Source organism: Capricornis sumatraensis, chromosome 7, assembly GCF_032405125.1.
Source record: "Capricornis sumatraensis isolate serow.1 chromosome 7, serow.2, whole genome shotgun sequence".
Taxonomy (NCBI): domain Eukaryota; kingdom Metazoa; phylum Chordata; class Mammalia; order Artiodactyla; family Bovidae; genus Capricornis; species Capricornis sumatraensis.
Genome location: NC_091075.1, coordinates 25,135,754 through 25,279,932, shown reverse-complemented (window position 1 = coordinate 25,279,932; position 144,179 = coordinate 25,135,754). Strand labels below are relative to the sequence as shown.

General features: G+C 40.4%; 1 protein-coding gene across 1 annotated transcript; it reads right to left on the bottom strand.

Annotated features, from left to right (window-relative positions):
- Nucleotides 1-48,795: 48,795 nt before the first annotated feature.
- Nucleotides 48,796-130,605, bottom strand: SLC39A8 (solute carrier family 39 member 8). The gene is made up of 9 exons (XM_068975151.1): nucleotides 130,504-130,605; nucleotides 129,593-130,067; nucleotides 100,172-100,334; nucleotides 93,576-93,745; nucleotides 91,065-91,187; nucleotides 90,414-90,581; nucleotides 53,446-53,653; nucleotides 52,325-52,509; nucleotides 48,796-50,217 (listed from the first exon to the last, which is right to left on the bottom strand). Exons 2-9 carry the CDS (start codon nucleotides 129,809-129,811, stop codon nucleotides 50,068-50,070), a joined length of 1,386 nt encoding a protein of 461 aa, XP_068831252.1. The 5' UTR covers nucleotides 129,812-130,067; nucleotides 130,504-130,605; the 3' UTR covers nucleotides 48,796-50,067.
- Nucleotides 130,606-144,179: the final 13,574 nt, after the last annotated feature.

Here is a 144,179-nt window from a genome sequence, read left to right as displayed (position 1 = left end):
AGGAGCAACAGAGAATCCTTGAAACAGAAGGCAATACAGGCATAAGGCAAGCATCAAATTCTATGTAAGCCTTCTCAGGAGAGTTCAGTCTCCTTTTTCTGTATCAGACAATATAGAAAATACAGAGAATACAATTTCCCCTGTACCAAAGAATCAGATTATCACCTGCCAGTTGCCCAAATCATCAACTCTGGCATCAGCTTCACCTTCTCCTCTTAGAGTATCTGATCAAGCATCACCTCCTGTCACTCTAACACCCTCATCTCTCCTCAGTCTCTCAGGTATTCATCTGGACTGGACCATCTCCATCTCTTACCTGGTTTACTGCAAAGCTTCCTGACTTCTGTCCTGGCCCCTAGTCTTCTCCTTTCCAGGTCACTCTTCAAACTTCTCCCAAAATGACTTTCTTAAAGCTCAGATAGAACCACATATCCCCTAGTTAAGTCCTCCAGGGGCTTCCAGGCCTTCTTCATGCAATTCAAACTCCAGTAGTTCAGTTCAGTTCAGTACAGTTACTCAGTCATGTCCGACTCTTTGCAACTCCACGAACCGCAGCACACCAGGCCTCCCTGTCCATCACCAACTCCTGGAGTTTACTCAAACTCACGTCCATTGAGTCAGTGATGCCATCCAACCATCTCGTCCTCTGTTGTCCCCTTCTCCTCCTGCCCTCAATCTTTCCCAGCATCAGGGCTTTTCAGATGAGTCAGCATTCGCATCAGGTGGCCAAAGCATTGGAGTTTCAGCTTCAACATCAGTCCTTCCAATGAATACTCAAGACTGATCTCCTTTAGGATGGACTGGTTGGATCTCCTTGCAGTCCAAGGAACTCTCAAGAGTCTTCTCCAACAACACAGTTACAAAGCATCAATTCTTCAGCACTCAGCTTTCTTTATAGTTCCCAACTCTCACATCCATACGTGATTACTGGGAAAATAATAGTTTTGACTAGCTGTACCCTTGCTGGCAAAGTAATATCTCTGCTTTTTAATATGCTGTATAGGTTGGTCATAACTTTCCTTCCAAGGAGTAAGCATCTTTTAATTTCATGGCTACAGTCACCATCTGCAGTGATTCTGGAGCCCAAAAAAATAGTCAGCCACCGTTTCCACTGTTTCCCCATCTATTTCCCATGAAGTGATGGGACCAGATGCCATGATCTTCGTTTTCTGAATGTTGAGCTTTAAGCCAAACTTTTCACTCTCTACTTTCACTTTCATTAAGAGGCTTTTTAGCTCGTTTCACTTTCTGCCATAACAGTGGTGTCATCTGCATATCTGTGGTTATTGATATTTCTCCCGGCAGTCTTGATTTCAGCTTCTCCTTCATCCAGTCCAGCATTTCTCATGATGTACTCTGCATATAAGTTGAACAAGCAAGGTGACAATATACAGCCTTGACGTACTCCTTTTCCTTTTGGAACCAGTCTTGTTTCACATCCGGTTCTATCCATTGCTTCCTGACCTGCATACAGATTTCTCAAGACGCAGGTCAGGTAGTCTGGTATTCCCATCTCTTTTAGGATTTTCCCCAGTTCACTGTGATCCACACAGTCAAAGGCTTTGGCATAGTCAATAAAGAAGAAATAGATATTTTTTCTGGAACTCTCTTGCTTTTTCCACGATCCAGCAGATGTTGGCAACTTGATCTCTGGTTCCTCTGCCTTTTCTAAAACCAGCTTGAACATCAGGAACTTCATGGTTCACATATTGCTGAAGCCTGGCTTGGAGAATTTTGAGCATTACTTTACTAGCATGTGAGTGCAATTGTGTGGTCGTTTGAGCAATCTTTGGCATTGCTTTTCTTTGGGATTGGAATGAAAACTGACCTTTTCCAGTCCTGTGGCCACTGCTGAGTTTTCCAAATTTGCTGGCATATTGAGTGCAGCACTTTCACAGCATTATCTTTCAGGATTTGAAATAGCTCAACTGGAATTTTATCACCTCCAGTAGCTTTGATCGTAGTGATGCTTTCTAAGGCCCACTTGACTTCACATTCTAGGATGTGTGGCTCCAGGTGAGTGATCATACCATCGTGGATGTCTGGGTCATGACGATCTTTTAATATATTTGTTCTGTGTATTCTTGCTGCCTCTTCTTAATATCTTCTGCTTCTGTAGGTCCATACTATTTCTGTCCTTTATCGTGCCCATCTTTGCATGAAATGTTCCCTTGGTATCTCTTGTTTTCTTGAAGAGAATTCTAATCTTTCCCATTCTATTGTTTTTCTCTATTTCTTTTCACTGATCACTGAGAAAGACTTTCTTATCTCTCCTGGCTATTCTTTGGAACTCTGTGTTCAAATGTGTATATCTTTCCTTTTCCCCTTTGCTTTTGCTTCTCTTCTCTGCTTTTGTAAGGCCTCCCCAGACAGCCATTTTGCTTTTTTGCATTTCTTTTTCTAAGGGATGGTCTTGATCCTTGTCTCCTATACAATGTCATGAACCTCCATCCATAGTTCATCAGGCACTCTGTCTATCAGATCTAATCCCTCAGATCTATTTCTCATTTTTACTCTATAATTATAAGGGATTTGACTTAGGTCAGATGATGCTGTGAAAGTGCTGCACTCAATATGCCAGCAAATTTGGAAAACTCAGCAGTGGCCACAGGACTAGAAAAGGTCAGTTTTCATTCCAATCCCCAAGAAAGGCAATGCCAAAGAATGCTCAAACTACCACACAATTGCACTCATCTCACATGCTAGTAAAGTAATGCTCAAAATTCTCCAAGCCAGGCTTCAGCAATACATGAACTCTTAACTCCCTGATGTTCAAGCTGGTTTTAGAAAAGGCAGAGGAACCAGAGATCAAATTGCCAACATCTGCTGGATTATCAAAAAAGCAAGAGAGTTCCAGAAAAACATCTATTTCTGCCTTATTGACTATGCCAAAGTCTTTGACTGTGTGGATTACAATAAACTGTGGAAAAATCTGAAAGAGATGGGAATACCAGACCACCTAGCCTGCTTCTTGAGAAATCTGTATGCAGGCCAGGAAGCAACAGTTAGAACTGGATATGGAACAACAGACTGGTTCCAAATAGGAAAAAGAGTATGTCAAGGCTGTATATTGTCACCCTGCTTATTTAATTTATATGCAGAGTACATCATGAGAAACGCTGGACTGGAAGAAACACAAGCTGGAATCAAGATTGTTGGGAGAAATATCAGTGACCTCAGATATGCAGATGACACCACCCTTATGGCAGAAAGTGAAGAGGAACTAAAAAGCCTCTTGATGAAAGTGAAAGAGGAGAGCAAAAAAGTTGGCTTAAAACTCAACATTCAGAAACGAAGATCATGGCATCTGGTCCTATCACTTCATGGGAAATAGATGGGGAAACAGTAGAAACTGTGTCAGACTTTATTTTTTTGGGCTCCAAAATCACTGCAGATGGTACCTGCAGCCATGAAATTAAAAGACATGTACTCCTTGGAAGGAAAGTTATGACCAACCTAGATAGTATATTCAAAAGCAGAGACATTACTTTGCCGAGTAAAGTCCATCTAGTCAAGGCTATGGTTTTTCCTGTGGTCATGTATGGATGTGAGAGTTGGACTGTGAAGAAGGCTGAGCGCTAAAGAATTGATGCGTTTGAACTGTGGTGTTGGAGAAGACTCTTGAGGGTCCCTTGGACTGCAAGGAGATCCAACCAGTCCATTCTGAAGGAGATCAGTCCTGGGATTTCTTTGGAAGGAATGATGCTAAAGCTGAAACTCCAGTACTTTGGCCACCTCATGCGAAGAGTTGACTCATTGGAAAAGACTCTAATGCTGGGAGGGATTGGGGGCAGGAGAAGAAGGGGATGACAGAGGATGAGATGGCTGGATGGCATCACGGACTCGATGGACGTGAGTCTGGGTGAACCCCGGGAGGTGATGATGGACAGGGAGGCCTGGCATGCTGCGATTCATGGGGTCGCGGAGAGTCGGACATGACTGAGCGACTGAACTGAACTGAACTGAATGGTCTAGTGGTTTTCCCTTCTTTACTCAATTTTAGTCTGAATTTGCCTTAAGGAGTTCATGATCTGAGCCACAGTCAGCTCCTGGTCTTGTTTTTGCTGACTATATAGAGCTTCTCCATCTTTGACTGCAAAGAATATAATCAATCTGATTTCAGTATTGGCCATCTGGTGATGTCCATGTGTAGAGTCTTCTCTTGAGTTGTTGGAAGAGGGTGTTTGCTATGACCAGTGCATTCTCTTGGCAAAACTCTGTTAGCCTTTGCCCTGCTTCATTCCGTACTCCAAATTTTCCTGTTATTCCAGGTGTTTCCTGACTTCCTATTTGTGTTCCAGTCCCTTGTAATGAAAAGGACATCTTTTGGGGTTGTTGGTTCTAAAAGGTCTTGTAAGTCTTCATAAAACCATTCAACTTCAGCTTCTTCAGCGTTACTGGTCAGGGCATGGACTTGGATTACTCTGATATTGAATGGTTTGCCTTGGAAACGAACAGAGATAATTCTGCCATTTTAGAGATTGCATGCAAGTACTGCTTTTTGGATTCTTTCATTGACTATGATGGCTACTCGATTTCTTCCAAGTGATTTGTGCCTGCAGTAGTAGACATAATGGTCATCTGAGTTAAATTCACCCATTCCAGTCCATTTTAGTTCACTGATTCCTAGAATGTCAATGTTCTCTCTTGCCATCTCCTGCTTGACCACTTCCAATTTGCCTTGATTCATGGACCTAACATTCCAGGTTCCTATGCAATATTGCTCTTTACAGCATCAGACCTTTGCTTCCATCACCAGTCACATCCACAACTGGGTGTTTTTTTTTTGTTTTGTTTTGTTTTGTTTTTTTTGCTTTGGCTCTGTCTCTTCAATCTTTCTGGAGTTATTTCTCCACTGATCTCCAGTAGCATATTGGGCACCTACCAACCTGGGGAGTTCATCTTTCAGTGTCCCTTTTTTTTTTTTTTTTTTTTTTTTTTTGCCTTTTCATACTGTTCATGGGGTTCTGAAGGCAAGAATACTGAAGTGGTTTGCCATTCCCTTCTCCACTGGACCACATTTTGTCAGACCTCTCCACCATGACCTGCCCGTCCTGGGTGGCCCTACGCAGCATGGCTTAGTGTCATTGAATTAGACAAGGCTGTGGTCCATATGATTAGATTGGTTAGTTTTCTGTGATTGTGGTTTCAGTCTGTCCTCATCTGATGCCCTCTCTCAGCACCTACCATCTTACTGGGGTTTCTCTTACCTTGGACGTGTGGTATCTCTTCATGGCTGCTCCAGCAAAGCGCAGCCGCTGCTCCTTACCTTGGACGCCGGGTATCTCTTCTCCGCCTCTCACCTCTCCAGGACCACGCAGCCACCGCTTGCCACTCCAGTAGCTTTACCCTCTCCAACAAACAAAATCGGAGTCCGTCAACTGTAGAAGTTTGCCGGTTCTTTTGTCTCAACTGCCAAGCACTGGGGGCAGTAGTGCCACTTCCGGGAATCTTGAAGGAAAGAACCTCATGACAACAAATGTTCCCGGCAGCTACTAGTGTCTTGCCCCAGTTTTCCCTGACAGGCCGGCTAGCCACGAGTAGCAAGGCTCCTGGCTGGCTAAGCCAGACTGTTACCAAGCCCAAGCTCTCTCTGCTCGCTGCGTGATAAGCCAATGAATCCAAGAGATGAGGTGTCGAGGCAAGGAAGAGAGTTTAACTGGGGAGCTGGCAGGCCAAGAAGATGGCAGGTTAGCGCCTCAAAATAACCGTCAAATTCTCACCGTGGATTATCAAGTAGTTCTAATAATATTCTTTTTTCTCTCTTCTTCCTCCAACCTACTGCCCTTTTCCTGAATTATAATGAATTCCATATGGTTGCTGGGATCCACCATAATTTTTCTAGCCACTAATCCTCACATAGTTTTCTCTGCTTGGAATACACTTCTTTATGTTCCAACTTCCCTCAATGGCCTTTACCTGGCTAGTCACATGCATCCTTCATATCTCAGTGAACAATAGCATTTTTTCCAGGCAGCCTTCCCAGATCTTAGATATCAAGTTGAATGACCCTCCTATGGACTCAGCAAATATCCAAAACTATACATCATATTGTAATTGCTTTTTCATTTTCCTATCTCCACACTAAAATGTTAATTCCTTGAACAGACAGACTTCATTCTAATTAAAGTTAATTATTGCACCAAGAAAAATTCCTGACATATAGTTCACTTTTGATAAATAGTTTTCAAATGAGAAGTAAAAATATATATAACATATATTTGGAAAGATCTCTGATTAAATGTTGATATTGTTTGCTAGAATGAAGCAACCGAAATTTAGCCTAACAAGCCAACACTGTTAGAAATTTTGTAGTTAATTATCTCCAGCAGAATGTCAAGTGCACAGAACTTACCTTTTTCAAATGGGCTTCAGCAATATTAAACAATAATCATAAGATTTCTTGCTGTCCTCAGTAAATAGGGCTAAAATGCTAGTCATATCAGTAAGAGAACTTCAGAATTTCTCCCCTCTTCCCAATTCTGCTGAGGGTTTAACTCATGAGATGCTCTGTCCTCACGAGCCTGTCTTTCAAAAGTTCCTCTTTCCGCTTCCACCATGTCTCTAGGCTTAATCTAACTCATGAGTGGACACAAGATGCTGACTATACCTTTGAGTCTAACAGATTTGGCTTCCAGACTCTTCTGTTGTCACAAATAATATGTCTTGTCTTTTACCATCTTGATTGTGTTAACCAATAGCTTGATCTGGCTTCTCATTAAGTATCCTTTGTAAAGTAAAAAAACTAGGTTTGTTTTTTTTTTTTCCATTTCTGTAGCCATAAATGTTCATGGTATTGAGATATTTGGAAGTTTAATCATTTTATTGTAGAAAACATTTTCAGATGAACAAAATACTGAAATAATGACTAGTCCCTGACAGTAATCTTTCTCTCCCATTACCAGTATAGACGCAGCAAAGCAGTGGAAATTTTGCAATTATGCAGTGTAAACATTCTTAGATATTAGACAACATTGTGAAGGACCAAAGTGGTGATCAATCTCAGTAAGTACTATTTAGAATAGCTTTTGTTTCGCCAGCTCCAAAAAACAGAATGTGCCATCTATGACTTTACATTTTAGCACTAAGACATAGTTTTGAAATAAGTGCTCATTGCTGCTGGAAATTCATAATTATTCTCCAAACATATATTGCCCATTGTGTACTCTCATTCTTTTTTATGTGGTTTTTAATCATAAAACAGGGGAAGTTTTCTGTTCCTGCTGTCTGGAACAAAAGTACATTATATTCAGTAGTTTGCAACCTAAAAACAAAAAACTAAGCAGAACAAAATCGAATTTATGGGAAAAATCTACCAGTATTTTGAACAAGCAGTCACGTAATAAAAGACTCATTGAATTATAGTTTCTCTGTCCTTCGTAAGGAATGAGTCAACTTTTCTGCAAAACAGGTGAGATAATTTCTCTGTGATTCAACATACATTTTCATCATCCTGTCACAGCTGACAGCTCTTTTCTGACAGATCTGGTTCTGAGCAAGTTAATCAAAATTCCACTTCCTGGATTATGATATTTTGTATCGTTTCATTAAGTTTTGCAGAAATTTTTCCATGTGAAACATTCTCTTGAAAATTATCTTGTGAGTTTTCTTTTCCATCAGCAAGTCATATTAAGACTGCTAAGCAGAGTCACTGCTGGAACAAATCATTAATTGGAAGGTAAAACCTTGAGATGTCTACCTCTGATTCCAGGATATTTGAAATTGCTTTGATTCTGAATAATTAATTCAATATCAAAAAAAAGCACAGTTATAACTATCACTTGACAACTACCACGTTGAGTCTATGTTTCCATGGAGATACCGTTATTTGATTCTCTTGCCTAACAATCATCATTTTAAAATCTAATCTGAGCATCTGTGTCTTTGGATCAACCAGTTTTATGCATTTACATTTATTTTAATTCCTGATACATTTGGATTTATTACTGACAGACTATTTTACACCCTTAGTTACCATGTTTCCTTGCTTCCCACCCTCTCCTTGCCTATCTGCCATTGGATGAACAAACTATTCTTTTGCTGATTTATTTCTGTACTTGTGGTAGTTGCCACTAATTTATTGATGACACATATCTGTTTACTTTTTCCTATCATTTTTAAGCCTATCCATAGTTAGATTGTTCCCTTTTGTAATGTCAGGAACTAGCTCACACTGCAAATTTGTGTGAATTAGAGAAAGGCAACCTGCCCTGAGAAAAAGAAATTAAATTAGCCTGGGGGTGTTTCTGGAGCCCTGGCAGGCAGCAGCCCTGTCTCCCTGGATACACAATAGTGCTCCTCTCCTCCTCTGGGTAGCTCAGGGGGCCCACTCAGCTTAGATCTCACTTCCATCCCAGCCATTAGCTAGTCAAACAGTGATGTGAGGACCAGAACTCAGGCTCTAATTAGCTCTCTGAGGTGTTTCTGTAGTGTAAATGATGCCTCTCCTGTGTGATGCCATTAAGCAGCACAGACTCGTGACCCTCCATGCCACAGTGTTGCCAGAACAAGACAGGTGGTGCTAGTGGTAAAGAACCAACCTGCCAATGCAGGAGACACAGGAGACGCAGGTTCTATCCCTGGGTCAGGAAGGTCCCCTGAAGGAGGCCATGGCAACCCGCTCGAGTATTCTCGCCTAGAGAATCCCATGGAAAGAGGAGCCTGGCTGGCTACAGTCCATAGGGTTGCAAAGAGCTGGACATGTCTGAAGCGACTTAGCACTCACACAGCACGAAAAATGTGAAAGCTTTGGCATACACTTACCACCTCTGGCCCCTCCACAGCAATGCAGTCATCATATAAGATGCTCTAGATCTGGATTGTCTGGGATATATTTCAGTTTGTTTTCATCTTTCATTGTTTAAACAGTGAAGCTTACCAAGATAGTTACTCTGTTAGCTTCCCTTATCTCAAACTATTCTAGGTTTATTTCTCTTCTTGCTTGAATTCTCTGTCCTAGAGCAGGAGTTAGCAAACTTCTTTATAAAGGATCAGATAGCAAATGTCTTAGGCTTGTACACCATGCCATCTATTGTAATTGCTCAGCTCTGCCATCACAGCAGGAAAAAAGCCATAGATGATACATAGTCAATGTATGGCACTGAATTCAGTGAAACGTTATTTACAGAAACATGTGGTATACAGTTTACAATCAGTTTTGACCCAAGGCCCAGAGTTTTCTGATTCTTTTCCTAGAGTATTTTCAAAAAGGCTCATTGTGTGTTAAATCTTCTGAAGCATTATATATGTCATGGGTTTTTTTTTTTGCATTTAAATAATCTGGCTGGAAAAATTCTATATTCAAATGTCTGTATTCAATACTCTAAAAGTAGTTTTCTATTATTCAACATTGATATTGCACAATTTTATAACAACAAAATCCTTGTGAGATGGAGAGGATCTTCTTTTAATCTCTAGAAGCTATTAGAATATTTTCTTAGATTTAGTTTTTCTTACATTTTGCCATCATATGCATGGGTATAAATTATCAGTTTTCTATTCCATTTCAAACTGCATGAAATCTGTCAATTCAAGCATGAATATCTTTCCTTAGTTTAAGGAAATCTTAATCATTATTTTTTAATCATTTCCTTCTCTCTACTGATTGCCTTGCCATCTGAACACCTCTTATTCAAATTTTGATGTCACTTCTATTTTCCTTAATTCTTAATTGTTTGTTATAAGGTCCTCCTCTTTATCTTTTTCTGATGCCTTTTTTAAAGTGTTATTTATTTTTTTAGTGGAAAGATAGTTGCTTTACAGAATTTTACTGGTTTCTGCCAAATATCAACATGAATCAGCCATAGGTATACATACATCTTTCCTTTTCTCCTTTGCCATTAGCTTCTCTTCTTTTCTCAGCTGTTTGTAAGCCTTCATCAGACAACCATTTTGCCTTTTTGCATTTCTTTTCCTTGGGGATGATCTTGATCAATGCCTCCTATACAATGTCACAAACCTCCATCCGTAGTTCATCTGTCTATCAGATCTAATCCCTTGGACCTATTTCTCACTTCCACTGTATAATCATAAGAGATTTGATTTAGGTCATATCTGAATGGCCCAGTGGTTTTCCCTACTTTCTTCAACTTAAGCCTGAATTTGGCAATAAGGAGTTCATGATCTGAGCCACAGTCAGCTCCCAGTCTTGTTTTTTGCTGGCTGCATAGAGCTTCTCCATCTTTGGGTGCAAAGAATATAATCAATCTGATTCCAGTATTGACCATCTGGCGATGTCTATGAATAGAGTCTTCTCTTGTGTTGTTTAAAGAGGGTGTTTGCTATGACCAGTGCATTCTCTTGGCAAAACTCTGTTAGTCTTTGACCTGCTTCATTTTGTACTCCAAGGCCAAATTTGCCTGTTACTCCATGTAGTTCTTGATTACCTACTTTGGCATTCCAGTCCACTCTAATGAAAAGGACATCTTTTGGGGTGTTTGTTCTAGAAGGTCTTGTTGGTCTTCATAGAACCATTTAACTTCAGCTTCTTCAGCATTAATGGTCGGGGCATAGACTTGGATTACTGTGATACTGAATGATTTGCCTTGGAAATGAACAGAGATCATTCTGTCGTTTTGGAGATTGCATCCAAGTACTGCATTTCAGACTCTTTTGTTGACTATGATGGCTACTCCATTTCTTCTAAGGGATCTGTGCCCACAGTAGTAAATATAATGGTCATCTGAGTTAAATTCACCCATTCCAGTCACTATTTCCTAAAATGTAAATATTCACTCTTGCCATCTTTTGTTTGACCACTTCCAATTTTCCTTGATTCATGGACTTAACATTCCAGGTTCCTATGCAATATTGCTCTTTACAGCATTGGACTTTACTTCTGTCACCTGCCACATCCACAACTGGGTGTTGTTTTTGCTTTGGGTCCATCTCTTCATTCTTTCTGGAGTTATTTCTCCATTCTTATCCAGTAGCATATTGGGCACCTATCAACCTGGGCCATTCATCTTTCAGTGTCATACCTTTTTGTCTTTTCATACTGTTCATGGGGTTCTCAAGGCAAGAATAATAAAGTGGTTTGCCATTTCCTTCTCCAGTGGACAATTTTTTGTCAGAACTCTCCAACAAAGGAGAAAAGGAAAAAAGAAGAAAAGGAAAGATATATCCAACTGAATAAAGAGTTCCAAAGAATAGCAAGAAGAGATAAGAAAGCCTTCCTCAGCGATCAATGCAAAGAAATAGAGGCAAACAACAGAATGGGAAAGATTAGAGATCTCTTCAAGAAAATTAGAGATGCCAAGGGAACATTTCATGCAAAGATGGGCACAATAAAGGACATAAATGGTATGGACCTAACAGAAGCAGAAGATATTAAGAAGAGGCAGCAAGAATACACAGGACAAATATACAAAAAAGATCTGCATAACCCAGATATCCACGATGGTGTGATCACTCACCTAGAGCCAGACATCCTGGAATGTGAAGTCAAGTGGGCCTTAGGAAGCATCACTACGAACAAAGCTAGTGGAGGTGATAAAATTTCAGCTGAGCTATTTCAAATCCTAAAAGATGACGCTGTGAAAGTGCTGCACTCAATATGCCAACAAATTTGGAAAACTCAGCAATGGCCACACTACTGGAAAAGGTCAGTTTTCATTTCAATCACAAAGAAAGGCAATGCCAAAGAATGCTCAAACTACCACACAATTGCACTCATCTCACATGCTAGTAAATTAATGCTCAAAATTCTCCAAGCCAGGCTTCAACGGTATGTGAACTGTGAAATTCCAGATGTTCAACCTGGTTTGAGAAAAGGCAGAGGAACCAAAAATCAAAATGCCAACATCCATTGGATCATCAAGAAAGCAAGAGAGTTCCAGAAAAACATCTACTTCTGCTTTATTGATTACACCAAAACCTTTGACTGTATCGATCACAACAAACTGTGGAAAATACCAGACCACCTGACTTGCCTCTTGTGGGAATACCAGACCACTTGACCTGCGTCTTGATAAATCTGTATGCAGGTCAGGAAGCAAGAGTTAGAACTGGACATGGAACAACAGACTGGTTCCAAATAAGGAAAGGAGTATGTCAAGGATGTATATTGTCACCCTGCTTATTTAACTTCTATACAGAGTACATAATGGAAAATGTTGAGCTGGATGAAGCACAAGCTGGAATCAAGATTGCCAGGAGAAATATCAATAACCTCAGATATGCAGATGACACCACCCTTATCTGATAGACAGTGTGCCTGATGAACTATGGACAAAGGTTCATGACATTGTACAGGAAACATGGGTCAACACCATCCCCAAGAAAAAGAAATGCAAAAAGGCAAAATGGCTGTCTGAGGAGGCCTTACAGACAGCTGTGAAAAGAAGAGAAGTAAAAAGCAAAGGAGAAAAGGAAATATATACCCATTTCAATGCAGAGTTCCAAAGAATAGCAAAAGAGATAAGAAAGCCTTCCTCGGTGATCAATGCAAAGAAACAGAGAAAAACAATAGAATGGGAAAGACTAGAGATCTCTTCAAGAAAATTAGAGATACCAAGGGAACATTTCATGGGAAGATGGGCTCAATAAAGGACAGAAATGGTATGGAACTAACAGAAGCAAAAGATATTAAGAAAAGGTGGCAAGTATACACAGAAGAACTGTACAAAAAAAATCTCCATGACCAAGATAATCACCATGGTGTGATCACATACCTAGAGCCAGACATCCTGAGTCCAAAGTCAAGTAGGCCTTAGGAAGCATCACTACAAACAAAGCTAGTGGAGATAATGGGATTCCAGTTGAGCTATTTCAAATCCTAAACGATGATGCTGTGAAAGTGCTGTACTTACTGAATATGCCAGCAAATTTGGAAAACTCAGCAGTGGTCACAGGACTAAAAAGTGTCAGTTTTCACTCCAATCCCAAAGAAAGGCAATGCCAAAGAATGCTCAAACGACCACACAATTGCATTCATCTCACACACTAGTAAAGTAATGCTCAAAATTCTCCAAGCCAGACTTCAGCAATACATGAACCGTGAACTTCCAGATGTTCAAGCTGGTTTGAGAAAAGGCAGAGGAACCAGAGTTCAAATTGCCAACATCCGCTGGATCATGGAAAAAGCAAGAGAGTTCCAGAAAAACATCTATTTCTGCTTTATTGACTATGCCAAAGCCTTTGACTGTGTGGATCACAATAAACTGTGGAATATTCTGAAAGATGGGAATACCAGACTACCTGACCTGCCTCTAGAGAAACCTATATGCAGGTCAGGAAGCAACAGTTAGAACTGGATATGGAACAACAGACTGGTTCCAAATAGGAAAAGGAGTACATCAAGGCTGTATATTGTCACCCTGCTTATTTAATTTATATGCAGAGTACATCATGAGAAATGCTGGGCTGGAAGAAGCAGAAACTGGAATCAAGATTGCCAGGAGAAATATCAATAACCTCAGATATGCAGATACCCCCCCTTATGGCAGAAAGTGAAGAGGAACTAAAAATACTCTTGATGAAAGTGAAAGAGGAGAGTGAAAAAGTTGGCTTAAAGCTCAACATTCAGAAAACAAAGATCATGCCATATGATCCCATCACTTCATGAGAAATAGATGGGGAAACTATTTTGGGGGGCTTCAAAATCACTGTAGATGGTGATTGCAGCCATGAAATTAAAAGATGCTTACTCCTTGGAAGGAAAGTTATGACCAACCTAGACAGCTTATTAAAAAACAGAGACGTTACCTTGCCAACAAAGGTCCGTCTAGTCGAGGCTATGGTTTTTCCTGTGGTCATGTACAGATGTGAGAGTTGGACTATAAAGAAAACCGAGTGCCAAAGAATTGATACTTTTGAACTGTGGTGTTGAAGAAGACTCTTGAGAGTCCCTTGGACTGCAAGGAGATCCATCCAGTCCATTCTGAAGGAGATCAGCCCTGAAATATTCATTGGAAGCACTGATGTTGAAGTTGCAGCTCCAATACTTTGGCCACCTGATTGGAAGAGCTGACTCTTTTGAAAACACCTTGATCCTGGGAAATATCGAGGGCAGGAGGAAAAGGGGATGACAGAGGATGAGATAGTTGGATGGCATCACCGACCTAATGGACATGAGTTTGGGTAAACTCCCAGAGTTGGTGATGGACAGGGAGGGCTGGCATGCTGCAGTTCATGGGATCACAAAGAGTCGGATATGACTGAGCAACTGAACTGAACTGAACTGAACCACCCTTATGGCAGAAAACAAGGAAGAACTAAAGAGCTTCTTGATGAAAGTGAAAGAGGAGAGTGAAATGTTCACTTAAAACTCAACATTCAGAAAACTAAGATCATGACATCTGGTGCCATTACTTCATGGCAAATAGATGGGGCAACAGTGGAAACAATGACAGACTTTATTTTGGGGGGCTCCAAAATCACTGCAGATGGTGACTGCAGCCATAAAATTAAAAGACGCTTGCTCCTTGGAAGAAAAGTTATGACCAACCTAGACAGCATATTAAAAAGCAGAGACATTACTTTACCAACAAAGGTCCATCTTGGCAAAGCTATGGTTTTTCCATTAGGCACGTATGGATGTGAGAGTTGGATTATAAAGAAAGCTGAGTGTCAAAGAATTGATGCTTTTGAACTGTGGTGTTGGAGAAGATTCTTGAGAGTCCCTTGGACTGCAAGGAGATCCAACCAGTCTATCCTAAAGGAAATCAGTACTGAATATTCATTGGAAGGACTGATGCTAAAACTGAAACTCCAACACTTTGGCCACCTGATGGGAAAAACCAACTCATTGGAAAATGCTGGGAAAGATTGAAGGCGGGAGGAGAAAGGGATGACAGAGGATGAGATGGTTGGATGACATCACCGATGGGATGGACATGAGTTTGAATAGGCTCCAAGAGCTGGTAACAGACAGGGAAGCCTGGCATGCTGCAGTCCATGGGGTCTCAAATGTCAGACACGACTGAGCAACTAAACTGACTGACTGACTGATCCATACGTCCCCTCCCTCTTGATCCCCTCTTCCATCTCCCACCCCTCTGTGTTGTTGCAGACCCCTTGGTTGAGTTCCCTGAGTCACACAGCAAACTCCCATTTTCCCTGATGCCTTTTGAGTAAGATCCTGAACCTCCTCTTCCAGCTCTCTCATTTATTTTCCTTTGTATCCATTTAGCTACTCAATCCTAGGTTAAATGCTTTATTTAAACTGTCATATTCTTCATACTAGGTATTTCCAGTTGAATTGTATACATGAATGTTTTCCGTTTCATATGTCCAGTTTCCTAGTGAGCTCTTCTTTAGTGAAAAATCTGGAGAGGCAGTGAAGAGATTTATGCCCCAGGCATAGAATGACAAAAGAACAACCAAAAAAGAATGTGATTTGTATGTAAGGTGATCATGTATCCTGGTTTGCTGGGAATAGTTTAAAATTGTAGTCTTGACTTAATCATTAATAGCTCCTCTTATCACTCTCATATATGTCCCAGTTTGGACAATAAATTCTATGGGCCATTTATGCAGTCACTCTGCTTACATGTGACAACTCAAGCTGTCACCTAGGAAGGGAGCTTTTTGGCCCTCTGGCTTCTCTCACTGACTCATCAGAATCAGTGTGGCTGATAAGTACGTCAATCCTCATCCTCAACATCACATCTGGTCTAATCCAGTTTCCTTGGAAGGAACTCCAAGATGCTCAGGAAGCCCAGCATCAGACTGAACAGGGAACAATCATGAAGTTCACTGTTAGACTTGCTCTCTCTTCCCAGCCTTTCCCATCACCCTCAGCAAAGGGAAGGGAAGGGAGGGGAGTGACAGGAAGCCAATCAGTGAATTCTCTACAAATGTAATTATTCATGTTTTCAAAATTCTAGACGGTAAATGTGGACACATTTTGTTTTAAAAAGAATGCTGTTCTCAGGTTTCAACATTTGCATGGATTAAATGATAATTAACTGATTTCTTCTTTCTGTCTATTTAGTGCTGTCAGTAACCCCCCAATTTTTTTCTTTCTCCCTTTGACTTACTGTTAGAAACCAGTCTACACATTCTCTCATAAGAACTTAGGTATAAGTATTTAATTTTCAATGAACCACTGAAGTCATGCATACTTACCTACAAATTGTTTTACTCTCTCATCTCCATTGGCCCTGCTAGAGGTTTCTCTCAAATTTGCTTAACTCTACTTTCTCTTCCTCCTTCCTTGGAGCTTGCTAGAAAGCACCACACAATGCATGGTTTTTCACAGAGCAGAATGCCTGTGACTGTACAGCACACCCAGTGGTAAGGATCATCAATTGATGGGTCAACAAAACAGAGCCTTGTATTTGAGATGCAAGAAGCACCTGGAGGATTTCCCTGCTGACTCAGTGATAGAGAGTCTGCCTGCCAATACAGGAGACATGAGTTGTATCCCTGGTTCAGGAAGATCCCACATGCTGTGGAGCAACTAAGCCCCAGCACCACAACTATTGAGCCCGTGCTCTCGAGGCTATGCTCTGCAGCAGGAGAAGCTGCCACAGTGAGAAGCCTGTGCGCTGCCGCCAGAGAGCAGTAGCTGCTTGCTGCAACTAGAGAAATGCCCACACAACAAAGGCCTAGCACTGCCCTAAGTAAATAAATAAAGTTGAAAAAAGAGAGAAGCACCAAGAGAGGCGGAAACATAGAGGACTCGGGTACCCTATGAGATGCGCGGCTGCTGCCACTGCTAAGTCACTTCAGTAGTGTCCGACTCTGTGCGACCCCATAGACAGCAGCCCTCCAGGCTCCGCCTTCCCTGGGATTCTCCAGGCAAGAACACTGGAGTGGGTTGCCATTTCCTTCTCCAATGCATGAAAGTGAAAAGTGAAACTGAAGTCACTCAGTCGTGCCCAACTCTTCGCGACCCCATGGACTGCAGCCCACCAGACTCCTCCATCCATGGGACTTTCCAGGCAAGAGTACTGGAGTGGGTTGCCATCGCCTTCTCCCACAAGCCTTTTTTAAGAAAACATACCACAATACTATCAATTTTAACTACAAAGTAAAACAGTATTATATTATTATAATAATTGTCCAAATTTACAGTCATTCAACTTGTGAAATTATTGCAGTTACTCACCAGAGTAACTGCACACCAGTGAGTATTTCTCTGAGCAGAAGGAGTGCCATTTTAACTCCCTCTTCAAAAGAAAGACTTCAGGGAAATGACCAACCAAAAGATCTGAGGCCAACTGGCTTTTAAAGCATTGAGTTGATTCTAACCAATATGAAAGGGAAGCGACCGAAGAAATTCAAAGCTCCCTTGAAAAGAAAGGGCAGGGAATAAATAAAGAAAAATTTTTAATGAATAAGTAAACAAAGAAATATTCAGCCTAATTTTAGTGAAAGGGAAATAAATTTTTTCTTAATTCTTAGCACACTAGTATTATGTAAATTGACATTTTTGTCATTATTTACAATATGTAAAATCTGTCATTCTCAAGCACTTCAGATTAGATTATTTTCTCTCCAAAACGGTTTTAAAGATGAAAATAAATGAACCCAGTGAGTTAACACAGTCTATTTTGGGCCTGATATTCTATCCATTTTTCATAAAATACAATTCAACTTTCACAAGGTGATAACAAACAGCCCTTAGTAACACTGGACACAGTGCCAGCCCAGCAGGGTGCATCTCCTACAGGAGAAAACCTAAGCATCAGAAGTTAAAACTTTAATAAATATCTGGCCCAAATTACTATTAAAGCCAAAAAAGAAATGATTACACAAACTTTGGAAAAGTCTGGGAGACTTAAACCATCTAATCAATCTAGATTTGTTTGTTTTTTTTTCTACACCTCTCTTTTAGAGTGTTTCTTTTCTGCAATTCCTTAGAGAAAGGCCAAAGCAAAACTTAAATTCAGAATAGAATTTTCTCAATTTAAGGCAAAGCTAAAAAAAGGGTTTTAAACTAAGAGAAAGTATTTGCTCTCATTTCAATAATTGTCTATAGTACACTTATCATGCCTAAGACTCCAGGCAAGGCATCATAAAGGGTAAAAATATGTACTGAATATGACACTGTCTTCTATAAACTCTTGTCTGAGGGGAACAGAGTCATGTATAGAAATTCTACTTCATACATAAAAAGTTGATAAAATATTATGGGTATAAAAAGGGGGAAATAAAAGTTTCTTAAAAGTGGTAGTAGCAAAGTAAAACTTAAAAGATAAGCCATTTTCATCAACCAAATGTGAACCTGACATTCAATTAAAACACAAATCTGGCACACGTGGGTCATAGAAAATATTAAGATTAGAACATGTTGGTGTTTTCCAGCGGAAGATTCTAGAGGAGGTACATTTTTCCTAATACCTAGGCCCATACAATAGACAGATATGAACTGAAAAAAATTACTTAGATAATAATCATTTTGTTCATTTTGATCAAATAACCCCACTTCCTACTTTATACTTTAAAGCAGTAGATAAGAGCAAATGGAAAGTATTTTATATTATAACTTCTAAGGATGAAGTAATTTGGTGCATTGTTTAAGCCAATAGGATTTAGAATTAAAACTGAGTTCAAATCCTTTCTATAACATGAGCTATTTGATTTTGGAAAGATGACTAAAGACATTTTATGTCCCAATTTTCCAGTCTATTAAAAAAAGACTGCTTCGTAGTCTTGTTGTAAATACAAAAGCAATAATACATGCAATCTTCTCATCCCTACTTTATAATTAAAATTTGTTCCCCTCCCCAAACACATGTTTTATTACAATGTTTACTGAGTTATTTGTTTGTGTTCATATCCTGATTGTATCTTCTATTTACTTTCAGTTTATTGCTTAAAGACTCTGATGCTGGGAGGGGTTGGGGGCAGGAGGAGAAGGGGAAGACAGAGGATGAGATGGCTGGATGGCATCACTGACTCGACGGATGTGAGTCTGAGTGAACTCCGGGAGTTGGTGATGGACAGGGAGGCCTGGCATGCTGCGATTCATGGGGTCGCAAAGAGTCGGACACGACTGAACTGAACTGAACTGAACTGAATGCCACGGCCAAATACATATCATAAATACATGTTGGTCACCTCGATGACCAACTACATTATTTCTTAGCAATCACATCATGGTACCTTATTCATTAACTCTGAGAATCAGTAATGTGGGCATTGAAGAGAGTTAAATATTAATATAAGCTTCCTAGGTGGAGCTAGTGATAAAGAACCCACCTTCCAACGCAGGAGACGTTAAGAGGCACAGGTTCAATCTCTGGGTCAGGAAGATCCCCTGGAGGAGAGCACAGCAAACCACTCCACTATTCTTGCCTGGAGAATCTCATGGAGAGGAGTCTGGCGGGCTACCGTCCAGAGTCACAAAGAGTTGGACATGACTAAAATGATATAGTACACACACACACATATGTTAATATGTGAGTATAAATTAACTTCAGAATGGTTTAATGGAGAAAAATCTATACTGCAAAAAAAAGAGTTTTGATAAAAGCAGAAATGGAAGTAAGGATGGAGAAGAGTGGGACCCACAAATAGCACTTCAACCTGACCTCCAAAAGGACCAGCAGGACTTCTTCCAAGTTCCAGAGCAACTGACAGTGAGGTCAGTGAGGTCTTTTATCCTCTTCCAGTCTATCTCTGGGCCAGGCCTTAGCAGATAGGAAAAAGTTACACAGACGGCTCCCAAATCTAGTTTCATTTTAAGTATTTGTCATTTGTATGACCTTGAACAAATCCTCCTGCGCCTCAGTGTTCTCCTTTGTGATACTGATGTAGTAAAGCCAAGGATGCCTGTCAAACGGGATCAAATGGGTCAGCGAACATAAAACTCCTTAGAAATCTGGGAAGAGTAATACACATGTCAAGCATGATTGCCATCCCCACTGTCTCTCTTGCTATTTGCAAAAGCAGAGGAGGGAGCAGCTTTTGATAGATAATACATACCTGCTACTAGCTTTGAAGCTGTAAAGATCGTGTGTGCAAGACAAGCTTTCTTTGACCAAGGTAGATTCGGGGTTGCATACTGGACACAGAGCACCACCTTACCAGCTATGCTTATGCAGTTCACTTACACAGTCCTAGGGACAATTTGAAGACTTCCTGGATGAACACAAATTTCACTGATTGGCTGGACCACCTGTTTCCGTGACAAATCTAGAGCCATTCCACACTCATCCACCTCCTGTTCCCACTCACTGTAACATCTCATTAACAGCAAGAGACAGAAAGTTTTATGAAGTAGAAGCATTTTGATTAACGAAGGCATAATTTAAATAGAAGTTTTTGGCTTTTTTGTGTGTGTCTCCAGAGTTTTTTATATGTTACAGTAAACTCACAGTTCTTTCCTCTAAAGGTGAATGGAGGAAAGCAGACACTTTTTGTAAAATTCCTTTTAAGAATTCTGAGAAAACATTGCCCCATGCATCCTTTGCCATATTTTATGAACAGACATCTCTAGTCAACATTTAGTTCACCTTGTTCTCTCAGAAGAGAAATGGATGTTCTAAGTTCTCATTTGCCACACACGCATCTCCACGACCATGTCACACTCTTCCCTCTACACAATTTTGCATCAGCCAACATCTGGTCTTGGAGGGTGGGGAACCTAAAGGTGGGGGGAGAATCAGAGCCACACCGAGACTGGTAGGCCAGGGTTCTGGGCAAGCTCACAGCAATCCTGTGAGGTAGTAGTGTTTTCCCCATTTTTCCATTTGACATTGAGGCTCAGAATATTCAGTTAACTGACAGTGTTGCTAGGTATGTAAGTGACAGAGCCTGGATCCAAACACACGCAAGTGTGTCTTGACCACACAGATTTGATCACATCCTTGGTGGCTGTGCTCTCAATATTGCATCATCACAATTTTGAAGGCATATAAACATTTCTTAGTTTGAGTTCCCCCAGAAATCAGAACCTGAAACAAAGATTTGGGAGAAGGTAGTTTATTTAGGAGCTGAGCCCAGGAAACAGGAGCAGAAGTGGAAAGAGTAAGACATGGATTCCTCCAAGAAGGATTCTTGATTCTACCAGGGCCTCTGAGAAGCATACAGAATGCCTTCTGGAATCATCCAACTGACAATGCGAGACTGGAGCATTTATGCTCTACTCCCCCTCCCCCACTCTCATTGGCTGAGAGTTGCCTCTGGCCATTTAACTCTCCCACGATTTCTGTCTGCTCTTGCACACAACGTAAGAAGCTCCTAGAGTGTCAGAGAAGACCCTGGAGGAAACAACAGGAAGATCCAAAACTGGCCTCCAGGTGGAGGTTGGCTGCATTGAGTTGAGACTGAACTTCCAGGGACCTGCCCACCACAGCTGCTGCTGAAATCAGAGCACCCAGAGATGGCGGTGCAGCACCAGAGGTGTCAGCTGCTCCCTTAATCTAGGAGATTTTACAACTTGCTCTAATAACTATTGGGTTAGCCTTGTGACTTACACCCTCACGTCTGACATGAACAGACCTTAATTATAGTTGAAGAGCAGCACTGTCACAACACGCACAGTTGATTCAGCAGTAGTTTCTCTGGAGCAGTGATCATGGTCCAAGTACGGGCTCTGAGAGCCAGGATCCACTCCTAGTTTCGTCACTAGAAAGTCTGCACGTATAAGTCATTTAAGCTCAATGTGTTTCAATTTTCTCACCTGTAAAATGGACATAACAAAATCCATCTCATTGTTTAATATAATGTTACATAAAATAATATATGTAAAGCACTTGGAAGAGGGCCTGGATAAAGCAGGTACTCAAAAGGGTGGATAGAATTTTATAAACAATTTGCAATTGCCAACCTTTCCATCTCCTCTCATAGGAGGAGGTGAGTACATTAAAAGCATTCCATGTCTTCCCATTCATGATTATAATATGCTAACCAAATGCTCAACACAAAATAACTATAAATTCAAAAACCAAACACCATGGTGACAGGAATTTTCACCACTCCAAACCCAACGTTTTCTTAGCACTTTGTCTCAAACTAATGAAAAGCATTTGGTGGCATTCCTCTCCCATAAAAACTAAAGCTAGAGGGAAAGATTTCAAAGGTTCATATCTCCACTTGATAAAAATTCTTTGGTGCAGTAACAGCTGGTTAGAGACGTGGGAAAAGCAACCTGAACAGGAGCTAAGTAGCTTCTGGTCTCCATGGTAACAGCGTTTCATACTCTGACCCTTGTAATCACCTAATTCCCTTAGGATAAAGAAAGGAGCAAGGAGACAAAAGTGCTAAGACAAAAAAAAAAAAAAGTCACCATTTGTGCAGTGGATGATAAGTCAGCAAACATGGCCAGGAAGTGATTCTAACCACCTATAGTTATGTGACATTTCCTTAGAATTATTTTTTTAGTGAGAGTGATAGGTTAATATTGATCAAGCACAGGTTAATTTAAATTACTCATTCCCCCCACCTAGGACGCCATAGCCCTTATGGCACCCTGGGGACAAGGGACAGTTGGCAGACAAGCCACTATTCATAGCAGGATAATTAATTGGTCTTCTTAGGAGTGAAATTCATGAGACTTTTCTTCTTACCATAAGGCTTTGCTTGATTTCTAGGAAAGATACTGAACATCTTTTGAGTGACCAGAGTAGCATCTCAAAGCCAAGCCCATGGAACCCTGCCTCAGGATCCCTGGGGACAATGTCACAGCACAGATTCCCTCTAGCAGAACCAGACTGGAGTGGAGCCAAGGAAGCTGTCTTGAACGACAGCCTCAGGGCACACTTCTGCACCCTACACTTGGAAACCACTCATGCAGATCTTGGGATTTACTCAAAAATCTAAGGAGCTAACTTTCCTTCACCCTGCTGTTTATGTTGGCATTCAAAAGATCATTTATAAATGTGACAGATTCTACTTTTCTACAGATGACCTACAGAGACAATCCAGTTTTGAAACCGGAAAAAAAAAAAAAAAAAAAAACATAGGGAATTGAAAGGAAACAAATATGTATTTTGGAAAAAAATGGCTATAAATTCACAACAAGTGTAACCTTTGGTTTCACTCATTTTATTTCATTCCCTATATCACCTCACCCCTTATAGCAATGCCCATCTAATTAGCATAAAGAATATCTTTCACTTTTTATAAGATAGAATTCTTATGTTAAAAGACAGAACCTTAATGCTTCAAATCATTGATTTATTCAGCCTTTCTGAAAAGCTATGCAAATTACATTTGGATGCCCATCCAATTGTATCATACATTCAGAAATTCAAATGTTTACCAAGCACCTTTTAAGTACAAGGTGGTGCTCAATGTGCTGGAGTCAAGGAAGTCAAAAATCCCTGCCATCATAGAATTTACATTCTAGAAAGAAAGACAGACAATAAAAGTGAAGTCAAATAGCTGCCATGTCAGATAGTGACAAGAGTGCTACCAAAAAATATAAAGCCGGGAATGACATCTGCTAAGTCGCTTCAGTTGTGTCCGACTCTGTGCGACCCCACAGACGGCAGCCCACCAGGCTCCCCCGTTCCTGGGATTCTCCAGGCAAGAACACTGGAGTGGGTTGCCATTTCCCTCTCCAATGCATGAAAGTGAAAAGTGAAAGTGAAGTCGCTCAGTCATGTCCGACTCAGCGACTCCATGGACTGCAGCCTACCAGGCTCCTCCGTCCATGAGATTTTCCAGGCAAGAGTATTGGAGTGGGGTGCCATTGCCTTCTCCAAGGAATGACATGGTTGCAGGTTTTAATAACTGATTTATAAGAAGACCTTAAAACAGAAGATGACAACTGAGTAAAATCTGGACATAATGAGGGAGCAAATCTTACACATATTGATGGAAATAGTCAAGGCAGAAATTTCGAGTGCAAGTGCCCTGAGGCAGAAGCATTCTTAACCTGTCAGAAGAATGTCCCCAAGTCCCTTGTGTCTGGAAGGGAGTGGAAGATGGAGAGAGTAGCGGGAGATGAGATGAGACATAATCATTCGGGCTGAGGGGGCACATATCACGACCTTTGACTTTCATTCCAAATAAAATGGGAAGATCCTATCAGAAGATCTTGCACAGAAAAATTACATGAGCTGGTTTAGATTTAAAAGGATCATTCTGGCATCTGATTGAAAACAGGCTGTGCAAGAGACAATGACAGAAAAAAAGAAACCAGGTAGAAGGCATTCCAGGATTTCAGGAGTGAAATGATACTGACTAAGACTAGAATGACAGTTGTGATGGCAAAAGAAATAGTAAGATTCTGGAAAACTTTTCAAGGCAGAACCAAAAAGATTTGTGGAAGAATCAGATGTGGACTCAAGAAAGAGAAAAATCATGGTTCTTTATCTGGGAAACTGAAAAAGATAGAGCTGCCTCTTACTAGGTGTGGAAGACTGAGAAGCAGGTGTTGAGACATGGTAGTATTAAATCATCTGCTAGACATCCAGGTGGCAATGCCAAGTAGACAGTTGTATCAAACAATCTGAAATGCAAAAGAGATACCTGAGCTGGAGGTATAAATGTGTGAATCACCAAGCTAGATGATATTCCCTAAGGAGTGAATGTAAATAGAAAAAGGAAGTTTGGTGTCTAAATACGGGTGCGCTTTAACGTTTAAAGATCAGAACTGAATAGGAACCATCAAAGGGATTGAGAAGGAGTGACTGATGAGGTAGTAGGAGTATCCTTGAAGCCAAGTGGTGAACACATTTCAAAGAGGTGGGAATAATCAACAATGTCAAATGCTCAGAGATCAGTACCATGAGGACTGGGAGTTGATATGAATGATGATATGCCCTAGAGCAGTTAGATGTACTTGTGATATTAAAACCCTGATTTTATTGAATTCAGGAGAGAACAGGAAAAGAGGAATTGGAGAGGATCAAGATAAAAGATTCAAGTCTACCTAGTGGAAGATCTTGAAAAGTGACTTTTTCCAACTCTTTCTTCCTTTCTTTTTTAAAATATGAAACTTTAAAGAAATATTTGCAATCTAAGAAAAGATTTGCGTAGAAAGGGTGAGTTTGATTACAAAGGACAGGAGGGAAGAGTTGCTGAGCAGTGTCCTTGAATAGAGGACATGGGGTGAGGTCTAGTAGCAAAGTAATGGAGGTATTAGAAGTTTTTTTCTTTCGTAAAAAATTATTCATATACAACATTAGGAGAGAAAGCTGATGCACATAGCTGTGTAGACGTGGTTGTGACAGCTTATGGAAGTCCTTGCTGTCTGCTTTTTTTCTCAATGAAACAGGAAATAAGCTCATCTATAAGAAGTGGGGGAGGTGAACGGCTTTGGAAGTTTGAGGAGAAGAAGAAGGATGAGAACTTGCTGTGGTCCTGGAAACTAGAAAGAAATGGACTTGGGAAATATGATGACTGCTAGTGGCATAAGGGTCACCTTGATGAAAGCAAAGGGGGCTAGTCAGCCACTGTGGCCTAATACTGAGAAAAAGTATAAGTTTAAGAGTCCAATAAAAAAAAAAATCTGAACTAGCCATCATAAAAAGATTTCCAATTCACTTTAGCAATTTCTCTTTTAATCTTGACAAAAGTCAGTTTGAGTATTTCTCATTTTTTCTCGGCAGTGCTGAGTCATGACTATTACCCCTGCCTGCTAGATGTGAATCTTGAAGGGTTTGTTGCTAAATCTATTGGTCTTTCACTTTATAAGACAGTGAGGTATATTTTTAAAATACCTCGTTCATTCCAGCCTCCATACTTTATTCTATAGTATAAAAATCTTTTGATGTGTGATTTAGGCTAACATCTTGGTGGCTCAGATGGTAAAGCATCTGCCTGCAATGTGGGAGACCCGGGTTCAATCCCTGGGTTGAGAAGATCCTTTGGAGAAGGAAATAGCAACCCACTCCAGTACCCTTGCATGGAAAATCCCATGGACGGAGGATCCTGGTATGCTATAGTCCATGAGGTTGCAAAGAGTCGGACACAACTGGGCAACTTCACTTTCCTTTCCTTTCCTTTCTTTCTAAGTTTACTCCTACCAAAACTATGCTAAATGCAAATCAAAATAAATCATTCTTAGTCTTGAGCTTTTGAAGTCTTTGATATTTATACCAAAGAAAGGATGATAACAAAATTTCTCAAAGCTGAATTAATTTTAGTTCAAAACCATATGGCATATTTCATATAATGTACTAATGGCAAAAGAAATCAAACCCAGATTAAGCAAGAAAGGATTTTACAGCTCAGACAGTCAGGATATTTTATATGAATCATATAATTATATGAACTATAGGAATGCCTGTAGTCAGTCCTGCTTCTTCACGAATCATGCGTTTTCATTCATGGCTTCTGTTAACACTCTGCTTCACATCTTGCTGTATTTCCCATTCACCCATTGGTTTCTGGGCAGTGGCTCAAGGAAGCTGAGAGAGGTATAGGCTGGCATTTAGAAAAAATCAAGACTCATAGCCACACTGATTTCGGGTATACCACCTGCCATCACAGACGAAACCAATTCTTCCTCATCTTATCCATAGTGATACATCAGGTATCTCTTACAATTTTTTTGAAATGTAAAATTGGTAAGAAAAGTTAATGTCAATGCCCATTTTATAAGACTTAAGCATATTGTTTTTACATTTTAAGATATCTTACAAGCTTATATTCAAGTGAATAGGCTTGTTTATGGCCTATTTTAGTCACATGTGTAAGTCATTTGATAATAGGTATTTATAGTTCCCCTAATTATAGCATGTCTCCATGGAAACATTTTGCCACTCCGTTAATATGATGCCATTTCAGGGACCGCCTGTGTCTCTTTTGTTGATCCTTTGATCAACTGACTAATTGATTAAAAGACTTGGTCTATGAGCTATAATGGTAAGTAAATATTTCTAAGCATATACTAGCTTCATAATTAATATTATTCCATATTTGCCTTTAAAAAATCTCTTCAGGATCCATCCACCAATTAACCAAAGAATCAGAATGCCGTGAGGTGAGAAGAGTTTTTAACAGATGTAAGAGGAAAAAAAATTTTTACCAGAGTTGATAACTTCAACTTGCCAAAACCAACGTTGGCACATACCATAGCTTGCCTGTTCAACAGTCATTCACTCTCCTTTGCTCCAGTAAAAACTAAACTGGGTCCATCCTTCTTCAAGAAGCCGTAGAAGTTCAGAAGAATCTGAACTCTCCAGACCCAGAATAAGTTCCTTATTTTTTGTCCTCTGAGACTGTGCAAAAAATAAGAGGACAAAGCTTCTGAAATCAGAGGTTAATTGCTCTTCATGCAGAAATTAATTGAATAGAACTGAGCAAAGACAACCTGGATCACTTTGACACTCGGCTACAGGAGGGTCAAGATCCAATTACTTGGGAAAATGTTATAATTCCAGGTCAGGATTCTCGAAGAATTGATAAAGGAAATGTTCGTGTTAGTGAGAAAGGTGAGAAATTTTTCTTAATTCCTTTTCAAAGCATTATCTTTGAAAATTATCCTCCTATTGAATGTTATTTTTATAATAAGATAAACATACTGAACTGAAAAAATTACATGCTTAACTCAAACAATAAGTCACTATGCTGTCTTGCAAAATCAGCAGAGACAGGACGACCTTACTGTCGTCCTTGAGAATTAAAACTCCAGTTTAAAAATATTGTGAAAATATAGACTAGAAATTCCTTTTAGTCTTAATCAGTCACATTGGAGTCTTTTTTAAATAGGATAATCTAAATTTTATACAGCTGGAAAAGTCAACTCTTTCTACTGTCCTCTATCTTTTATTTTCAAATTCACCATGATTATGTCTGTGTAAGTGAGGGGTGGGACAGTTATACATCCTCATGATGTGTGGATGACCCCAAGTCACATGCACTACAAGATGTTTGGCATCCATCTGGGAAATTCTAGGCTCCTGTCCTCCTTAGCTCTGTGTCCTCATTGCCTGGAGTGCTCAATAAATATTCTGCTGAATTAATGGATGAATGAATGTGAACTAAAAAGAAATCAGAGCTGCCATTAGATATGAGTTCTCTTTATGCCTCACATCATACCCAATTACTGTACTTAACTATTTATTAACGTTCACTGTACTTGATTTTTCGCCCGCTCCAAAATGATTCTGTCAATAATGACCATTAAATTCTCAATTCAGTACCTAGATTTATAATCACGTTAAATTTACCAGTGTTTCAAGAATTTTCTTGAGTCTCTTGTAACAACTTTATATGACCCTACCTGTCTATATGTGATCTGGCATCATTTCACCATAGGCCATTTTAACTACATTCAATAAATAAAATGATGGTTCTTTACAACTCATAAGAAAGATGAATTTACCCATCATTCTGTTTTCAAGGAGCTGGGAATAAAAGATGTGACAAAAAGGTCAGAAAAAGAATTGATCGTATTGACCGTGCTCTGTAACCCAGTAGCCACACAAACCCAGGTGGTAAGATGATCACAGACCTCTGGTGACAGGACTGATTATCTTAAAGAGTAATCTAGCAAAGAAGAACAGTTCATCTCGTCCAGTGGAGGAAAATGTCGGAGTTTAATAGCCATCATTTTTATCATGTCTGTAGCCTAGCATACAGAGAAAAAAAATATGAAGCTTAAATCCAGGTGATCATTTATTTCTCGTGGACACATTATTAAATAAGCTCTTAATTTCAATTTGAATAAATTAACACTTCCCTCCTGGACCAATACTATCCCTGTTCACTTTTGAAGGCATGTGGTATGGAGTGGGGGCAGGGAATAGTGGTGAAGGGAGGGAGAAGCTCTCGGTCACCAACTGATAACTACTCCCACCTTCTGCACTGATTATAAACAGCCTTTAGAGCCCGATTGTCTCTTGGAGTTAAGGAATTTACCATTAAAGTATGGAAGATTATTCTTCATCTTTTCATAGTGTTCTTGTCTTGTCCAGGAAAGAATACTGGAGTGGGTTGTCATTTTCACCTCGAGCCAGCTCCAGGTGATGGCGCAGGACAGAGGAGCCCGGCGTGCTGCAGTTCATGGGGTTGCAGAGTTGGGCACGACTTAGCAACTGAACAACAACAACTCTTCATCTTAGAGAGAAATATGCATTTCTTGGCTTGGTTATAGACTTAGAGGCAACTGGAATGCCCATTCTTTGCAGTAGTCTAATGACTGCTGCCCTTCTAAAGCTCCATGAATATATATGTAACCTAGAAAATAGTACAGATGAACTTATTTGTAAAGCAGAAAGAGAGACACAGACATAGAGAAAAAAAAAAATGTATGGACACCAAGGGTGGAGAGTAAGGGTATGGTAAATTGGGAGATTTGGATTAACATATCTATGCTACTAAGTATAAAATAGATAACTAATGAGAACCTACTGTATATCATGGGGGGGAGGAAGAAGGCACAATCTCTTTGTAGGTCATATATTAACCTTAAAATTGCATTCCAATATATAGTAGATGCAGGCAAATACTGTTTGATTCCATTTATATAAAGTGTCTAGAATAGTCAAATTCATAGAATCGGAGAGTACATTGGTAGATGTCAGGAGCTGGGGGGGTGGGAGTGTGGTGAGGGGGAAGAGGAGTTAGTGTTTAATGGGGACAGAGTTTTAGTTTAGGAAGGTGAAAAATTCAGGAGATGACTGATGGTGAGATTTGCACAATGTGAATGTTCTTAGTGCTACTGAACTGTGCAGTTAAATATGATTAAAATAGTATGTTATACATTAAATGACTTTCACTGCAATAAAAACACATGTGAAACTAAATAAACAACAGTTTAAAAAATAAAAAATATAAATCTTCCTGGAAGCCCACTGGACCAGAAGAAAAGACAGACAAAGGGGTGTCCCCAGAATCAGCAGTAATGGAACAAGAATTGATTAAGTCTTCTACATGGCAATTCAGTGTTTTTAATGTAATTATACCTAATAATCTCATCTTCAACTTTCTTAAAGCTGCCTGCTAATACTTTAGAGCAAGTTTAGCAATATAAATTAGCAGGAAGAAAATAAGAGAACCAGTATGGCATGTGAGACAGCGGGGCAAATTCAGGAATGAAATCCATCTGAGTACAAAACCCAGGTTCCCCATTTTTGTTGTGTCTACAAGAATCAGTCCTGGGTATTCTTTGGAAGGACTGATGCTAAAGCTGAAACTCCAGTACTTTGGCCACCTCATGCAAAGAGTTGTCTCACTGGAAAAGACTCTGATGCTAGGAGGGATTGTGGGCAGGAGGAGAAGGGGACGACAGAGGATGAGATGGCTGGATGGCATCACTGACTCGATGGATGTGAGTCTGAGTGAACTTCAGGAGTTGGTGATGGACAGGGAGGCCTGGCGTGCTGCAATTAATGGGGTCGCGAAGAGTCGGACACGACTGAGTGACTGAACTGAACTGAACAGGGAAGCTACTTACATTCTCCAACCCTCAGTGCTCCCTGAGATAAGCATCAGAGGAGATAAGCATTCCCATTTCACAGTATTAAAGATTACATGAGATCATATATATTAAACATTCTGAGTGCTCACAGTTGCTAAGTACTCAAGAACGAGTACTTATTATTAAACTGCTACAAATAATCATCTATATTCCCATCTCACAAAGAAGTACTATCAATGCTTTAGCATGTGATCTTTAGCTTAATTTTCTATGTGTGTACTTCCCATATTTTTATTCAATAATGAGATCATATTATACATAATGCCTATAGCTTACTTTCTTAAGACAATCTTTCCACGTCAACAAAGTTTCACAACACTATTTCCAGTACCTCACAATATTCTCTTCTGTGTCTCTACAATCATTTCTTTCTCTGATCACTTTATTGCTAAGCATTCAGGATGGGCACAAATTTTTACCATGATAAACAATGCTGTTATTGTTGCACATAAATACTTCAATATAATCCTCCTTGGGTTAAATTCCTAGGAGTGAAATCACTGGGTGAAAATGTAAATGCCCTTTTTTAGATATTTTGACACAGTTTGACAAATTCTCTCCCAGAAAATCCTCTTACCCAGAGGATACACAAGATTCACTTTTTATGAAACTATCTACAACACTAGATATTGTCATTTTATTTTCAAAGAGAAAACGCATTGCCAATATGATAGGAGTGAGAAAGTGGTTCATTGCTGTGATGATAAAATAAAAGCACTTTGAAGGTTAATTAAAATCTCTTAATTACTATTTTAATTAAGCTTATTCTAGAGAAGGAATCAACAAATATGACCAACACAATTAATCTAACACACCATCTATTTCTGTACATCCCACAAGCTAAGACTGGTTTTCACAGATGAATATTTGCAATTAATTTGGTGATAAGGAATGCTACCTTGAACTCCAATTAAGCAAAATGTTATTGAAAAAAAATCAATTTTTCTCATTAGCCAACTTGTATTACAAAAAGTTGTATGTACTCAATAACCTTTAGTATTGTATTTTGAATTTTGTAAAGAAAAAAATTTCTTGAATATTTGTTTTTTCTCATGTTATCTAAGCATGTAATATTCTCAGTGTTGCACCTTGAGGCACAAAGTGCAAAATACTATCTGGCTGTTTACAGAAAAATTTGTCAACCTCTCATTTGTTCAGGGTCTTCTGAGGTGGCTCAGTGGTAAAAAAAAAAAACCTGCCTGCCAACACAGTAAGTGTGGGTTTGATCCCTGGGTCAGGAAGATCTCCTGGAGGAGGAAATGGCAACCCACTACAGTATTCTTACTTCAGAGATCCCAAGAGAAGCCTGGAGGGTTAACAGTTCATGAAGTCGCAAAGAGTCAGACACAACTGACTATGCACACACACACATCCAAAGCGTTCACTAAAAGTACAAGTAAATGCACGCTAAGTCACATCAGACTCTTCGTGACCCTATGGACTGTAGCCCGCCAGGCTCTTCTGTCCATGGAATTCTCCAGGCAAGAGTACTGGAGTGGGTTGCCATTCCCTCCTCTAGGGGATCTTCCTGACCCACGGACCGAACTCGCATCTGCAGCCTATGTCTCCTGAGGCTCCTGTGCTTCAGGAGGCTTATTAACCACTGAGCCACCAGGAAAGCCCCATTTATTCCCTGTCAGTGCTTTGCAAACTTACAGTTTTCAGGTTTTCCAGAGGTGATTTTGGGAGGAAAGGGAAGGCAAGAGAGGACAAGCCCCCACACTTCAATGGTTTCTATTGCCTTTGCTTCCACATCTGGGTCCAAATAATATTTCATGTAAAAATTAACCTTAGTGTTTTACAAAAATGTCTGAAAATTGCTTCTGAGGATGAAGCAGGGCTTCACTTAAGCCACAGGCAACTTCTCCATACTTTCTTCTGGGGCCTGTTGACAGGAGACAGTTCCCCATAGGCCCCAGCCCACCTGCTTTCAAATCAAACTGCTCCATTTTTAAAAAAGTCCATCAGCAGATGAACGGATAAGAAAGCTGTGGTACATATACACAATGGAATATTACTCAGCCATTAAAAAGAATACATTTGAATCAGTTCTAATGAGGTAGATGAAACTGGAGCTGATTATACAGAGTGAAGTAAGCCAGAAAGAAAAACACCAATACAGTATACTAACACATATATATGGAATTTAGAAAGACAGTAACGATAACCCTGTATGTGAGACAGCAAAAGAGACACAGATGTATAGAACAGTCTTTTGAACTCTGTGGGAGAGGGAGAGGGTGAGATGATTTGGGAGAATGGCACTGAAACATGTATACTATCATATAAGAAATGAATCGCCAGTCTAGGCTCCATGCAGGATACAGGATGCTTGGGGCTGGTGCACTGGGATGACCCAGAGAGATGGTACAGGGAGGGAGGTGGGAGGGGGGAGGTCAGGATTGGGAACACGTGTACACCCGTGGCAGATTCATGTTGATGTATGGCAAAACCAATACAATATTGTAAGTAAAAAATAAATAAATAAATTTTTAAAAATAAATAAATAAAAGGTTGTATTTCTGACTGATGAAAATAACTAATGATCAATGTAAATCAATCTAAATTAGTATTAGTAACATTTTCTCCTTTCTGGTTCTGGTCTGGTCTGATTTCTGGTAGGGCCGAGTTCCAGTCCTCCCTTCTCTGGAGGCCCAGGGAAAAGTCCCATAACGCCTGGGCATCTGTAGGTCATCCCTTTCGTCCCCTCCCCTCCCACCTCCTCCCCCTTCTTCTTTCAACCTGGCTTCCTTTCCTCCCTTGAAATCTTTGATGTTAGTACTTGGATTCTTGTATTTAAGGGCTTCCCTGGTGGTGCAGAGGTTAAAGTGTCTGCCTGCAATGTGGGAGACCTGGGTTCGATCCCTGGGTTGGGAAGATCCCCTGGAGAAGGAAATGGCAACTCACTTCAGTATCCTTGCCTGGAGAATCCCATGGATGGAGGAGCTTGGTAGGCTACAGTCCATGGGTCGCAAAGAGTCGGACACGACTGAGCGACTTCACTTTCACTTTTCTCCTTTCAGGAGGAAACTAATCTTGAATCATGGAAACTATTTTGCACTTAAAACTGTTAAGCAATCAGGGATTAAGGACCTACATACTGAATTATGAATAGTTCAAGCCTTGTAAACTTGTAGTGAAATGGGAATAAAAACACATTAGAAGTGTTCAAGAGGGAATTCCTCGTTGAGATAACAGTGTTAAGCTGCCACACAGATTTTCCCATTCCAGTGTCTAATCAAGTATTCCTTTATGTATTGAAGTGACAAGCAGGCCTTCTCATGTATGAAAGAAGTTGTACAATACAACGCTGGTATATTGCAATTGTAAACTGTATATTGAAATAGAATTGATAAAATAACAACAAATTATGTACTGCATCCTTGTAGAGAACTTAGGAATGGCAGAAAACTTGATCCAATAGTGATTAGCAGTGACTCTAGTAGTGATTAGCAGTGATTCCACTTAAGCCTAGAATTTCTATAAGAAAAAGTGTGAAGCTCTTTGTAGAAGAGATAGAAATATTTATTTTAAGTCTTGTTTACAAAAATAAGGAAGTGAGAGCTAGGAGAGCTTCAGTTTTTAATCTGTGGATCTGGTAATATCTAAAATTAAAACACATAGTTAAATAATACTAGGGAACAAACTGTTAAGCAACTATTCCCACAGCAAGGGAGGCAAGAAAGAATATACAAGGAGCAAATACACATAGAACAGAGAGTATAATCCTGACTGCCTTTCAGTTTTCTGAGCCATTAGTGGGTTGTGAGAGTAAGCTTACATTGAAGCTGTTTCTTCTGTCTGTGGCAAAATGTAATGAAATGGTTAGGAGTGAAAAACTAAACACAGGAATAAAAACTGGGTTCTTTTTCCATTAACTGTGACTTTCTTGATGATTGGGCATTTCCAGAAGGTTTAACATAATTGCCTCTTCACCCTTCCTGAAGCTTGGTTAGACACGTCCTGACACATTCCCACACGCATAGCTCTTCTACCCTTGGGTTCAGTTTGGCAGAGAAATGCTTTCAAATAAGCAAGAAAGAAAATAGTGTGTTCTTTACTAGGTTCTTGCTATTGAAATTCAACAACAAAATAACGTTATCAATACCATAACAGGAACTCTGGCCACTAGAATTTAAAGGTATATGATCAGTTTATATCAAAGTTATCTTCATTCTGGAATCAGGTAAGTCTAGACAATGAGAATATAATCAGTAAAATTACCAAAAGAGTAACCATGATAATGGCAATGATAACTAGTGTTTGGCACTTACTGTGTAGCAGGCCATGAACAGGTCACAAGAAACAGATGCCTTGTTGTAACTCCATTGTATTAACTACTTCAAGGTAATGGCACCAATGAGGTAAGGCCATTATTTTCACCATTTTATAGGTGCAGTTTAGCAGATTGACATGCTCTTGGAACTAGTCACTGTGGACCTCGATTTGAACCTGAGCTTCTTAATCCCAGAGCCATCCGTGATGGTGCTCATCCATAACATTTTTCTATCTCCCAAACCTGCCTGATGGTGGAAGGTGAGATTATAGTTAGACAAGCTCTAGTCTTAACTGTCACTGAAATATTGAATGCTGTTGTTGTTCAGTTGCTAAGTCATGTCCAACTCTTTGCCACCCCATGGACTGCAGCCCACCAGGTTCCTCTGTCCTCTACTATCTCTTGAAGTTTGCTTAAATTCATGTCCATTGAGTCGATGATTCTGTTTAACCATCTTATCCTCTACCACCTCCTTCTCCTCCTGCCTTCAGTCTTTCCCAGCATCAGGATCTTTTCCAATGAATCGGCTTTTCACATTAGGTGGCCAAAGTATTAGAGCTTCAGCTTCATCATCAGTCCTTCCAATGAATATTCAGAGTTGATTTCCTTTAAGACTGACTGGTTGATCTCCTTGCACTCCAAGAGACTCTAAAGAGTCTTCTCCAGCACCACAGTCTGAAAGCATCGATTCTTCAGCACTCAGCCTTCTTAATAGTTCAACTCTCACATCTGTACAGAACTACTAGAAAAACCATAGCTTTGACTATATGGACATACTGAACAAGACAGCTTTTAAAAAATAGAAATTGCTGAAAATGGAGGTAACTAATACAAAAAGAAAAATAGGTGGTTACTACTACAAAGGGTGCATTTGGACTCTATTATCTTCAAACGCCTTTAGAAAAAAAAACAGAAAACAGCTCCATGTCAATCTCTGGACATTGGACCAGTAGATGAAGAGGGCAACGATCCTCAGATCTGGCCTAGGTGGAAGAGATGGCCATGAGAAAGGACAACAGTGAGGGACCTAAGAGTTCCTCCCAAATGCTAACACAGCCACAGCACTGTCAGTAGGCACTGGGATAAGGGACAGATGTAAGAATCACAAAAAATGAATGAAAGTAGTCACCATTTCCAAAAGTGTTTCTAAGTGATCTAAATAAGAATTATCAAATATGAAAAAATACTATGTGGTTTGATAATATGAGGAGAAACAGGGGCAAGAAGAGTTACGCTGGCTTCTCTACTGCAGGACTGCTAGAGTCTTTGATATACACAAGTGAATCTCCATGGGATGACTACCGTACGCAGCATTTCTTAAACCTTTTGAACACAGCATTCTTTCTTCTTAGAAAAAGATGTTAACATTTTGTAGATTACCTTTTTTTCCATAGAACACAGTTTGAATGAATTAATCAGCCTTTATTCTTTCTCTGTGGTGAAATTATCAAGAGCGCATTGCTGGGGGGAGGACTTGTGCTTTGTGTCCCAGGCATTCACATCCACACACACTTACACGTAAAACAGTAAGTCAGCAAGACCAGGCTGCCTTATCAGATGTGCTACAATGTGTTCCACATGCAGGACTATTAAAACTGGAGTTTCTTTAACTAGCTGAGTTGGGAAGCGGAGATTAACTGTAGACAATGTGTGTGTGTTATTTCTGCTGTCTATGGAGAGAAGGACCCTCACATTTATCAGAGAGTCAAAGAATTCCAGGATCTAAAAACATGCAAGAACCAACTGTACTTTGCACAATAAGAAGAATCTTTACAAATACAAAGGTGATATCAACACTGAATCCCAGGAGGGTGGAGATCAAGACAGCACAACAGGAAGACACTGGGCTCACCTTCTCTCACGAACACAGGGAAAACTACAATTTGCATATATCACAACCATCATTGAAAACAACCTGGGGACCAGCAGAATAGCTCTTCTGTAATCAAGTCTGTAAAGAAAGATCCGCATGGAGTCTGGTAGGAATGGAGGAGAAGCAATCTGGTCAAAACCCACATCCCACCAAGGAATCCAGGAGAGAAAAGGGAGACCACAAGCTCGGGGACCCTCTCAAAGCAAGGGATTCAAGCCACTTATCAGTCACCCCAATCCTGGGGTCTGACACTGGGAAGATGAGTCCACTTAGCTGGCTTGAAAGCCAGTGGAGCTCACTGGAGAGTTGTAAGAAGTCAAGACTCTGCTCTTGGAGTGTGCACACACAGACTTGCTTACACCCAGTCACGACACAGAGGCAGAAGAGTGAGAACTACCTGGAGCTCTGGACAGCTTGCCAGGACTGCCACAGTGCTCCCCCCATGCCCCCACCCCCCACCCCGCCCACACAGGACTCCTCCAGCCCCACTGAGGCAGAGGCTGCCACTGCCAATGAGACTGCATTCTTGGAGAGAGCAGAACTAGCCGGGACACCCAGCTCTGCCTCTGATCACTGAAGAGGAATCCATTGCTGGCGGGCCCCTACCTGTGGACAGTCAAAAGAAGCAAAATCAGCTCCTGGGAGGAGCTTCTCATCCCAAGTGAGTGCGTCGCGGCACACATTTGGGAGGGAGTGAAGCCAACCCTCCTGACTCCAACCCAGCCTCTAACTGAGAGGAAAACTGAAATCGGCACAGAAGTGCAGCCCCCAAACCTCAGGCCCTGGGGATCCCCCAAACCAAGACAAATTGCCATCACACCCAGGGGAAACCCCACTCCCTCGGAGCTCCTGCTTCCCTCCCTTAGGCCCCACTTCAGGCTGTGACAATAGCTGAGCAGAGGAGAAGCTCTAGCTTGCACCTGGCTCTGGCCTCAGCCCCTCCAGTTCTAGCCGTGCCTTCCACCAAGGCAGTAGCTGCCACACGCCCACGGGAAGACACAACCTGTGCTCCCCTCACACCCAGCCCTCCCGTCGCAGCCACTGGCACACACAGACTGCACAGGGATGTTCCCACACAAGGACACGCCTTCAAGACGGGGATAGGTAACTGTTTCACATAATTTCATGGAGATGGAGAAAGTTAAATAAAGTGAGAAGACACTTTGTTTCAAACTTTGATGAGCGAAAGTGCTATATTATTATTATTCTAACACTGAGTCATACTTCCTCTATCAGAGACAGTATAGGAAAGGAAACAATCTGTAGCATTTTGACTAATGTGTGTCTGAAAACCAGCACAAATTACAAAGAAATTGTAATTTCTTTGGGAAATAATCAAAGAAGAATTAAAATCAAGGCAAAGTCCTCTGTCAGGCAAGCTCAAGATGACAATTAAGTCATTTCATGAATCCATCTGAATCCAGGCAGGAATTCCACTGATCTTAAGTACCTGTTACAAAACACCAACATTTTAATTGAAAATATTACTTAAATATTTATCTTCCAAAATAATATTAGTAGTATTCCTGATATACACATATATTTTCAAAATAAGCAAATCTATTGTAAAAGAGAAACCTAAGAAATACCCTCAATTAATTTAAAAAAATTTTTGTTAATAATAATTGTTATTTATTAATAATAGCTCTATGGTCTTGTTACCATGAAATAGAAACTATTCATTATCCCTAGCAGATATTCAGAGAATGAAAGAGGTAAAAAGGTACAAGTTGAATGTCTGCTACTTACCTGACATATTTCATGCAGGCTGCTTTTAACCCTGTGAGCTAGAAATTATTATACCTGTTTTATAGATAAGGAAACTGAGGTTCAGAGAGGTATAACCAAGCTCTTATAGCAAATAGATATTAGAGGTAGGATTAAAAGTCTGGTCTCTCTGATTCCAAAATCTGTTCTCCTTCAACACCTCTATTTCTACAATTTAAAAAAACTAAATAATTAAAAATTGATAAACTAAAAAACAACTATAGAGAAATGTTTTTAGCGATATAAGATCAAATCTAAAAGTTTAAGTAGGAAATAAGCTCATAGCAATTTTTCATCACAAAATATTTCTATAGTTATCCCAGAAAGGCTTTTTTTATAATTATTTCCACACCCATAGGAAAATTTCCTTCAAAAGGAAAAATCATTTTAACAGAAGTACCACTTTGTAAGTGGCGATGTAAGTAAAATAAATAATATAACCTATAATTTAAAATAGCAGAAGCATTTAATGGCTAATATTTATTGATTGACTGACAATGGACCAGCACTGAAAAAATACGTGTTATATTTAATAAAATACCCCTTGCTCAACATTACCTATTTTTATACTGATCTTGAAATAGCAATGGCAAGTTCTATATTTTAAAACCAGGTTGAAGAATGATCTAGTTTTTTTGCCCCCTCTGAGTCCTTTTAAGAAAGTTTTTTACCTTCACTAGTGATCATTTCAGTTCAATAAATAACCCATTCAGGGAAGACACTTCCCATTCTCTATTCATCAGCAGAGAAATACCACCTTCGAAAATACCTTTCCCTGAATATCCACCCACCATCATTTCTTGGATGAATGAGTAAATGAGATTCCATACCAGCATCCTGGAGTAGAAACTCCAAGGTGTTGTCAGGGGCTCATACAAGCCCATGACCCACAGTGCAAATGGAAGCGCTGCAGGCAATTTGGATTTCCACCTGGAAATCAAGGACTGGATAGCTTCTGTGAGTGTTCAGAATTATCCTCCTCCCCCAAGTCCATATCCCATTCCCCAGGAGAGGTGTCAGTTGAGCAGCTTAAAGATACAGAAGAAGCCCCATGAAGGTGCAGCGTGGGTGGGGATGAGGGGATGTGGAGTTGGAGGGGCGGTTCCAGGAATCTTAATCCAGTCAGCAGAAGGCAGGGAGACCCAGTGCCAATGCAGAAACAGCTGGCATGGGAAGCAGGGCTGGCCAAGGACAAGCAGTTCCAGAGGGCCAGCTTTCCCACCCACCACCCACCTCCAAGTCCAGGAAACCCCACCCTCTTCCATTTCCAGGCCCACTGGCATTAAGCATCTTCCTTTCCTCTCTTCCTCTTAGAAACTACTCCTGTCTTCTCAACCTCATGGAAGCTTCTCCCCCTCCAAAGCAGAGACTGCAAATGGCAACATTTCCTCAGTTTTAGAGGTTCTAGTCCCCAAGAGTCAAGTCCAGAGCATCAGTCGGAAACACCTTCTCCTTCTGCCCTGCAACAATCAGGCACCCTCTGAAGCACCATACCTCAAAATCATAAAACAATGAACAACTAACCAACCGATCTGTATGGCTTTTCTCATAAAATTTAGCTATTTAAATTCCATGACAAGAGTCATGTCTGGGCTGGGCTCTCACTGGTGACAAGAGTTGGATGACACCCTTCCTTCTGGTTTTCACAGAAGCAGGAAATCTTGGTAGAAAAAAAATGATTTAGCCTTCTTTTTCTCTTGAACCTTTTGTGTGTGTTATGTGTGGTGAGAACCATGAATATCATGAGCTCCATCCTCTCAACAAATGTTTAAGTGTACAACACAATATTGTTAACAGTAGATACAATGTTGCATGGCAGATTTTTAAAGCTTATTCCTCTTGCTTAACTGAAACTTTATGCCCTCTGATGAGCTACATATCTTCTCTCCCTCTGGGCCCTGTCAACCACCACTCCAGTCTGATTCTACAATTTTGACTCTGTTTACATGCTTCTAGATTAAATGCAAGTGTGCATGTGTGTGTGCACTCAGTTGCTCAGTCATGTCTGACCCTGCAATACTATGGACTGCAGCCCGCCAGGCTCCCCTGTCCATGGGATTTTCCAGGCAAGAATACTGGAGTGTTCCCATTTGCAACATTTCCTTCTCCAGGGGATCTTCCTGACCCAGAGACTGAAACTGCATTTCTTGCATCTCCTGCACTGGCAGGTGGATTCTTTACCACTGTGCCACCTGGGAAGCTTTTAGATAAATGAAATCATGCAGAAATAGAAAACAGTAAGCACTTGGAGAAATTTGGGCTTTTGTACACTATTGTTGGGAATGCAACGGTGCCAGTAAGGAAGGAAAGGTAAGGAAAACAAGAAATTTCTTCAAAAAAATTAAAAATAGAACTACTGTGATCTAGCAATCCCACTTCTAGATATTTATCTAAAAGAACTGAAATCAGGATCTTGTTCTTAGTAACATTGTTTATAATAGCCAAGATATGAAAGCAACCTAAATATCAATCAATGAGTGAATGGATAAAGAAAATACATTGCATTTTTACAATGAAATAGTATTCAGCATTGAAAAATGAAGGAAACTCTGCAATCTGTGATATCTTAGATGAACCTCTGGAGGACACTGCTAAGTGAAATAATCCTGTCAGAGATGACAAATGCTACATGATTTCTCTTGAGCTTAGGCATATAGAGAGACATCCAGAAGACTGTGAAGGAGGGTGGCCTTCATGCAGAGCTGGACACTGGTATTTGGATTACAGAAGGGAACACGGGGAGAGCTGGTATTGAAAGCAACTTGAAGAGTTTGCATGACTAGAAAAAGTGATTACTATGCATATCAGGAAGTCCAAGGAAGTGGGACTCTAAGGAGGAGGTTTGCTAGTTCAGCTACTGAGAATGTTATCTTACATAATGGTTCCACTTTCTACCTTGTATCCTCAGCACATCACCTTGGTCTTCATGTTATTTCCTCTCAAGGTAACTGTTTTCACTTGGCTGGGGCTGTCATAACAAAGTGCCACCCGCTAGGGGGCTGAAACAATAAGAACGTATGGTCTCCCAGTTCTCAAGGCTACAAGTGCAAGATCTAGGTGTGTGCAGCACTAGTTCTTTCTAAGGGCTGTGGGGAAAATCTGTTTCATGTCTCTTTCCTAGCTTCTGGTGGTTTGATGACAATCTTGAGCATTCCTTGTCTTGTGGAAGCTTCACCACAATCTCTGCATTCATCTTTTCATGGCATTCTTCCTGCGTGTACATCTGTGCCCATATTCCCCCTTTTCATAAGAATACTAGTCATACTAAATTAGGAACCCACTCTTCTCCAGTATGACCTCATTGTAACTAATTTCATTTGCAATGATCCTGTTTTAAAATAAGATCACATTCTGAGGTACTGGGGATTAGGACTCCAACGGGTCTTTTTTTGCTGGAGGAGAGGAAGGACACAATTTGACTTGTAACTAGCCAAAACGGCTGCTGCAGACATCACATCTACCTGTAATGTCTCAGGGAAGTAAAGGGTATCTCTTCTTTCTATGACTTCCCAGCACATGCTATCCTAACTCAGGTATCAGAAACAGTGTCATACACCTGACCAATCACTGGTGAGGGGGGTTGAATTATGGGGGTTTGGAGAATACAGAGAATACAACCACTAACTTGACTGATAGACAAGGGAAGAAACATCACAAGGTCTCAAGCATCTCAGTTATTATGCTCTCCTAAAATTTTCTGTCCTCTAAATTGTGAGCTTTTCTTTTTTTCTACTCGCATTTATTAGCTGTTTTTTTTTAAATAAATGTTCACTGAAGAAAACTGAGAAAGTTTTTAAAAAATGTCGAATAATTCATATCCCACCAGCTGAGATTTCTTCTTCTAAAACACTAGTATATATATATATATGCATGTTTATCAAAGAAAATTGAGAAAATGTTAATATTTTACCAAGAACCAATTTAAAACAGCTCATAATCCCACAGAGGTACTCGCTACTAATACGTTGGAAAATATATTTCCCATCTGTATATACTATGTGTTCAGTCACTCAGTCGTGTCTGACTCTTTGCAGACTGTAGCCCGCCAGGCTCCTCTGTCCATGGAACTTTCCAGGAAAGAATACTGGAGTGGATTGCTTTGTCCCTACTCCAGGGGAGCTTCTTTACCCAGGGATCAAAGTTTTATCTCTTGCAGCTCCTTCATTGGCAAGCGAGCTCTTTACCATCAGTGCCAGCTGGGAAGCCTGTATACATATGTATATACTATATGTGTGTGTATGCTATACACACACTCATAAAGAAAAATTGGGACTACAGAGGGAATACTGCTGAGTAGCCTGATTTTTTTCAGTTAGTATTAATTTACTTGTTTGCAGGTCTTTCTCTATATTAGTAACTATCATGTTATCTAAAAACCTTCCACCTCCAATATACTCACACTATGCAGGGGTATACTGTATGCCTTCTCAGTTGCTAAGTTGTGTCTGACACGTTGCAACCCCATGGACCCTGCCACGGTCCTCTCTCCAAGGGATTTCCCAGGCAAGAACACTGGAGTGGGTGGCCATTTCCTTCTCCAGGAGATTGTCTGACCTAAGATTCGAACCCAAATCTCCCACGTCTCCTGCATTGACAGGCAGATTCTTTACCACTGAGCCACCTGTGAAGCCCACAGTGGTGTAAATGATACCAAAACATATTTACTTGGGTCAAGGGAAATCCATTAACTAGATACAGTGTAAATGATAGCAGTGTATTGATACCAAGAGTATCATCCTGGTGATCCCCAAAGCATCATTTAGTAAATTTAATTGCAACACTGATCCATCTCAAGTCACAGATGGAAGATCGTGATTCAAGTGATGAGAATGGAGAAAAGGTAAAGTCAGAAAGGGATTAGACTTATTCACTAAAAGTAGAAAGGAATTAGATTTATTCACTAAAACCAAAGTCAAATAGTCAAACACAACCTCCTCTGTGAAGATTTGTCTGACCGATTCCCACTCCAACCTAAAGAGAACTCTCCCACTTGTGCTCAGTTACTATTTGCCTGCATATTTGCCTGTCTGTGTCCTCTATCATAACACCTACAAGTGTGGTATCACTGGTTTTTACATGACTATTCCCTTATGATCCTTCTGAGAGCAGACATGAGTTGATTCATCTTTGTAACTTCTGGGCTTCACATGTATGTTGTACTAAACAAATAAATGAGTTCATTCATTCACAGGAGAACAAGCTGAGAATTTTTCTCATTCCCTGCAGTGGTCTGCCTTTTAAAGGAGTTATAGTTTGAATGCTTAATTTTTAAAGTTTTATTTGGAAAAAAGTGAAATGTAATTATTCCAGCACTAACCTGGATATTATGCTTAAGTATTAGTGATGCATGTGCCTAAAAAAGCCAGGTGTCTATAAAAATCAAGTACTAACTTAACAACCAGGTAATGGTTGCTAAGAAACTGTATTGTTCTGTGAACACATGGTGTATGAAGTATGGCCTAGATTCATATCCTACATAAAACATCTTCCTTGGAGTTATCTAAAAAGTCTGATTTTGCATGGCTTGTCAAGGCATATAAGTTATTCTTTCTGCTCTCCTGCTATTAAAAATCATGGTTCTATACACAGAATATTATTTCAGCACCATGATCTGTTCCGGACCCCAGGTTGTTAGGTTACAGACTGAGGCCCTCTTCAGCTCCAAAGCATTTCAGTAGCATCAGATGTGACCCTCAAGTCACCGCTGAGGACCAACCATCACTTCAAAAATTAAACATCTACAATGTTTTTGTATTCCAAAGTGAAACGAGTTGGAGTTTATCTGCAAGTTTTATGGGACTTGTGTTCACTACTAGTGGAACATAGGGAGATTTTGCTATACTCTACCCCAAATAGGAGGGCTTCCCAGGTGATGCAGTGGAAAAGAGCCTACCTGCCAATGCAGAGACGCAGGAGTCGCAGGTTTGACCCGCGACTTACCGACCCCTTACTGGGTCAGTAAGATCCCCTGGGACAGGAAATGACACCCCATTCCATTATTCTTGCCTGGAAAATTCCACAGATAGAGGAGCCTGGTGGGCTACAGTCCGTGGGGTCTCAGAGCTGGACACGACTGAGCATATCCCAAATAGGAAGTTGTCTCCACATCTTGACAAGGGAGGTGGCAGATGTGGGACGGCTGTCCAAAAAGTACCTATCAACTATACTAAATTTAAGAGGTAGAAATCATGCTTAAACTAAATATATCAATGTTTAACTGCTGTATTAGAATGTTTGTATAGCACAAGGGCCTACATTCAATATCCGATAATAAACCATAATGGAAAAACATATGAAAAAAGAATATATAAGATTGGTCAGGTAGCCTGGTATAATTAACATGGTTAAAGCGTCAAGGAATTAACCTGAAAGAAGTCACGAGAATTCTTAAAAGAAGCAGTTCCCTGAACTGGCTGTGTCAGAACCGTCTTGAGTAAGTTCCCCCAGTGAACCAGATGCAAGCCTGTCTTTACCTGACACAACCACTGGTCTACCCAATATTCATTCTTTGCTTCTTCTTAGAAACAGAAGCCTGTGTTGGTATACCCAGCTACAAAAGCACCCTTTCCCCGCTGCCCAGGCAAGTTGGCGCAGCCTGCAACTAAATCCGGTACATGAATGTAAGTGGCGATGATTGTATATTACTTCTGAGAAAGCACCTTTAAGGAAGATAAAGAGCTGGGTGTGGATATTTTGTCTTCTACCCTTCCCTCCTTTCTGCTATGTGGGATTTAGACTTTAAAGTGGGATCTCTCTTGCAAACACTTTAAAACATGAATGAATCTTAGTCAGAAGCCAAAGATTACAAATCAAAGGAGCCCAGGTTCCCAAAGACCATGGACCAGCCCTGCCAGACCTGCACCACTTCTTTCACTCTGTCTTTATAGAAAAAAAAAAAAAAAAAGTCAAGCTAACATGTTAGCACAGCCATTATTCTACACCATCAAATCTTAAACACAACAGTGGCGGCACTTTCTTGGCCTTACCCCAGATTCCAACTGATGATTTTCCTCTTTTTTCCCTTGTTTTATGATTATTTTTTTAATCTATGGGGATATAGTTGCTTTACAATGATGTTAGTCTCTGCTGTACGAGGAAGTAAATCGGCTATATGCATACATATAGCCCCTCCCTCTTGGGTCTCCCTCCCCCCAGCCATCCCACCCATCTAGGTCACCACAGGGCACCGAGCTGAGTCCCCAGTGCTATACAGATTTCCATGTTTCCTTTTCACGCAACTGTAAGTTCCTCAACAATGCACCTGGTGGCTAGTGATTTCAGCACATCCTTCAGAAGTGTTCAGACAAGGCGAGGGTGGGGGGGTGGGGGGCGGGGCAGAGGGTTGGGGGAGTGAGGGGAGGAAGCAATGCCTGTCTTAGGATTAATGAAATAGGTATTAGGAATTTTCAGTTTACCCAACTGCCTTGCGTGCTTAGTTGCTTCTGTCGTGTCTGATTCTTTGCAACCCCGTGGACTGTAGCCTGCCAGGCTTCTCTGTCCATGGGATTCTCCAGGCAAGAATGCTGGAGTGGGTTACCACTTCCTCCTCCAGGGGATCTTCCTGACCCAGGGATCAAACCCCTGTCTCTTATGTCTCCTGCATTGACAGGCGGGTTCTTCACCTCTGGCACCACCTGGGAAGCCCAGCTGCCTTAGCTCACCTGAAATTTTACTAGTAAAGATGCTGATTATGAGATACGGAAGTTGGGAGCCTTTGGTACACAGACTGACCGTGAGAGAACGCTTTGTGCACACTCGGCACAGAAAGCAAGCTAAGGGCAATGCAATCTTACATGAGTATGGCAGCCCACAACTGCGGGAAGGCAGAGTGTCAGTGAGAAAGCAGCTGTAGCAACATCGATATTAAGGAATTTATCACAGTTAGAACCTCTTGTACTGTGCGTGGTGGTAGTGGTTTAGTTGCTAAGTCATGTCTGACTCTTGTGACCCCATGGACTGTAGCCCACCAGGCTCCTCTGGGTGATGGACCTTAAATAAATACAAAGGAATCTGGAACTCATGGTAAAAAACCAACCTATTGCTAAAAAACAACATAAGCCCCAAAGGAAGACAATGCCAATCAGAGCCTGGAGGACAGATTTGCAGTTAATGATCCCCTGGCACGGACCATCAATAATTAGTTCTGTTACTACACCTACACTAATTTTCTGGTAAACTCATAGAGCGGTTTTGATTCTTCCCAATTTATTCATTTTTTAAGACCTTAAGCTCTTAGGTAAAGAAACCCCTTTAGATGTTGGGTTGGTAGGCTGGAAACACTGAGCATCTGGAGGACTTAAGGAAACGCTACCTAGGCTGGAGCCTCCCGTTGGCTCTGCTGAGCAATGCGGTAGCTATGGGCCTGGCAGGGTTAGGCTCCTCTCTACCCTCCATGAGAATGTTATTTTCCTTCCCTTACCAGCGGAAGTGATAGAGGTCTGCATATGGCCTGAATGTTTATGTTTCCCCCAAAACCCACATGTTGACATTCTAATCCCCAATGATGATGATATGGAAAGAAAGGGTGTGGGAAAATACTTAGATCATAAGGTCGGGGCAGCGTGGATGGGAATAGCACACTCATAAAGGAGGCTCCAGAGAGATACTTTGGCCCTCCGCCACCTGTGGGCACAGCAAGCAGGTGCCATCTATAAAACAGACACCACACGTGCCTGAGCATTGATCTTGGACTTCCAGCCTCCAGAACTGTAAGAAATAGATTTTGGCTGGTTATAACCTATTCAGTGTGTGGTATTTGCTATAGCAAGTCTAAACAGACTAAGACAGGGGCTGATTCAGCACTCAAAAAATGCCAAATTAGTAATCAATTGTTATAAAGTTCAATAATATAAAAATAAAAGTATACACCCCCATACAATGCATTGAAATCATTTTTGGTTTGTCATAATAGCGTCTTTAAAGCCTGAAGTTATAGAACATTCAATTTGCATAATGAATGTCTCAGTATAAGGTATGTTGACTGACAGGTTTATATTTTGTTATCCAGGATAATTTAAATTTAATCATGGTTTCCCCTATCCTCCCTTCTACCTGGAACCATAGCCTCTAATAAGTAGCAATTTCTATTTTGGGGGTTGTCATACCGTATCACCTCTGTTCTCCTAATATTTGAGAAAAATGGCCAAAAGACCAATACATAGAGAGACAAACACAGAGTACCCAAACAGTCCACGTACATTTTGATCAACACCAGATGAGTTTGTTAAACTATCTTGTTTTAATAACATGTTGCAGCTTTAAAAAAATTTTTTTAATTGGAGTATAATTGCTTTACAATGTTGTTAGTTTCTGCTCTACAATAACGTGAATCAGCCATAAGTATACATAAAACCCCTCCTCTAAGACCTCGCTCCCCACTCACCGTCCCACCTCTCTACATTATCACAGCACTGAGATGCGCTCCCTGGGCTATATATATACAGCGCCTTCCCACTAGCTATCTACTCCGCACGTGCTAGTGTATATATGGGCTTCTCAGGTAGTGCTAGTCGTAAAGAACCCACCTGCCAGACATGCAAGAACAGAGGTTCAATTCCTGGGTCAGGAAGATCCCCTGAAACAGGATATGGCAACTCACTCCAGTATTCTTGCCTGGAGAATCCCATGGACAGAGGAAACTGATGGGCTATAGTCCATGGGGTCACAAAGGGCTGGACACAACTAAAGCAACTGAGCATGCACGCATGCAGTGTATAGGTACCATTTTGTTATTTGTTGTTTAGTTGCGGAGTTGTGTCCAATTCTTTGTGACCCCATGGACTGTAGCCCACCAGGCTCCTCTGTCCATAGGATTTCCAAAGCAAGAATGCGGGGGCGGATTGCCATTTCCTTCTCCAGGAGATCTTCCTGATCCATGTCTCCCACTTGGCAAGTGGATTCTTTACCACTGAGACACCTGGGAAGCCAGTGACCCAGCAATCCCACTCGTGGGCATACACCCTGAGAAAACCATGATTCAAAAAGACACATGTACCCCAGGGTTCACTGCAGCATTATTTACAATAGCCAAGACATGGAAGCAACCTAGATGTCCACTGACAGATGAATGGGTAAAGAAGATGTGGTATGTACACACAATGGAATATTACTCAGCCAGAAAAAGGGATGACATTGGGTCATTTTGGTGATGCGGATGAACTTAGAGTCTGTCATACAGAGTGAAGTAAGTCAGAAAGAGAAAAACAGATATTGCATATTAACACGTATATATGGAAATCTAGAAAAATAATACTGATAAATCTATTTGTGTAGGGCAGGAATAGAGACAAAGACATAGAGGATACATATATACTACCATGTTGTAGCTTCTTAAATAGCGTCTCAACCCAGACATACAATCTGTGCTTTGAAAAGGTAAAGATTATTTCCTAAGATTGAATGTAAACAGGTGAAATGATAAAAATAGATTCTATGCATACTGATTTCAATGAACAATGATTAATCTTTGTAGTATTTATTTGCTGAATAGCTTTGAAATAAACATACCTATTTCTCTTCCTTGTAATACCAGGTACATGAAAATCACTCAAAAACTATCCATTAAAATGAATAATGAATGACACAATACAAGGTTTAAAGGTGTTTACTATTTGGTCAAACAATATTTTTAAATTGTCAGAGGAAAATGTACATTAACATACATGCTAAACATTCATCACTCCTGCATTATTGCTATGTGACACAATTTTACAGCCTGTGGGACAGTATAATTCCCGAGGTCATTGTTGGCTTCTGTCAAATATTTTTCTCAGTTAAATCATCTTCCCTTAAGTGATTTGGGAGTGAGATTAGGGCTAGGATGTTCAATTATAGACCAAACTTCTATATCTACTAAATGAATAAACAGGCTCTATCTTTTATAAAAGGTAGAAAAATAATCATGCTGTGTGGGATTTTTTTTTTTTTTTTTGCAAAATATACCATACAGGAAAAACACAGGCTGAATACAAAAGAAATATTTTCTGTCTCTTGGACATCCATAAAAAACATATATCTTAGTCTCTGACATACAGCCATTCAGCTGTTATTTTGCATTTACTTAAAACATTCTCTGCTAAATAGTTATGTTCATCTTTAAAAGTAAATTGCTTAAAATTACATTCAATTTCTTTCTGTAAACCAACATTTCTTCACCTTGACAAAGGAAATACATTGGATACCGCCGATGAGCTGTCATCAGCTTTACATTACACTTAGAGGGAAAAAAAAAATCTGAGTCTGAAATTAGTAGAGTTAACAAAATTTTACTGATTTCCTATTATTTCAAGATGGTTTTCAAAGCCATCCTACAAGTCCCCATCTGTAACATAAAAACAAAACCAAAGCTATGAGCAATCTTTCTCTCCTGGATTCATTAAGGCCTTGGAATCATTTATATCTGTGTTTTGTACATTTTGATTCTCTTTCACATTTTTATGTACTTGCTTGTGAAAGCACCAGAACAAATTAATTGAAAGAAACCACTCTGAAACTACTTGAACATTTGATCTGACCATAGAGATTTAAAGGCTTATACAGCCTAGTTTATATTTTCCTCTGGATTCTGGTGTCGAAATGATTATAGAATGTATGTTTCTTGCTTTGTGATGGTTTTTTAATATGCGTGAAACATTAAAAAAAAGTCAGCATTTACCAAAGATCTCATGTATCAGGCTTTTCAGACTGGAACCAAAAGCTTTTTAAAGCATTTTTAACAACAAATGATGGTCTGTTTCACAGATCCTGACACCAATAATCAGTTTTCCTGACATACAGCTAAAAACAAAATTATCTTTTAACTAAATAGGATCAGCTTAAAAATCCCTCTGGAGCTGTTTTTATTTATTAAATGCTTTCATTAACACCACCATCTTTCACTTCTTATTACTCCAATTCGATTTCTCCCGCATACAAAGTAATGAGCAGGATGGCTGTGAATCCAGTTAACATCCCAGCGTTCTGAATCATGAAGAAGGTGAAATCGGTTTTTCTTCCAGTTACCTTTTCTCTCAGCATATCGTTCATCTCTGGAAACTAGAGGAAAGATATATTGTCAGATAACTGTTGCCATCTTGTGGTCAAACATAAAACAGTTATCACAGATTCCTGCGGGGGTGGGAGGGGGTGAGCGTTTCTGTCCGTGGTTTAAATGTTTTAGTACAGACAGCATAACAGCAAAAGGCAGCGTAATCAGATATCAACAAGAGTAGGAAAACTGTGTTTCCCGGGTTAGTCAATCAGCGGCTTGAGATTAACCTCATTTTATGCCTCCTCTCCCTCTCTTCCTTGCTCTCCCGGCTCCAACCACATCATTCGGACCTCAAATGTATCCAGCCTCTTTCCACCCTCAGAATCTTCACGCCTACCAAAACCTCTTTTCCCTCGTCTTTCAATGAGCTAAGTCTTTAAGGTTTCCACTTTCTTACTTTCATAGGAAGGCTTCTCTTAGGCCTCCTAACTTAGACACCCCTATTATCATCTTGCATCACGTATACTGTTTTTCCGTTCATTTCAATTTTTATTTGTATTTATGTAATCATGTGTGTGGTTTTGTTTGTTGAATTACAGGTTCCCCTCTCTGTAGACAAAAAACCATGCCTTTCTGCTCCCTCCACCATCTACAATGCCTTCCCAATTTCCAAGCCTGATATAAAAATATCAATCGATAATAGCTGATTAAATATGCTTTTAGAAACCACTATATAGTTAATTCTGGTTCTCTTCCATTTGTTTCCACTTGCTTGTTCTATCCCTCACAAAATCATAAGGTTTTTTAAATAAATGGTGCTGTCTTTGAATTGAAGACTATAACAATCTCATGGCGGTGAAAGCAATTAAAACCCCAAGTTCTGTACTTAAAATCGACTCTCAACACAAAACTTCTACTGAAAAGGCTCATGAAGAGATCTGTAAATGGCATCTTTTCAAAACACATTTCCAAGTGATTTACTATGTACACAGTGGTGCAATGTGCCAAAGCATTCAGGAGACCTCCAGAGTCTGCGGTCACTCCATTTGCTGATTTGAGAAAACTGTTACAAGGATACAATGGATGAAATTTGCAAAGCCATTCTGAAAAAAGCAAAGCTGCCATAAGTATATATAGCATCATTTATTTGTATTATTTCTTTAAACTGAATAACTCTAATAGATTCTGTTCTTATATTTTAAAAGAAAAGAAGTGATGACCTAAATACATTATGAGGCACTAAATTCTGTGAAGGAAAACATAAATGCAGTGATGGTTCTAAGAGATGAAATCCTTGTGCTTATAAGGGTCTGCACAGAACAATGAACAGAGTTAAGAATGCAGATGGAGGAAATTAAATTAGTAAATTATATATATAAAAACATTCAGTTCCAAATGCAAAGGAAACATTCCTTGATTTGCATCCATTTAGCACATTTTCATTTTCTAGAAAGCCATCCATGATTTATTTGAAAATGCACGGAACCACTGATATTCTCTCCCTTACACACACACAAAGACATACACAGAAACAGCATAAACATAAACACAGATATAAATATATACTGACCCAAGTAACTATCGTTCAACTTTAACTTATCAAATTTACTTTAACTCAAAAAATTCTCACTGTTTAGAACTTTGAAGTAACAGAAAGCTATTTACTTTATTCAACAAGTCATTTCCTTTCAAATATGACATCTTCTTGACAAGGGGGTGAAAAGTCCTTCGGAGCCATACCATAGCAGTATACAAGCTTTACCCACAAGGAAAAACACTGGGAAGATATCTCTACTTCAGCAAAAATAAGTCATGTTGTCCTCTAGCAATGAGATCCTACCTAGATCAAAGAATTGAGGAGAATCACTGTCAAATCACTATTAGTACAAACCACTCAAAAAGAGTGGACCTGGAATATTTTAAATGACAACAGAAAGGCCATCCACACTGAGGAAAGCAAAAGGTCACCCTTAGAGAAGGAAATGGCAACCCACTCCAGTGTTCTTGCCTGGCCTGGAGAATCCCAGGGACGGGGAAGCCTGGAGGGCTGCCCTCTATGGAGTCACACAGAGTCGGACACAACTGAAGTGACTTAGCAGCAGCAGCAGTCAATTCATAACCCAGATGTTTAATTCCAAGTTTAAAATACAACAAAATCTTTAAATTTCTTACCATGTCTGCCAGAGAAATATAGAGGAACATGCCTCCAGCAAGGGCAAAGATAATATTTGGAGCAAAATTATTGCCCACCAAGATGCCAAAAGCTAGCCCAACATAGCAGGAACACGCAGAAAGGAAATTGAATAACAAGGCTTGTCGAGTGCTCATTCCTGCATTGAGAAGGATCACAAAGTCCCCTAGAAGAAGAAGAACACGTTAAGTCAATAGTCTTTCTTTTTTTAAAATTACTTTTTACTGGAGTATAGCTGCTTTACAATGTTGTGTTAGTTTCTACTGTGCAGCAAACAGCCATTCTCTCTTTTAGATTTCCTTCCCATTGTGGTCACCACAGAGCACCAAGCAGAGTTCCCTGAGCTACACAGCAGGTTCTCACTAGTTATCTGTTTTATACACAGTGTCAATAGTAGTGAAAGCAAAAGGTGGAGAAGGTGGCAGAAGATGAGATGGTTGGATGGCATCACCAGAACTGACTCATTGGAAAATACCCTGATGCTGGGAAAGACTGAAGGTGGGTGGAGAAGGGGACGACAGAGGACGATGAGATGGTTGGATGCCATCACCGACTCAATGGACATGAGTTTGGGTAAACTCCGGGAGTTGGTGATGGACAGGGAGGCCTGGCGTGCTGCAGTCCATGGGGTCGCAAAGAGTCGGACATGAATGAGCGACTGAACTGAACTGAACTCAACAGACATGACCTTGGGCAAACTTCGGGAGACAGTTTGCCCAAGGGAAGGAGAGGGAAGCCTGGAGTGCTGCAGTCCATGGGGTTGCAAAGAGTCAGTCATGACAGCTATTGAACAACAACAATCAATAGAATATATATATATATGTATCTATATATATATATAAATCTCCCAATTCATTCCACCCCAAACCCGTCACTGGTGTTCACACATTTATTCTCTACTTAAATAGTTTGAGTAGATTTGTTTTCTACTTAAATACTTTTTTCTCTTTTTGAATGAAATAAAAGATAATAACCAATGTCTAAAAAGGCTCCTTCACTTCAAGACATCAGCAGGAGTTTTAAGAGTGTGTCATCTGAAACATCTCCCTCCCCTTAAACCAAGAAGTTAACAGACTTGGAGGACGTGAGAAGAACTCCTTACCTAACTCATGAGGGAACTCCTCGCACAGGATGGCTATGGAGGTGCTGAGTCCCTGCAGAAGAGACAAGGTGCAGGAGGCCCCAATGGCCAGGCCATCGATGAAATTGTGGAGGGCATCACTGAGCGTTATCATCCAGGCGATCGTCCCTATTTCTGAGAGCTTCGGCCCCTTCAAACAAGTACATGAGCTTGACTCTTTTTTTCCATCCTGTAAAATAACAGAAAATCAATCCACAGGATAACCGACACTTCTTGAAAGTCCAAGCAATACAGAGAAGTAGATGTATTATGTGTTGAGAGAGACAAATGTTTCCAACAGAAAGTCTTTCATAGTGGATAGGAACCACTAATCATAAAAAATGGAGGCAAAAACTTGGAGAAAGGAAAGGAAGAGACTGACAGGCCTTGAACAAACGACTTAAAAGACATTTTACTCTAGTTTCCCTTCAAACAATCCTTTTGACTTGTATGAACAAATTCTTCCTACTCCCTTCCTAAAATGTAATATTAATAGACATTAACCTAAGAATTTGATTTATTCATACACTTTAAAGTAAAAGAAGTTTTTCAAAGACTGAATTTAAATTCTTTTCCATGTTATAATTTGAATGTGAAATCCACATTTAAAGCATGATAACATCAAGGAGTATGTATTCTAATCTATCCTGTGCCAACCCTTTAACTATGAGCAAGTAATCTGAGCTTTAGTGTCTTTGATCGTGAAGTGAAGAGAATGCACTAAATTATTCATTTATTTTTCAATGACTTAGTAAGTTTCCACTGTGTTCCAGGTAGAGTTCTGGGTGTTTAGGCTATAATAACGTGGTCCCTACAAGCTCTAAATTTCAATGATTCTCTTAACAAATTACATGAAGTATGATTAAAACAGGCTTGTCTTTACACAACACTTCTTTCCACCATGAAACAACAGAAAATCCTAGAGCAGAGTCTTTGTAAGAATTTTAATTTCCAAAACAAATTTTTTCAAACAAAATTTAAATTTCCATAAAATTTACAAAATTGTGTAAAATCAAATGACAGATGCCAGCTGAAGCCTATTCCAGAAACTGTGGGAAAAGATAATAGAATGCAAATTCATTTTTAAGTAGGGAAGCAATTTGCAATTAACTGGAGAACATTTCATTCCTAATTCTCCTCCCCTCAACTCTACCTCAGCAGCTAATCAACATATTTATTGAACATCTGCAATTTATACAACAGTCTATTGAATGCTATGGGAAGACACAGAAGTGGAAAACACAGGTTCTATCTCCAAGAAGTCTATTTACCTTGGAGAAACAAGATGTAAAGTATACGACTGACTCTAAAAATTGGGCAACATATATCGGCTGAAAAGGGCTTCCTTCAGAGCGATCATCTGAGAGGTGGTGCTTTTTCTCTGATGTCACTTAACTGCTCAAAACACTTTGGGGACTATTCTTTCAAAGCTGACTTCCAGTCTTGCCACACAATTTTCACTGTTTCATTAGTGGCAAATCTTCATCTTTGAGGGATGTTTTGTTTGTGCATGCATGCATGCTCAGCTGCTTCAGTCACGTCTAACTCTTCGTGACCCCACGGACTGTAGCCCGCCAGGCTCCTCTGTCCATGGGATTCTCCAGGCAAGAACACTGGATTGGGTTGCCATGCCCTCCTCCAGGGGGTTTTCCAGGCCCAGGGATCTAACCCATGTTTCCTGTGGCTCCTGAATTGCAGGTGGATTCTTTACCACTGAGCTACCAGCAATTTGCAAGGGGAACATCCCCTTCTCTCAAAAACACAGGAAGCAACATTAATCTCCTTTTACTTTAAAAGGCAGTTCTTATCAGCATAAAAAGAATTCCTTCTGGTTTTAAAATGTGGTCTTTTCACTGTACAGTGTTAAAACATAAACTGAAGCAAATTAAATAATTTAAGAGTTCATTCAAGCAAGAATGGATTCCAAGCTAGCAGTGTCAAACCGGGAGTAGTTAGGAGCACTCTGGGGATGGGAAGCTCAGGGAGACACATTTATGGAGAAAAGATGGAAGCAAAGCAAGGAAATTATTGGTTGACTACAGCTCAATGCCTAGTTGGATGTTAGGAACTGACTGTCCTTAGGTTTTGATTTTATAACTTTGAGGCATTTACAGGCTTTGCTTTTGGATTGCTTACATATGACATTTGAGCCACCTCAGCTTGTGTCCTTATTTAATTAATTCAATAGTTGATATATCTTAAATGCACCATGTAATAAACAACAATGACTTCAGTTCAGTTCAGTTCAGTTCATTCCAGTTGCTCAGTCATGTCTTGACTTTTTGCGACGCCATGGATTGCAGCACACCAGGCCTCCCTGTCAATCATCAACACCTGGAGTTTACACAAACTCATGTCCATTGAGTTGGTGATGCCATCCAACCATCTCATCCTCTGTCGTCCCCTTCTCCTCCCTCCTTCAGTCTTTCCCAGATTCAGGGTCTTTTCCAGTGAGTCAGTTCTTCACATCAGGTGGCCAAAGTATTGGAGTTTCAGCTTCAACATCAGTCCTTCCAATGAATATTCAGGACTGATTTCCTTTAGGTTGGACTGGTTGTATCTCCCCCCTTGCAGTCCAAGGGACTCTCAAGAGTCTTCTCAAACATCACAATTCAAAAGCATCAATTCTTCGGTGCTCAGCTTTCTTTATAGTCCAACTCTCACATCCATATATGACCACAGGAAAAACCACAGCCTTGACTAGACAGACCTTTGTTTGCAAAGTAATGTCTCTGCTCTTTAATATGCTGTCTAGGTTGGTCATAACTTTCTCCCAAGGAGTAAGTGTCTTTTAATTTCATGGCTGCAATCACCATCTGCAGTGACTTTGAATCCCCCCAAATAAAGTTTGTCATTGTTTCCACTGTTTCCCCATCTATTTGACATGAAATGATGGGACCAGATGCCATGATCTTAGTTTTATGAACGCTGAGTTTTAAGCCAACTTTTTCACTCTCTTCTTTCATCAAGAAGCTCTTAATTTTTCTTCACTTTCTGCCAAAGTGTGGTGTCATCTGCATTATCTGAGGTTATTGATATTTCTTCTGGTAGTCTTCATTCTAGCTTGTGCTCCATCCAGCCCAGCATTTCTCATGATGTACTCTGCATATAAGTTAAATAAGTAGGGTGACAATATACAGCCTTGACGTACTCCTTTCCCTATCTGGAACCAGTCTGTTGTTCCATGTCCAGTTCTAACTGTTGCTTCCTGACCTGCATACAGATTTCTCAGGAGGCAAGTCAGGTGCTCTGGTATTCCCATCTCTTTAAGAATTTTCCACAGTTTATTGTGATCCACACAGCCACAGGCTTTGGTTTAGTCAATAAAGCAGTAGTAGATGTTTTTCTTGAACTCTCTCGCTTTTTCAATAATCCAGTGGATGTTACCAATTTGATCTCTGGTTCCTCTGCCTTTTCTAAATCCAGCTTGAACATCTGGAAGTTCATGGTTCGTGTACTGTTGAAGCCTGGCTTGGAGAATTTTGAGCATTACTTTACTAGCGTGAGATGAGTGCAATTGTGCAGTAGTTTGAGCATTCTTTGGCCTTGCCGTTCTTTGGGATTGGCGGCTGCACGGCACTGGAGCAGCCGAGGAGATACCCCATGTCCAAGGGCAAAGGAGAAGCTCCAGAAGGATGGTAGGAGGGGTGAATTCATGTTTAGAATCAAACCCCATTCCCACCAGAGACACTCAGAGGGCGCAAACAAACCTTGTGTGTGCCAGGACCCAGGAACCCCACAGAGACTGAGACAGAACTGTGTTTGAGTGTCTCCTGCGGAGATGCGGATCAGCAGCGGAGTGCTTCAGGGGCAGGGGCTCTGGGTGCAGCAGACCTGCGTATGGCATAAGCCCTCTTGGAGGAGGTCGTCATTACCCCACCATAGAGCTGCCAGAACTTACACAGGACTGGGAAATAGAATCTTGGAGGGCACAAACAGAATCTTGTGCGCACCAGGACCCAGGAGAGAGGAGCAATGACCCCAGAAGAGACTGACCCAGACTTGCCCGTGAATGTCCAGGAGTCTCCAGTGGAGGCGTGGATAAGTGGTGGTTTGCAGCAGGGTTGGAGGCACTGACTCTAGCAGTGCATGCATGGGATCTTTTGAAGGAGGTCGCCATTATCTTCATTACCTTCAACATAGTTTGACCCCAGGTAAATAGTAGGGAGGGAACACAGCTCTACCCATCAACAGAAAATTGGATTAAAGATTTACTGAGCATGGCCCCATTCTATTGTATTGTATTGATTACAACAGAGAAAGGAATGCATCAAGGCTGTATACTGTCTCCCTGCTTATTTAACTTATATCATGAGAAACACTGGGCCGGATGAAGCACAAGCTGCAATCAAGATAGCAGGGAGAAATGTCAATAACCTCAGATATGCAGATGACACCACCCTTATGGCAGAAAGTGAAGAGGAACTTGAAGAGCCTCTTGATGAAAGTGAAAGAAGAGAGTGAAAAAGTTGGCTTAAAACTCAATGTTCAGAAAACTAAGATCATCGCATCTGGTCCCGTAATTTCATAGCAAATTATTTTGGGGGGCTCCAAAATCACTGCAGATGGTGATCGTAGCCATGAAATTAAAAGACGCTTGCTCCTTGGAAGAAAAGTTATGACCAACCTAGACAGCATATTAAAAAGCAGAGACATTACTTTGCCAACAAAGGTCTGTCTAGTCAAGGCTATGGTTTTTCCAGTAATCATATATGGATGTGAAAGTTGGACTATAAAGAAAACTGAGGGCAGAAGAATTGATGCTTTTGAACTGTGGTGTTTGAGAAGACTCTTGAGAGTCCCTTGGACTACAAGGAAATCCAGCCAGTCCATCCCAAAGGAAATCAGTCCTGAATATTCATTGGAAGGACTGATGTTGAAGCTGAAACTCCAATACTTTGGCCCCCTGATGTGAAGAATTGACTCATTGGAAAAGACCTTGATGCTGGGAAAGATTGAAGGAGGGAGGAGCAGGGGACAACAGAGGATGAGATGGTTGGATGGCATCACTGACTCGATGGACATGAGTTTGAGTAAACTCCAAGAGTTGGTGATGGACAGGGAGGGCTGGCATGCCACAATCCATGAGATCACAAAGAGTCAGACATGACTGAGCGACTGAACTGAATTGAACTGAGCACGGCCCCGCCCATCAGAACAAGACCCAGTTTCCCCCTCAGTCAGTCTCTCCCATCAGGAAGCTTCCATAAGCCTCTTATCCTTCTCCATCAGAGGGCAGACAGAATGAAAACCACAATCACAGAAAACTAACCAATCTGATCACATGGACCACATCCTTGTCTAACTCAATGAAGCTATGAGCCACGCCATGTAGGGCCACCCAAGACGGACAGGTCATTGTGGAGAGTTCTGACAATGACTTAGTACATGTCAAATGGGTGGCTTGGGGGAAAAGTCCCAGATTAGGAAACAATTACTGACAAAGAGAAACAAAGGCAATCACGAGAAAAGCCATAGAGAAAGTGACCTTGGCTTTGCAAAAACTTACTACCAAGATACACTTCAAAAGACTAGTTGTTTTTCTTTTCTAACTTGGTTTACCTAATCACATATTTATAATTTCCTTATTTACTTGTGATGACTTAGGGAAAAGCTTGCTAGACCAAGTCTTGACTACCTGACATTTTGTACAGAGCCTGTATACAAATTCCTTTAATTCTGAAAAACAAAGTAATATATCAGGTATAGTTCTTTTACCTCTGAGTACAGATATTACTATGTTTATTATACTTCCTTTAATCTTATAATCTTAGGTCTCAAATAACACTGTTGGCTAGATTAACTGTTATACATTTTTAAAAGTCTTAGAAGAAATGAAAGCAGGCAAACATTCGCAAACAGTTCTTTTTTAATTCACCTGGAACAAAGTCACTGAGCAGAGAGAACACTAGAGTCAAGTCTTCGTTAAATTAGGAATATTCTCTTTCCCGTTATTTTTTTTATCTTCCTTTGGTCTTGTTGCTTGTTTGCTTTCTTCCTTGTTTGACTTGTACACTAAATATGAGGCTATTTCTAACCTCAGTCATGATAAGGCAATGCAATCTAGTGAAAAGACCACTGGTCTGAAATCCAAGAGAACTAAGATCTGGCTTGGCTCTGACAAGAATTACAGTGTAATCATCAGCAAGGTACATAAAAATTGCTCACCTAAATTATTAATGAAAATGAAATCAAAGCAAAGCACAGACTAATCATAAGGAGGGGAGAAAGAATAGCATGAACAAAGTTATGAGAGGGGAAGGGAGACTGAGTACAATCCCAACTTAAGTATGGAGGGGAAGAAGAAAAAGTAAAATAAAAAAGCTCTAAGAAATCATAATGAAGAAAGCAACTGGGCTTATTGCAGAACAGTCTGAAGTTAAATTAGGCAGTTACAGAAAGTTAAAGAAGACCAAAAAAAGAGACAAAGAGGCGGGTGTGAGAGGAGGAGGAAGAGGAAGACAGGAAGAAGAAGGAGTGGCATATGTTGGGAGGAGCTGCTGCTGCTGCTGCTGCTAAGTCGCTTCAGTCGTGTCCGACTCTGTGCGACCCCAGAGACGGCAGCACACCAGGCTCCCCCGTCCCTGGGATTCTCCAGGCAAGAACACTGGAGTGGGTTGCCATTTCCTTCTCCAATGCATGAAAGTGAAAAGTGAAAGGGAAGTCGCTCAGTCGTGTCCGACTCCTAGCAACCCCATGGACTGCAGCCCACCAGGCTCCTCCATGCATGGGATTTTCCAGGCAAGAGTACTGGAGTGGGGTGCCATCGCCTTCTCCATGGGAGGAGCAGGAAGAGCTATCAAAAGAGGAAGATAAGTAGGATGAGGAAAAGGAGAAGAAAAAGGAGAGGGTGGAGAAGAACAAGGAGGAGGGCAAAGAGGAGGAGGAAGATTAGGAAAAAAAAGAAAGAACTTGGTTATCCTGCATAGGACATGGATCATATAAATATGGCTTATACCTGCAATGAAATACTATGCAGAGTAGCAGAGATGATGAATATCTGTATTTTTCCAAAACATAGCATTGAGGTAAAGTATATTTATATTTATACATAACAACATGCCTAGTAGGCACCTTTTGTAAAAATTTAGTATTATAATCTCATGATGGTTTGAGTGCAACTCGAAAAGATACATATAAAAATGCTAATCATGGTTCTCCCTTGAGGACAGTACTATGGGTAATCCTTGGGTTTCTTCTTTTGTCTTTTATGGGTGTTCTGGATTTTTTGCATTATGTTATTACAATACTCAGAAAACAAAACATTAAAGCCATGGGATGAGAACCAGCAAGAGGCAAAAGTGAACCTGTAATGACTCAGGAGTTATCACCAGCAAACAAGGTAAAGCTGGAGAAGCAGGCTGCCTTCCAGGTTTAGTCTGCATTTAAGAGGGTGTATGGTCCCACTGAGTGAAATCCTTTTTTGTTAAATTAATGGCTGCAAAGATCAGCAGGAACACTATCAGAATTCACTCTGCATTGGGGGAGGCAATGTGAGCCATGATTAATAAAAATGTTTTTTATGGTTTGTTATCTTCTATGTTACTGATAAGAAGGTAAAAGCAAGCAACCACTGCAGTTAAAGTTAAATTTCAAATTCCATATACCATGCTGAAAGAATTTTACAGAGCAAGAATTCTGGTTATTAAAAAAAAAAAGGCACCAAGTCAAAAAGGAAAGTAGAAACCCTCCAAAAACCATAATTAAGATGGCAAAAGGAAGTACAAATAAACAAAAGCTGAAAATTATATGCAAAGCTAAACATAAAATCTATACCCATAAAAGAGAAACTGACATAACATAAAAACTATAAAATATTATTTTAAGAGGCCACAAATAAAGAGAGGTGAGAGTTAAAGAAGAGGCACTGAATGCAAGCTAGCTTAATAATTCAAGGGAATGGGCTTTGGCGCAAAATGGGTGTGAGTTTAAGTAATGGCTCTGCTACTTAATAGATCCATGTCCTTTGGAAAGTTACTTGGATCTTAGCTAATGCAGTAAGGCAAGAAAAGTAAATAAAAGCTATATACATATTGGGAAGAAATAAATAAAACTGTCTTTGTTGGCAAATGGACATGACTGTCTACGTAGAAAATGCTAAAGGATCATCAAAAAAGCTCCTAAAACATAATAAGCAAGTCTGGCAAGGTTACAGGATGTGGGTTAACATATAAAAATCAGTTGCTTTCCAATATGCCAGCAATGAACAAGTAGAATTTGAAATTAAAATCATAATAGCATGTATATTAGTACCCCCTAAAATTAACTACTCAGATATAAATCTAACAAAATAGGTGGAAGACCTATATGAGGAAAGGCACAAAACTATGATGAAAGAAATCAAAGAAGAATTATTCCATTCATGCATTAGAAGACAATGAATAGTTGTCGAAATGTTAGTCCTTTCCAAGTTGAACAACAGACTCAGTGCAATCCCAATCAAAATCTCAGAATGTTATTTTGTCAACATTTTTTTTATTCTAAATCTATATGAAAACGAAAAATTCCTAGAATAGCTAACACAACATTGAAGGAGAGAAAGAAGTTAGATAACTGACACTATCTGACTTCAAGACTTACTACGAAGCTACAGCAATCAAGATGGTGCAGTATTGATGATATAACAGATAAATAGATCAATGGAAGAGAATAGAGAGCCTAGAAATAGACACATATAAACACGGTCTACTTATCTTGGACCAAGAAGCAAAAGCAATACAATGGAGGAAGTCTTTTCTTATATTCTTTGGCTTGTCTTCTCATTCTGTTGGTATTGTGTTTTGCAAGAAGGTTTAAATGGTACTGAAATAAGTGGATATCCATATTAAAAAAAAAAAAACAAGAGTCTAGACACAGACTTGACACCCTTCACAAAAAAATGAACTCAAAATGGATCATAGACCTAACTATAAATGCCAAACTCTAAAACTCCTAGATGATAAGATGGGAGAAAACCTAGATGACCCTGAGTACGGCCATGGCTTTTTAGATACAACACCAAAAGCATAACCCATGAAAGAAAGAATTGATAGCCTGGACTTTATTAAAATTTAAACCTTCTTGCAAAAGACAATGCCAATAGAATGAAAAGACAAGCCACAGAATGTGAGAAAATATTTGCCAAAGACAAATATCTGGTATCTGATAAAGACTTAAGCAAAATATACAATAAGAAAACAATCAATTAAAAAATGAGCCAAAGACCTTAACAGACACTTCATCAAAGAAGACTTACAGATGGCAAATAAGGGTATGAAAAGATGCTCCATATCATATGTCATCAGGGAAAAGCAAATTGAAACAAGATAACACTACACACCTATTAGAATGGCCAGACTCATTAACACTGACACCACCAAATACAGGCAAGGATTTGGAGCAGCAGGAACACTCATCCATTGCCAGTGGGAATGTAAAATGGTACAGACACTTTGGAAGACAGTTTGGCAATTTCTTACAAAACTAAACATATTCTTCCCATACAATTCAGCAATGATGCTCCTTGATATTCACCCAGAGAAGCTGGAAACTTATGTCCACATAAAGACCTGTACACAGATGTTTACAGTATTTTTTTCCTAATTGTGAAAACTTGGAAGCAACTAAGATATCCTTAATTAAGTGAATGGATAAATAAACTATGAGACATCCAGACAACAGAATCTTATTAAAGTCCCCCAGCCCCCAAATGAGCTATCAAGCCATGAAAAGACATGGATGACTGAAATGCACATTACTAAATACAAGAAGCCAAATTTGAAAAGGCTACATAGTGTATGATTGTAACTATATGACATTCTGAAAAAGGCAAAACTATATATGGAGACAATAAAAAGATTAGTGGTTGCCAGTTGGGGGAAAAGAGAGATGGATATGCGAAGCACAGAGAACTTTAGGGCAGTGGACATGCTCTATATGATGCTACAATGATGGATACATTACACATTTGTTCAAACCCAAGGAATGTGGAAAACCAAGAGTGAAATGGAAACAATGGACTTTGGTGATTATGATATGTCCATGGATGTTCACCAGTTGTAACAAATGTACTGATCTGGTGGGGGACGTTGATGATGGGGGAGGTTCCACAAGTGTGGAGACAGGGAATATATGGGAAATCTCTGTACTTTCCTCTCAACTTTGCTATGAACCTAAAACTGCTCTTAAAAAAAAAAAAAATACTTGGAATTGATTTTAGATTCCTTATCTGTAGAATAGAGAAAATAATACTACCCACTCCATAGGATTAAATGATGATTAAATGACATGTCTGTAAACTAAGTATGCCACAAATGGGTATTATTGCCACATAGATCATTTTATCGAACAAAGTACAGAGGAATAAAGCATTACGAAAAGGAAGAGAAACAAAAACTGCCTGAGAAAAGTGTGCATGACAAAAAACTGCTCACATATGATCCTTAAATAAATTCTCCTGCATACTGATCAAGATGATTGGAGTAAATGGGAGAAAAAGTAAATCTATGCAAAAAAGGAGCTTTGGAAAAGTGAGCGGGTGCAGCGACATATTAAACAGAAACAAGGAGCGACTCCCCCAGTGCTCCAGTGGTTAAGAGTCTGCCTTGCAATGCAGGGGACTCAGGTTTAATCTCCGGTCAGGGAACCAAGATCTCACATGCCTCGGAGCTACTGAGCCTGTGCACAAAAGATCCCGCTTATGGCAACTAAGACCCAACACAGACAAACAAATAAATACTTTAAAAAAAAAAAAAAAAAGAAAGGAAAAAAAGAAAAATTGTTAACAAGGAAGTGTGAGCTTGGACATAAATATACTCTACTGAACTTTCAACTACTAAGAGTCAGGAGGTTAATTAGCCAGAAGGTAAAATCCACTGTAAAAAGTATGCAGTCTGAGTTAACAAGTTTATCTGAATCAGACAACTGACCGCCAATAGGAAGAAAGGCATCTCTAAGATGTGAAGTAGTATCTTGCATAGTTAGCGTTTCAGTTTACAAAGCGCTTTCATATATTAGTGTCTTTGTTTTCTTTTGACCTTTACCACATCCTCATGAGTAAAACAGAACAAATATAGCATCCTAATTTTAGAGACAAGGAGAATGACAATCCAAGAATATAAATTACTTGCTCAACATCACACAGAAGGTGTTGGGATTAAGCTCCTTAATTATTTACCGAACACCTCTTTTAGAGCAGGCAGAACTCTGCAAAGAACCGAGAACTGAAACATAAATAAAAAGAACCTGCATGTTGCTGGAATTCATAGTCCCCAAAGGAACATCCAAGATTCAAACTTCAGGGCTGTGATGACTAATTCCCATTAGCCCTTTCAGAATGACTTCCCACCCTCTCACCCTGCTCTCTGTCCTGAAGCTGTTTTTCCTGAATGGGCCATTGCTACAGGCTTCCTGTCCTCTGGTTTCCATTTAAGATGGACAACTAGGAAGCCTTACAGGGAATTCAGGGGGAGAAAGAAAGGAGAAATCAAGATCTTTATTCCTTTGATACCCCCTTGTGCGGTCGACTCAAGCCGTCAATGACCCTCAGATGGAGAACACAGTTCGTCTCAAGACAACTCTATTCCTAGAAGCTCCTTCCTCTCCCTCCTTTGGGTCCAGGGGTGGTAATAATTTTGCCATTACTGGTCCCTGGTTCAGGCACTACTCTTCTACCCAACTCGCACCTTATAAATCAATCTTCCTGAAACTATTCTACTTTGAGTGGTCTGTTTCCTATTGGATCCTGATAGAATCACTGGTGCTGGAAATGGCCATAAAAAAAACAGGCCTCAAAATGGAATATAATTGGGGTTTTCATATATTCAAAGTATGGGAAATGGAACAGTGGTCACCCACAGGTAGGCTGCATTTTTTGCGGAAACCCAGGACATGAAAGGGCTCTGCAAGATCTGGGCTGTGCTCTAAGTTTTCCTGCCATTTGGTTCTTACGACCCAGCAGACTAAGTGCTATTAGAAAAGTCTGTGGCAGAGAGAGATGCTGAAAGGAGCCTTCTGGCAAGCCCTGGTCAGAGAATTCACAGCACAGGTCCCTAAGATGTTAGGGTAAAGCCATGCCCTCTTTTGCCATTAACTATTCTTTATCTATCCCTGGTGGCTCAGATGGTAAAGCATCTGCCTACAATGCGGGAGCCCTGGGTTCAATCCCTGGTTTGGGAAGATCCCCTGGAGAAGGAAATGGCAACCCACTCCAGTACTCTTGCCTGGAAAATCCCATGGATGGAGGAGTCTGGTAGGCTACAGTCGATGGGGTCGCAAAGAGTCGGACATGACTGAGCGACTTCACTTTCACTTTCTTTTCATTCTTTATCTCAAGACTTCCCAGGTGGCACTAGAGGTAAGGAAACCACCTGTCAGTGCAGGAGTCATAAGAGATGCAGGTTCTATCCTTCAGTTGGGAAGATCCCCTGGAGGAGGGCGTGGCAACCCAGTTCAGTATTCTTGTCTGGAGAATCCTCATGGACAGAGGAGCCTGGCAGGCTACAGTCCACAGAGTCACAAAGAGTCGGACACAACTGAAGCAACTGAGCATGCACACACAAATGGAGAGACTTACCTCGTGCCCATGGGACATCAAGTGAGTGAGAGGTCATACGCAACATGAACTGGAAGTTATCTGATCCAACAAGCCATAAATTCAGTTGCCCACACCAGCATTCCATTATCAAATTTATAAACAAAAACAAGCCCATACCAGCCTTGAAGATACAAGCAAATTACAATGGCAGTTGATTCCGACCCTCATAACCTAAGCCTAATACTGCATCTTTTTTTCCTCAACAACAGTAAGGCTACATGGGGCGTTTCCTATGGCCAGTTAACTGTGAATAGTGTTCCAGCACCAACCAGCTATAGAATCTTACTCACAATGAACTTAAAATATAGATAAAGATAAATCCTCCAAGTGGGCAGAACTTTTAAGTGTGACGTTGAACTTCACGTAGAAGTAATGGCCTGAGATATAGGTCTACACTAACTCATGAGGGAGAGCTCAAGGAGTGGGCCAGGTGAACAGAGACTTTCAAAAGACAAAACTGGAAACTGGTGGCAGAGATCTGGGGAAAAACATATAGACGGACCACCTGTAAGAGGTGCAGAATGTGAAGACCATTCTATTCTGTTGAATCTCATAAGAGGCTACCACCGAGGATGGTCTCAATAATAAGCACACAAGAAGACTGTAAATATCATTTTGGGCATCTTTTATCAGCCATCCCAGTGTCTGCTTAATGGCCTATACACAAAGAAGTCAGATTAGTGGGGATGGAGACCATTCATGGGGGATTTCAAAGTGCTCTAACACAAATTTGGAGAGAAAGAGGAGAGGGGGACCAGGGTATTTATTCCCTGGGCTCCCTCCTTGGGGGGGTAACTTAGGCTGGCTATGACCCTAATGAGAGATCCCTGCTCCACTGAACAGTGGCTTTCTGTACAAAACTAGTTCCCTCCAAGTTCTAGTAAACTTCTTCCTCCCCCTTCCCTTTGGACATAAGATTGCTAACAGTTCCACCATTTCAAGTTCCAAGTTTACTGCACTTTCCCCTGTGGTTAACCCACACTTTGCCCCGAATTTTTTAATTGCCCATTTTCTATTTTGTATCTTGCCTTGAAAACACCATCTCTTCTGGAAAGGATGATTGATTCAAACTCATCTGCTCATTCTCCATACAGCAATCCCTGACTCTGTATATACTATTAAATATATTTCAACAGAAAAACTTGCAAAAAGGATTAAATAGACACAAAGATATAAAGAGTTAAAGGCACTATTCTGCTGCTGCTGCTTAGTTACTTCAGTCATGTCAGACTCTGTGTGGCCCTATGGACTGTAGCCCACCAGGCTCCTCTGTCCATGGGATTCTCCAGGCAAGAATACTGGGGAGGGTTACCATGCCCTCCTCCAGGGGATCTTCCCCACCCAGGGATCAAACCTGGGTCCCCTGCATTGCAGGCAGATTCTTTACCACTGAGGCACCAGTGAAGCCCTAAAAGCAATATACAATAAAAAATTTCAATAGATTTTGTCTTTATATTTTCAAGTGATTTCAATGGACTTTATAGCTGATGGTTCCTTTATCCTTCCTCTAGCCCTAAAAAGTCAGTCTCGGCTTACAAAAACCAAAATCAAACTTCACAGGAGAAAGGAGAAATTATTTTTATTCTTTAATGCCTATAACCAAATATAATTCAAATGTACTTAGTCTCTAGTCATTTGGTTTCAGGAAAAAACTTCATAACCATTTTCAAAACTCTCCTTGCAATGAAAATAACCATTAACAAGAAAATAACAATTTCCAGAAACCTTGAACATGGTTTCCTTTCCCTCTGCCTCTTCTGTGAAATTAGACTGAAGTTGTTTAGCTCCTTAGGAGTTGAAATAATAGTTTCTCATTTTCAGCTGGGGACCATATCACTTTACTATCCTACAAAAATAATTTAAGAGAAATCTGAGGGGTTTTCAAGAAATTAGGCTCCTATTTTGCCAATGAAACTTAAAGTATATAGTAATTAAGTATTTACAGTTTCCTAATGGACCACTTACGCCACTCTGAAAGGAAGCCTACTGTTTCTACAGACCAGGAGGGCATTAATACTCTGATACATTCGGGAAGCAGAACACCATTTCTTATAAAAAGCCTGCATAATGTACTCCCCATCCCACACAACCCTCATTATTACTGAGAAGTCTTAAAGGGACTCAGAAGGCACTAGGAAATTGGTTAAGTTTTCATGTAAGTTGGAGAAATTTGTTGCTGCGCTCTTGAAAAATGAAGTTCCCCAAAGGCAGGGATACCTACATTGCTCAGTATGAAGTCCTACAGAATAGTTCAGATGAGGAGACATGGGAAGGGTGGGATATGGTAGGGGAACCGCCCCCATGCAGCAGCTGCCTGTGGTGTAATTACCATCTGACATGAATTATGTGAAATGAACTGAAATACAGAAGATCCCACCCAGTGCACTGCAAGTGACTGACTACCCAGGCCTGCAAAAGATGAGGGTGGGCTGTCTGATCTGCAGAGAACTAGAAGCGCAAGTTTCTTAGGGCAAGAAGCTCAGGACAGTGGTAAGAGACCAGGGATGACAGCTGACAAGAAGGACAAGAGCAAGCACCAGCTGCAGTCACTGCAACAGAAGAAGCGATGATGAGCATAGTGGAGGTGTTAAGAGACAGGCAGCCTGCCAGTAGTGAAGAACGTGAGCAACAAAGGGTTAACCCTGTCCTCTGAGACAGCAACCAGTCCCTGGTCTCTAGTAAAATGGAGCATCTTCACTTAGTATGTGGAGAGTGAGGGGTGAGAATTACACAGTACACAGGGGATGGGGTACGAGGACCTCCTTTCCTCTTAAAGATATAAATATGATTCTCTGAGGATTCGCTTACCAGTTAAAGAAAAGAAGAATTTTACTGACATACAGTTGATTTACAATGTTGTGTTAATTTCCACTGTATGGGAAAGTGACTCTGTCATACATACATGTATATTCTTTTTTTAAAAACAAAGATGTAATTTTATTGGCTTTGTTTCCACTCGTTGTTTGTTTGCTTTTTGTTGTTGGGTTTCATTGTTTTTATTTTTTATTTTCTGGCTGTGCCACTTGGCATGTGGGATCAAACCCACACCCACTCCATTAAAAGCTCAGAATCTTAACCACTGGACCACTAGGGAAGTCCCATATACAATATTTCTTTATAGTCAAGAAAAGAAATTTCCTACTGAGGAACTGAGCATGAAAGACATAAGGTATACTCAGGGAGCACAGAAGAGTAATACCGATATAGTAGTGGTGGAAGTGAAAGCCACTCACATGTCCAGCTCTCTGCGACCTCATTGACTGAACAGTCCATGGGATTCTCCAGGCCAGAATGCTGGAGTGGGTAGCCTTTTCCTTCTCCAGGGCATCTTCCCAACTCAGGGATCGAACCCAGGCCTCCTGCACTGTAGGTGGACTCTTTACCAGCTGAGCCACCAGGGAAGCCCAAGAACACGGGAGTGGGCAGCCTATCCCTTCTCCAGCGGATCTTCCTGACCCAGGTATCAGACTGGGGTCTCCTGCACTGCAGGCACATTCTTTACCAACTGAACTATCAGGGAAGCCCAGTAATAGTAGTACAAGTCATTTAATCATCACAATAACCTTAAGAGGTTATTGGTCCCACTTTATAAATGAGGAAAGTGAAGTATAAAGAGATTAAGTAATGCTCAGAGTCATACCTCTAGAAAAGAGCAGAGACAGTATTTAAACTTCTATGCCAAACAAGCTATGCCTATGATCTCCAGGAAAGGTGGGGTTTTATTTCCTCTTATTCGTTCCTGTTCATCCAGTAGGTAGCACTACAAGCAGTCTGAATAGATGAAGGTGAAGTAATAGTAAAAGTACATTTTTTCTCATGACAAATTCACAGATCATTGTCATATGCAGCACCTATTCCAGTCTCTCCAAAGAGCAAACATAATGGGCATTTATACAATGTGGGAAAGGTTTGCATAGAAAAATGCCCCTTAATTAATTCCGAACTGGTTCATCTACATTAAAAAAAAAAACAAAAACTCTGAAAGTGCAGAAGTGTTTTTGTTGTTCTTTGTTTTCTTACCAATTCTTTAATGTCGTGGAGCCAGATCCAAAGCTCCTGGCAGACAAGGATTTTGTCTGCATTTCAGCCCCAAATGTAACACAGCTGAGACTTCCCTGGTGGTCCAACGGTTAGGAATCTGCACTTCCACTGTAGGGGGCCCGGATTTGATCCCTGGTCAAGGAACTAAGATAAGATCCCACATGCCTGTTGCACTGTGCATCCAAAAATTAATCGAATATATAGATGGAGGTGTTCAATAAATTTTTAAAAATAAATCAGGGGGAGAGGGGACTTGTTTTGCTCAACTGAATGGACTGACAGAATGCCAAAATCACACTTTAGTCAGCAGCTGTCAGCACCTCTATAGCCATTCCAGTGGCCACCAGAGGACTGAAGGCTTTAATTAGCAGCTATTTTGCATCTAATTCAAGGATAGTTACACGGTTTTAAGAAGATTGTTGGAGGAAAGTGAAAGTGAAGTCGCTCAGTCGTGTCCGACTCTTTGCGACCCGTGGACTGTAGCCCACCAAGCTCCTCCACCCATGGGATTCTCCAGGCAAGAATACTGGAGTGAGTTGCCATTTCCTTCTCCAGGGGATCTTCCCGACCCAGGGATCAAACCCAGGTCTCCCACATTGCAGGCAGACGCTTTAACCTCTGCACCACCAGGGAAGCCCTTAAATACAAGAATACAGTCTCTCAGAAAACCTCCTATAGAGACACAGAACTTCAGATCCAAGTAGTAACATCAAAGATTTCAAGGGAGGAAAGGAAGCCAGGTTGAAAGAAGAAGAGGGAGGAGGCGGGAGAGGGGGGTGAAAGGGGTGGCCTTACAGACGTCTCCTGCCACCTACAGATGCCCAGGCATTATGGGACTTTTCCCTGGGCCTCCAGAGAAGGGAGGACTGGAACTCGGCCCTACCAGAAATCAGACCAGACCAGAACCAGAATTTGAGTTCTCTGCCAAGAGGAGGTGATCAGTCTCCAATCCTCAGCTCAGGCTGAGGGCCCTTTGACCAGATTCCTGTGTCCAGAATTGGGGGACTAGAAAAACAGGGAAGGATAGGAAGGGTTAAGGAGAGGAAAGAGAGAGGGAAGGGGAGAGAGGTCAATAAAGTCTCTTGTTCCTTACCAGTCAGGGCACTCTGGCCAGTTGTCCACATCAGGAAGAGACCAGGGACCAAAGGGTCCCAGTTGCAGCCGCTGGGTCTGGTCCATCGGCAGGCAAGCTGGCCCCTGAGTACCCCGAGTGGTCAGAATGTTGGAGGAAAGGAGCCTGGAAATCATAGTAGCAACAAAAGCAACCAACACCACCAAGTGCTTACCATTTGAAAGGTACTCTTCTAAATGCCTTGAGAAGAGTCCCTCTAACATCCAATCACAGATGAAGTCATGTGGGTGGCAGAGGTAAGGCCAGGACCAAGATCCACCTCACTGGAGATGGAAAAGCCACTGAACCAAGATGATCTGACTCTTAAGCCCACGCAATAGAAGGCAGAAAAGGCTGCTCAGAAGGACTGAGTTTTTCCAGATAAGAAACTTTGAGTTCAGTAATTTATTGCTACAATAATGGGTTATTTTATTGCTATTGCCAGTTTCCATCCTGAAAGGTACCAGATTCAAGTACCTCTGGTTCTGAGTAGAATACACTAAGCTGATGTGCTGAGGTTTGCTAACACTTCAGACACACTTAAAAATAATACCTCCAATCATTGAGGGGATAAAACACCATCCTCTAGCTTTCAAATCTACTCCATATAATCTTTTGTTTACAGACTGAAGTACAGACGGGGAGAAAGATACAATTTTCTGACTGCCCCTTCCTGAATTTGTTACATTTAGTAAAATGTAATTTTAGATCTAGGTGCTTATTTGAGATGGTCAATACTTATTTAAATAGAACACAGTAACACTTCTGACCTTCTTTCAATTCCTAAAACCAACCAAACTCTTTCCCACCCTGGAGATTTTGCACTTTCTGTTTCCACAGCCCTGACCTTCTTCTCCCTGATCTTTGCATGCATAGCTGCTTCCTATAGTCTGTATTTTAGCTTAAATATGTCCCTGACCACTCAAACTGCATGCAGACATCATCACATTACCACATTTCAATTCCCTGCACAGCATCTATAATCCTATAAGGTTAGGCTGTGTGCACACAGAGTGCCAGAGATCAGACACATTTTCTAATTTGCCACAATATCTCCAGGGTATGGAACAGAGATCGGCACTGGGCGTGTGATCACAGGATACATGAGTGAATGACAGAATGAAAAACTAAATCCCATCCTCCTGCCCATTAACACAGCCTCACTGATTTGGCCTATAGACCAGGATATCATTCAGAACATGAAACGTTACCCCAAAAGAAGGCTCATTTTAAGACTGCCTTTATTATTTTAAGATATAAGTTAAGTGACTGAAAGTTTGGTCAAAGTCACAAAAACTACAAAGAATCAAGAGAATTTTTCTGCAAAAATGACACCCTCCCAGTAAAGAATTTTTGCAGTTTTACTTTCCAAATGTAAAACAATCTCTCGATTTGCTTTTTTTACAACCTAGAAAACTATTGATGATCCCTCACTTCAGTTTTTCTGATATGTATTTTACAACCTAATAATAAAAGATGAACTAGAAAGCATCAAGCCAGACGCATGGTTTACTAACACTTCAAAAGTAATCTTTACTGGTGCCTTCTGAGCTATTGAATTTTTTTTTTTAATCTGACTTCACTGAGTTGCTGTGAAGGTTTAATAAAGTCATGCTCATTAGCAATTTGATAATCTTAAGTAGAAGTTTCAGTAAAGTTTGTTCTTTTTTTTTTTTTTTACTTTTAATGCTCTGATACTTGATGTCAGAAATAAAAAGCAAACAGAATAATTTTAAAAAGAAATGGGGTCATGTACACTCTGCTATATTAAAATGGAGAATCAACAAGGACCTACTGCATAGCACATGAAACTCAACTCAGTGTTGTGAGGCAGTCTGGATGGGAGTGAGGTTTGGGGGAGAATGGATACATGTATATGTATGGCTGAGTCTCTTCACTGTTCCCCTGACCACAACATTGTTAATCAGCGATACCCCAATACAAAATAAAAAGTTTAAGGTTTGAAAAAAAATACCAACTGAATAATCAAGTTTTAATATTAAAAAAAGAAAGAAATGGAGGCTTACACATTAAGATCTCTCCTTTTGATTGATAAAAACTCAAACTTATAACAGATCTGGATATATTGGGCCACTGATCAACATAGCAAGCAAAGTTAGATAGGAGAAAGTCACAACTTAACTAACAGAAATGAGTTATTAACCTAATTGCACTGAAATGCTCAAAAAGGGACTAAAATCCCCTATCTAAAAAGCAAGTACACCGGAAAATCAAATTTAACCTCCCATCAACGATCTGACTGTAACCTGATGGTACATTTACTAACAGCAAATACTTAATTTGGTCTTAAATACCTTCAATTATTTTTATTCACTAAGATAACCAGTGAAATATTGATAGCTATAAAAGTGCTATGTGTGATCAGGACATTTGTCTCAGACATAAAACTGGATAGGAAAAGATAAGCAGATAAATACCTAAAGGGATGTGTGTGTGTATGTGTGTGTGTGTGCGCGCGTGTGTGTAACAATCTGCTGATGTTCTGCTGCAGACTGTAGCAGTATCAAACTCAAAAAACATCTTCACAAGACCACAGTTCATTTGCAAGATACTTCAGCCTTGTGATCTTTCTAATTTAGAATTCTTGTTTTTGAAATATACAGAATAAATATAACACGGAATAATAGAATATAGAATAAATTTTACCTCCCCAAGAGCTTCTACTCAGGACATGACTTTTACTCATTACACTAAAACATCCCATACTTTGGCAAATTTTCCATCATGCAATCCACTGAGTAAAACTTACTCACCAGGTCTTGATCCAGTATTCCCAAACTGCAAGATGTAGCATGTAAAGAACACAGCACCACATAAATATTTTTAAATGAGCAAACAGGAGATATAAAGAGGCCTATTTTGGCAAGTTCAGTGTTTATGATATGGATATCTTTTATAACTCAACCTTAAAAAAATTTGAAAAAGCTGATATTAAAGACACACCAGCAATAGAATATATATTTACATTTTTTCCATTGCTTATGCTGCCTTGCATAATAAAATTAAGCAAGGACACAATAAAACTAGGCAACTCTTTCTGATGCCCAGAATAATTTACTTGAACCTCTTATTTTTTTCTCATTTTTCAAAAGAAAAATGTATTGGCATTCATTCTCAATTTTTTAATCAATCAGGGTGCACGACAAAGCAACACAGCAATTCTTCATTATACTAATGGGGGAAACATTAACTTGACATCAAGCCTAATTGAGTAAAATGTCACTAATTCTTCTCAATAAGGACAAGTCCTGCTTGATTAGTGAAAGCAATTTAGTATAGGACATGTTTAGATAAGTACACTTCTATTGCTTCCAAGAATTCACACTAACAAACAAAATCCACAGCCAGCATGAGGTGTGGCAGAAGGCCTTCAGAAAACCCACCATGTTGTATGGGTAAGATTAACGGGGCATCTCAATTCCATAATGACAATTTGGTGTTTCTTTAAAGAACTTGAAAACTTTAGGTGCATCTTCCTAACAAATTATTTCAAAAGCAATTTTGATAGAGGATACCCAAAGTACTCTATGGGGAAGGGAGTGACTACCCACTCCAGTATTCTGGCGTGGAGAATTCCATGGACTGTATGTCAGTCCATCGGGTCGCAAAGAGTCGGACACAACTGAGCGACTTTCACTTTCACCTTCAAGTACTCTCCAACCCAGTCTAAAAGGAAAATACAACAAATCATACGTTATTAGTTATGATATATAAGTAGAATCGAAATTAATGAGGTTTCACTCTGCCGGCAATCCTCAAGTTGTACTGCAGAAGTTCCCTTGTAAGTTCATTGTTAGAAATCAGAACTGACTAGAGCAATGTTCCCATTAGGAAGGTCATGTCATGCATATATGCAGAAGGAACAGGAGGTTACAAATCAAGACTCCAGGAGGGGATCTCATCATAACTTTGCCATTTATTGTCTGTGTGACTTATTTAACTGAGTCTTAATTAAATCTGTAAACAGACTTAACACCTATTTCACAGGGTTGTTGTAGGGATTAAACATAATAGCTGTTAAGGTACCTACTACAGCACTCTCTACTTTCACCCCTGAGCATTTATTTTCTTTATCAAGTATTCTCAATCATTACTCTGTGCTAGGGCAATGCAAACAAAGACTTTATCAACGAGAGTATGATATCCAGAAGACCTATGAGACGTCTTCTATTTACACCTGGAAACCTAGCTCCATCTCACCCCAGCCCCTGGCTGTTTCCTTCTGTATTCCTCTGCAGTGCCGCTGAGGACAGAATTGCCTACTAAGTGGGACTTTGTGCACCAAAGTCTCTTCTAATGTACCTGGACACTGAGAAGTTTGGTCTAAAGGGAAAACAAATAACCTCTGAGTTCAACTGCCTTCATATTCTTTATTCAGACTTGCTATTTGGTTTTGTTTTCTGCAAACATCCATGAAAACCTTGTTCTCAACTATTCTGGAAAACTTCATAAACATAACTCTTGACTGTAAATTGTTCCTATACTAAAGCAATCCATCAATTCTGAACCTTCACAATGTACCCAACCATAACGTCACAGAAAACCCACGGCATAAAATGCTTTCCTCCTTCCCGCTGATTTGTGCTTATGAACCTGACCAGAGCCCACAACTTTATACCAACGCTCCTACTCGAAATCAAAAGTTGCCTAATTATTCTGCGATTGAAATAGAGAACTTTGTGGCTTTGAGGCCACACACAAGGCTGGCTGCTGTTGCTCTCCCTTCATCCCCACACCTTCTCAGCAAGATGGTGATGTCTGGTAGCATGGTAGTGCTAGCAATAAAATGTTACTTCACAGCTACGCTTCTTCATTACTTTTTAAATATTTGATTTAGTTCTCACCATAATCCTTATTGGGAGAGACACTGGCCAATTTAAAGACGAAAAGAAAATTCGTTTTAGGGAAGTACAGTAACCCGACTAGTTGTGAGTCAAAATTTCAACTCAGATCTATCTGGCTCAAGTTCTTATTTTAAAAAAGTTTTTATGAAAATATAGTTGATTTACAGTGATGTGTTCATTTTAGGTATATAGCAAAGTAATTCAGCTATATATTATATACATATAGATATTCTTTTTCAGAATCTTTTCCACTATAGGTTATTACAAGATATTGAATATGGTCCTCCATGCTATATACAGTAGGACCTTGCTGTTTATCTATTTTATATATAGTAGTGTATACCTGTCAACCCCAAATTCCCAATTTATCCCTCTCCTTTGGCAACCATAAATTTGTTTTCTACGTCTCTGAGTCTATTTCTGCTCTGTAAATACGTTCATTTACATCACTTTTTTAGATTTCACATATAAGTGATATTGAACGCTATTTGTCTTTCTCTCTCTGCCTTACTTCCCTTAGAATGATAATCTCCAGGTTCATCCATGCTGCTGCACATGGCATTATTTTGGCTCAAGTTCTTTTGACAAAGCAAAGTTGCTCTAATTTTCATGTTACTAATCAATGATACCTAGTGAATAATACTGTAGAGTTCGTAAATGACACCATTTTTGCCAGAAAATATTATCTACTCATTTAGTCTTCCACTGCACTTTAAGACGTCTCAATTTTAGAAGAAAAAAAATTAAGTATAGATTATCCATACTTGTTTATAGTACAGAAAAAGAAAAAAAATTCCAATAAAATTCAACATTGAGAAAAATACTTAGTAAATTCTGAATATGAGAGAACTTTCTTGATCGAATTAATGGTATCTATTAAAAGAAAAAAAACAGAGCCAGCCACCTTCCAAACTTAAAAGTGTGCCCATCAAAGTCAGAAACAAGACAAAACACCAGTTATCACTACTTCTACTCAATAGTATCCTGTGAATCCTTGCCAATGTAACAAGAAAAAGTGTTATAACAATTATAAAGAAAAAAACTTGCTTATTTACTCAGTGACATCTACATAGGAAATCCAAAAGAGCAAACAAGTAAAACACAAAGAATTATAGAAGACTTCAGCAATACTGCAGGATTAAAATCAATACACTGAATTCAATTTACTTCTACATAATAATTAGAAAATAGAGTAGGAAACGATACCATTTATAATGCTCACAGAGCTACAAAGTAATTAGGGATAAATCCAACAGAACACTTTAAAGACATTTCTACAGAAAATTACAACACAAAGAAAATCTGAAATCTCACAAAAATGTTAGCTGTCCCTCAACTTATCTCTAAGTCCAATGCAATGTCAATAAAAATCCCCAAAATGATATTGACATGAAAGAACAAAAATAATTTTCACTGAAAACAAGAAGGTAAAGAGCCTTGTCTTAGGACATTCAATGTTCACTATAAATTATAATAGTGCATTGAGATAATAAGGTTGAAATTTGTTAATAGACAAATGAAAGACAAATCAAAGTCTAGATATAAGCACATTGATATACAGAAACTTGACATATGGCAGCAATAAGATGTGCTCTTCAATAACAGAAGCTAGATTAACTGCTTATCTATACAGAAAGAAAAAAACTGGGTCCTTTACTTATACACAAAAATAAATTCCACATGGAATATTAAACTTTAACCTTTTTGAAAAAAAAATACAGAAGACTATCTTCTTTACTTTGGCAAAGGGAACCTGTTTTAAACAAAATACAGAAAGTAAAAATCTTGAATGAAAGTCTTGATATATTTTACTACATTTAAGTTAAAACTTGACAAAATTCAATTTAAATGACATGAAAAAAGAAGTCATAGACTTTGAGAATATATTTGTAATCCATTTAATCAATGAAGATTAGCATCCAAAATATATACAAAACTCCTCCAAATGACAAAGACTATCCTTGACTAAGCTTTAGCCAGGATCCTCTGAGCCCAGTTCTCAACTATACTTCACTCTCAGGCTTCTTTGCCCCAGTGTACAGAGCCCAGTTGTAGCAGGGCTCATGCTAAGTCAGTTTAGTAAAAATCCCTGTATTCTTGATATCTGATCATCTTGGTCTGCCTTTAGCAAGATTCTGTCAAATTGGTTTAACAAGGATCCTTCCTGGAACTCTCCAGTGGTCCAATGATTAAAACTCTGTGCTTCCACTATAGGGCACATGGGTTCCATCTCTGGTCAGGGAAGTTCTTCCTGCAGCTCAGTGCAGCCAAAAAAAAGAAAAAAGGATCCCTCCTACTCTGAATGTCTCCACTTAGTAATTCTCTATCCACTGACTGCCTCACTCTGCTTGTTAGACATAAATCCTCAGCTGTCTCTGTTATATTCCAAGTTGAGCCCCACCTCTCTACTCTATAGCAAGAGTTGACCCCTACTTCTATAATCTTAAAGTATTCCTTGCCATTTTAACAAGTCTGAGAATAATATTTCTGCAATACAAATCAATAAGAAAAGATGATAAGCAACTCAACTAAAAATGTGTGAGACAGATGAACAAGAAACACAAAAGGAAACTTATGACCAATAAGCATATAAAGAGATGCTCAACCGCTAGTGATCAGAAATAAACAGAGGCTAATCACAGAAAGACACCATTACAAAGTCATTAAATAAGCAATAGGTATTTTTTTAAAGTCTGAAATGTCCAACAATCACTAAAGAAAGCAATTCTCCAATTGTGGAGAAAATGTGAATTCTCCTCTGATGCTGAGGAGAGTGTAAATAAGTATAACAGTCTGGAGAGTGATTTGTTGTTATTCAGTAAAATTACATATGGACATACCTGATGACCCATTTCTTACAAGTCCAGCTATGTACCCCAACCTTTCTCACAGAAGTTCTATGAGACAAGCCCTAGTACCTTAAGGCATCCATAGTATATAGTAAATTATTTTGTTTGCTGTACACTTTTCCATATATATATATGTTTTGCCTCTGGATGAAAGTGAAAGAGGAGAGTGAAAACATTGGCTTAAAGCTCAACATTCAGAAAATGAAGATCATGGCATCTGGTCCCATCACTTCATGGGAAATAGATGGGGAAACAGTGGAAACAGTGTCAGACTTTATTTTGGAGGGGCTCCAAAATCACTGCAGTTAGTGACTGCAGCCATGAAATTAAAAGACGCTTACTCCTTGGAAGAAAAGTTATGACCAACCTAGATAGCATATTCGAAAGCAGAGACATTACTTTGCCGACTAAGGTCCGCCTAGTCAAGGCTATGGTTTTTCCAGTGGTCATGTATGGATGTGAGAGTTGGACTGTGAAGAAGGCTGAGCACCGAAGAATTGATGCTTTTGAACTGTGGTGTTGGAAGACTCTTGAGAGTCCCTTGGACTGCAAGGAGATCCAACCAGTCCATTCTAAAGGAGATCAGCCCTGGGTGTTCTTTGGAAGGAATAATGCTAAAGCTGAAACTCCAGTACTTTGGCCACCTCATGCAAAAGGTTAACTCATTGGAAAAGACTCTGATGCTGGGAGGGATTGGGGGCAGGAGGAGAAGTGAACAACAGAGGATGAGATGGCTGGATGGCATCACCGACTCGATGGACGTGAGTCTGAGTGAACTCCGGGAGTTGGTGATGGACAGGGAGGCCTGGCGTGCTGGGATTCATGGGGTTGCAAGGAGTCGGACACGACTGAGTGACTGAACTGATGTTTTGCCTCAGTAAAAATGTTTTCATTTAGAGAAAATTGAATCATCTTTCCTCCTCCCCTCCTTCCTCCATCGTTCTTTCTGACTGTTTCATTTCTGTTAATCACACTATAATTTTTCCCTGAAGCACAGGCTTATGCACTCACTTTTGATCTTTCAACCCCAGGAGACCAACTCTTGCGAAGACAGACCAACGCTAACCAGAACTCTTATCAAATGTCTTTCCTTCCTTCCCACCAACATCAAACAGATCTTCTGTTTTCTCTTTTGCTTTGCACTTTATAAATCGAACTGGAAACCAAGCAATTTTTGGCATCTTATCCTGATAACTCACAAAAGGTTTCTGTCCACTATGAGGAGTACTCACTCATTTCAGTGAATTTTTAAAGATTCTTTGGCAAAAAGTATATGAGATAGAAATTAGTCAGGATTTCTCTGGCAGTTTCTAGGGCAGTTGAGAAGTCTTCTCTGGGAATGTCTTATTTTTCAATATCTTTTCTTTCTTTTCCTTTTTTAGATTAAAAAAATGTTAAATATTTTATAATATGAATTATTCAACAGAAATTAAATTGTGTGTATCTATTTACAAAGGCAAAAGAAAGCCTAAAGGTCTGTAAATTATACCCAGAAATCAAAACATTTTAATTATGTTTGCATGGACCTGAAAGTACACACAAATGGATTAAAATTAAAAACTCTATAAAAATATTAACCATTAATATATAAGTGTTTATCACATGATCAACTAAAACATTCCCTTTTTATTTGACTATAATAGCAGTCCCTGACTGAGACCCTTGAGCAACTGCTTGTCCTTCAAACAGATTACACAGTGTAGATTTGGGTACATTGGAGTTTCCCTGGTGGCTCAGATAGTAAGAAATCTGCCTGCAATGTGGGAGACGCAGGTGCTATCCCTGGGTTAGGAAGGTCCTACGGAGAAGGGAATAGCACCCCCTCCATTATTCCTGCCTGGAGAATCCCACAGACAGAGGAGCCTGGCAGGCTATATATAGTTCATGGGGTCGCAGAGTCCGATACAACTGAGCGACTAATACTTTCACTGTGGGTACATTACAAGACACTTTCATATACATTATTATTTGATTCTCCCAGCTGGCCTCGGAGTTGGTAGTACCAACTCATTCTTTATGAATTTTCTGTGTCAATGGTGATGCTATCTCTCCCAGTGTAAGAACAGGGATGTCTTAGCTGGCCAAATGACTGGCTAATTTAAGGAACAACAGACAACCCTACGGCCCTCCCCACACTGGACGTCAACTAAAATGCTTCTGCCAAATTTTTGTATCTGAGACATTGTTTTATCTGAAGAGCAAAAATGGTCCTTCATGGATAGTTTGCCTTTCTGAAAAGTCGCTTCAGTTGACATTTCAAACCTCTCTATTTTAGCTCTGATTTAGCTTAGATTCTATGTACTACCTCTAATCTTGTGACCTTATTCACTGGCACTCTATCTTATCTTTGGAATGACAAATTTTACATTTTATATCACTAAACTTTTCATCTTTAGAATTTATCTGTATACAATGTCTGTATCAGATTTTCAAAGTTAACAGCACTTAACTTCAACTCAATTCAATCTTTAAAGATTTTATGCACCCCAACTATTTCAACAACGTGACAACCAAATGTCTTCCCTACATAATTAAGGTGTCACTTTAATGTCCTTTCAAATGAACTGAATGTGTCGGAGTATGACAGACATAACTGGACAAATGAGTGTGTAGCTGAAACAACTCTGAAAGAATATGCAGGGCAAAAACTGATAATATGATTCAAGGGGCATGGTATGTTGGACTTTAAAGTTTTATTCCAGTGAATGAATAAATAAACTTGAATGTTTCAAGTTTTCTTAGTCTATCAGACAGAAGTCAACAGCATATATTCAGAAAGCTGTCATTCTTACCAAAAAGCCTTCAAGTTTTAAAAGTAAAAATTTAATTTCCAGGAAAGTCACTCAAATTTTTAAAACAGTAAATAAGCAAGATGACAAAGCATGGAGTTTTATATGTTTTTACCTTCTCTGTCCCACTAAAAAAACTACAGACAGATTCAAAAGCCTTCATAGCTTAATATAAGAAGCCCTCTTCTAAACTATGATCTGTAAATATTAATAATTATGCACATAGATTCAAAAGTTAATCCCAGAGGAATGTAAATTGAAGTGAAAAGATTTAATAAGATCATTATGATTAAAAAGTAAGGAAAGAGAAGAAAAAAAACTTGGTGACTGAAAGAGAGAGAGAAATATAAACTGATTATGTGTGTGTAACATCAGACACATTGTTACATAGTTGGCCCATAATAAATAATTTTCACAAAAACTTATGAAGAATTTTGCTCCTCATTTAACAGATGAGTTAACACAGACTCAGAGATGTTAACTGCTGCTGCTGCTGCTGCTGCTGCTGCTGCTGCTGCTGCTGCTGCTGCTGCTGCTGTTGCTGTTGCTGCTAAGTCGCTTCAGTCGTGTCCGACTCTGTGTGACCCCATAGATGGCAGCCCATCAGGATCCCCTGTCCCTGGGATTCTCCAGGCAAGAACACTGGAGTGGGTTGCCATTTCCTTCTCCAGTGCATGAAAGTGAAAAGTGAAAGGGAAGTCGCTCAGTCGTGTCCAACTCTTAGCAACCCCATAGACTACAGCCCACCAGGCTCCTCCGTCCATGGGATTTTCCAGGCAAGAGTACTGGAGTGGGTTGCCATTGCCTTCTCCAAGATGTTAACTAACTTTCCCCAAATCACACAAGACTGGCCTCGTGCAACTCCAAAGCCCTTGCTTCCTCCCCCAAGTTGTCCTGCAGAGAAAAGGAGATTCTGAGAAAACATCAAGAAAGTAGTAGCTAAAATGGGACAAGAAGAAAAGTGTCATGTCACAGAAACCATTTAATGAGTAATTCCAAGAGGAAGGAAATCCTGTGAAAAATCTGCCTTTCTGTTCCTAACATTTAGCCAATAAAGGGTACTCAAATGCATGCTGAACTACAGGAATGCTTCAGAAAGGACATGAAGGAATGTGAAGAATATAGTCTGTTGCCTAGAAAAATCACTTGTATCATTCCAGAGAGAAATTTCAGAGATTATGGAGTAAATTGTACACAAATATTTGAGGGGGCTTCCCAGGTGGCTCAGCGGTAAAGAATCCACCTGCCAAGCAGGAGATGTGGGTTCGATCCTCAGGTTGGGAAGATCCCTTGGAGAAAGGAATGGAAACCCACTGCAGTATTCTTGCCTGGAGAATTCCATGGACAGAGGAGCCTGGCGGCTACAGTCCATGGAGTCGCAAAGAGTCAGACGTGACTGAGCAACTTAGCATGCACACAGCCTTAAAAAAGAGAAAGGATACAAGTTCTGACACAAAAAGGAAGGTGGAGAGTGTATGAGGATATGGACGAGGACACAGAGCCAGGAAGTAACAGATGAAGTGAGACAGCAAAGTTCACAGAGTTTCCAAATAACCTTCACAGTCTGATCATTAAAGCAAGAAAAGTTTGGGTTGAGAATTCTGTGAAGTAATGAAAACTTTTTTGCAACAGTTATTTCTGAAACTGTGAGAAAGCGTTCCCTAAAGATGAATGAAAGCAAGTTAGTATTAGTCAAACATGGGCTACACTCAGAGTGGATTCAGGTACAAATTTTCACTGTCTAGCTACCGCCTGATAAAAGTCTGCAAGGAGCAAGGAAGCATGGAGATGGATCCAATGAGGAAACTAAAGCCACGAACAACCAAGGTGCACTCAGAATTCCTCCTCACGGTTGGGTAAGGACATCATTTGTGTCTAATTCAACCAACTCTTTCGTAAGAATCTGTCAACCAAGACCAATGAGAACCAGTTCTTACATAATTTCATACACGTATCATTTTCCATTTTAACTAACTGCTAGTATAACCCCATAAAAGAAAATAACTGATTTCTGTTTTTAATGATGCTCAAAAATATATGATATAATATAGTAAACAGGTCTTCGGTGCAGTATGACAAACTAGACACATATTTTTCTCTGCTGCTGCTAAGTCGCTTCAGTCGTGTCCGACTCTGTGCGACCCCAAAGACGGCAGCCCACCAGGCTCTGCCACCCCTGGGATTCTCCAGGCAAGAACACTGGAGTGGGTTGCCATTTCCTTCTCCAATGCATGAAAGTGAAAAGTGAAAATGAAGTCGCTCAGTTGTGTCCGACTCCTAGCAACGTCATGGACTGCAGCCCATCAGGCTCCTCCGTCCATGGGATTTGCCAGGCAAGAGTACTGGAGTGGGTTGCTATTGCCTTCTCCAATAGTCCCTCTTAAAATTTCCTAAAATTAAAGACTAAAAAAAGACATAAAGTCACAAGGAATGAAAGAATGGAAGATGAGAGCACAGAGATATTTATTTTGGAGGATGAAAAAGAGGAGGACAAGTTCTGACTCTACAGAGGAGAAAAGTCGAAAGAAACAAATTGAGACAGGGCCCCAAACCTCAGAAGCATTGGGGAACTGAGGCACCAAGCAAGCACCTCTGAAGGCGGCAGAGGAAGGATGGAAGTAAAAACAAGGGGGAAAGATGGGGTGCACTGGGAGACTGGGACTGACATACATACACTATTGCTACTATGCATAAAATAGATAACTGATAAGAACTGACTTTATAGCACGTGGAACTCTACTCAAAGCTCTGTGGTGACCTAAACGGGAAGGAAATCCAAAAAAAAAAAGAGGGTATATAAGTAAACGTATAAATTCACTTTGCTGCACAGCAGAAACACAACATTGTAAGGCAACTATACTCCAATAAAAATCAATTTAAAAAAAAGAAATTTGTTGTTAGTTTATTTAGGGAGCACTTAAAGCATCAGACGACTGCTCCCAAGTCAATTCAGCAAGGAAACCACTTCAAATGAAGACTAGAGATTTACCCTCTGGGAAAACTGAACCAGAAAAGCCTTCAGTTCTAGGACACAAAGCAAACTGAAGGCTGGAGTGAAGTATGGGACTGAATCAAGGGTATCAGGTCAGATATTCACAGGGTCTCAGCCCCCTTTCCTCACCCACCCTCCTTCCCAATGTTCCTGGTCAGCCAGGAATAGACACCATCCTCCTATCTCCAGGTAAGAACAAAGAAACACCCCCCCATAATAGAGGAAAAAGAGCAGGAAGCAAGCCCCACAACATACATACAGAGCTTCTGATTTTTGTACTTAAAAAAGGATGCGTTCCACTTTTGTGTAAAATATTTCTGTATACTACAGAATATTTCAGTTATGTTAGAGTTGGACTGTGAAGAAGGCTGAGCACCAAAGAATTGATACTTTTGAACTGTGGTGTTGGAGAAGACTCTTGAGAGTCCCTTGGACTGCAAGGAGATCCAACCAGTCCATCCTAAAGGAGATCAGTCCTGGGATTTCTTTGGAAGGACTGATGCTAAAGCTGATGCTAAAGCAGTACTTTGGCTACTTCATGCAAAGAGTTGACTCATTGGAAAAGACTCTGATGCTGGGAGGGATTGGGAGCAGGAGGAGAAGGGGACGACAGAGGATGAGATGGATGAGTGGCATCACGGACTCGATGGACGTGAGTCTGAGTGAACTCCGGGAGATGGTGATGGACAGGGATGCCTGGCGTGCTGCGATTCATGGGATCGCAAGGAGTCGGACACGACTGAGCGACTGAACTGAACTGAACTGAACTGATGGAAGGGCAGAAAGTGTGTCTGTTCTGTCCCATTGATGTATCTCAGTACTCAGAATAAGGCCAAGTACACATTAATAAATACTTGAATGAATGAACTATATTTAAAATCTGTTGGATTTTCATGGAGACCCAAGCAGCTCAAAAATGTTGTATTTGTAGAGTATCATGTCCTATCCATCACTGACAAAGTCCCTAACATCACCACACTTTGCAGCTAAATTCTACATCATTACACTTCAATTTTCAACATAAAACTCACAATAGTCAACTTTTTTAAATGGCTGATATTAATTTTTCTTCTGCGGGAAGAATAAATGGCTTCTAGCATTTATATTTAATAGCATCTCCTATTTAATAGCATCTCTTCTTAAATGAAAGCACAGGAGGTTTCATTTAGAAAAGAGTGATGACAGACCACTGTAGGAATGGACTAGGTGCGCCCCCTAGTGGCTTGAAGCGCTAACACTCCCCAAAGTGCCTGACATGCTTGAGCAATCTGGTAAACACAGTCCTTCCAAAGCTGTAGAGTTAGGGGGAAAAGACCCACCTGGCTGCAAAGATACAGCAGTGACTTCTCCCCACCTTTGTGCAGTAGTCAGAGAGAGGAACAGAGCAAGTGTCAGGGAGTGAAATGGGAAATGGTACTTAGGGGCAGTAACTGAACAACGAGAAATGGCCTCCTGCTCTCCTCTTCTTCCCTCGTAACTGCCTCCTCATTATGTCTCTATAGTTCCCCCAGAACACAAACGCTCCTACACACCCACAGCAGCACACACACACACCACACACGCTACAGAGCTAACATTTACCAAGACTGAAGCAAGGGTACTAAGGAAGCTTCACACCATTTGTCTAAATATTTAAAAGTTATTATCAAGCTAACAAACTGTTAAATATCTTCTACCCTCCAACTGTGATAAATAGTCTCCATGGCAACAAAATTTTTTAAAAAATACATGTAAAGCTATAGTTTTCATATGAGTGAAGATAGAAAAAATAGCAAAGGCAACCAAACTTAAACATGATAGTATTTCTGAGTATTCTGTGATGAATCAAAATTGTCCAGATGAGTATTGATAAAGATATCCCTAAGTCATGCATTTTAATTATTCTTTAACATTTCATTTGCTCTTCCTATATTCCATAAAAAACATGAATCATGTCGTTATAATCCAGATTGTTACATAACCTGTGTTCTTTGGATAATAATGTCAAATTAAACTACTTTTCTTAACTCGTGCTTATTATCGTCAATTTGGAATAACTTCACTCCATCAAAATAGTAAAAACAGGAATCATCAACAAAATTCTTGGGACAATACTTGGACATCGAAATGAACGATGAATTTTACACGCCATGTTCAATCATTGAGGTGGGGTCACCTACGTTGAATATATTCTTATCATATAAAAGATTAGAAAATAGCCTAACTTTATTATCAAAATAAGTATGACTCATATATCTTTATCTGTTGTCTCTTAAAGCAATATTTGGACCCTGATAGTATTTTTAAATTTTGCTTCTTTCCATTTTTTAATGCAATGTGACGGGAAAACTGAAAATAACAGTATGCAGCTCAATTTGTTTGAATCTCTCTTCACTAGAGTTTATACCTGCAACCAAAATGGCCAGAAAGTAGTCCCCAGAGGAAAAGAGCTTCGGGACTTTTTATGGGCTCACGTCGAGGCCTGGTTCATGGCAGTCATCTGGCATGTTCCTTCTCTGCTTGACGTGCACTTTTCATTTCTAGAAGTAGATTTCCAGACACCCAAATTTATTCTGCTCTCTCACAAGACGTAGCTTACCCAGGCTGACAAGTCCACAGTTGTTTCTGTTCAGAGTATTCAAAGAACTGCGCCACTGGTCTCCAGAATTGATGTTGGGAAACTCGGCGCCATTCAGCTTCCAGCTCCCTTGTATGGGACCAATTTGGTTCTTATCAAAGCTTTTGGAACATTCTTTTCCCAGATATTTGCATGGCTGTTTCTTCTTTCTCATCCAGTTCTCTGCTGACCTCTTAAGGGACTGTTCCTGATCAAAGAAGCCTCCACATGCCACTCCCACATCACCCACAATTTTCATCAGATCTATGCAAATTTGATGAAAACTATTTTATTTTCATCAAAATAGTGCCACCTGATACTCTCTTCTGTTTATTTATGGCAGGGCTGGATGTTTGTCGCTGGGCGTGGGCTTCCTCCAGTTGCAGCAAGCAGCGGCTGCTCTCAGTTGCTGTGGTCGGGCTGTTCACTGAGGTGGCGTCTCTTGTTGCAGAGCGTTGGCTCTGGAGGGCGTGAGCTTCAGTAATCGAGGTTCCTGAGCTTTTAGACCATGGGCTCAGTAGTTGTGGCTCAGGGGCTTAGTTGCTCCCCAGCACGTGGGATCTTAGCTACCAGGGATCAAACGCATGTCTCCTGCATTGGCAGGCTGATCTTAACCACCAGGGAAGTCCCCCTCATATTTTCTTGTTTATTCTTTTCTATATTGTCTATTTCTGCTGAATATAAGTTTCACAAGAATTTGTCTGCTTCTAAATCCCCAGTGCCTAGGATAGTGAGCAGGTACTTAATCAGCATTTACTGGATAAATGAATGAAAGCCTATATATTAGCACTGGCACCAGAAGTAGAGAAACTATGGACTTTTGATTGGTATTTCTAAGTTATGTAAAACAGGATCATGTCTAGGACCACACCTGTCACAATGCTTGTACTGACCACAAACGTGTCTTCTGACCATTGTGAATTATAAATTAGGAGCCCTAGGACTTTAAAACTAAAGTAAAACTTTGAGCAGTTCAATTTTATTTGCCCTCAGAAAGCAGTGACCTTGGGCCAAATTACCTTCTTCCCCCTACAAAAATTAATATTTATTAAGAATTAATGTTATCTTGATTCTAGCAGAGCAGTGACAAGATGAAAGTAATCCAGCAAGGCATATACGAGAGCAAGCTTCAGCATCAGATGGCCTCAGTTCTGATAGAAGCTTCATCCTTAGGAGCTATGTGTCCTTGGGTTTATTTAACCTCTCTAAGCCACAGTCTCCTAATTATAAGAGTGCTTGTCTCCTGGGCTGTTATGAGGATCAAATAAGATCATTTATCTAAAGTTCTAGGCATAGTCCTTGAACATTTAGTAAATGTTAGCTTAAATTATTATAAGAAATTATCTATTTGAACATTTACATATTCTTTGCAAAGTCTTGCCTGAAAGCATCATTCATTAAGTTGCATGAAATAATTTCCTCTCCTAGCTTAGTGTTCACACAAAACTGCCTCTTGAAACACACTTGAGATTTTCCTTAATCAGGTGGGAAGAAGTATAAGACCAATCATGCTTTCTTTCCAGAAGGAAATTCAGGTCATCTGCACTAATAAAACCTCTTCCAAATATCTTTTTTCCTGCTTATTTTTCTCAGCTGACTTCCTTTTGATTTTGTTTTTAATTGTCTCTTTTAATATTGTGTTTAACTTTGTAGCTTGTGGATCTGCCATTTATGAACTGAGAGACCCTGGAGAGGTTATTTAGCCTCTAATGCTCTACTTTCTTAATTTGTCAAATGAAATAGACACCGACGACACCAGCATCCCAGTCTCCTTTTATAATAACCTCTCATCTGCTGCATTCATACTCCCTTGGGGTCATACAAAGGGCCCAATCCTCTAAGCACGGAGATGAGTCTAAAAGCGAACATTAATTCAAGATGGACCAAGGAGACACCTGCCAGAAATTTCGTATTTAGGACTGAAAGAGGCAGGTCAATTCCATCCAGTAGCTGAAATTATAAAACATAAATCTCAGGAGTTGCTAGTGGCTATGTTTCCCATTTATGAAGGAGCTGGTCCGCCATGAAAAAGAAGAATGACTCTCAGGAGAGAGGAGAAGGAGAGGGAGTCCTAATGATTCTAATGGTTCCAGGGATGTAGCTTGGCTGTCCCACTATCTTCCCAATAAATTCTCCTTTTTGCACACATCATTTGGGTATGAGGTCCAAATAATTCTAACACAGAGAAAATAAACTCTCCTTTTAGTTCTAATAGTTACAACATGCAGTCCTAATACATAGAAAATAATCCTACTTTTAATAGGTATTAAGGAAAATGAATGAGATAAAGTAAGTGCCTGGTCTATTGTGTATGTGTGTGTCCTCGGTAGAGCATGACTCTTTGAGACCCTATGGACCGTAGCCTACCAAGATCCTCTGTCCATGCAATTTTCCAGGCAAGAATACTGGAAAGGGTTGCCACTGCCTACTCCAGGGGATCTTCCCAACCCAGGGATCGAACCTACATCTCCTGTGTCTCTTGCACTGGCAGGAGAAATCTTTACTACTAGCTCCACCTGGCCTATTACCCGGCATATAATTCTTGCTCAAGAAATGAAACTTATTAACATTATTTAGAAAATTGAAATACAAATTCTAAGTCAATTAATAAACACAAAAATATTTTTTTAATTTTTTGGCCGCACCATGTGGCATGTGAGACCTGAGATCTCTGATCAGGGATTGAACCCATGGCCCCTGCATTGGAAGGGCAGAGTCTTAGCCACTGGGCCACAGAGGAAGTCCCTAAACACAATTTTCTTAGTTTACAAGTCTTCTTTCAATCTCAAAATCACTCCAAAGGATTCTTTGGTTTGGAATCTTGAAAGAATTGCAAAATAAGAGAAATGCTCTGAATTAATTTTGCTACACATTATTGTGTACATCTAAGTAGTTCTTACATAGTTAAACAGTCTCAGAGAACAGGAAAGCCTCTGACCCAGAAACTCACAATTTCATGCTTAATTCATGTGTTTGTAGTAAATACATGGAGGGAAAGTGGGAAAAGTAACAGACTTGCACTCTACGTTTTCCACACATACAGGAAAAAGCCTGACACATTTAAATGGGCAAAATACTAATGCACTGCAGGCTTCTCAGAGTGTAAGTGATGCCGTAGAGAGAATGGCAATACCTGTAGAGATACCACACTGACATTATCAAAATGGATGTGTCCATTGGGCTCTGTGACAGCTGGATTTGCATAACATGTCACACCATTGATGGCAGGTAATGTTTTAGGTTGATGAGTTTTTTCTTGAGGAGGGCCAAAGTCATTATTTCCAAAGTGGGTGTGATCATTCTACATGGAAAAACAAGAGAGGAAAATGTTATAAGAAGAAACAAAGATTGTTCATGCAGGCAAGAGAATTAAATGGTTTTTATCTATAAGAGAAAAATGTAGTATAATCTTTTCAGATTAAAAAAAATTTCTCTCCCTTTAAATGTATCCTCATTTATTAAATTCTGTTGTGGGTTGTTTTTTTCTTTTTTCATGTTTTAGAGTACATATACCTTCTCATGTTCATGAATATGAGAGGAAACAAATTATGTGCAGCTGTCATTGGACATTAAATGGTTAGTATTTACTCCAAATTCTACAATAAGAATTAAGTGTTCCTCTTATACTTATCAATATATTGATTCTTTTCTTTCTACTCATATTCACAAGTCTAATAACTGAACTGTTCACATAATTGTAAGAATAAAATTCCTGCCTTTACATGCCTATATAAAGTAACTTTAGAGGGTAGAACATCAAACATTTAAAATAAAGTCCATTTACCTGACCATACGTCTTCAATAACATCTTTAGTGTTCTTTCAAAAAAGAAAAGTATGTAAAATCCGCCAAACACAGCAACTGCCTTCTCAACATAGTTGTTAACTTTAGGATTGAATCCAAATGCCTACGGGAGAAAAAAAGGCTTACAGTTAAGATCAAATAATTTAATTTAATTCAGTGTATAATTTTCACCACAGTTTTAAGTCCATCCTTCACATCCAAGTAATACTGGAAAATCTACCTGCCAAAAATCTGAAATTTGGATAATCAAGCTATAAAAGATGGCATTGAAGTCTTATAACCAGAGGAATCTCTATAAAGCCCCCAGAGTACCTTATAGTTTCCTAGCTATAAAATCTTCAGCAATATTTGCCCCCAAAAAGTAAACTTTTCATAGTGAAAAAGCAGTACTGATTCCTATATTTATAAGATAACATTAGCTATAGGTCATAAAGACAAATGAGACATTGATTATCCACTTTTCCTAAAAGTAATATATTTTTCCCTCATATCCAGAGTCAAATTTTTAAAGCAAATATGGCAGCTCATTTGGATTACTGTTTTCACAAGAGATCTTCTTGAATGTAGAGGATCCTAGTAAGTCCTACAGAGATAAATTAACAACTGAGCTCCAGAATAAAGAAGAAAAAATTTAAGATACCAGGCACACAGACACACACACACACAGACACACATACACACACACAATGATAATGAAATAATGCATCATTTAAAGAACATAGAGCAAGAGCTAGAGTTTGAAATTATAGAGCCAAGAAGTTCTAAGCAGATAAGAATTACAAACTTCGAAGACACCTGGGTTCTTTTTTTTTTTTTTAGCAAAGTTAACTTTATTTTATTTTATTTTTTTTTTAACGGTAGGTCAGTAGCATTGTCTTTATTTTTTTTTTTAATTTTTTTAATTAAATTTTAAAATCTTTAATTCTTACATGTGTTCCCAAACATGAAACCCCCTCCCACCTCCCTCCCCATGACACCTGGGTTCTTGTTCTACATTTGTCTCTGCGGGGGAGACCTCATGTCACATTTTCATTTCAGTAGCTTCTCTGGACCTATTTATACAGTGCAAAAATGACATAAAATACCTGCTCCATATACCTAACACAGAGGGTATGAAACTAAAATAACAAAGGGGAAGTAATTTTGCCACAAAAGGAATAATTATGTAAATTGGGGTTATTATTAAACAGATAGATTCTTTAGTGTTTACATAATTATCTGAGCACATCCATCCATAATTCCCTAATTATCACAGAAAGGCAAAGAAAAATATCTTTAAGTGCTACTGAAGAAGTGTCTTATTTTCCCAGTAGACATTTTTATGTATTATTACATTTTCAATAAAAGAGAAAATTCAAAATCATAAAGGTACAATCCTCAGTTCACAAACAATATCAGTTTAATTTAATTTGACCCACAAATCAGATGAGTTAATATATATGCTATATTAAATGTGGCCCATGAATAATATTACATGTAATGTTTTTATTCAGAAAGTCTGAACTCTAATCCTTGCTTTGTTACTGATTGTAAGTGATTTAATCTCCTTGGACTTTAATTTTTGCAATTTTGGATTTTAGTTTTTGCAATTGAGGGTTTGAAGTACATGTTCTCCTAGGTCCCTTCTAGATATAATAATAATACTATGACTTTAAGAAGTTACATCCCCACTTTCATAGAGTTGTAATTTTCTAAAAGTTATGAGCTGAAGGTGGTGCCATTTTCTCTCTGTTTGGAGCTCCACCTTTGTGTGTACACAGGCTGGAGTAATATCATCCACGTGGGTATGGATTCTCTAGTTCTCCTCTGTGGCTCCTTCCTATTCATGTCTTTCTCTCCTTCCCATCTCTCTTCCTCGATTCATTCTCCTCCCTCTGCCTCTCTTCCCTATATGACCACATTATAGATTTGAAGTAAAATGCATATATCATGTGCTGGTCAACTCTGGGCAATGGCATCTGTAACACATTTTCATTAAAGGAAAAAATAAGCTGCTATTGATTTATCGGCCCTCAATTGATTTTTTTCCACAGTCAAAAAAAAAAAAAAGAAATGAAAAGGTTTGTCAACCTTTTTCTAATATGTCCTCTGATCTACAGCGGTCATAAACATATGAAGGAATTTTGTTGTATATGTTTAGTAAATCAGATACTGTGTGCTCTCCAGAAATAAATAAATAATAAGTACAGAAAATCAAATTTGCTGAATGTGCGACAGAATGGAGTTGTTAAGGCCCTCCAAGGTGTCCCAGGCCTGTCTGAGCACGTCCTGGTGGCTAGCCACTCAGAAGATCAATTTTCTCCCTGACACTGACTTCCCCAGAGTTTGGGACAAGCTTTTCCATTTGCTGTGATTCAGCTTTTTCTTATCCAAAACACTATAAACCAGACCATAATCTGCTGCAAGAATTATGGAGGCTTAAAATGTACAAAGTGCTGAAACATTTAAAAGCAACAATTATTCACAGAAACAAACAGCCCAACCTCCTTACCTCTGGTATAAGTTGGAAAATTGCATTTGAAAATAGAGTCCCGATGGCCAGCCCCACAAAATAGGTCAGAATCTTAGGGAAATAAGATTTCTTTATCAATGGAGTCAAAACCAATCCGAGGAGAGAAGCCAGATTAATAATTGTCACTGACAGGAATCCGTATCCCCAAACTGTGGGTGAGAGGGAAAGAGTGGAAAATAATTAGTGCAAAGGAGCAAACGACATCTTACTGTACATTAAGCCTGAAATGTATTTCTTCTTTAAAGGCTTTTCAAGGAGAAGGTATGGGGGAATGAGTGCAAGATAGGGGTGGAGATGGGTGGGAGTGGTTAGCTTCAAGATGACCATAGTTGCTGCCACTGAGCTGGTCATAATCACTCGTCTGCAGGCGCCTATGGACAGCACCTCCTTGGGGGAGGTGGCACCTCAGCCCCCCGCCCAGGCCTCCAGGGAGCCCCAGGGTAGTGAGCACTCAGGAAGGGAGCATATGGCAGCGGGGGAGAGTGGATACCTTGCACAACTCACCCCACTGGGCTCAGACAAAAGTGAAAATATGCTATACACATAGATGGGGGTGCATTCTTCATATCTCCATCTCCAGGGCAAGACACCCTAGTGATGCTTAATAAATATTACTTAGAATGAATTGATTGGATGGCATCCTAAGGTCTTTAGCCAATGGTATGCATGACCTTTGGGCCTCAATATCTCCTCGGTTATCTTAGAGGAGATGGAAGACAAAATGGGAATGTGAGGAACAGCCTGTGTGAGGACAAGCTGAGATAGAAGTTAGCCCCGGAAGTGTCTGACACTGGCTTTGCCCATGGCCTCACTCCCGGCATGCAAAGGACAGTGTGAAAGATTAGAAAGCTGCCTCTGAATTGTCACTTCTTTAAAATGTCCAGAAAACATTTTTAAATGTTGGGGTGTTTTTTTTGTTGACACTATCGTTGGGGTACATGTTGGCGAGTGCTTGTCATGCGCCATGTACCGTGCTAACTGACTAGCCTGTATTAAATCATTTTATCCTCACAAATCCCTGTGAGGTTAGTCCTATTACCTCCTTCATGCCGTTGGAAAAACCAAGGCACGTGGAGTTTATTTGAATTTATTTAAATTGCCTGAGTCACGTGAATAGAATGAGATTTCAAACCCAGTCCAGTCCCAGGACCCACATTCCTTAGCAATATGCTTTATTACTCCTTGGAGGTGATCTAATTTTTAAAAAGCTCAAGAGACTCAACAAAACAGTGAATGTTTTATATTGTGCTTCCTGCATACAGGATTGCTCACCATTATTCTAATGACTCTAACTACAAATAAACAGTCCTAGCAAACCGAGCCTAGAATGTAGACCAAAAGGTGGTTTCTGCCAACAAGGGGCTTGAACCATTGGCTTGGGGAGGCTAGCAGGAACACACATACACAAAGCAAAACAAGGTAGCTTGTGCTGAGCACCATATGAAAAGGACAGATAATAAATGCTACAATGTCACCACAAAGATCATCACAGCACCCACCATGCCTTTATCTTCTACAGATACTTTCCTATCAGTCCCAGACTCCTGACCATCCCTGCAGAGTTATCTCACCAGACTCCAAAGATCCACCTTGTTCCCATTTGTTACCTGATCGCCTAATGCAATACTACCCACGCCCCTCAGCACTTCCACTTAGAGAAAGCTCTCAACCCCACCTCTTCCTCCAGAGTACAATCTGTGTGGGTAGCCCTTAGCACAAACATCCTTCTATCCCATCACTCGCCTACATGTGTTCATTCTTTCGATAAATATTTATAATCTAATCAGGTAGACAAGATATATACACATTGAAACTAAACTCAAAAAATCAAAATGCAAAGAATTTTTGGAGTATCAAATAGAGGCAAAGCCACTACACGTATTAAACTCATCAGCTTCCCCCTGAGATATCCTATTTCACTACCCTTGTCCACTGTTTCTATAAACAGCAGAAGCATCAGGATCGATTTCAATTTCTCACTCCCTACAGTCAATTCCAAACACAATCAGCAGCCAAACTCAATCAGTTCTGCTTGAGATATTTCACTCATTTCTCCATCGCATTGCCTGTGCCTTGAGTTCCGGCTCTTGTCATCTCCCAGTCTTCATGGGCTGCCTTATGAGAGCCTTCCGTCTAGTCTTCCTCTCCCTACTTGACACAGCCACCAAACTCATGATCTGAAAACAGATTCCTATCACCTTGTGTTCCTATTTGCAACTGCCCTTCATATAAACTGCCACACAACCTCGACAGTCTTGTTTATTTCCCCTTTATCAACGTGGCTTTCATGCAGACACAATGTTTTCCATATACAGAATATCTTTGCACTGTGGTTCTTTACCTAGAAACACCTTTCTGTCTTCATTGCCTGACAAACTCACACACGGCTCTCCAAACCAATGACAAGACCTCCTCTCCTCCATGAAGCCTTTCTGGCTCCTCCAGGCAGCAAGCTCTTGCTCATCAAGTTTCCCAGAGCTCTCTGACGATATCTGGGTCATTTGCCATTTCTTGCGTGCCACTATCATTTTATCACTTATTTATTTGTCTGCTTCCCAGGTGGTGCTAGTGGTAAAGAACCCACCCGCCAATGCAGGAGACCTAAGAGACACAGGATCGATCCCTGGGTCAGGAAGATCCCCTGGAGGAGGACATGGCAATCCACTCCAGTATCCTTGCCTGGAGAATCCCACGGACAGAGAAGCGTGGAGGACTACAGTCCATGGGGTCACAAAGAGTTGGACACGACTGAAGCAAGTTAGCACACATGTATGCATATTTGTCTACCAGTTATAAGATTTTCAAGGACAGGGGCTATGTTTTATTCATCCTCAGAGCCTAGAATGTTGCCCAGCAAATAGCACACATACCTTGATGAATTAATGAACGCCATATTTTCAAGGCACAGCCTAGACCTCTGTCAAAAAATACCAGTTCATTTGCTGGTGCAATGTTTCTAACCTTCCTTACTATCACTGTGCACATTTATTGAACCACCTGGGGAATGGTGGGAGTGTGAACCATTACACTCCAGGCACACAGCATAGCTTTCCCTTCATGTTGTTAGCATTACTCAAGCGGAAAGAGATCTGTTCATCCACTCAACTTGAGCACCAAAGAACGAATTAATATCAAAAGATTCCTTGAACCTCTCCATCTACACATGGGACTCCCTTTAATGATCTGTTTCAGAGAAAATCCTTTCTCTCTGCTTCTCAGTGAACTCTGAAGGATTATTAATACATTTTCAAGGAATATTAGTAACAACAGCTAACATTTACGAATGCCCACAATGTGTTAAGACTGTTCTAAGAATGTTACCTTTTCAAACTCATTTAATTCTTTTATTTCATAGAGTTTTTAAAAGGATAAAATTAAACCATTTAACCCAGTCCTTAACGTCTTAAATAAATGTAGTTTTTGTTTTTTTAATTTAGTAAGTAGACATGATATAAATTTTAGTTCACCTGGCTCACTGTTCTACAACAAAACAGGAGTCAGGAGCCCTGGGCTCTCATCCCACCTTAGGTATTGTACCTGAAGGAAGCCATTTAACCCCACTGGAGCACACACTTATGTCACCAGCTGTATTACAGAGTTGGACAATGTGATTTTCAGGGATACTATTAAGGGTAAGATACTATTATTCTTATCTGTTATTTGAATTGAATGGCATTCTGTAACTAAAAAAAAAAAAAAATGAGGCAACTTTGGACCATAAACTTACTGCTAAAATGTAATTAATCTCCTAGAGAATTTAATTCACCATCAGTTTATGGCACTCATCAATATGAGTTTATAAAGCACATGAAAGGCAATTGCAAAATCACAAAATATGAGGTCTCAGATTACATGAAACTCTTTTATCTGTTCACTGAAATATCAGAGTAAATGTACTCATAAAATCCTGGTATCATGACTCTTTCAGTTCAGTTCAGTTCAGTTCAGTCGCTCAGTCGTGTCCAACTCTGAGAACCCATGGACTGTAGCACATCAGGCTTCCCTGTCCATCACCAACTCCTGGAGTTCACTCAAACTCATGTCCATAGAGTCAGTGATGCCATCCAACCATCTCATCCTCTTCCATCCCCTTCTCCTCCCACCTTCAATCTTTCCCAGCATCAGAGTCTTTACAAATGAGTCATGACTCTTTGGCTTGCTTTTATTTTGGTTTTTCATTCCCTTGAATGAGCTCAAAATTGTCTCTACATTAAGTCAACTGTTATATAAAGAATCCAGGGCATTTCATTATTTAAAAAATCATTTCTTTGTTAGAAAAGAATAGTCTTACATGGAGGCCAAGGAATGGAGTCAACCTCTGAGCACGTGTATAAGAAGAGCGAAGGCACACTCTTCCTACTTTCTTCCAGGCACTGTTCTAGGTACTCGCATATGTTAACTCACTTACTATTTCTAACAATTCTATAAGGAAAGTACTATTACTATCTCCATTTTACAGATGAAGCACAGAGACAGGCTGTGTAATCTTGAGCAAATGATTCTGAACTGTATCTCAGTTTCCTAGGCTGTCGAATGGGAATAGCTGTTCCTTCATCATTTAGTTGTCCCAAGATGAATTGAGTTAACACATAAAAGAATTTGGAAAAGTAGCTGTTACAGTAAGCACTACATAAAAGTTGGCTATGATCATTATTTTTGCCTTGTTATCCCTGTTACTCATATATACACAAAGGAATCCAAAAGTTGCTAAAAATAGGTACTTCCTTTGTTGAGGCTTCCCTTTTCTTCTCCATTTTAACTCTATGTTCCCTGTCTCTTTATGTCCTCTATCTATATCCACATTAGATGTGCTCACTCAGACCAGTGGCTCCAAAGACCACTAGGATGACATCTCCAGCCTCAACCTAGTCTCTGGATGTGTGAATCCACTGTCTACTGGACATCATGCCTTGAGGGTCTACATCCACAGCTCCCACTAATCACATCAAAAATACACTCACCACTCACTTCCTCCACAACAAAATGCTCCCCAGTCTTGTCCACCCCAGGATACAGGTGCAACCATTTATACAGTTTCTCTGGCTCAAATTTCATTCATCTTTCCCTCTCACACATCCAGTGCAGAGGGCAAACCACATTAGTACCATCTCCAAAGTCCACCCTGAGTGCCCACATGCTTTGACGATCAGTCATCTGACTCTTTGTGACCTCATGGACTGGGATGTTTTCCTGGTGAGAATACTGGAGTGGGCTGCCATTTCCTCCTCCAGGGGAGTTTGACGACCTAGGGATCGAACCCACGTCTCCTGCATCCCTGCACTGCAGGCCAATTATTTACTGCTGAGCCATCGAGGCATTGGGGAAGCCTCACTGAAATCCATCCTGAATCTGACCATATCTTCTCACTTCTCCTCTCCCACCTTAGACCAAGCCCTCATCAGGCTAAGCCCCCCACCCCTGACCCATTTCCTTGCTTCTACTCTTGCCCCATAACAACTTATTCTTCAAACTGCAAGTAGAATAATCTTTTACAAATCCAAATAAAATCGTATCACCCTCTTGTTTAGAACCCTAAAGTGTCTTCATACTACATTCAGAACAAGATTCAGTTTACCACACCCTACAAGCCCTCCCTATCTGGCCCCTGGCTACCATCTCCTTCTACTCTGCTTCCTGCTCACTGTGCCCAGACATGCATGCTTTCTCACTGATGTATAAGCACATGCCAAGATCATCCCCAAGCTTATGCTGGTATTTCCTGGACCAAGAATTCTGCCCCCCAGAGAAGATCTAGCCATGGCCCTCTCCCTCCCCTCAGTAATCCTTAATAAACAGAAAATAAAGGAACAAAACAAAAGAGAATTAAAATACTCATGTGGGCCAGGTAACAATCAGAGAATACCATGAAATTGTAGGGTTGGCAAACAGCCCCTCAACAGTTGGTTTATCTCACTCATGAAAGAATTCTTCCACACATTTAATTAAGTATGTGAACTATATAGTAAGAATATACTCGCTTATATTTTAAATTTTCTTTACAATTGTTTTTTACTGCAATAATCTATGGCAACACTACTATAGGCACTTAAAATAGTCAGTGGCATATTCTCTCATTTTTGAAAATCAAAGCAGCAATAACTCAGTACCTTAAGATTTAATTTAGAATCATACTAGCTCCCTTTTCCCCTTACTGACAGTGATAGATAAATTGACAAGTTTTAAAATAATATGATAAGCACAAGGTAATAGAAAAGGATCAGTTACGACCCAAATAGTGAATGCAAATAGTGTAATGTGCCATCCAATGTACACAGCATAAAACGTACATTGTTTAAAACTAGACTAAATTTTATAAAATTTTCAACTGGTACCAAGTAAAACGTTGACTCCATAAATAGAACAGCATAACTTTTGAGGCATAAATGAGTTCTAGCTATGCTTACTCTGAAAGATTTCCAGAATATAAATTGGTTTTTGTTTGTTGGGTTTTTCTTTTTTAACCAAGGGATTCTGTGCAGATTGATTCAGAGCAATAAAGCAGAAGTATCTTGATTTCATTTCAGACTAGCCCACAGATTTTTCCAACAAATGAGAAAAAAAAACTTCCAACATACCCTCTGAAAGACTTGGTTTGGTTTTGTGTTTGAGCCTTTCCTTGCAAGGGTGAAAGTTCAGTTGCTGTAAGACTGCTGGACAGATGACAGAGAAGTTTGAGCTGGTGATCTGTGTAGCATTTGAAAACCCATGAAGGGAAAAGATCTCTTCAGCTGATAAACACTGAAACAGAAGAAACAAAGTACACATATACATGTCAACACAGCCAAGTCTGCAAACAAAAACACCATAAAGAGACACAAAGTATCTTCTCCAGACACTCAACATTACTTTCTATACACAGTTCAGTTCAGTTCAGTTCAGCCGCTCAGTCGTGTCAACTCTTTGCGACCCCATGAATCACAGCTCACCAGGCCTCCCTGGTCCATCACCAACTCCCGGAGTTCACTCAGACTCACGTCCATCGAGTCGGTGGTGCCATCCAGCCATCTCATCCTCTGTTGTCCCCTTCTCCTCCTGCCCCCAATCCCTCCCAGCATCAGAGTCTTTTCCAATGAGTCAACTCTTCGCATGAGGTGGCCAAAGTACTGGAGTTTCAGCTTTAGCATCATTCCTTCCAAAAAAATCCCAGGGCTGATCTCCTTCAGAATGGACTGGTTGGATCTCCTTGCAGTCCAAGGGACTCTCAAGAGTCTTCTCCAACACCACAGTTCAAAACAAGCCTACTGTAAAAATGTATAGATTTCTATAACTGTGAAGCAAATCACACCTCTTTAATGCTAGAAACTAGAAAAATGGCCAAAAAATTTTTTCGTGATCAACTGTCTATCTATAGCAGCCAAAATATAAGAAGTTTGGGGATTTCCAGGATTTAAAAAATATTAACAGTGAACCAATTCACACAAAGAGCTCTAAAACAACTTTATATCCTCAGTCTTCCATCTCTGTTTTTCTTTAGTTCAAATAGGTATTTCATAGAGGCTATTGAAGTGGCTCAGTACAGCATTTCTTATAGACAAACACACCTGGTTCCCTTATAATTTCATGATTAAGAAATTCATGCATCCTAGACTAAAATAATAAGAATCTTAATACGTAAAAGTTGTTTTAAAACATGTCTTTAGAACAAATTACTGTTTGCTAAAATATGATTCTCAGTGATGGTGGGTAGCTTTGCTATATCATAGAAAGTTTTGAAAATGGTGCGAGGCTGTTGATAAATTCATTTAACTATTAATAAGGAATAGAACCTGCATTACAAAAAAATTCTCTTCAGAAATAACTTTTTAAAGTATCAGTTTACTCAGGTATATTTTAACTCTAAACTTTCTTCTATATACTTGCATTATTAAGATGAATATAAAAGAAATTAAATGTGTTACTACTGCTAATAAATGTTGTAAGAATTACAGAGCATTAAAAATACCCATTCACTCAAATAAAAAAATTATATCTCTAATAAGTGCAAAGAACATTTCTTCACATACTTCAGCCAATATTTCAGCCCCACTAAGACTTTAGCTCCATTCTCTGGACTGGATTGTGTCCTCCCCAGATATATACATTGAAGCCCTTCGTTGTTGTTTAGTCGCTTAGTCGTGTCGACTCTTTGCAACCCTATGGACTGCAACCCACCAGGCTCCTCTGTCCATGGGATTTTCCAGGCAAAATTACTGGAGTGCGGTTCTTCCCGACCCAAGGATCGAACCAGTCTCTCAGGGTCTCCTGCACTGCAGGTGAATTCATTACCACTGAGCCGCTGGGGAAGTCCTGCTAAAGTCCTAACCCTCTACAAAATGTATGAAGTTGCCAAATGCTAAGACTCCAATTGCCTTAAAAATGCACATTCAGACAACTTTTAATGCTGAAATATGTACCTAAAGTTGTTCTTCATTCAAGCCAAACTCTCCTTTGGTTCATAACAGTGAGAACAGTGTGCCATCCCTAGAAGAGGTGATAATACACTCAATGCTCTGTTAATAGTCTTTCCTAAGGTCAAGAATAGGGGATAATGAACTAATGGAGGGAGAAAAACAGCTTGATGGCCAACCAGGGGAGAGAAAGCGGGTATGGTTTATTCATTACCATGAAGACATCTAGCAGTATAATTGCAAGGCTCAAACATTACAGAGTCCAGGGAACTCCCTGGCAGGCCTGTGGTTAGGATTCCACACTTTCAATTGTCTAGGGCCTGGTTTCAATCCCTCTTTAGGGAACTAAGATTTGGCAAGCTACAAGGCGTGGCCCAAAAAAAAATACAGAGTCCATGTGACTCAGTTGCCCCATTGCATGATTCCAGAAATAAATAGGTGTAGAAGTAGAAACACAAAGCTGCACTGTTTCCCTGCAAGGAAATGCCTCCAAAATAGGAGGAAAAGGGGAAGTTGTGCATAGATAATGTGCAAAGTCTTCTCAGAATTCACAATCTAAGACTTCCTAAAACCTGATGACTGCTAAACAGTTCCTTTTAGACTCAACTGTGACGCATTCATGGATCAGGAAATCCACTTACAACATCAGAGTCAGCATTTTCTAAGTAAGAAAACACAAATCATAGAAACTGTGGAGTGTATCACATAAAACAAGAATAAGTATTGCTTAGTCAAACTTTCCCTTCAGCTACACTTTCTACATACCAGACACATGGATACTGGACCACAATATAAAGTTCATTTCTTACTGTAAATGGCAGTCAAGAGTTTTAAAGTCACTATCCTTATGGATGCCAGACTGTCCATTGTAAATCATTAAAGACACTCTCCTACATACAGTTTTTTTTTAAATGCAGTCAAGAATATAAATCAATATTGTAAGACAGCTGAGAGTCTTGATCTGTGCTGAAAGAACAAAAAGGTAGTGAGACAACAAAACTCAAGCTTTGCTTTATGATTTTAGAATGAGGACTACTAACAGTGTGACAAAACTGAATTAATGGCAGGCCTGCTTCATTTAAAGTGGCTATCTATTTCAGAAAACCGTGACTGCCAGAAAAGGTGGGGGGCGGGGAGTAGGTGTATGGGATTAAGAGATACAAACCTCCAGTTATAAAATAAATAAGCCATAGAGTTGTAATATACAGCATAAGGAACATGGTCAATAATATTGTCATAATTTTATGTGGGGATAGATGGTTACTACTTATCACTTCATAATGCCTGCAAATTTCTAATCACCAAAACTAACATAATCTAATATAATCTAACATAATCTAACATAATATAATCACCTAAAACTAACATAATATTGTATGTCAACTATATTTTAACTTTAAAAAATAAAAATAAAGGAGTTATGAGTGAAAATTAATTGATTTAGTTTAAATATTAGGTTGGTGCAAAAGTAATTGCAATTTTTGCACTGTTGAAATTTGACATTTGATACTGGAATACATTCTTAAATAAACATGGTTATGTTATATAACATTTTAATGCACATTTCTCACTTTATGTTTTTTTGCCAATGACTTATGGCTTGCTGTTCATTTTGTATTTATTTTAGACTAAGGAAATGATGTTAGACAAAAAACAAATTCAGGTCATTTTCTTATTCGAGTTCAGAAATGGGTAATAAAGCAGCAGAGACAACTTGCAACATTACCAAAGCCTTTGGCCCAAGGACTGCTAATGAACAGACAGTGCAGTGGTGGTTCAAGAAGTTTTGCAAATGAGATGACAGCCTGGAAGATGGGGACCACAGCAGCTGGCCGTCAGAAGTTGACAACCACCAACTGAAAGCAATCATTAAAGCTGATGCTCTCACAACTATACAAGAAGCTGCCAAAGAACTCAATGTTGACCATTCTATAGTCGTTTGACATTTGAAGCAAACTGGAAAGATGAAAAAGCTCGATAAGTGGATGCCTCACGAGCTGTCTGAAAATCAAAAAAATCATCATTTTTGAAGTGTCATCTTCTCATATTCTATGCAACAACAGCAAATCATTTCTTGATCAGACTGTGACATGCAATGAAAAGTGGATTGTATGTGATAACCAGTGACCACCAGCTCAGTGGTTGGACAAGAAGCAGCTCCAAAGCACTTCCCAAAGCCAAACTTGCACCAAAAGAAGGCCATGGTCACTGTGGTGGTCTGCTACCCATCTGATCCACCACAGCTTTCTGAACGCTGGTGAAAAACCATTACATCTGAGAAGTATGCTCAGCAAATAAATGGGATGCACCAAAAACTGTAACGCATGCATTCAGCACTGATCAACAGAAAGGGCCCAATTCTTCTCCATGACAACATCTGACCGTACATTGTGCAACCAACGCTTCAAAAGTTGAACGAATTGGGCTACAAAGTTTTGCCTCATCTACCGTATTCACCTGACCTCTGGCCAACCGACTACCACTTCTTCCAGCATCTCTACAACTTTTTGCAGAGAAAATGCTTCCACAAACAGCAAGAGGCAGAATATGTTTTCCCAGAGTCGGTCAAATCCCAGAGCATGGATTTTTATGCTACAGGAATAAACAAATTTATTTCTCGTCGGCAAAAATGTGTTGGTTGAATGATTCTTACTTTGATTAATAAAGATGTGTTTGAGACTAGTTATAGCGATTTAGAATTCACAGTCCAAAACCACAATTACGTTTGCACCAATCTAATAGCTACCAGCAAGTGGAATGCAAACCGCTTTATACTGCACCTTATTTGGTTTTAAACAATACGGATTTTTATGGTGCTCTGAAATAACAAAGTTGAACCTGACACAAAGAAAGCAGTTGTCTAAGAAAGGGCAGTGCTTTCCAGAGGAGAGATAAACAGGATGAGCGCCCAGGGCCTGGGCAGAACAGAGTGACAACAGAACCGGCAGAACCACTGAGGAAGTTCAAACATTCTCTCAAACACACCCCTTCTCCTCCAAACTAAACAATGAACTATAAAACTGGTGTGACCAACAGGGGCTCCTCAGAAAACAGCTCAGGGTGATTAACCTGAAGAGTATCTGCTTCCGTGTGCTTTCACGGGCTCCTTCACATTTCCGTACTGGCTGTTCTTTCCACCCATTTGCTCTTACAACACTGCTATTCTCAAGACTGCCACTCTGAGGTCTGCTGTGGCCCTTTGAGCTTTGTGCAAAAAAAGCTGCAGACTGCAACCAGCAGCTGTGCTAAGGCACAGTGGGCTGGGCTGACTTTTTCCTAAAGGCGTTTTCTACATGTTGAGTTAAACTCCTACCTGCGCTAAGACGATCTCAAAGAGGTCTTATACACACAAAGTACCAAATACATGGGAGAGGTCAAGGGACTTAGATGCATCTCCTTAACGAGACCCCAAATTATATTCAAAATCATTTTAGCAGATAGTTCCATACATTTCTCCTTCTGCTTCCTCCACTCCACCTTCCACCAGTGCTGACTACTGAGAAGCTGTTTTGTCTCTCTTCTAGACCTATCTTTGTAGGGATTCTGGGGACCGGTCCAAAGAGAGGACAAGGGAAGGGTGAACGATTAGGCCAAGCTCCTCTCTCAACATTTCACACAGTGGAACTCCGCTTATACTAAGGTGCCAAGGAGTTAGGCAAGACTTGCGATTACACAGCTCAGATACATAAACAGACTCCTCCTTGACTAAACTTCAGTCAGGTTCTTCTAAGTCCTCTGGACGTCCCTGTAGCTCAAACGGTAAAGAATCTGCCTGTGAGGCAGGAGACCAGCATTGGGAAGTTCCTTTGGAGAAGGGAATGGCAATCTACTCCAGTATTCTTGCCTAGAAAATTCCATGGACAGAGAAGCCTGGTGGGCTACAATCTGTGGGGTGGCAGAGAGTCGGACATGACTGAGCGACTCACACAGTCCGCCCAGTCTAAGTCCTCTAGGCTGCAGCTTTGCATCCATCCTTGTATGGCTGGCGCTGCCCAGTTTTAGCAAGAATGCTGCTAAATATGTTTACAGAGAATCCCCTGTCCTTACCATGTAACATTATCCGAATATCCTCAATATCTGGTGAAACTCCTCTTTCCTCACCCTAATATCTGATTAACCTGGCTTTAGCAGAAACCCTGTTGGGTCTGTTTAGTCAAAATCCCTCTCTGCCTCTGATGTTTCCTATCAGTAGTTTCCCATCCATTGATCCCCATGCTGCTCCTTGGCTATAAATCCCCGCTTGTCTATGATGTATTCAGAACTGAGAAGAACACTGTTCTATACCAAGGTACTTTTCCCCTATTGCAATAGTTCTTGAATAAAATCTGTTTTTATTACCTTACTATCAGACTTTTTTTTAACAATACCAAACTATGTATAATAACTGTACTACACATCACAGAAATTTCTTTCCTTCAATCAACAAGCATTTATTGCTTCATAAATTCTGGGTATTACAGTGATGGGAGAAGCTGAAGGTGGAGGGACACTGGAGGGTGACAAGAAAGAAATGGTACAAAGAAAAATAAGTCATCATACTTTCCATCAGGAAACTTAAATAATTTCGGCAGCAATAATTCAGATACACCAGTATCTCTAAAACCAGAGAGAAAATGATTAATGATAAAGAACTATGAGAGTTCATACAAAGCAGAAATAATACGCAGAGGAAATAGTGAAAAACAACTCTGAGGTCAGAACTCCAGGAAGTAGAAATAGAATGTTGCTACTTGTGGGATTAGAGAACCTAGGAACAGAAAGGTATCAGAAGGGTGGTGGCAAGTTTCATTTTAGACATTTAAAGTTGCAATGCCTGTTTGTGGGACACCACATGGAAATGATGAATGAGCTTTCTCTGGGAAAGATAGAGGCCAGAGATCAAGATGTGACTGTCTTCTGTAAAGAGGTAACAGCTAAGTGGGACTAGAGGAGATCGTCACAGAGAGCGTACAGAAAGGAGAGAAAAGCTTTGAGAATACATATATGGTTTCTGCAAAAGCAGGAAAGGAAGTCCATGAATAAGATAGAGCAGTTCAGTTCAGTTCAGTCCCTCAGTCGTGTCCAACTCTTTGCAACCCCATGGACTGCAGCATACCAGGCCTCCCTGTCCATCACCAACTCCTGGAGTTTACTCAAACTCTTGTCCACTGAATTGGTGATGCCATCCAACCATTCATTCTCTGTAGTCCCCTTCTCCTCCTGCCTTCAATCTTTCCCAGCATCAGGATCTTTTCAAATGAGTCTGTTCTTCGCATCAGGTGGCCAAAGTATTGGAGTTTCAGCTTCAGCATCAGTCCTTCTAATGATTATTCAGGACTGATTTCTTTCGGATGGACTGGTTGGATCTCCTTGCAGTCCAAGGGACTCTCAAGAGTCTTCTCCATCACCACAGTTCAAAAGCATCAATTCTTCGATGCTCATCTTTCTTTATAGTCCAATTCTCACATCCATACATGACTACTGGAAAAACCATAGCTTTGACTAGCTGGACCTTTGTTGGCAAAGTAATGTCTCTGCTTTTTAATATGCTGTCTAGGTTGGTCATAACTTTTCTTCCAAGGAGCAAGCATCTTTTAATTTCACAGCTGCAGTCACCATCTGCAGTGATTTTGGGGCCCAAAACAGTAAAGCCTGTCACTGTTTTTCCACTGTTCCCACAATGGAAACAATGGAAGTGGCAGACAGAGCAAGATAAGCCCAAAACACAAGAAATAATTAAGGCCAGTGAATTGCTTTTGCCTGTCTGAGATTCCTTCTCCATTAGCAAGGAACAGCTCACCTGCCTGGGATGGGAGCCTCCCTCTATGTGATGTAGCTGTGACTGACCAGGAAACATAGGACCCAGACTTGTCCACTCTCTGGTGGAGCCACTGAAGAAATTTTCTTCCACTAGGATTGCTATGGTGGCAAAGTGGCCAAAGGGACTGCCTATGGGTCCCTTTGGCCATTTTCCCATCATGTGAATGAAGGTGAGCTAATAAGCAGAGAAAGGTAGGTATCCAATACAAGCACTAATCTCCTGGATACATCAGCGCCTAAAGCTGGTTCTGCCCCCCTTGACTTCTTGGTTACCTAAGTCAAAGAATTTCTTTTTTGACTTAAACTAATTTCACTTAAGTTTCTTTTACTTACAAATTAAAGACTCCTAATTGATACTCAAAGTAATTATTTAAAAGACACTTTGGGGACTTCCCTGGTGGTCCAGCTGTTAAGACACTCAACTTCCACTGCAGGGGGCACAGGTTTGATCCCTGGTTGGGGAACTAAGATCCCATGTACTTTAGGATGTGGCCAAAAAAATAGATAAAAATCAATGCCAAAAAAAAAAAAAAATCCATGATAAACAAAAAAAATCAAAAACATAAGATACTTTTAAAGCTAGCAAAGGAAAACTCCTGGTACATCAGAACCTGACTGAAAGCAAAAAAAAATTAAAAAATAAGCTTCTCCATTCTTCTTCCTTTTCCCAACACATGGGTTCTCTTCTCTACTTGGCTGTTTAGTCAAACGGCATCCACTAAATAATACAAAGCAATAGGACCATCTGATCCTGCACACATTAAGCCTAGGCTTTCACGTTACACCAAAAATGAAACATCATCCCATTCAGGAGTCACCCCAGAGGTGGTTTCAGATTCTGTTTTTGCACAGACTGTGATTCTGTGGAAGCTGAGCAGCTCACATTCTGAACAAGGACTGTGCTATAGGCGTAGCTGAGCTCTCAAATCAAGGAGAGTAAGGGCCTCCTAACACATTTAGACTCAGTGATGATCAAAACTAGAATGCAACATCTAGTTCAGTCAGTTATTCCAGGCTGTCAAGTAACTGAGCCACACAAACTTTAAATTTCATTACAAAGTCCCAAAGGAACCCAGAGGTAGAACTGGGGTTAGAATTCAAGTCTGAAAGAGCCCTATCCACCTTCTTTTCTTAGCAACTTTTCCACCCTGCCCTGCTCTGTGACAGCTGTCGTTTTTCAGTAAGAACTACAGCTAGCCTTCTGGAATTTGCCACATATACAGCTGAGAGGAAAGTCGTGTAATCTCTCTCCCCATTCCCCAGATGAATGACAGGTCTCTTGTTTGAAGAGATGCCACAGGTAAGAGGCTGAATAAGAATCCATGCAAACTCTGAATCTATTCTGCTCTCATAAAAGCCACTTCCACTTCTCCCTCACTTTCATTTATTCATTCATCAGTCACAGGTTGATCAAATTCCTCTGGGCCAAGCATTCTGGTAGGTGCTGAGAATAAGACATGGTTCCATCTTCAATAAGCTCACCATTCAGTAAACAAAACGATGGGCTTCCCTGGTGGCTCAGAGAGTAAAGAAAATGCCTGCAGTGTAGGAGAGCCGTGTTCGATCCCTAGGTCAGGAAGATCCCCTGGAGAAGGGAATGGCAACCCACTCCAGTATTCTTGCCTGGAGAATTCCATAGACAGAGGAGCCTGACAGGCTACAGTCCATGGGATCGCAAAAAGTCGGAGACGACTGAGTGACTAACACTTTCACTTTCACAGATAACTATAACAATTAATTGCTCTAAATTGATATAATAATAAAGACACATGCAAAGTCTTGTGAGGGAAGAGGTCAGGGAAGGCTTCTTGGAGGAGCAGATACATGCGCTGTATCTGAAATGTTAGTTCAATGCTTCTGATGGCTGGAAGATAAGACCTGGGTCAAAAAAACTACCTAAAGCAGAACTCAGTAACATAAGTAACTATGTGATGATTACTTGACAAATGAATTTTATAAAGAACAGTTATTATAGGAATTCTGGCCAGTACATAAAAGCTATATGCTTAAGATAAATGTATAATCTATTTTAATCCCCACATCAACTATCATAGTAAAGTAGATTTTAAGAGAAATCTGGGATATAGAAATCATGTCTTAGAAAGGTAAATTGTCCAAGATTAAACAACTTAAAATTCAAGCCAACGCCTTCCTGTGTCTCCTGTTTAGGTGGGCTGAACGAACACAAACAATGAAAGAAAGAACTATTTAGACCCATCAAGGAATGTATTTACACACTTATCAATAGTGTATAAATGTGACTTATAGTAACTTGAATCATCAAGCTAAATTACTCTTAGACCATATTTAGCATCCTATCCAAAGAGAAGGACTTCCCTGGTGGCTCAGACGGTAGAAGCGTCTGCCTACAATGTGGGAGACCCAGGTTCGATCCCTGGGTCGGGAAGATCCCCTGGAGAAGGAAATGGCAACCCACTCCAGTACTCTTGCCTGGAAAATCCCATGGACAGAGGAGCCTGGTGGGCTGCAGTCCATGGGGTCACAGAGTCGGAAAGAGAGACCTCAAAAATAAACATCAGCCAAATTCAAACATCAGTCAAGTTTTCTTACCATGATGAGAATTAAGAGGGAAATGGGAGCGGGTCATGACTTTTGCCCTTCCAATAAGCCTTCCTTATTGTCCATCAGCCTCCAAGAAGCTCATCACCCCAAACACCCAGTGTGGCTGGGCAGGTGCAGCAGCCACACTGAAGAGGCAGCCAGCCCTGACCGGGCACAGCACCCTCCACCACCTGCCCGTGGCTGTGACGCAGTCATGACACACCCCTGAGACACGATCGTCAAACCTAGAATATCCAGAAGTGGATATTCTTTGCTTTGCTTCCCTATCACTGCTTTAAACCCAGTATTCTTACAGTTCAAGCAGAGAAGTCAGCTTATTGATTCACCCACCTAAGCTACCATCGTATGAACATAAGACGGGAAGACCAGGAACACTGGTCTCAGATTGTTAGGAATGTATCAGGAAGAAGAAAAGATGAAGATCTAAAATAAATATTTAATGGGAAAGAAACCTCTGGAATCCTTGAGCACATATCTATCTTAGTACTGTATTAACTATTGCTATTACTAACAATATTAATACCGTGTGACTGACACACAGCAAGTATCAGCAAACACGTGTTGAATAAATGTAGTAAATGAATGAATGAACCCCTCACCTGTCTTCACAGCAGTTTTTAAAACCAATTGCCAAACTGGTTTTTCATAGTTACTTAAACAAAATTATACAAAAAGCAAAAGAAGTATGGAAGATGAAGTACACACAACAATGTTTCGAATATTATGGCAACTGGCCAAAGATCCCAAGAGGACAATGTAAACATGTCAAGTTTAAAAAGGTGATTTGAGTTGAGCAATTGGGAGGCCATTTCTGACCTTGAAAACAGTGAACGGTTCAATTAACTTTCCCCTTCGGGGGTGCCCGCACAAGAGCCGGGAACTGGTGATTCAAATGCTCCATGCTGGTAGTGGAGGCTCTAAAGTGGGGGCAACTGCAGGCGTCACTTCCAGGTTTGCTTATGACGCAACAGTGGATCTGCCCAACCGCAGTTACAAGGAGCTCCTATCACTTCCAAGCTGCCGTGATATTGCCCAACGTGTGTATGTGCTCAGTCACCCTCTACCAATCTTCTCTTGAACTTTTTCCCCCTCTTAATTTCCTCTTTAAAGTTGAGTCACGATTATTTCACCATGATAAAAGAGTTGTCTACATTTTGAGAAGAGAACGTTCTGGAAGGGTGATCTTCTAAGGTGTTAAGAAGTGGCTAATCAAGTGATCCCAGCTCTGTTGCCCCAAGATTTGTTCTTCTATTTTCCCTGTTGGTTTTCCTACTGAAGCCATGATGGTACTGGAGCACTCCCCTCCCATGATGTACACATGTGTGTGCACGCTCAGCGGCACTCTCAAAGCTCTTCCTTAAGAGAAGACGAAAAGACCCTTTCCTGGATATATTATTTAAAGGAGAAAGAGGGAGTAAAGAATCCGCCTTCAATGCAGGATACCCTGGGGAAGGTTCAATGCAGGTTCAATCCCTGGGGAAGATGCCCTGAAGAAGGAAATGGCAATCCATTCCAGCACTCTTGCCTGGAGAACCCCATGGACAGAGCAGCCTGGTGGGCTACAGTCCATGGATCAGCAAAGAGTCAGACACGATTGAGTGACTAACACTGTCACTTTTCACTTCAAGGGGAAAAAACAGATTACTACAAAACAATGTGTATAAAATGATACCACTGCAAAAAAAATAATAATAATAGTAATACCACTGCTATAAACCAAGTTAAATAAAATCCAGAGATACATGCCTCAAAATGTTAACATTTTTTATCTCTGGGTGCTGAAATTATGGGCGATTTTTTTGTTTTTCCTTTCTGCTTCTCTATGTTTGCCAACGTTTTAGACAACATGCACGTATTCCAATTTCAATGAGGAAAATAAAGTCAAATCATTGGGGTTTTTTAATCTTTTTCCAGATTCCTCCAAATACAGTTAAGACATGCTGATATTTTTTCCTTTTTTTCTTTTAATTTTTACTAAAGCAAAAGAAATTTTAAAAGCTTTGATACACTCTTTAAAAGAGGCTTGCAAAATTTTCTGACTTGACCACGGCTACCTACAAGTTTCTCAGCCATGCCCCACTCTCCATGGAGTTTCTCAAGGTTCTCTCACCTAAAAGCCCAGTGTAGTGTCAGAGCACAAATAACCTGGATTCTTGACTTCCTAATCCTGACCTGCCTCCAGGGGTAAGGAGGTGGTTCCCTAGGCCTCCTCCTGTTTGTTGTTAGGAACAAAAGGTCTTTTCAGTTCAGTTCAGCTCAGTTCAGTTGCTCAGTCATGTCCAACTCTTTGCGACCCCCCTGGACTACTGCTTGCCAGGCCTCCCTGTCCATCACCAACTCCCAGAGTTCACTCAAACTCATGTCCACTGAGTCAGTGATGCCATCCAACCATCTCATCCTCTGTCGTCCCCTTCTCCTCCCACCTTCAATCTTTCCCCGCATCAGGGTCTTTTCCAGTGACTCAATTCTTCGCGTGAAGTGGCCAAAGTATTAGAGTTTCAGCTTCAGCATCAGTCCTTCCAATGAATATTCAGGACTGATTTCCTTTAGGATGAACTGGTTTGATCTTCTTGCAGCCCAAGGGACTCTCAAGAGTCTTCTCCAACACCACAGTTGAAAAGGATCAATTCTTTAGCATTCAACTCTCACATCCATACATGACCACTGGAAAAACCACAGCTTTGACTAGACGGAGCTTTGTTGGCAAAGTAATTAATGTCTCTGCTTTTTAATATGCTGTCTAGGTTGGTCATAACTTTTCTTCCAAAGAGCAAGCATCTTTTAATTTCATGGCTGCAGTCACCATTTGCAGTGATTTTGGAGCCCCCCAAAATAAAGTCAGCCACTGTTTCCACCGTTTCCCCACCTATTTGCCACAAAGTGATGAGACCAGATGCCATCATCTTAGTTTTCTGAATGCTGAGCTTTAAGTCAACTTTTTCACTCTCTTCTTTGACTTTCATCAAGAGGCTCTTTAGTTCTCCTTCACTTTCTGCCATAAGGGTGGTGTCATCTGCATATCTGAGGTTATTGATATTTCTCCCATCAATCTTGATATATTAAATAAATATTTAATTTTTCTTAACATTAACTTCTATGATGGCAAATATCAATAGCTATAAACTACACACACTTTAGTATATTGGCGTCTTCATCAATTTTTAAGACCATAAACGATCCTGAGACCAAACGTTTTGGTCTTGGGCATAAGAACAACAGACAGGCCTTTACATGCCACTTAACTGACAAGTTGGGAATTTCAAACCAATCTTATTCCATCAGTCTCTTATCCTGTTTATCTTTACCCCTCTCCCACACACAAGACTATCTCTACTGAAATGTTGGCATTATCACTCTTCTGCTCAAACTAAGCCCCTTCATACACACCAAAACCAACCAAACAAACACTTTTCCTTCTGCCAAGAGTCTAAAGAGCTAAGACTGAAGAATTATCTGTCTCCAACCTTCCTTGCTCCCTTTGCCCTCCTCCAAAAGCATACTTAAACTCTCTATTTTAACCAAGCAGTTCTAATGTCATGTGTCTCACTTTCACTGTGACTTTGCCTGCCCTAAGATCCCTACTTAGAATTCTGAGATACCTCCTCTCAAAGGATCCAGCTTCTATCTGTCCTACATTCGACCCCCCCACCGCCTCTGCTTAATATCTCTATGCTCTCCAGACTCCTCCACTCATAGAATTTACACATTCAGTGCTTATTGCGTGCTTCCTTGTATTACCATCTGTTCATGAAAATGAGTATCTCTTTAATAAGATCATGAACATCTAAAGAGGAAGGATGTGTTATTTCTTATCTTCCTCAACTTCTAGCAAAGCTTCAGACACAGAAGCCACTCAGCTTGTAACAATCACTGACAAGATAGACTAAGAAAGTGAAGTGAATGAAAGATCAGAGACTAATACATAGTGTCTGAATATTAATTCTGAGAAATACAAAGTGATAACCTGAGACATTTACCAGGAATTCTAAAGACTTAGATTTTTCTAGACATAAGTTGCTTTGCTCATTCTTTGAAACTTTCCCAGCATCATCTCAGTAGGGACTTGATAACCACAAGTAAACTAATATTGACACCAGAGTTTACAGGTTGTCCTAAAAGTTACAGCTATGGGCTATGGAGAAAATCTGAGTCTAAATTGTGACCAAAAAACTCTAGAAATTTTGAAAATTGGAAGGAATAAAGACTTTATTATTTCCTTCTACTGATATGGCACATGAGTGAATTTTAACCTAGTTTCTTTTCTACTATTTTTTGTCAATTTGCATCAAATAAATGGATTGCTGGTTTATGTTTAACTAAATGAGACATCTAGATTGGCTGAAATAATTTTAAAAACTATATTGACAGAAAATTATTGTAAAAAGCTGAAGCTATTCATTCATTTAATAAATATTACCTGAATACCAACTATATGCTAGACATTATGGTAGTTACTAGGTTATGCTAGTAGCTAGGTTAGATATCAATAACCTCATATACACAGATGACACTACCCATATGGCAGAAAATGAAGAGGAACTGAAGAGGTTCTTGATCAAAGTGAAAGACAGTGAAAAAGCTAGCTTAAAACTCAACCTTCAAAAACTAAAATCATGGCATCCGGTCCCATCACTTCTTGGCAAATAGATGGGGAAACAATGGAAACAGTGATAGACTGTATTTTCCTGGGCTCCAAAATCACTGCACATGGTGACTGCAGCCATGAAATTAAAAGACGCTTGCTCCTTGGAAGAAAAGTTATGGCCAACCTAGACAGCATATTCAAAAGCAGAGACATTACTTGCCAACAAAGGTCTGTCTAGTCAAGGATATGGTTTTTCCAGTAGTCATGTATGAATGTGAGAGCTGGACTATCAAGAAAGCTAAGTGCTGAAGAACTGATGCTTTTGAACTGTGATGTTGGAGAAGACTCTTGAGAGTCCCTTGGGCTCCAAGAAGATCAAACCAGTTCATCCTAAAGGAAATCAGTCCTGAATATTCATTGGAAGGACTGATGCTGAAACTGAAGCTCCAATGCTTTGACCACCTGATGCAAAGAACTGAATCACTGGAAAAGACCCCTATGCTGGGAAAGATTGAAGGGTCCCAGAAGGGGACGACAGAGGATGAGATGGTTGGATGGCATCACCGACTCTATGGACATGAGTTTGAGCAAGCTCTGGGAGTCGATGATGGACAGGGAAGCCTGGCGTGTTATAGTCCAGGGGGTCGCAAAGAGTTGGACATGAATGAGTGACTGAACTGAACTGAACTGATGCTAATTACAGGAATACAGAAAGTAACTGCAGGATTTCCCTGTCAGTCAAATGGTTAAGACTTCACCTTCCAATGCAGGGGGTGCAGGGCCAGTCGATGGGAGGAGCTAAGACCCCACATCCTTGCAGCCAAAAAAAAAAAAAAATGACATAAAGAAGAAGCAGTGTTGCAACGAATTCAATGAAGACTTTAAAACTGGTCCACATCAACAACAAAAAAATCTTTTAAAAAAAGAAAATGACTGAGATAAACCCAGTCCCCAGCCTCACAATAGATCTCAAAAACTAGTACAGGTTCAGATTTTAAAAAATAATAATAAGTTATTACAGTTAGGCCTGATAAGTGTTAAGGTAGATCTATTTATGAGAAGGAGAAAGCATAACTAACCTCCCCTAAAGTAACAGGACTGTCCCAGTCTTCCTGGGGAAAACAACATCTAAGATGAGATGTGAAGAAAAAAGAATAAGGTTGGAGACATACAAGAGGTAAGTGTACATACTATAGGGCCTTAAATATCAGGCAAGGAGCTTAGATTTATTCTTACAGTAATTATAAGCCATCTGAGGATGGTGAAATGATCCGATCTGCATACTTGAGATATAAATCTGGCAGCAATATGAAAGATAGGATATGGCACAGCATGGAATGCAGTGGGCAGCAGCCTGCCGGGCACAAACACAATGCAAGATACAGTATCTAATTTAATCTCACAACAATCCCATAAAGCAGGTGAAACTCTTCTCTTTACACAAAAGAGAACACTGGAATTTAGAGATATTAAATAAGCAATGTTTAAGTTACTGTGACAGGACTTATATGCATTTGACATGGGAAGTAGGGAGAGAGAGGCATCAAGAATAACATCCAGTTTTTTCATCTTAGTCAGTGGAGTGGACGGTGGTGCTGATCACTGAGACGGATTACCAGAAGGTGTGGGTGGAGAAAGGATGGAGTTGATGAGTTCCATTTGGGACAGGTTTAGACCTGCTGAGTTGGGGAGGGGAGAGAGTTAGATATTAATTGGCAACAGGATGTACAAGCTGAACATCAAGAGAGAAATGTGGACCAAGCCAACCTATGCAAAAAGCATCCACAGAGAGGTGATAACTGCAGCCAGAGGAGCGACTGAGGTTGCCCAGAGGAGTGTGCAAAAGCAAAAGGAAGAGGCCTTGAGACAGAGCCCTGAGGAACATCAATATTTAAAGGATGAGCAAAGGACATAAACTGAAAAGAAACAGCCAAAGAGGTAAAAAATTCAAACCAAGGAAGGCACAGCTGCGGGCAAGGAGAGTGTGGGTTTCAAGGAGGAAGTGTTCAACATCATCAACATTAATAGAGGTAAAGCCTGAGACCCTCCCATTGTATTTAGTAATAAGACATTCTGGGTGACATCCTTTAGAGCAATTTTAAGCAAGTGTTGGGGAAGCAGCCTACAATGTGCTGAGGAGTGTCTGGAAGGTAAGAAAATGGAGTAGGCTCCCTATATTACCACTGCCCAAGTTATATATAGAAACTAAGGCACGAGGACCATGGGATATTCAGGTGATTTATAGCACAAGAGCCACACGAAAGCAACACCTGCCTAAAACCAGAACAATGGAGAAGAACTGAGGATTCAAAATTGGCGCCTCTGTTCTCCCAGACAAATCTGGGCACGTGGCAATGTCTACCAGATGACTTATTTGTGCCTCAATTTCTGGGGAAACTGCTATGTTCTAATTCTTTCACAATACTGCTTGGAATATCAAATGCCAATGATCACGAAATAATATTGCAAGGTCAGGTTGAAAAATAGCTTGTGAAGGAATTAACAATCATGTTTTAGCACTAGACCTGACTACTGCAAGCAGTTCAGCAGGGGAAAACAATAATAATAATATTTTTCTTGCTTTACTGAAAAAAAAAAAAAAATCACACTGTTTCCAGTGGCTTCAAAAAACCGGCATCAGTTCTACCTTGACACCTAGGTACTTGGATAATATATGAGGCACTAAGGATTTTGGAAAACAAACCTGGATTATACTCTTCCGTATCAGAAGCAACAGTGGAGAGAGCATGGGTTTTGAAGTTGAGTCACTCTGGAGTGGAATCCTCACTCTGCAATTTCTGAACGGTGAGGCTGAGGGAGGTGTCTCAGCGAGACTGGGTTTCTTTATGGAATACCTAGAGTACTTACCTGGTGAGATTAAGAGGCTTATTGGGACAGTACATAAGAAGGTATAATGCCTGGCACATGACAAGTACTCCGTAAGTGTTAACTACCTCTACTACCAGGACTTGCTTCCTCTGCTAGAGTGAAGGCCCTAACTGAACATTTAATTAAATGGCATTCATCCCAAGATTAGAGACTTTCTAGTCCAGTGTCTAGACTTTCTCACTAATATGTGTAAGAAAAGTAACCAAAGGATATACCTGAATTCTGAGATACTTTTTCCTAAAGAAAACTGCAGAGCATCATGATTTGCTACTCAAACTCAAGTACCTGATATCATCAATAGGATGCCTCCCTTAATAAAAGGGTCCATGTGTTTTCTAGCATATATGTTCAATAGTCATTTACAGCGGGGTGTGTGACCCAAATCAGAATCACACTCCTAATTTTACCTCTCCTTTGAAGTTTGGCCCAACTTCTCTTTCCCTGTCCCTGAAGAGAAATGTCCTGCACTTATCACTGCGAGACCACAGTGGCTCCTGTTCTCTCACCTACTTTCCAACTGAAAAGGTCAACTGAGTCTGGAGAACCCCGGATAATTCTGGCTTGCAAAACCCATATGGAGGTCTTGAACTTAAAAACACAATTAGATCCATTTCTACAAGTATAACGTGGACTTCCAATCATTCACATTTCAGTATTGATGTAAACTTTGGACAAAAATTATGAAACAAAAATTATAAAAATAAATTATAAAACCCCTAAATAAAGCCTCTGAAGCCCCCTGGAAAAGAGGGAATGTTTACAATTTCAATGTCTATTGAAATACTCAAATTATGTCATTAGTCTCTAATGTTTACATTTTCAGGAGTTTATTACCACTGTTTGATGACAAGGAAGACGAGGCAAATAGTAAAGTCTTTCTCAAGAGGAGAATCACCATGGAAACTAACACCAAATTCACTGGACTGATGTAGTTCTCACTGAACTTTTTATTTCATTAATCCCTGCCCTCTTTTTATAGCAGTGCTTTATTCTAAGTTGACTGACCCTAAGGTGCCCCGGCCTCCAGTGAAAGACAATTTTGTTAAAGACAGTTCAGTTCAGTTCAGTCACTCACTCATGTCCAACTCTTTGCAACCCCATGAATTGCAGCATGCCAGGCCTCCCTGTCCATCACCATCTCCCAGAGTTCACTCAAACTCACGTCCATCGAGTTGGTGATGCCATCCAGCCATCTCATCCTCTGCCCTCCCCTTCTTCTCCTGCCCCCAATCCCTCCCAGCATCAGAGTCTTTTCCAATGAGTCAACTCTTCGCATGAGGTGGCCAAAGTACTGGAGTTTCAGCTTTAGCATCATTCCTTCTTGATTCCAGCTTGTGCTTCTTCCAGCCCAGCATTTCTCATGATGTGCTCTGCATATAAGTTAAATAAGCAGGATGACAATATACAGCCTTGACGTACTCTTTCTCCTACTTGCAACCAGTCTTGTTCTATGTCCAGTTCTAACTGTTGCTTCCTGACCTGCATATAGGTTTCGCAAGAGGCAGGTCAAGTGGTCTGGTATTCCCATCTCTTTCAGAATTTTCCACAGTTTATTGTGATCCACATAGTCAAAGGCTTTGGCATAGTCAATGAAGCAGAAATAGATGTTTTTCTGGAACTCTCTTGCTTTTTCCATGATCCAGCGGATGTTGGCAATTAGATCTCTGGTTCCTCTGCCTTTTCTAAAACCAGCTTGAACATCTGGAAGTTCACGGTTCACGTATTGCTGAAGCCTGGCTTGGAGAAGTTTGAGCATTACTTTACTAGCGTGTGAGATGAGTGCAATTGTGCGGTCGTTTGAGCATTCTTTGGCATTGCCTTTCTTTGGGGTTGGAATGAAAACTGACCTTTTCCAGTCCTGTGGCCACTGCTGAGTTTTCCAAATTTGCTGGCATATTGAGTGCAGCACTTTCACAGCATCATCTTTAAGCTATTAAAAAGCCTAACATAGTAACATAGTATATCAACTAACATAGTATTATAATGAAAATACCTATACATTGAGCACGTAATTTGAGCCAGGCTAAGTATTTTACATGCATTGTCTTTTTACTTGCTATTTGAAGTAATACAGGAAAATACAGCTTCTTTATTTGATTTACTACACATAATACACTAACTATAGAAGTGCCTAAAATATCATGAATGCTCAGTAATTATTATTACTGTTCGTATATCTTAGTTCACAACTACCCTATTATAAGTTTTCATTCTTTCAGGTCGCAGATGTGAAAACTGAAGATTAAGGAGGTTAAGTCACTTGGCTGTGATTCCCCAGCTAATAAGTGACAGAATTAGAATTTCAGCCCAGGCCTGGTTTAACTACCAAGACTAAATTGTTAACCATTTTGTTGTCCTCTATTCTATAGTTAGAGACCTAAGAAACCCACTGAATGTATCGATGACAAGTGTATTATTTTTGAACTAGGTTCACAGAAATAAAGCCTTAGAGGCCTTATCAAGGCTTGCCTGAGTTTTTTTCTCTATTCAGTTAAGTATAAATAAAGTAAGGTACTAAATATTTGGACTTGGAAGGCATAATACTACTTTTCAGGTTAACACCTTTGATCTAGAATTCACAGATTTTTGTTTTTGTTCTCCTTAAACCTCAGGCCAAGAAAAACAACAGAGGATCTTTGGAAGGATATGAAAACCAAATTAAACAGGGCTCCATTCTGAAGCTTTTCTATGTTCCGAAACCCCATCATCACAAAGGTAATTCAGTGATAGTTTCATTTCTTTATAAAATAAATCTCAAGACTGGGCAAATCCATTTGGCTCCTGAGACAGACACTGGGAACAGTTGGAGAATAAATTAGTCTCAATATTCAATTACAAACAAGAATCTACCATCACCTGGAACTGGAGATGGGAACACTCTCTGAAACCTACAAGTTTCTTAGGTTTTATAGAGTTTAGTAACAATCTTTTTTTTTTAACAAATTGCATTGTAAATGATCCTAATATTAACTGTGCGCACTTAGTAATATGGACAGTCCCTTGAGGAAATGCCACTCTGAATCCAAGTAACTGGCAAACTCTTATTACCAACTGCATTAGACTAACCCTCACTGCAAGTTGCTTTGCTTTTCCCTAAGAAACGTCAATCCTTCTTAACTTCAGGCCTATTTCCCATGCCTATTTATATTCCTATTTTCTCCCCTAACCCCATTGATTGTTGTCGTTCAGTTGCTTACTCGTGTCTGACTTTTTGCGACCCCATGGATTGCAGCATGCCAGCCTTTCCTGTTCTTCACAATCTCCTGGAGTTTGCTCAAACTCATATCCATTGAGTCAGTGATGCCATCCAACCATCTCATCCTCTGTCGTCCCCTTCTCCTGCCTTCAATCTTTTCCGGCAGCAGGGTCTTTTCCAGTGAGTCTGCTTTCTGCATCAGGTGGCCAAAGCATTGGAGTTTCAGCTTCAGCATCAGTCCTTCCAATGAATATTCAAGGTTGATTTTCTTTAGTATTGACTGGTTTGATATCCTTGCTGTCCAAGGGACTCTTTCAAGAGTCTTCTTCCTCAAGCCCCTACTACCAGCAAAAGAAATAGAACCTCGAGGATTCAAATGTATACTGAATGTAAAGAAAAAATTCTTAAGCTGCAGTCATAGTTGAAAAGCCATGGGTTTTTATGATGGGGAAATGAAGACTTTGCCCCTCAACATTTCCCAAGGTGGGCATCCTCAAGAAACAGAAATATGGTGTGAACCATGGAAAGCACAAAAACTCAAAATCTCCCACTCAGCTACTCCACTTTGAACATCTCTAAAGGGAGATGAAGATCTACCTCATTAAGGGGGAAAGTTTACTAGCCCTCTCTTCATAACTGTGTTAGAGTTCAAACTCTCACCTTAGCGGCAATGAGAGTCCAAGAGTTAGGAATTCTGTTAAAATACTCTGCTCTTCCCTCATCGCTTCAACTCATTCCCTAGCACGGACGCACCATCCTCTTTCTCCAGTATTATGTAGTCAGCAACACAGCTGCTCCACAGGCATGAAAAAGGAGGACTTGCAGGATTAAGAGGAGCAAACTACAATGTATAATATGTTATAAGGATGTATTGTACAATGTATGGAACATAACCAATATTTTATAACTATAAATGAAGTATAATTTTTAAAAGCTGTGAATCACTATATTGTACATCAGTAACATATAGCACTGTACATCAATTTAAAAAAAAGATGATTAATTAATAAGCATAAAAAAGAACTATCTGCCAGAGAGAATATGGCACAATTTTTTTAAAAAAAGAAGAACGTATACTCTAAACTGCCAGAAGAGAGAGTAAATTCATTGGTAGAATTCTTCTGGAGTAAAAGTGAGAACAAGACTGAAAAAATTAACACTAGACATGAGTATTCCTCCCATACCCACAGTCTATCCACAGAAGAAAGAAGTTGATTAATATGCTGTTCTCCAGGAAAACTTTGAAACTCAGAATTAGGAGAACTATTATTGCCAAAATATTTTCTCCAAGAAAAATTCAACATATAAGAAAGAAATAAAATAAATTTTCCTTCTATTAGAGAATTTTCCTTCTATTAGGAACCCACTGGAAAATCCATCTTGTGATTAATAGCACAGACATTTTGTACTAGCGGATGTTCATCAAATAAGTATTTTAAAAGCCAAACCAAACAAGCAAAATTCTCCAAAAAAAAAAGAGAACTGACTGAGTAGTAACTCCTTCACGAGGTGTTTCCCAAAAGGCTCCCTCACTCTTTTCAGCAATTAGAGCATGCTACCAAAAGTGTTCATTTGGCAATTAATCACACACAGTCTTGTAATATGTCTGGTAATATTTCTTTCAGTGATTATTTAACTACTGCAGTTTTGCCTTACATATTTCCCACAACTTCCCACCTATTTCTTAGATTAAAAGCTCTCCGAGGACAAGGACCCATCATCATCATTATAATTTTTTTGCCCTTAAAGTGACTAAGCAATGTAACTAGATAAGTAATTGATGGTTAGACCAAAATCTGAGGTAACAGTTGCTCTGGCTAGAGACAGTATGATTTTCTAAAGTAAAATTCAAAAAATCCACTATTTTATGCGTTGTCAACTACAAACTGACACTTGCCAAGGGCATTGCCAGCGGCTGAACAACAAGGACTTTTGCCACCTGCATCTGCAGAGGTTGAACCCTGCGCTGCTGCAGCTGCTGACCTTCAGCACCCCCTGAGGAAGCTCAGGCTGGAGTGGGGCACTCTGTGCTCCAGGCACTCTGCTGGAATATAGTCAAATATTTTCAGAAACTGATTTCATAAGCCAATCTTTGCATCTCCTCCTATCTAAAAAAGTACTAAATCCCTTCATGATGACATCAGCTCCTAATAACTAGCAGAAAACCTTTTGTAAAATGAGCGCATAATTGCATTGAACTCCTCCTTCACCAAAATATTATCTATTGACCTTCCCACATTGCCTCTTTGGAGCAGTCTCCCAGAACTAACTGAGGTGCTGTCTCCGCGGTTGCAGTCCTCATTTTGCTCCAAATAAAACTTAACTCGCAGCTCTCAAGTTGTACATCTTTTTTAGTCGACAGGATTTAGGATTGTCTGCGGTTCGACCACTTACTGTTTGATTTTCGTTGAGTTACATGATCTCTCGGAACCACATATTTCTCCTGTGTAAAGTTAATAATGGTATCGTTATCATAGGATTGTTGTGATCTTGAAATGTGTTAATACGAATAAATTGGTTAGGAGTATGTCATACAGAAAAAGAAAAAAAAAACAATAAATCCTTAGATATAATTATTTATGTTATGTACACAAGGGTCTGTGTGACTCCTAGGGTAGTGGGTAAACATGCAAATTTGGGAGTTAGATATGGAAAGAATGAAGGATATTTCCTCATATGGATTACCATCATCCCTGGCAAGGGAGCAAACTAAAGCTCTTGACATCATGGTCAAGTGAGCTATGAATGTCTCTCACTTTCTCAAAACCTTTTGGAAACAATGATCACACGGTACACAGTCAAGTTAAATAGAATGATATAATAAATCAGAGTAAATCCATTGTCTTAAAGGAAAAGACACCAAAGACGTAAGTACAACCACACCCTTCCATCCTGCCATTCCAAACAGTTTTTAACCTGAAAGTCATTGCTAGGACATTGATCCCATCATTTTTCAGAACATAAAAGAAAGAAAAAAAAAAAAAGGGCAACAACAGATGCTTTCTCTCATTCATCCACAATCGGTGCTTCCCAGCATGTCCTTCATCTAATGCACTGTTACCCGCTCACATACCAGGAAAAAGTACAATAAATGACAACAAGTTATGCATACAGCATGCATGTAATAACCACACACACACTCCTGTGTTTGCTACAAACCACCAGCCTGTCCCCACTGAAATAAGCCAACAGTCATCTCCCTGTCTCTTCCTCTGGCATCCTTGGGCCATAAATTAATGAAAGGAAAGGTCTAATAATAGTTGCATGACCAGTACAGACAAAAGGCTGCAGTAGAAAATAACTGTCGTTGGGACTTTTTTCCTACTCCTCAGTCATGGCTGCTCTCCTAAGAGAAGGCAGAGCCTTTATGCTACCTCCTGACGGCCTCTCCAGGTTCAAGCGATCATTACAGCTCCTACAAACCACTGCAGTTCCCTCCTTAGCTCCTGTCTCGACCCACTCTGACACATTCCACACATTCATGCAGAAGAATTTTCTAAAAACACAAGTCCGATCCCATTCCACTTTTGTTTAAAATTCTTTAATCAAATATATCATTCTATTATACATTATAGTCATACGTGCACTATGTCATACATCTACCTAGAAACTAGCTCACCAGGCTCCCCCATCCCTGGGCTTCTCCAGGCAAGAACACTGGAGTGGGTTGCCATTTCCTTCTCCAATGCATGAGAGTGAAAAGTCAAAGTGAAGTCGTTCAGTCGTGCCAGACTCTTAGCGACCCCATGCACTGCAGCCCACCAGGCTCCTCCATCCATGGGATTTTCTAGGCAAGAGTGCTGGAGTGGGGTGCCATTGCCTTCTCCGGCAGGCTCAAACTGCCTTACTCATATTAAGCAATCTTCACTCATTCATTCAAAAATATATATAACGGGAAATTCCATGGCGGTCCAGTGTTTAGGACATGGAGCACTGCTGAGGGCCCAGGTTCAATCCCTGGTCAGGGAACTAAGACCCCACCTGGCTCAGCTAAAAAAAAAATGTATATATATATATTATATATATATATATATATATATATAATATACATATATATTATATATATATATACATACACATATAATGAATATGTGTTGTGTACCAGGCATTACACTAGCCTCTGAAGAGATGAGTCAGATCATTCCCTTCAATTTATTCAAAATCATATCAGAGGAGGGGAGGACATTCAACCATGTGAACAGAAAATTAAAATATATATAAATTATTTACATATTATACTACAATTTCAATATATGTTATGATTGCAGAGGTACCAATTAATATAGGGGCTTCTACTAAACCCCCGAACAGGCTACAAAAGGCTTCTTGGAAGAAGTAATATCTAAACTGATACCTAAAACATAAGCAAATGTGTATGCAGAACCAGGGAACTACTAGCAGTCTATGAAGACTGGAGTAGTAGCAAAGGATAAGACTTGGGAAATATACAAGAACCAGATCATAAAAAGACTTAAGCCACTTTTAAGTGTTCAAAGTTTGTCTTGAAGGTATTTAACTAAGCAGTATGGTTAGGTTTGTACTTTTAAAGACCACTCTAATTAGAGTATAGTAGTTATTCAAAATATTTCTAGAACACATGAATAGCTGTCTCATCAGCATCATGAAAAAAATTTCAAGAATTCAAAAAAAGAGAAATCAGCAAATCAGCAGTGGCTGTGCAGTCCTAGAAACATTTTATGGAAGAGTGCAGCTGGGTTTTTAAAAGTGTAAGATTTTGAGAGGGTAATTCAAGGAAATGAAGGACAACCCAGCTGGGAACAGGAAAGGGTGCAAGGAAGATAATGAGGTCAAAAGTGCTTGAATAAAAATATATGGTGAAGTTGTACAAGAGTAACTAGTTTAATGTAGGAAGTGCTAGGTCTGGGCAGGTTAGGTTGATATCTCAGGGTTAATCTTGCTGTGCAGAGCCTCAAATGCCAGACTCCAGATTTAGACTTCACCAGCCAAGAGAAATCATGGAGGAGAACTGAAAGAAGAGAGGCATACTCCAAGTATTGCTTTATGAAGATTGACTATGAATTGAAAGATGTTTTAAAACAACCTGTGAATGAAAAAAAAAAAGATGCAGGAGCTATGCTGCAAGATTTGTATCAAATGAAAAACTGGTTAGGAGAGAGAAGCAAAAGTCAAAGGCAGAGAGATGGTGGGAAACAAAGGCTGCCTCAAAGGCCAACCTGCCACACCCACACCCACACCCCCATCACCCCCACTAACCCTCCCCAGGAGACTGATTTCAATAGAAACATTTCCTGCAGCTGAGTGTGATAATTTAGAAATGAGGGGTTTTGAAGGAGAAATGAAGAGAAAGACCACTTGGAGAATGAGAAAGGTCTATCAGAACAAACAAAAGTTGGCACTGAGCCCATTCTTAAATCCCCTCAATTAATCACCCAGGGTATTCACTCAGTTGGGGCTTCCCTTTGTATTCTACACTTCTTAACCAAAAGGCCAAGAAGCGATCCCTTTGTATTCTAGAAACTCCCTCAGATAGAGCAGACCTACACTTTGTCTTAGGCCCCAGAGACCCATTTAGATAAAAGAGCTCCTTCCTCTCAATAGTTTGGCCTACTTCTTCTACCTGCTCTTTGTACCCTCAAAAACCATGAGAAGCAAAACAGTAAACTCAATCATTCTATTGTCTCCAGTTTGAACTCAGGTCACTTTGATCTCCCAAAGCAACAAGCTAATTTAATAGTACTTGCTGCTGCTGCTGCTAAGTCGCTTTAGTTGTGTCCGACTCTGTGCAGCCCCATCGACGGCAGCCCGCCAGGCTCCGATGTCCCTGGGATTCTCCAGGCAAAAACACTGGAGTAGGGTTACCATTTCCTTCTCCAATACATGAAAGTGAAACGTGAAAGTGAAGTCGCTCAGTCGTGTCTGACTTCGAGACCCCATGGACTGTAGCCTACCACGCTCCTCCGTCCATGGGATTTTCCAGGCAAGAGTACCGGAGTGGGGTGCCATTTTCTTCTCCTAATAGTATTTAGGGATACTGAAAAAAATATTAGAAAACCTTCCAGAACTGTTTAAATTTTTAGCAGTCTGAGGAAAAACTGGCTTAAGCTCTCATCCAAAGGAACGATGTCATTTGTAAATAGATCTCATACAAGATTCAATAAATCCCTGGTCCAAAGAAATAAACTCTATCTTTTTCAACTGTCTTCAAAGTCAGAAAATCATGTTTTTCCCATATGTTATTATTCTACTTTGTTGCAGGTGAGGAAACTGAAGTTACCTTCTTTAGGGTATGGAGATATTAACAGCCCTAAATTTTGCTCCAAACTGGATAGTCTCTTGCTGGAGCAGACGTAAATAACAGCAAATTAACAGATTCTTCTGGAATGGCATTTCATTTGACTGACCATCAACTGATGATGGTTGTTATCAGCAGAACTTTTTTAGAACATCAAACAGATGTTTGCTAGGTCTGATCAAGTGATAAATTTTCCTTGGCTTCCCTTTGTTTCCAAAGTAATTAGGGGCTTTTTCTCATCTCTTTTTGATGTCCACAGAGGCCATAATGAGGGTAGTTAAATATGTAAACAGAAGAATGAAAAACAAGGTGTCAACATACATCATGTTGTTGTATAATTTACCTATATTATAATTTACCTATTGAGGTACCTACTTACTCATAAACTGGGAATCATATTGCTAACAAACTTAAGCAACTTCCTAAATTATTTAGGTATATTTTCCACTGTCTTTGCCAAGGTGTGGCTCAGGGGTCTTTTGTCCCTTTATAATTCATCAGCACCTCCGAACACTGCAAGATAAGGAGATAATTTAAGTCAAAACAATGTGTAGGCTACAGATATGCAGCTGCAAGTCAAGTCCCCAGGCATCTTTCCAAGCAGATGACCGACCACTCCTGCTCCTATCTAGAAATACTTTAGTCAGCTCAGCTGTTTCCCTTGATTGAAGAGGCTGCAACTAGATGGAAAATACTTATGAAGTTAGTTGTTTGCCTTATTTTCTAAAACACCAATATAATATGAAGTCATTTCAGCTTTTCCAATGTATCATTTCTTAGCCATTACATTCTGGCATGTAATGCCATGCAAGAATCGGATAGAGAGTTTACTAAAGAACTTGTATAAGAGGACCATAAAACCCTTCTAGATCAAAGGACATGCACTCTGATACCTCATGGCATCAGAATCTTATACTTCTTATGTACTGCATGTTTTAATTGAGGTAAGATATTTCTAACAAAATGAATGCCAAACTATAAGGTTATCAACAAAAAATTTATCTGGTTAAAGGGGCCTCCCTGGTGGTAAAGAATCTGCCTGCAATGTGGGAGACCTAGGTTCGATCCCTGCGTGGGAAGATCCCCTGGAGAACGGAAGGGCTACCCACTCCTGTATTTATTCTTGCCTGGAGAATCCCATGGACAGAGAAGCCTGGCGGGCTACAGTCCATAGGGTCACAGGAGTCGGACATGAGTTAGCAACTAAACCACCACCACCACCCACTCCAGTATTCTGGCCTGGAGAATTCCATGAACTGTATAGTCCATGGGGTCACAAAGACACGACTGAGCGACTTTCACTTCACTATCTGATTAAAATTTCCCTAATTGTAATCGAAGGCCAGATACATTGGGAAACTCTAGATTATCAAGAGTAGAGTAACAGTATAACATTCCCAAACATTTTTTAACATTCCCAAACATTTTGGACCACAAAACTTTTTGTAACTCAAACTAACATCACCCAGAAGTGACAAACAATACGGAAAGTACTGAATACTGCCATTTATTATGGAAATATCGAAGACTCTCTAATACCCTTTTTGAAGTTTACTGACAGGTATGGTCTTAACTGTGCCTAGGTAACTTAGGGTGATCCTTAAATCTTAGGAATTACCAAACGCCTAAATAATGCTGTGTATCTGTACTAAGATAGGTTTTGGTTTTTTTCTTTTTATTTGAATGAATGAATGAATATTAGAACCAAACCTTTGACCTGATAGATGAATAAAAACTATGGCTTTAAACCCAGTTCCATCACCAGTTGATGTGTGATCCTGGTCTCAGGGCCCCCTCGGCCTCCTGGTCTCTATACAATAAGCCCTTCAGCCCTAAGTGCCTCCTGTAACTTACAGGGGAAAGACAGAACTACATTATACCTTGCTAGCAGCTGTTACCTACCAAGCAGCTGTTAACGGGGGTGCCTGTAAGCCACTATCTCTGCCAGGAAGACTTCAGTACTCCATTCCTATCTCAAACGCATCTCTCAAGGTGCTTCCCGCACTCAACTACTTCATAAACTTTTGCATAAAATCTTATAACCACAAGCGTCCGACGGCTCAACTCATCAGGCATAAAACTGCAGTTTCTGGTTGCCGTGTCACCGCCAGCCCTTTGACCTCGGCTAGAAAGTCAGATCCAGTAAAAAAAAAACAGGACCCGCCTCACACTTGAGACAAAACCAAGTTCTTTCTCCTGCGCTCGTCCCCTTTAATCTACGTGCAAGTACAAATGGACGTCTCCGGACACCCCGGCGTTTGGGGAAGGGCGGCCCGGCCCTACCTGGTTGAAGTGCAGCTGTCCCGGCTCGGGGGCGCCCTCCACGGGGGCGGTTCCCAGCCGCTCCAACAGGCGCCCGAGCTGCGCCGCCGACAGGCTCCGGTTGGCGCCGAACACGCTCAGCACATCCTCGCTGAAGGCGAGCCCGGGCACCTCCGCCTCCCCTCCGAGGCCAGCGGCCGCCAACAGCAGGAGCCCAGCCACCGCTCGACCCGGGGCCATCCTGGCCGCGGTTGCCCCTCACGGGCCCACAACTGACTGGAGCGCACAGGGACGTGCCGGGCGCAGCCGCGTCGGTGCCCAAGGACGCCGGTCAGGCGTCGGCGCCGGTCCGGGTCAGCGGTGGCGCGGGGCGCACCTGGTCCTCCGGCGCCTTCGAAATAGCAGCAGCCCGCGACCTGCCGGGCATTGAAGTGGCGGTGCAGCCCGGGGGGGTGGGAGCGATAGACAGAGCGGGCCCCCGGGCCTCCTGGAGAGCCTGAGATAAAAAGGACAAAGGGGGACAGAGATAAAGGCCACCTGGCTACCCGCCGGTCGGCCTCGGGGGCACTGCGAGGCCGGAGCCCTCGGACGCCCCGCCGGGCTTGGGGCCAACTGCTCCGGAGCGGAGTTTGCAGACATTCCAGGATTAGCTTGCAGTGTGATGCCACATGCTCCTTCCGGATCTAAAGCCCGTCACTTTTTAGGAAGAAAACTACAGTGGCTACAGAACCCCACCTCCCCTTCCTTTCTTTCCGATTAATTCCATCTGCAAACTTAGAAGGGGTGAGGCGTGCAGTCCCCGGGCAGCTGCAGGAAATGGCCCCTTCGGAGTCCCGGGGTTTGACCGTCTGAACGGGACCCTCCCTCTCCCAAGTCTCCCAGATCTCCTTGGCAAGCAGAGAAGTAGGTGAGCTGACCTGCTAACCTCTCACCTCGCCTGCGTATTTCGGCGTCTGTTTTTGTCCACGTAAGTCAGTCCCTGTCTCTCACCTTCTTTCTTTCCTCCACACCCTCACTCCCCCTCTCTCAAGACTATCCCTGGCGAGTCCGATGTAAAAACTCTGAGCTCCGGCCCCGCGCTCTTTACAAATAACCGGAGGAGGAGGGCCCTGTCCCCGCCTCCCCGCAGCACGTGGTGACACGCTCACCGGCCCGGACTCCCGCGCGCGTCCACGCCGGGGCGCACAGCCGCGGCCCTCGCCTCTTGGCGGGCGGGGCGCACTCCTACCCGCAGCGGCGCCGGCTCCCCACCCTCACCCTCGGGGAGTTACCTGAATGCCACCTCCTGGTCGATCTCTCTCGCCTCCTTTCTGACCTTGGTGATCTCTTTGTTACCTTGTTGAAACCAGCTTCCTGAAATGGAGCCTGGAACCCTCAGCATTTTCTAAGAGATTAGCCGGAATTGCTTTTTTGTCTTACTTCTTAAAGTCAAGAGAAAAAGGAAACCCAATCTGGAGCGGCGGTGGCGAGCTCAGAGCCGGCACTGCTCTACCCGGCCCTTCCTGACGCCGCACGGGATATCCGCAGATCAGAGTGAATTGTTTGTTTGTTCAGATGAGAGTTCAAGAAAACCCGACTTAGGTGTAAGGTCAACAAGTTTGTGCAAAGTGAACGCGATGTTTGAGGGCAAAGGTTGTTTCTGGTAGCTACCACTGTCCAGAAATAAACCGAAACCACGATTCACTGTGACAGAAAGACGGAAAGAGGAATTCAGAGTGCTGTTCTTGTATTTCACGGGGGAGAGTGCACGGCTTCCTAAAACTGCACATTTTAAAAGAGGCACTAAATCCAGTCAAGGGGCAGGCTATCGCATTTCCCACGAGGAACTTTGTGGAAGAAAGAGACATGGAGAGAAAATTCCAGAAGGATGAGGATCTAGGGGGGACAGATCTGCAGGACTGTCCCTATGGAGAAAATTTTGTTGTTGTTTAGTCACTAAAGTTGTGTCCAACTCTTTTGTGACCCCATGAACTGTAGCCCACCAGGCTCTTCTATCCCTGGGCTTCCCAGGCAAGAGTCCTGAATAGGTTGCCATTGCCTGTTCCAGGGGATCTTCCCCAGGGATCAGAACTGCATCTCCTGCTTTGCAAGCATATTCTTTACCACTGAGCCACCAGGGAAGCCCACGAAGGTCTGCCTGTGTTCTAACCACAGAGCACGGAAGGCAGCAGTAAGAGGAAAAAGTTACCAAGAGGAAGATTTCTGCAGAAAATAAGGCACAACTGCTTTGGGAGGTAGTGATTTCCGCATGATTGAAAGTGATTCAAACTCATGGGTATGTAGTAGGATTCCTGCCTTGGAGGAATATCAACCAAATGATCTTTATGGTGTGTCCCTTCCAATTATGAAATCTGTGTGTTTGCTGTTACTAATTTACAGAATTACATTGGTGCCAAAGGCCAAATATTTCACCAAGGGCCAGAAGTAGGTTCATATTACACTTAAGTTCTTAAATTACACAGCTGACGGGGACACTTCAAGATTTTTCTTGGATCCTTACATATAGTTTGTTGCCCGTTTTTCCTTTTGACCCCAATAACTCAAGGTGATTCTTGGAAATCAGTGAATGTTCTAAATGATTCACCTAAACCCAGCAAGTTGTTCATTCCTATTCGAACTGCAGCATTGATAAGATGTTGAACTTTCCACAAACGTGAATGGGTTTCAAGTAATACAAATTTTATATTGTGGATTTTTAAAATAAAATTTTATTCATCAGCTATTTGGCGCTCTCTCTCTCTCTCTCTCTCTATATATATATATATATATATATATATATACACATATACATACATTTTGCTTGGATGGGCTGGATGAAGCACAAGCTAGAATCAAGATTGCCGGGAGAAATATCAATAACCCTACATATGCAGATGACACCACCTTATAGCAGAAAGCAAAGAAGAACTAAAGAACCTCTTGATGGAAGTGAAAGAGGAGAGTGAAAAATTTGGCTTAAAGCTCAACATTCAGAAAACTAAGATCATGGCATCCAGTCCCATCATTTCATGGCAAATAGATGGGGAAACAGTGGAAACAGTGGCAGACTTTATTTTGGGGGCTCCAAAATCACTGCAGATGGTGATTGCAGCCATGAAATTAAAAGATGCTTGCTCCTTGGAAGAAAAGTTATGACCAACCGAGACAACATTAAAAAGCAGAGACATTACTTTGCCAACAAAGGTCTGTCTAGTCAAGGCTATGGTTTTTCCAGTAGTCACGTATGGATGTGAGCGTTGGACTGTGAAGAAAGCTGAGCGCTGAAGAATTGATGCTTTTGAACTGTGATGTTGGAGAAGACTCTTAAGAGTCCCTTGGACTGCAAGAAGATCCAACCAGTCCATCCTAAAGGAAATCAGTCCTGAATATACATTGGAAGAACTGACGTTGAAGCTGGAACTCCAATACTCTGGCCACCTGATGTGAAGAACTGACTCATTGGAAAAGACTCTGATGCTGGGAAAGATTGAAGGTGGGACGAGAAGGGGACAACAGAGGATGAGATGGCTGTATGGCATCACCGAGTTTGAGTAAACTCCGGGAGTTGGTGATGGACAGGGAAGTCTGGCATGCTGTGGTCCATGGGGTCACAAAGAGTCGTACACGACTGAGCAACTGAACTGAACTGAACTGATATACATTTTGCCAAACCATCAGTCTTACATGATGATAAATAGTAAGATAAATAATCAACCTGCTTGGCATCTTTATCCAAAACAGTTAACATAATGTAAGCATGCTATAAAACAGAGTATTCAAAAAATGTTACTAACAACCAAATTGGTGAGGCTAATTTCTAGATCTAATGAAATAAATAGTCACCAAAATACTACTTAATGTTTTAGGGCCTAAAATTTAGCATTATATGAACAATATCATTATTGAAGAAAAAAACCTCCAATTTAAAATATAAGGTATAATGTAAAAACTAATTTTTCTCAGAAATGTGCTGTAAAGCTCAAATAATTTTAAATGATAATAATGAAGAGAGAGTGCCAAGAACACTGGCCAGGATGTAGAAAATTGTCTGGGAAACCTGGGAGAGTCATTTGACGCTCCTCTGTCCATGGAATCCTCCAGGCAAGAATACAGGAGTCGGTTGCCATTTCCTACTCCAGAGGATCTTCCTGACCCAGGGATCAAACCCAAGTCTCTGGCATTGTAGGCAGATTCTTTACCATCTGAGCCACCAGGGAAGCCCCATTTGACCTCACTGGGTCTCAGTTCCCTCATCTATGAAACAATAAAATTGGGCTAGAAGCACAAATGCTCACTCCAGCTTTTTCATTTCTAAATGTCTAATTTAGAAGTCATCTATCAGGGCGGGTGGTGGGGTGCAGGGCGGGGGGGACATGAAACACCTAGAAGAGAAATAAAAGTTCCATCCTCCAATGAAAAGGGCATCTAACTTCAAATCTTATTAAATTTTTCTTAGGCCAAATCTTGTTACTATTGCAGAAGAAGCACATTGACCACTTTTAAACTTTTCCGTGCATTCCTTTCCCTCTAGAAGGCCTAATGAGCAAACCTGGGAAATGGTATGTCCTTTTCCTTCTTTCCCCTCCTTTCTCTTCTTCTGGAGAAGGAATTGGTAACCCACTCAAATACTTTTGCCTGGGAAATCTCATGGACGGAGGGGCATAGTGGACTACAGTCCACGCGGTTGCAAAGAGTCGGACACGGACTGAGCAACTTCACTTTCACTTTCTCTTCTTCTCTCTTCCAGTCCTAAAGAAGTCATCCTCAGGAGCATAGCATAATAAATAATATCTGTATGGAGGGCAGTCACAGTGGACCAAAGAAGAGTGTTGGAACTCAAACAAGGGAAGAAGGGTATCCTAGTGGGAGGGAAATTCAGCGTGTGCATTTAGAGCCCAAGCAGGGTGACAAGGTGTCAAGATTGGGGGAGGAAACTAGAAATCAGAGGATGCCTTCCTAAGGTGGTAAGAGTATATTCAAGTACCCCCACACAGTATGTCAGCACCCAAATATGATGAGTGAAGCATCCTTTCCAGTATGATTCATCAGAGTCCAAGCTGGAAAGGAGGGCTTTGACAAAAAGCAGTGGCATGGTGTGAGATATCAAGATCAGAGCAAGAGTTATACAGCACCCTTGGTCCGAGTCTAAGAGAAAGAGAAGCTGTCGAGTATAGAGTCAGAGCCTGGGTGGGTGAGGAGGGCATTCCTGCACAGAATGGCTGAGGTGGACAAGGGTGAGGAGGGAGACCCTGCCAAGCAGCCGCACCAGGGTACCAGGGTCTGTGCAGTGAAGAGGGCAGCCTGACGTGGGAGATGTGATAGTGTGAGTTATAATCAGTTCAGTCACTCAGTCATGTGTGACTCTTTAAGACACCACGGACTGCAGCACACCAGGCTTCCCTGTCCATCACCAACTCCCGGAGCTTGCCCAAACTCATGTCCATTGAGTTGGTGATGCCATCCAACCATCTTATCCTCTGTTTTCCCCTTCTTCTCCTGCCTTCTATCTTTCCTCATGGGTCTTTTCCAGTGAGTCAGTTCTTCGCATCAGGTGGCCAAAGTGTTGGAGCTTCAGCTTCAGCATCAGACCTTCCATTGAATACTCAGGACTGATTTCCTTTATGATTGACTGGTTTGATCTCCTTGCAGTCCAAGGGACTCACAAGAGTCTTCTCCAACACCATCATTCAAAAGCATCAATTCTTTGGTGCTCAGCTTTCTTTATAGTCCAACTCTCACATCAATACATGATCACTGGAAAAGCCATAGCTTTGACTAGACAGACTTTTGTTGGTAAAGTAATGTGTATGCTTTTTAATATGCTGTCTGGGCTGGTTATAGCTTTTCTTCCAAGGACCAAGCGTCTTTTAATTTCATGGCTGCAGTCACCATCTGCAGTGATTTTGGAGCCCAAGAAAAGAAAGTCTCTCACTGTTTCCATTGTTTCCCCATCTATTTGCCATGAAGTGATGGGACCAGATGCCATGATCTTAGATTTTTGAATGTTGAGTTTTAAGCCAGCTTTTTCACTCTCCTCTTTCACTTTCATCAATAGGCTCTTTAGTTCCTCTTTGCTTTCTGCCATAAGGGTGGTGTCAGCTGCACATCTGTCTGAGGTTATTAATATTTCTCCCTGCAATCTAGATTCCAGCTTGTGCTTCTTCCAGCCTGGCATTTTGCATGATGTACTCTGCATATAAGTAAATAAGCAAGGTGACAATATACAGCCTTGACATGATGTATAATAAGGAAAACATATTTGTCTTAATTTCTGTTTCTGGCACCAAGTTCCTAAAACCCTTGGAATTTCCTAGGTGATGCAAGTGTTAAAAAGGTGACTTTTGGACCCCACCTAAGGATGAGAAGAAAACCAGCCATGTGATGAGAGGGTTTGCACTTTCAATTTCACCCACTTAACTTCTTGGGAGAGGAGAGCAGCTGGAGGTTGAGTCAGTCACTAATAGTAAGTGGTTAAATCAATCATGCCTATGTAAAGAAGCCTTTGTAAAAATCCAAAGGATTGGATTGGGAGAGACTGCAGGTTGTTAAACATGAGAAGATTCACGAAGAGTGGTGCATTCAGAGTAGGGAAAATGTTCTCTTGAGTTCTGTGAATCATTAGAACCTCTGATCTATAACCAGTTTATCGGAAGTACAGGAGGCAACCTGAACTTTGTGACTGACATGAGGGGGGTGACTGTCTTGTCTTGTAAGACTGAGCCTTAAACTGTGGGTTCTGACACTCTCTCTAGGTCGATAGTGTTAGCATGGAGTTGAATTGGAGGACACAGTGGTGTCTGAGAATGAACTGGGTACATGTGGAAACCCACCTCCCATTTTGAAATTTGGAATTTCAGAATTGTGGAAGGAGAATCCAAGAAGGAGGGATTCAGAGGGGAAAGAGATGGCATCTCAAATAGATCAGTTATGTAAAAAGAAATCCATTAAATAAATATATTAAAGATAATAGCAACCAGTTTTCTCACTATCAGAGAAGGAACTTGCAAACATCAAGATGGAGAAAACTAGGATGAGCCCAGGATGAGGTGTTGGAGATGTCAGCGTTAATTTGTGGTTTTCAGTATATAAACAAATCAAAACAGATATTGTTGTAAATAATCCCTAGCTCCGTCCATCAGGAGGGGCTGGAAATGGTGATGCCCTAATAACAATAAGCAGACCCAAGGCCCTGAGCTTCGCTTCTAAAAACTATGCCCACCAGTAGAAATCAGAGCTCCTTAGGAAAAGGAGTTGGTTCCAGGACTGAGCAGGCCAAGACCAAGATAAACCTAGAATCTTTTGCTATGCCTGAGAACAAGAAAATGGTCCCCAAATGTAGGAAATACACCAAAAGCATGGAACATGGGCGCAGCAACACACACTCAAATGGATGGGTGCAGGAGAGGAATCTCTGAACTGTACTTGCAACTTTTCTTTAAGCTTGTAACTGTATCAAATTGTTAAAAATAATAATAATAAAATAGTAAGTATGAATAAGGAAAGGAGAACATTCCTGCAACAAATTACACAGAAATTAATAGTAAAATTTGATAAAATCCCAACTTGGTAATATCCGACAAAATTAACAAATTCACTCAATACATATTTATAGCCTCTGCATCACAGTCCCTAATATCTGGGAAAAGAAAAGTGAAAACATGCATTTTGTTTTACCTTTAAGAAGCCTGAGACTTCCCTGGTGGCTCAGACGGTAAAGCGTCTGTCTGCAATGCAGGAGACGCAGGTTTGATCCCTGGGATGAGAAGATCCCCTGGAGAAGGAAATGGCAGCCCATTCCAGTACTCTTGCCTGGAAAAGTCCATGGACAGAGGAGTCTGGTAGGCCACAGCCCATGGAGTTGCAAAGAGTCCGACATGACTGAGGGACTTCATTTTCACTTTTCGGTGCTATGCTGTGCTTAAAAAAAAAAAAAGAAGCCTGTGGTTAAGGTTAGACAGAAAGGAGACGGTTAGTGTTATGGAGATGTTAAAAGTTGCAGAGGAGAGAGACTGGAGGACTGATACTGAGCAAATAATTCACAGAGCAGGGAACACTTGAGCTTGAAAGATCAGTAGAGGTTTGACAGACAGGGAGTGGAAGCACATTCCAGGATGAAGAAATGCAAAGTAAAAAGCTCCAAGAAACCTGAAGAGCAAGGAGAACTGAAAGAGGGCCTTTGGACCGGAAGAGTCTAGAGTAGGAACTCAAAGTTCTAGGGGATCAAAGATGTCTTTAGTGATGCTCCAAAAGATTCCTTATGGTCATCTGTGGTAAGAGTTCTCCTCAGTGAATTTAACCTTCTATTTCCTGTATTATGAGCATCAAATATTATTCCTTCCTTATTATTACAAACATGCCACACATAAAATTCTCAAATGGGAGCAAGATAATGACTCTGTCCAGATTGACTATTCAACCATCAGTGCCACAGGAAATGTAGGTAGTAGTCAGATTTCTGCAAGTTTTCTCTGAACTTAACTCTTAGTCTATAAAATGGGAATTAATATCTGCCCAATCTATGTCACTAAATGTGAAAATCAGATATGGTAAGGTGTGTGAAAACCCTTTATATACTTAGAATGTTGGTATTATTATAAGCTTTTTAAAATGGTAAGGTAATCTGATCTGTGTAACCAGCCTAGTGAACTGCTTTTGGGAAATGGACAAAAACAACTGTGAGCCTTGAAACAAAGACTATATTATACCTAACTAAATTCTTAAGGTTTTTTTTCCCCCCCAAGGAAAGTAAAGTGCTAATCAGAAATGGAAAGAATCATAGGTATCATTGACTCTAATCTAGTCATTTTCAAGTGGAGAGAGAAAACCTCAGGAGAGTTGAGGCACATGGTTAAGTATTATAACAATCAGCCTAAGCCTGACTCTTTTCATTTTACCACCAAAAGCAAACACCAGGCAATGTTTGGAGAGCATTACCCATGTGACTTTAATTTGAATAAGCAAATGAACCTGGAAATTATATCAGCCTATGTTCTTCCTAGCTCTGCTTCCTTCTAATGGACCAATATCTCCGGGCCTTTTGCTCCCATTTAGCTTAGTGCATTTACCGTGACCTCACCATGGGTTGTGTGCTTTATAATTAATTCCATACAATTTTTTGAAGATATTCCTAGACTTTTTGGAAAATGTATATGCACACTCACAGAAAGATGCTGAGTAAATTAATAAAAAGAAGTTAAGAGCAGAATGCGCTGTGAAACAATATGAACAACAGTGTGTGTGTTTCTGTGTGCAGGTGTGTGTGTTTACACTTACAACATCAAACATCTGCAGGTTTATGCACCAAGCTGTTTACGTCTTCCTCTTCAACAGTAGGTTTGAGAAGCAGGGGATTCTGAAGGAAGAATAACACCTTTCTCTGGAGGGAAGAACGAGAGAAATGTATCTTTTTTTTTCTTTTCTTTTTTGCAGTATTATTGGGTTTGCTTTAGTTTTTACCTCTTTTTTATTGAATTAAAATTGCCTTACAGTGTTATGTTGGTTTCTGCTGTCCAATAAAATGAATCTGCTCCATGTATACATACATACCTTCCTTTTTGGACCTCCCTCCCCCTTATCCCCCACCCCCGGCCCATTCAGGTCACCGCAGAGCACCAAGCTGAGCTCCCTGCACTAGACAGCAGCTTCCTATCTGTTTCACACACGGCAGTGTACATATGTCTGTCCCAGTCTCCCAGTTCATTCCTTCCCCTGTCCCTGCCCATGTCCACCCATCTATTTTTCTATGTCTGCCTCTCTATTCTTGCCCTGTAGATGGATTCATCTGTACCATTTTTCTAGATTCCATGTGCATGTGTTAATATACAGTGTTTATCTTTTTGTCTGTACACTTCTATAGAGTTTGAATTTTTCAAAAGTTGTGCTTCACTCATAATTAAAAGAATAAAAACTGTCAACGTGTAGAACTTTAGGCAGCCTCTAATGTAGGGACTCAGGGAGTTAGAACCAATATGCCTCTGTGAGCCCAGGGAGGAGAATCCTGAGTGGCAGATGTGCAGATGCCCTGCTGTGGGGTTGGCATGCTTCATCATCACAAAGCTAACAAAAATAGCATGGGCTTACAACAATAGCCCTGAAAGGCATCCTTCTGGGTATTTGATGGGTAATGGAGTCAGCTGAACATCAGGCACGAATAATTCTCCTTGGACCCAGGGCTTCCCATATCTCAATTCTCCCAACACTTGAGAGTCAGGGGCCCAAAGCTGGAGTGAAATGGAGCTGTAGGAAGTAGGATCATGTGAAAACAGTTATGAGTTTTGTTTTCAAGATAAGATCTTAGTACAAAGTCTAGCCTCAGGCAAATTTTTGGAATGAAACTTTGAAAAGGACCTCTGAGTTCCCAATCTCTTAATAACTGGACTCCCATCCTCTTCCCTTGCCCTCCCTTCCTTCAGATATTCTGTTTTCCACTCACATCAAATATCTCTGTTAAAATATCAAAGATTAAGAATTAAAAAGTGATAGCTGACCCAGGCATTATTTGCAAAATTTTGTATGCCAATGGTATCACTGGTTTACCTGGTTCACAAAGCATTTTTAACTTAAGAAGAGTTCAGAAGAGCCTATTGGAAGTGAAAAAGGAAACAGAGCAAGTGTTCTCTCCTCAGTGTATGTTGGCACTGTGCTAAACTGCTTCAATCATATCCAACTCTTTGCAATCCTATGGACTGTAGCCCGCCAGGCTCGTCTGTCCATGGGATTCTCCAGGCAAGAATACTGGAATGAGTTGCCATTCCCTTCTCCAGAGGATCTTTCTGACCCAGGGACTGAACCCATGTCTTTTTGTCTCCTACAGTGGCAGGCAGGTTCTTTCCCACTAGCACCACCTGGAAGTCCAGTGTGTGCACTATGAGGAGCTTAAATCTACATAAGAATCCTGTTGACCAGTTTCACTTCTAGTCTTTTCCCCAAGGCTCATTCAGACCACATTCTTGGTGCAGAAGTACTCTCACTATAGGAAGCATTCATCTATGAGGAGCTCCTCTGACAATGGGGATTCTCCAGGCAAGAATACTGGAGTGGTTTGCTAACAATCAAAAGAAAAGTGGGAAGGGGAAGAAGACCTTCTTTGTCTTTCTTGAGTAGATATCATGTCTCCATTATAAGTTCCTCCTCCAAGTCGAGAAGGGGGATTTTCTTTTCCTTATAAGGTCAAGCTAGATCTACAAATCATTGTGTTTTGTTTTTTAATGTGTGCAGAAGCATGTCCTGGGATCACTGACTTACTGAGCTCACTGGGCAGTATGTGAGTCTCATGCCTCCATTGTTTTATGGTTTAGGGACATGTCTCATGCTTCTGTTGCAAGTTTTTGTGGCTAAGCAACCTGCTTGGTTTTGTGGTTGAACAAACCTGCTCTCTTAAGTAATCATTAACTTACAGGGGTCTCCCGTGTGTTTCATACTTACAATCCCCTAGTTGGTATGCTAAGTCACTTCGGTTGTATCTGACTATTTGAGACCCAATGAACCATAGCCCACCAGGCTCCTCTGTCCATGGGGTTTTCCAGGCAAGAATACTGGGATGGGTTGCCATGCCCTCCTCCAGGGGATCTTCCCTGCCCAGGAATCAAAACTGCCTCTCTTATACCTCCTGCATTGGCAGGCAGATTCTTCACCACTAGTGCCATCTGGGAAGGCCCCCTCTCCCACCAGTGGAATTAACTGTTTAGTCACCTACTTTCTCTCTTTACTCTGTCCCTATCCGAGTTGTATGGTCTCTTAGGGGTGCATCATAAGCTAACTCACCCAAGGTCTCTTGGCAGCTCAGTACTGAGGGATGAACAATGAAATAAGAATCAGAAAACTTGAGTTCTCATTTTAGTTGAAACCATGCGAACAACTTTGTCATCTGGGTGGCTTAAGTCCCTTAGTTCTTCTGGTACTTCACTGGGGTGTTTTGATAGTTCACCGAGATAAACATTAAAGCAGTTTACAATCAACAAAGCCAAGGAAAACTAAAATTTCAAACCAGCAAAACCAGACTGAGACGTCATTTTGAGCACAGTTGACAGCATTGTGACAACCACTTGTTTGTCTGACACACATAACAGTATCAAACAGGCCAGGTAGCTCATCTTCTATAGACTGGGTAATTACTTGTCTGTAGGACATGGTCCAGAGAGTCCATTTTCAAAAACACTTTTTTTTTTTTAACTTGGATGGAATTTGTCATTTAATCATAGAAACGTTAATTTTTTCCGTGTGATTTCTTATTCAGATGCTTTTTTTTGGTATGTTTCAGAAGGAGGAAAATTACTCTTGGCGCTCAATGAAAAATCAAGCTTTGGTATCTGTGGCTTTATACTTAATATGATCCATTCTTATGGGAAAGTCTTAAAGTACATAAAAGTACTTGGAATAAAAATGGACACAAATATAAAGTAAAAGCAGGATAGATGTTGCAAGTAAAGATACTGATTTGAAAACAACATACTCTAATGCCCTGGGAATTGTAGAGAACTGTTCAGCTTGAATTGGGTTGGCCAAAATGTTCGAGTTTTTCTGTAACATCTTCCATAACATCAATATTTTTGAAGGAAGAAATATTCCTCAGACATAAAGTCTGATGCCACTGAGAAAATGATGGATTTACTAATGTCCATGGTTTTTTATGGTCCATGCACAAGCTCTAGAAATGCCTCATCTGGTACCTGTGTATTTCTTAAAGTCTATGGACAATAAACCTTGGGTGTCTTCTAGGAACCCAGCCTACTTCTTAATCCAAGTTGCCCAAAACATATTGGTACTGTCTTACAAGTGAAAAATGGACTTTCCACTGCAGTTTGGGAACTAAATTAGATATGAAAAAAAATCACATTAAAAGAAGCTTAAATATTTACCCAGGCAAAAACACCATGAGTCTTTCTACAGTTGATACAAGCAGGAATAAGTAGGTGCTTTATTCCAAAGTTCCAGGATGATTGCCTAGGTTTCTGTCATCTAAAAAAAAGAGAAAGAATTGCTATAATGGAGTTAATTCCAGGAAAATACAGCATTCAGATGAATTTTCTTTATTTTTTTATTATCTGTCATTTCCAAACTTGAGGGAAGTAAAAAGAAAGAAGAAGGATAGAAGGAAATGCTCTAAAGTGGCCTGAATTTGATGTGTCACATACTGAATTAGGCTTCCTCGTGGCTCAGTGGTCGGAGAAGGCAATGGCACTCCACTCCAGTACTCTTGCCTGGAGGGTCCCATGGACAGAGGAGCCTGGAAGGCTGCAGTCCATGGGGTCGTGAAGAGTTGGACATGACTGAACGACTTCACTTTCACTTTTCACTTTCACGCATTGGAGAGGGAAATGGCAACCCACTCCAGTGTTCTTGCCTGGAGAATCCCAGGGATGGGGGAGCCTGGTGGGCTGCTGTCTCCGGGGTCACACAGAGTCAGACACGACTGAATTGACTTAGCAGCAGCAGTGGCTCACTGGTAAAAATCTGCCCTCAGTGCAGGAGACACAGGTTCAATCCCTGGGTCAGGAAGATCCCCTGGAGGAGGAGATGGCAACCCACTGCAGGATTCTTGCCTGGAAAATTCCATGGACACAGGAGTTGGCAGGTAATCGGGTCACAAAGCATCAGACTTGACTGAGCAGCAGCAACACACTGGAATCAGTTCATATTTTCTTTGACATTTCCCATTAGTTTTATCTTTGAAAATGAAATTGCAACTCCAAATTGTAATTTCCAAACTAACTTGAGGGTTTCTTGTACATCTGAGCTCTCATCCTCTTACTGTAGTTGTTCTTTAAATACAGTTTTCATTGTTTTAGATGTCATGAAAAAAATGTTGCTGATAAAGTCATAATTTTTAAAAATGAGGTTAAATTCATTTTTGTAAGAAACTAAATAATAATAATAATGCATAAAGAAAAGAGTTAATGCACAAAATCAGCTTGATAATCTCTGGATGATCAAAAATGTGAAATTTTTATAATGTTTTATATTTTCTAAATCTTCTGAAAAATGATCTCACAATCAAGTTGTTACTATTAATTTTAAAACAACAATGACAATAAAATTAAGTTAGAAAGCTAAGGAGAATGAGGATACAAACAGCTTTTCATTGAAAACCAGTGGTAAAATGTGAGACTTCCTTGCTCTCAATTTCATGCTTGTGGGATTTCCTTAATTTGAGGACCGAACCTTGCTTTTTTCCAGTCTCTATGGTTAATTACAGAGTCACAGTAAGAACAAGAATTAAGTCAGCAAGCTCAATATCTAGTAGGGGAAAAAAGTCCCCCAAGGCCAGAATTTTTATGCTCTATGAAACTTTCCAAGTGCAATTATACCCTCCTACATAAAAGGCAGCTTAAAACCTTAAAATACAAATGATTAAAATACAGTAAATAGTGAAAAACATGCTGGGTAGCTACCACTTTGCAAGTTTTTATCTAAAACATAGCATAGGATTAATAATTATTTCAGAAGATTTTAAACTAAAATATTAGATATGCCAGCAAATTTGGAAAACTCAGCAGTGGCCACAGGACTGGAAAAGGTCCATTATCATTCCAATCCCAAAGAAAGACAATGCCAAAGAATGCTCAAATTACTGCACAATTGCACTCATCTCACACGCTAGTAAAGTAATGCTCAAACTTCTCCAAGCCAG

Coding starts and splice junctions, on each gene's coding strand:
- SLC39A8 (XM_068975151.1), bottom strand. CDS start 129,811: ATGGCCCCGGGTCGAGCGGTGGCTGGGCTCCTGCTGTTGGCGGCCGCT. Junction 93,746..100,171: donor CAAACCAAGTCTTTCAGAGG/GTATGTTGGAAG, acceptor TCTCACCCACAG/TTTGGGGATACGGATTCCTG. Junction 53,654..90,413: donor TCAGTGTGGTATCTCTACAG/GTATTGCCATTC, acceptor GTTATTTTACAG/GATGGAAAAAAAGAGTCAAG.